The 141393-nt window shown below is 43.5% G+C and overlaps 8 protein-coding genes, 2 long non-coding RNA genes and 2 other non-coding genes across 17 annotated transcripts; 7 read left to right on the top strand and 5 right to left on the bottom strand.

The window, feature by feature from the left end:
- Window positions 1-1603: 1603 nt before the first annotated feature.
- LOC146582696 (uncharacterized) lies at window positions 1604-6399 on the bottom strand. 3 transcript variants are annotated; one of them, XM_085276991.1, is made up of 3 exons: window positions 5852-6399; window positions 4507-4717; window positions 1604-2963 (listed from the first exon to the last, which is right to left on the bottom strand). In XM_085276991.1, the coding sequence occupies exons 1-3, from the start codon at window positions 6295-6297 to the stop codon at window positions 2946-2948; spliced, it is 675 nt and encodes a 224-aa protein (XP_085133117.1). In that variant the 5' UTR covers window positions 6298-6399; the 3' UTR covers window positions 1604-2945. The 3 variants fall into 3 exon arrangements, with proteins under 3 accessions (XP_085133117.1, XP_085133206.1, XP_085133031.1); XM_085277080.1 differs by having other exon boundaries at window positions 1604-3540; window positions 5852-6398; XM_085276905.1 differs by having other exon boundaries at window positions 1604-4717; window positions 5852-6393.
- A 25229-nt stretch (window positions 6400-31628) lies between these two features.
- LOC146582695 (uncharacterized) lies at window positions 31629-33211 on the bottom strand. The gene is made up of 3 exons (XR_014892731.1): window positions 32810-33211; window positions 32427-32637; window positions 31629-32083 (listed from the first exon to the last, which is right to left on the bottom strand). It is a non-coding gene; the product is annotated as an uncharacterized LOC146582695 (long non-coding RNA).
- nqo1 (NAD(P)H dehydrogenase, quinone 1) lies at window positions 32641-43293 on the top strand. Its single transcript, XM_085276699.1, has 7 exons — window positions 32641-33248; window positions 33325-33392; window positions 36004-36171; window positions 37291-37421; window positions 39194-39307; window positions 39588-39689; window positions 42660-43293. The coding sequence occupies exons 1-7, from the start codon at window positions 33232-33234 to the stop codon at window positions 43017-43019; spliced, it is 960 nt and encodes a 319-aa protein (XP_085132825.1). The 5' UTR covers window positions 32641-33231; the 3' UTR covers window positions 43020-43293.
- A 1115-nt stretch (window positions 43294-44408) lies between these two features.
- On the top strand, window positions 44409-49517 carry LOC146582693 (gamma-aminobutyric acid receptor-associated protein-like 2). The gene is made up of 4 exons (XM_085276568.1): window positions 44409-44651; window positions 47211-47266; window positions 47353-47525; window positions 49033-49517. The coding sequence occupies exons 1-4, from the start codon at window positions 44618-44620 to the stop codon at window positions 49121-49123; spliced, it is 354 nt and encodes a 117-aa protein (XP_085132694.1). The 5' UTR covers window positions 44409-44617; the 3' UTR covers window positions 49124-49517.
- A 2238-nt stretch (window positions 49518-51755) lies between these two features.
- Window positions 51756-72892, bottom strand: LOC146582691 (uncharacterized). 2 transcript variants are annotated; one of them, XM_085276199.1, is made up of 4 exons: window positions 72767-72892; window positions 52805-53044; window positions 52596-52725; window positions 51756-52099 (listed from the first exon to the last, which is right to left on the bottom strand). In XM_085276199.1, exons 2-4 carry the CDS (start codon window positions 52866-52868, stop codon window positions 51931-51933), a joined length of 363 nt encoding a protein of 120 aa, XP_085132325.1. In that variant the 5' UTR covers window positions 52869-53044; window positions 72767-72892; the 3' UTR covers window positions 51756-51930. The 2 variants fall into 2 exon arrangements, with proteins under 2 accessions (XP_085132325.1, XP_085132240.1); XM_085276114.1 differs by lacking the exon at window positions 72767-72892 and having other exon boundaries at window positions 52805-53406.
- On the top strand, window positions 54926-70159 carry LOC146582692 (uncharacterized). The gene is made up of 5 exons (XM_085279579.1): window positions 54926-54944; window positions 55981-56189; window positions 65068-65300; window positions 66990-67200; window positions 70009-70159. The coding sequence occupies exons 1-5, from the start codon at window positions 54926-54928 to the stop codon at window positions 70072-70074; spliced, it is 738 nt and encodes a 245-aa protein (XP_085135705.1). The 3' UTR covers window positions 70075-70159.
- A 144-nt stretch (window positions 72893-73036) lies between the features above and the next one.
- On the bottom strand, window positions 73037-74376 carry LOC146582690 (uncharacterized). The gene is made up of 3 exons (XR_014892694.1): window positions 74222-74376; window positions 74016-74142; window positions 73037-73356 (listed from the first exon to the last, which is right to left on the bottom strand). It is a non-coding gene; the product is annotated as an uncharacterized LOC146582690 (long non-coding RNA).
- Window positions 74377-89481: 15105 nt separating this feature from the next.
- LOC146582689 (uncharacterized) lies at window positions 89482-90894 on the top strand. Its single transcript, XM_085276311.1, has 4 exons — window positions 89482-89574; window positions 89793-90014; window positions 90094-90223; window positions 90577-90894. The coding sequence occupies exons 2-4, from the start codon at window positions 89951-89953 to the stop codon at window positions 90689-90691; spliced, it is 309 nt and encodes a 102-aa protein (XP_085132437.1). The 5' UTR covers window positions 89482-89574; window positions 89793-89950; the 3' UTR covers window positions 90692-90894.
- Window positions 90895-92265: 1371 nt separating this feature from the next.
- On the bottom strand, window positions 92266-106662 carry LOC146582688 (voltage-gated potassium channel regulatory subunit KCNG4-like). 2 transcript variants are annotated; one of them, XM_085275930.1, is made up of 3 exons: window positions 106369-106662; window positions 100847-101686; window positions 92266-96046 (listed from the first exon to the last, which is right to left on the bottom strand). In XM_085275930.1, the coding sequence occupies exons 2-3, from the start codon at window positions 101603-101605 to the stop codon at window positions 95210-95212; spliced, it is 1596 nt and encodes a 531-aa protein (XP_085132056.1). In that variant the 5' UTR covers window positions 101606-101686; window positions 106369-106662; the 3' UTR covers window positions 92266-95209. The 2 variants fall into 2 exon arrangements, with proteins under 2 accessions (XP_085132056.1, XP_085132139.1); XM_085276013.1 differs by lacking the exon at window positions 106369-106662 and adding an exon at window positions 103706-103766.
- Window positions 106663-128067: 21405 nt separating this feature from the next.
- On the top strand, window positions 128068-131799 carry rpl12 (ribosomal protein L12). Of its 2 annotated transcripts, none has more exons than XM_085275732.1 (6): window positions 128068-128227; window positions 130162-130235; window positions 130666-130764; window positions 131012-131093; window positions 131178-131264; window positions 131636-131799. In XM_085275732.1, exons 1-6 carry the CDS (start codon window positions 128191-128193, stop codon window positions 131752-131754), a joined length of 498 nt encoding a protein of 165 aa, XP_085131858.1. In that variant the 5' UTR covers window positions 128068-128190; the 3' UTR covers window positions 131755-131799. The 2 variants fall into 2 exon arrangements, with proteins under 2 accessions (XP_085131858.1, XP_085131933.1); XM_085275807.1 differs by having other exon boundaries at window positions 128196-128335.
- On the top strand, window positions 130276-130403 carry LOC146582687 (small nucleolar RNA SNORA65). The gene has a single exon (XR_014893315.1). It is a non-coding gene; the product is annotated as a small nucleolar RNA SNORA65 (small nucleolar RNA).
- LOC146582686 (small nucleolar RNA SNORA65) lies at window positions 131339-131467 on the top strand. The gene has a single exon (XR_014893317.1). It is a non-coding gene; the product is annotated as a small nucleolar RNA SNORA65 (small nucleolar RNA).
- Window positions 131800-141393: the final 9594 nt, after the last annotated feature.

Here is a 141393-nt window from a genome sequence, read left to right as displayed (position 1 = left end):
AGAAGCAAGCAGCAGACAGCCGAGTTTCTTAAACTCTACAGAGACAGCGGTCGTGTCCAAATTCATGGGCTGCATCCTCCTGAGGCCGCATTTGTAGACCGATTACGTCACAGCGACGCGCCGAAGGCTGTCCAAATTCGTAGACTCCTCCGAATGCAGCCGACAAATGAGTCCTCCTTTTCCCCGAATTTGAAGGATGGGTTGGGTGTGTCCTTCATGGCCTACCATATCCCAGAATTCATAGCGCGGCCCAGCCAAACTCCAGTTTCCAACAATGGCGGCCGCTACTAAGTTTTAAAATTACTCTTACTAATCTTTCTGGGTCACAAAATAAACTTTTAACATATTTTCAGGCGAGAAAGTAGTTGTGTAAACATCAAATATCTGCTCAGTTTATCAAGATATCCCATATTTGCAAAAGTGCTTCGACGTTTTCGGAGACGTCTGCTACCCACCAGCTCGACAGCTAGCCGGGAGCTCGAGGGTTACTGATGCGGCCGAGAACGGCACAACTCCCGGCACATCATTTTCAGATCACCGCGGACTTTCGCTGCTCGGATTAAACGTAATATATAAGTCACTTAGACAACCTAAAAATGTTATTGTTGGGCTTTTTTCAGTGTTTTGTTTGTTCGTGAGTAAATCGGTTTGGCTGAGATTAAAGTTATTAGATTAGATAAAATAAAACTTTATTAATCCCCCGGGTGGGTTCCTCCTTGGTTTTTACACAGCTGACTAAACGTCAAACAGAAAACTGATTAAACAGAAGTATGAGACAGTCGAGAATTTACGCCAGTGTCCTGTTATATTTTAGATAGCAAGGAGCAGACGGCCGAGTTTATTAAACTCCACCGAGACAGCGGTGACGCAGATCTGAAGGCTGGACCGTCCAATTTCACGGCCGTTTACTTCCGGCCTACCCGACCTTCTGAGGACCTGGCCCACGTAGACCGCGAAGGCCGGGTCCTCAGGAGGATGCAGCCCATGAATTTGGACACGACAAGCGGTGACGCAAATCTGTCCAGCTTTTTCAGTCTTCAAAGGACCCGCCCACGTAGACCGCGAAGGCCGGGTCCTCAGGAGGATGCAGCCTATGAATTTGGACACAGCTAATAACAATGCAATGCCATGTAATCGCCATGGTAATAAGGCTACTTTCACGGGTCGCCACTGATGGTAGCTCTGCTAGTTGGAAGTTTTATACCAGCTAGGGATCTTTGACTGTATGTGATTACCATGGTAACAGGAAAGAGCTTGATATGAATCTTGTAATATCAGGTGTGGGAATGTTAGTCACCGTCTGATTGACAGTTTTTATCTGGCCCCGAGTGTCAGGTGTGCAGCAGCATGTTTAGTTGACCGATGATGGTAAGTTCTCCAGCAAGAGAGCGTCACTGAGCTGCCACACGTTGTCACGTTGGCAGCTCAGTGACGCTCTGTGTTGGATTTCTAAACAGGCTAAGAAGCTAGATCTTCTGGTGTCTCAAGCTAAAGAGTCCAAAGCTGGTCATGCTGTTACCACAGCGCCCCCACATGACAGAGAAAAGAAACTGCTGTATGTAGATGCTTGTGGTTAGTTACAGAAAAGACACGACTGGACAAATCATAGAAAGAAACTCATTTATTGATAGTTAAATAGTAAAATGAAGTTTTCTTTTAAGGATATGTTGAACTGTTTTGAGGTGAGACGAGCAGCCGCACAGGAGTCAGGGAGGCTTTCACAATTTAAAATTAAATGAATCTGTCAGACTGAAGGGAGACATGACTTCACATCAGCACAAAACTCTTTCACATTATCACTGAACTCTCTACAGAAATAAAAACAAAGCTCTGACGGTACATCTAGACCACATTAAGTCATACAGTCACATTTTAAAGTTCACAGGTGTCTTTATATCAGGGGTGTCAAACAGGAGGCTCGGGGCCCAGCAAAGACTAATTCAGCCGGTGGAACAAGTGAAGGAAGGCATAAATTTTGCCCTTTTAACTGTATTTCCGTAAGTTTGCAGCTTTTCTTACTGATAAAGACGTCCACCATCCACATTCATACTATAACACAGAAATAAAATAACAGAAAATCAGTTTGAGGGCAGAAAATTTCTTTTTTCAATAATGAGACTACAGTAAAAGTTTTCTGTGAATTAACAAAAACTTGGTGTTTTATAAGTACAGTGTGAGGAATGAGCTCTCTGAACATTTAAGCCCAAAGAGTCAGGCTGGCAGGTTTCTTTCTTTCCTGCAGCTGCTTTTATTTATCACGTAGAAAAACTGAGCTGTACTGTGCAGACTGCCCTTCTTGGTCTCATATGAACACATGTCAGGGATTAAATATGTACTTAAGCTTCTTTACGCTGACAGAAAGGCCACTTTCACTGGTCCGGGCCTTTTAACACAGGGTGGGCTGTATGTGGCCACAATGCAAACTGAGTCTGACACCCCTGCTTTACACCTTTATCCAGCAGAAACTGACAGTTTGACAAAAACAGCTTTAAAAATCTCTTCAAAGGGATCAAATCTGCATCATTACCTCACATGAAAATACAAATAAATAAAAACATGAACAATATCTCAAAGAAATATAGTGAAACTAAAACATTTCTTCACATTCATTCTCCTCTCTTCATTACTTTTTAGTCTCTTTAAAGCTAATTCATGTGCAGCTTCTTCATATTGTGCATGTGCCCAATACTGTCCTGTTTTGCATAGTTTAACATTTGATTCCTTCACAGCTTGAGGGGGTCGGACCGCTCTCACATCGCTCTGCTAAATGTGGAGCCATGAAGCTGTTTGCTAAGCTGAGCAGAAAAAGGTGCGTCTCTGTAAAGGCTCACAGCGTTTCTGCCAGGATCCAAACCAAGTCAGCTTTAGAGGATTTTCAGCCACTTGTTCCGAGCTCGAGCATCCTGACTTTTACTCTGCTGCAGGTCAGAGACCTCACCAGCTTTTTACTGCTCTGCATCCATCTGACAACAACATTAGTCACATTAAAAACATATTTATTTGAAGTCCCGACAGTAATTATGGACTCTTCCTTAGTAAACTCAGTGCATTTACATGATGCTGTTACTGACCGTGAAACAGTCGATCAGCTGACTGTCTCTCTGCTTCTTCTTTGGTAAATGAAACATACTAAAATCTTTCCTTGGACTCATCGTTGCATTAAAACTCGAGGCTTCGTGCTCAGCTAAGCTAACGTCTCCTGGCCTCAAATTTGCCCAAATGTTGAACTATTCATCTTCTGTTCACGCTTCCAGCCGCTCTGGCATAAAGTGAAGCTACAGCGGCACTCTGCTTTAGTGGCATTTCACATTAATCTGCATGTGCAAACTACTCAAAAAATACAATAAAATACAACAAAATAAATACTAAAGTGTGAAAGCACATCCTCGTGTCTTTGGTGAAGTCTCTGTGCTTCAGAGGTTAAACCTGCAGGTCTCACAGTTTTAACCGTGTGAGGAAAAAGAGACTTTTTAATTTTAAAAAAACATGGGAAGAAATCTCACTTTCTTTGGAGTTTCTGGTCTGTTGGTTGGACGTTTACTGAAAGGTGGAAACAAGCTGCTTTCAGACGAGTTATTCCAAGAAATAATCAAAAAACCTGACTGACTGCAGTCCTGCCTGATTTAAGTCACTCATTAAACTCTACAGAGCAGACTGACGCTCGGACGGATGATGGATCCGTCTTCATCACAACTCAGTTTTACCCTCCTAAGACCCAAACTCTGTCATGGTATGCATTTTTAATTTCTCTTTGCTATTTGGGCTGATTGGGACCTGATGGATGTAAAAACAAAGAATTACCTGTTTTGTTTTTTTTACCTGATTTTTGTCTCTGAGAAAAATTAGATCCACATATGAGGACATTCATTTTAAATTTCGATAGAACAGTGGCAGTATAATGTCCTTGTTAGTGGATATCAGGCCCTTGTAGAGCAAAATTGAGTATTTTGGTCAAGACGACCCAAAATGCGATGTCCACATATGTGGACGCCAGGTCCTAGGAGGTTAAACAAAAAGAAATCACCACCAGTTTTCACTTGCAAGTAACGTCTGAATGACGAAGGAAAGTTACAGGTAGTTGGAGATAAAGTGCTATATTAAATAAGCTTGATATGTATTTGCACAAAGCAGCGCAGCAGCTTTAATAGTTTTCTGTCACACAGCAAAGGTCTGAGGCTCTTTGAGGACGTGAAGCCTCTGAGTCTGTCTGCGCTTTAGTGTTGGTGCTGTTTATGATTAAGACTCCAGAATGACCGATCACGGTTAGTTTCTCTCAACTATCCAGACCAAAACGGGCCTGGATAGTTGCTGAGATATTGTGGTGTGGACTGGCAGCTTCAGGACAGAAAATCTTCTACTACTACTTACAGAAAACATTTTCACGTGCAGGCAGAAAGCTGTGATAAATATTCTTATAGTGTAAGTGAAGGTGCTGCACAGCTATAAATGGCCTTCAGTGTGAGTAAAGCTTAGTTTCTCAGATCACTTAGTAATTTTGGGCCTTACACAAGTGCAGCCCACCGGGACTTCGATACGCGTCTTCTGGACTCGATATGTGTCTGCGTCCTTACACTTGGTCTTCATCAGGACCACCATCGGAGCCCGAACCTCCACAGAGTTGTAGTCGTTCACCTCGCGCCCGTCGATGATGCATCCCTTACAAAGGCACTCGGCAAAGATGATGTCACGTGGATACCTGCTGTCGTTTCGGTCTATGCTGGAGACACAGACAGACAGAAAAGACCTCAACACGTGCAGGAGACAGTGAACACACAGCAGATTCAGTCAGGACAATACGCGGCTTCTCAAATCAAAGCTCGTTTAATATTAAAGCTGGTAGCTTTCATCTGCTCGCTGGTTCCAGGTTGAACTTCCTGAACCAGCTCAGCAGCCGTCCATCCATTTCTACTCCGCAATAATCCAGCCTGCTCTCTGCACGTCCAAACTTTGGATCAGCCACCACCAGAGATGGGCAGTAACGCGTTACTTGTAACATCCACCATACCTGCTGCTGAACCAAAGCATGATGTATACCATGTTGGTAAATAAATAAAGAATTATTAAATATGTTCCAATTCAAATCGATTTTAGCCAGAATAACGCGTTATCGATTCATTAAATCCTGAATCTATTTTTGTCAGTCTCTGACCAAAATTCACTGAACCAGCAGCAAAAAAAGTTCCAAGCTACACTTCACATTTGTAAAACATCGTCACTGTTTCTCTCTTACTTTGACTGTTTTGCTTCCACCACGATACGATCTCACTTCCTGCACAGCTCTGTCTCTCTAAGTGTCCTTCAAGAACAGTTTCCCATCTCAAATCTCTGTTTTCTGCATTATTTGCTGCTTATTACGCACCAGTCTACCTGTGTGTTCAGTGCTGTCAGCCTCTGACAAGAAAGCCTGTTCAGTGCAGAAATGTAAACTTTTTAAAATGATGCCAAAACTCTTAGCTGAGTCTCTAATCAAACCTCTGTAACTTCAGCAGCATCAAGTTCAGAAGCTGATTCGTGGTTTTCTTCCATTTTTGATTGGCTGCAGAATATTTTTAAGGTTATCTGTTAGAAAAAGCCAGACCAGGAAAATCTCCTTTATGTGTTTCTGTTTTAGCCTCAGTTACTTTGACACAAACGCATCTGTTGTGATGCTCACAGCTCTGATGAAGGGTCAGCCTTGTTTTTATACAGAGATTGAAAAAAAATATAGAATTAGAATATTTCTGACTGTCAGTCAAAATTCAGTCGAATCGATGATAGAAATTTGCGACAATACCCAACATTCAAACTTTCATTCAAACAGTAATGAGTGAGAGAATGAGCATTTTTGTCCCTCTGCGGGTTCCATACTTACTAGTAACGCCACGGAGACAGCGCGCGGCCGTTGAGTTCGTGCATTTGCTGGGCAGCCTGTTCGCAGGTGGTGAGCTCCTGGTGCTCGCGGGCGTCGCGCTGAAGGTCGAGCTTCTTCAGGTTGACGTCAAACTTTCGCTCGCGGGCCTCCACCTTCTCGGCGCTGAGACACCTGGAGGCGGCCGGGCGGAGCTCGTGCATTTGCTGGGCAGCCTGTTCGCTGGTGGTCAGGTTCTGGTGCTCGCAGGCGTCCACCATCTCGGCGCGGAGCTCGTAGAGGATCAGCAGAGAGAAATGCAAAGTGGCAGAAACAGTCAGAGAGAGCTTGGCGTGATTGGCCATCTTGACTTCGGACGGCTGAGACTGGCGCCGCTCCATTGAAGCTGCTTTAAATACGGTAGCGGAGCTCCTACGGCTGCCCGGTTGCCATGGGGATCTCCTCAACATTTCCTCACGACAAACAGTCCACGTGCGGCCCCGCCCCTCTGCTGGCTGTGCGCTGTGTTTGTGACCGCGAGCAGACAGCCTCGTACCTCTAATAAACTCCGCCGTGAGCTCTTTTTAAACATTTCACACGTTTCATTGTTGGTTTGTTATTTTAAAGGTAGAGACAGATGTTTATGTTTTACAGAAAAAGGTTTTATCGCCTGAAACGTGAATATTGTCAGGTTTTCTGCAACTGCTGCTGTTCTGATCCTCAACAGTACATCTCAGGGTTTACACAGTTTTTTTTGTTTTTTTTTGTTAATTCTGTGGAGCTGAACACTGCGGCTTTACACAAGACTGAATACAGCTAAATCTGACTTTCTGTAGCTTTTTATTAGCAGTGACTTTATTTATTCTTCACATGTTGATAGTTTCATGTTGACTTTTGGCAAAATGCAGTGACAACAGATCTTTGACTTTAATGTGTTTCTTTTTGTTGTTCCCTTTTTTTTGACCTATTGACCTATTCAAGGCTGTAATAACCTCATGCCAAATAATCTATTTTGCAATTAATGTTTGGAAAATATTGGATATTATGGGTCTCCCCCCCCCTCCCCCCCCCCAAACCCCCCCCCCCCCAAAAAAAACAGGGGTCTTTATGACAATAAAGCCACAGAAACCTAAAAAATATTTAAAAAATAATGAAAAACTTTATACCTATGGTTAGGTCTGAAGTTGTTTAAAAGATGTGATGTGGAAAAAAATGAAAAATGAATTCATATATGATAATGCTATATCACCTGTTGGATGGGGACCCGTTTGGGTCCCGAGGGTAAACAGTGGATGTAAATTTTAAAAACTCTTATTGCTCCAAAAATAATAATGCATCCAAATCAATTTTGTTATCAATTATTGACCTATTCAAGGCTGTAATAACTTCATGCCAAATATTTTACTTTGCAATTAATTTTTGGAAAATATTGCATATTATGGGTCTCCCCCCCAAAAAAACAGGGGTCCTTATGACACTAAAGCCATAAAAACTTTAAAAGATCTGATGTGGAAAAAAATGAAAAATGAATTCATATATGATAATGCTATATCACCTGTTGGATGGGGACCCGTTTGGGTCCAGAGGTTAAACAATGGATGTAAAGTTTGAGGGATGCTGAAGGGTTAAACGTTTGCAAAATGTATTAAACTAGGGTGACCAACCGTCCTCTTTTTTCTGCACTTGGTGATTTGTAAAAATCTTTATAACATTTTTTATTTCACCATTCATTAACTGCACAGAGACGGTACCGTGTAAATATGTTAAAGTTTTCTTTAAGAAAACAGTATTATTAAAGTTCTTCATGACTGGGCCAAGTGTCCTCTTTTTTGGAAATCAAAATATGGTCACCCTAATTAAACGGTCCAAGGTTCAAGTCCGCACTGTGCCATGAAACACCCGTATTCTCCTGTAAAATATAAATGTGAAATAAAAGATAAAACACATGAGGAATTAAAAAATAAAACGTGAGGTCGTTCCTGACTCTTCACATGGAAAAAAAATCCTCTTGAAGGTTTAAACATCTGGAAACGTCTCCTGCAATATCAGCATCAGGAACAGCAGCTGAAAAATGGCTGCTGCAGTTTTCACTATCTGCACACTGGATTCTCTTTGTGGGGGGACCGGTTCTGACGTCAGGGCCCCCCCAGGTCGTCATGAACTGTCAGTGAACACGCTGCTGTAATTTTACAAGATAGCAAGCAAGCAATTTATTAATATAGCACTTTCAAAACAGATCTCAGCTGAAAACAAAGTGTTGTGCACATGACATAACAAATAACAAAATGAAATAGTATATGTAAAAAGAAAAGCAAATTCAATCAGACAAAAACTACAAAAGGTCCGGGTCAGACTGTGTCATAAGCCAGGGAGTAAAAGTGATTTCTGAGACGGGCTTTAGAAGTGGACAATGATGGAGCACGAAGAAGCTCAGAGAGATAAGGTGGAGCAAGACCTTTAAAACATTTAAAAACAAGCATTAAAATTTGAAAATGAACTCATGCAGCCAATGGAGTGAAGCCAGGATAGGAGTTATATGCTCTCTCTTACAGGTTCTGGTTAGAAGTCGTGCAGCAGGATTTTGGACCAGCTGCAGACGGAGATGCAGAAGAAAGGAATAAAAATAAATGTTTTTTCCAGTTTTTCTTACAGGTGTTTTGGTTCAGGTCCAACACAAAGTGACTTTTTGAATATGAACACATGAACATGTGCCCACCCCAGTCAGAAATGCAGATGTTGTCATTTGCAGCCAGATGTGTGCACTTTCATTTATTACAGTTATTCTTTGCAAAAATTAATCACTTATTTGAAAAACTAGACATGCTTAAACCAAAAGAAATTTTGCACAAAACTTACATATTTCGTGGGCCTTGCAAGTGGGTGGAGCACAATGGCCTCATCGCACCGCTTATAAAACTGCAGAAGCTTAGCCCCACCGCTGTGTTTCAGGTAGGGCGCTATCGCTGTTGCTCACACATTTAATTCAACTTGGCACTGCCATTGTGGTACATTGCATCATTTGCATGACTCCTTCAGGCTGGGTCATTTAAGAGAGTGAAACTGTTTTTTATTGGCTCATTTATTGTTAGCTGTTAGACCTTGAGACACAGGTGACATCAGTTCCTGGGTAGACCCATCCCCTGCAGCTAATTTTAGATCCCAGAGTCATCCTGCTGAGTTCACCTTTAGGAATGTGGACTCCTCCCACATATTTGAATAGCACTCCTTGTTTTTATACTGCACTGCAGTAAATGTCACAAAGGAAGTAAACAAACCTTTAGCATTTATGGTGAAAATGAGTCACCTGCTGTGGGTGTGCACATGACTGATTTTACATCCTGAGGTTTTAGGCTGACCAACGTGGTCAGAATCTCATCAGAAAAACATTTGTGCCAAAGATAATAGTACCACCGTCCAATAGGAGTGTGCTCCAGGTGCTGAAGTAGATGTGAGAATTGGAAAGCAGGAAGATTGATTACGCACAGGAAACAGGGAAACACACAGGGTTCCCACTGCAGCCCCCACCCCTCTGCCCTGTCAGGAAACCCCCATCTGTGCCTGAGCTCAGAGTAACACTGTTGGGAATGCGTGCCTCTCTGATATCAGGGCAAAATGTTCTCACAGACCTAAGATGTCATTCAGCGCTATCCATTCCTCACATACATCCAGTTGAAGAAGCATCCAATGATTATCTGTGAGAAATTACTGATTGGTAAAAAGGAAAAGGTTACATCATGTTTTGGCCTGAAAGCTTCTGAGCCGATGCTGAAACAGTGCTGTTGAAGGTGAGTGATAATCTGTCACTCACAGTAGATTCAGATGATAATGCAGCCCTGAATCTGATGGACCTCAGAGCTGCTGCCTTCTTCGCCTCAGACACTGGGTTGGCATTGAGGCTGCAGCTCATCACTGGTTCAGTTCTCACTTTACGGGGAACACTGGGATCCATCCTGGGACCAGTCGTCTTGTAACCGTGTCTGCTTCCATTTGGTGATACCATTAGGAGATTAAACATCTGCTTTCATTTCTATGCTAATGATTTACAGCTTTAAACCTCAGGGTTCATTACAACCTCTACCAGGCTGTCCACTAATAACGTCCTCTAGTTAAGGTCCGAACTCTTCCACGGCAGCATTTTTAATTTCTCTTTGATATTTGGGCTGATTGGGACCTGATGAATGTAAAACCAAAGAATTACCAGATTGTTGTTTTTTTTACCTGATTTTTTTTTCTGAGAAAAATGAGACCCATATATGATATTTGTTTAGAATTTCGATAGAACAGTGGCAGCATAATGTCCTCGTAAGTGGATATCAGGCCCTTGTAGAGCAAAATTTAGTATTTTGGTCTAAATAACCCAAAATGTGATGTCCACATATGTGGACGCAGGTCCTAGGAGGTTAAACAGTGACAAAACTGAGGTCCTCTTCCTTAGTCCTTCCACGTCTTGAAGTAGGCTATATGAATGCAGCTTGTTAACTTAGCTAGAACAGTACAGTAAGATGCAGCTTAAAGCACCTGAAGTGGCCGAATGAGCTGAGCATCCAGACTTCATGATGTCAGAGAGGGTGGATATTCCAAATGCTGATGAAATGAGGGGCTGCTCATCAAAAGCTGCACAGAATTAGGATCTGGAACCTTTAAACACAACCAGCTATGCCTTGACTTTACATCTGAACCGTTTCCACACTTCAGTCAGAAACAGACTGAGTTACATATTTTGCACGTGTGATTTTGACTTTTAACAGCAGTTTTCCTGCTGGAGGCTCCCATTCACTGGTTGTTATTTACCTTGCTGAATGTGTATTTGTCAGTACTGTTTGAAGCAGTGGCGGTTTGCTATCGCCCATTTGCTGGGAGTAAGGGCGCCGGGGGCGGGGGACCTTCTCTGACCGGCTGGAGCAGCATCTAATAACCAACTCGCAAAATAAAACAAAATAAAAACAAACCAACAACCACGAAAACACCAGACATCATGATACAGACTTATAATTTGCACCGATGTTTTTTCTATAGGGAAAAGTGAGCGCGAGAGCCCTCGGTGCGCCTGCTCGCTGCTGAAGTCAAAGTAAACTTTATTGTCATCTCCGCTACATACAGTCCAGTATATATAGAGACGAGACGACGAGGCTCCAGTTACAGCAGTGCAAGTAAACAAACAATAAATATCAGAAGAGTAAGAAAATAAATCTACACTTTAGGACTCGGGGTAAAGGATCAATAATGAACAGAACAATCCGGTGCCACAGAAATGATCTGTGCTACTCCAAAAAATAGTTTGTCTGCTATAAAACAGAGAAGCATGTTACAGGCCTGACAGCCAAAGGTTCAACACTCGTCCTGTTTTCTAACAGGAAACAGCGTTTACACACACTCACTGGAATGTTTCTGGCCTTTTCAACTGTGACATTTAGCAGAGCGCTCATTGTTCTAAAACATAAAACAAAAGACCACTCACTAGCTCACTATCGATATCCCTCTCTCCCCACATCACTCTCAAAACTTTCCCCTCCTCCTGAACCAAATGTCATGTTCCATACTATTTTTCTTTATTTTGTGTATTGATCACTTTAGTAATAGTAATGATCATTTTATTACTTAGTTATATACGCACAGTGGGATGCAAAAGTTTGGGCAACCTTATTAATAGTCAGTATTTTCCTGTATAAATCGTTGGTTGTTACAATAAAAAATGTCAGTTAAATATATCATAGAGGAGACACACAGAAGTGAAATGAAGTTTATTGGATTTATAGAAAGTGTGCAATAATTGTTTAAACAAAATCAGGCAGGTGCATAAATCTGTTGTCATTTTATTGATTCAAAACCTTCGGAACTAATTGTTGGAACTCAAATTGGCTCGGTAAGCTCAGTGACCCATGACCTACATACACAGGTGAATCCAATAATGAGAAAGAGTATTTAAGGGGGTCAATTGTAAGTTTCCCTCCTCTTTTAATTTTCTCTGAAGAGTAGCAACATGGGGGTCTCAAAACAACTCTCAAATGACCTGGAGACAAAGATTGTTCACCATCATGGTTTAGGGGAAGGGCACAGAAAGCTGTCTCAGAGATTTAAGCCGTCTGTTTCCACAGTTAGGAACATATTGAGAAAAAGGAAGACCACAGACTCAGTTCAAGTTAAGGCTCGAAGTGGCAGACCGAGAAAAATCTCGGATAGACAGAAGCGACGATGAGAACAGTCAGAGTCGACCCACAGACCAGCACCAAAGACCTGCAACATCATGTTGCAGCAGATGGAGTCGCTGTGCATCGTTCAACCATTCGGCACACTTTACACAAGGAGATGCTGCATGTGAGAGTGATGCAGAGGAAGCCTTTTCTCCACCCACAGCACAAACAGAGCCGCTTGAGGCTCTGTTTGTGGGTGGGCGGAAAATTCCCAGGGTGGCGTTGTCGGGTTTTTGTCAAATTGTGAAGACTCTCCATTCTTCCCCACCTCGTGCTGCCACATTTAGGTGACGGCTAAGTGAAGAACATAGTCGTGATTCCCTTTCCCAGAGGAGTTAAGGATGAGCTGACGGCACAGACCTGCTGTATGTGCTGTGGAATTTCCTTTGGCTCTGTGTGTTTTGTCAGTTCGTATATACGGCACGAGGGTGGCGGCCCATCTTTAGAGATGACGTTTGATCGGCGCGCTCTCACCGTGCTGCAGCATGCGATAAAAGAATCTCATCAAGTGTTTACAGTTTACTTAAAAACTTCCATGACACCGTCTATGATCACATTTACAGGGAAGATTAAAAATAGTAAAAACATGCACAACTGTAAAAAGGGTTATTATTGAGTTACAAATCTCTGACTGCAGAAGCGCGATATTTCTAAAGATGACGAAAATGCTGAGTGACTCAGCTGAACAGTTGTTAGGTCGTTCAGGAAATAACAGTCAAACATTCACGCCCCGATACAAAACAGGCTGCTACTATGAGTCACAGTGGACTGATGCAATATCACAGCTGTTTTTTCCCAGAATGTTTTAAGCAGACATCATATCTGAGATGCCAGTGCAAGTGTAGGAGGCCATTATCAGGCTGAAAACCCCAAATAAACCAATCAGAGAGATGAGAAAATGAATACACTCAGCAATTCGGCAACACCAAAAGGCCTGAAAGAACACAGAAGACAACTCAAGTGCATGATGATATAATTATTTCCATGGTTTAGAAAACCAACTTCAAACCAAGTCAGGAACACCGTTGAAGAGGCAGGAGGATCAGTATGAAGGTCTACAATCAAGAGACGCCTCGATGGATGCTAATGCAGAGAGTTTACAGCAAGGTGCAATCCTCTGGTTACACCATCTTAAAGAGCCGTGATGGTTCGGTAAAAGCGACTTGTGGACAGACGAAACCAAACTGATGGAAAGAGAGAAGTAGCTCGACCGGTAAATCGAGAGCTTCACCATCTTGGTTCTCTGGGATTGGTGGTGCAGTGATGCAGGCACTTTACTGGTCCTTTGTGGTTAAGAGAGAAACCGGGTCTTTGGTGTTTATCGATTACGTGACTGCTGGTAGAAGCAGGAGGATGAACTATGAGGTGCAAAACTGATGAGACAGAGCTTCACAGTGCAGGTGGATAATGTAAAAGAACATTTCTATTATTCTCATTTAAAGTATTTAAGGGTTTATGCATATGCTTAGTTGTGACACTTTAATAATGAATAATAATTAATTTCAGCCTCAGCACTGGGAGAAGACCAAGACCTTTACAGATGCTGATAACTTCCTCCCTCTTCCTTGGAATGCAATACTAATAATCGGGCAAAACCGAACTTTGCAAAACCAGCTGAAACAATAACTGAAAAACAGAAAAGGGAAATTAAAATGTTATTTCAAGGGACCTTTCCGTCCTCCCTCCTTTCTTTTCCTTCCTAGGTGGAATCCTGCTGCTTATCTGCCCTCTGTTTGTCTTCTAATGCCCTGCCAGAAAATCTCCATGGAGACGGGAGTAGCCACCTGATTAAAAATAGGAATGAAAATCCATCTCCAGGGAAACCACGAGGTCATCAACAAAAGACTACCGTATTTTTGGCGCACTGTTGATGAATGGGTCTGTTTTCATACATAAGGCGCACCGGCTCCCTCTCAGTGATGCCGCAGTGTTCGTTTGACTTTGACCTGCATTTACTTACTGTACTCTGTCTGCGGGAAACTTTGCAGAAAGATCCTAAACACAAGGCCTCAGAGAAAATGGTTAAGGTGGCATGCTGTTTTGTGCTGCATTTTTTGTTGCATTTGTGACATTTTAAGTTTGTTGTGAATTTAACTCCAAATCCAGTTTATTTATATAGCACATTTAAAAAAACAAAAAACCACAAAAAAACCAGCCCAAAGTGCTGTACAAAAACGAAATAAGAAATAAAGCCGTTCACATCACCTGCTGCTCCTTGGCAGGTAGCTCCATGCCCTCCTGGGTTTTAATTGCACCTTAGAACACACATGCATCAACACTACAATGAGCGGGTGGAGGGAGGTTTGGAGTCTTCTCCCACCCCCATTCTCTGCGGCCTGCTGGAGCGGGAGGGCTAGTAGGAGGAGTTGGCCGTCCGACTGCGGTCTGGAGTGTGGGGCCTCCCTGCTGCTGCGGAGTCGGGGTGGTCTGCCTCTCCCCACCGCAGGGAAAAGGGAAACACCACCTGGGTCTGGGTGCAATTCCCCCCTCCAGGGGCAAGGGTACCTAGACCCGGTTTGTAGAGTACGCTTGGGGAGTGTGATTGTGTGTACAGCGTCTCTTTATGTCTGTCTCCACGTTGGTTGAGTGTGGAGTGAGTGCATATGAGAGCATGAGGGTGGGAATGGATGTTTGTGTCTGTGTGTGCCTGTATGTCTGTGTCTATATGTCAGGTTGGGTATCAGACGCCACCTCTCTGGGGACACCTCAGGCCCTCCAAGGTTTGGAGGCCTATCTCCACCCACCACCACTTCCCCTGCCGGTGGCGGACTCCCTCAGGTGTCGGTGTGTTGGTGGTTCTTTGTGTCTGGGGGTGGGCGTCCGGGTACACACCGGCTCACTCCTTGGCGGCCGCTTGTCGGGGCCTGGGACCTGGGGCTCGCTCGGGCCCCTTTGGAGGTGGGGTGCCCCCGGCCTCTCGGCCTGGGGCTCGGTCACTCAGGCACAGCTGGGGGCCGGCGGAGCTCACGGGCGCGTCACTGCAACTCCCCCTGACTTCTGCTCCGCGGCTGCTGGGCGAGCCCTCATCTGGGACTCTCCTCAGCTCTTACTGGGACAGTGGCGCGGCTGCCCCTCTGTTGGTCTTCCATGGTCTCTTGTGTTCTGGGGGCCTCTGGATGTCTGGAGTTTTGATCTCCTCCATACCTGCTTCACACCCTGGAGGACGGGGCTGTGGCCCCCCCACACTCCCTAGCAGATCATTACATGGAGAAACCTTTGGAATGCAAGCATGCTGATCCACACAGGTATGCACACATGGGTATTCACAGACGCGGACTAAAGCTTTCTTGGCTGCTACCTCAAAGCACACTGTGCGCTGTCTATCTTGCGTGCTGCACAATATCGTTTATTATTTAGTAAATATTGATATCTATGACTAGCTAGTTTATTGTGATGGTGCTTTGTTTTCTCTATTATTATGTTGCTCTTTGTTGTTTGCTGCCTCCTCTGTTTGTTTTTTTTGTTTTTTTTGTTTTTTTTTCTCCATACAGGTGACCCAGGAGTTCTTTTTTTTTTTCTCTCTCTTCCCCCCCCTTCTCACCGTCTCTTCTCCCCTTTGGTTTTCTTTCTTTCTCTCCCCCTCTTTCTCTCATTCATTCCCCCTGTCCTATTTATTAAAAAAAAAAAAAAAAAAAAAAAAAAAAAAGACAAAGGATGAACTGAAGCTCTGCCATCACGTAATGTCGCATACTGCTGTTTCTGATGTCATTTAGAAAAAAATAAAATAAAATTTAAAAAAAAGAACATTTCTATTATTCTCATTTAAAGTATTTAAGGGTTTATGCATATGCTTAGTTGTGACACTTTAATAATGAATAATAATTAATTTCAGCCTCAGCACTGGGAGAAGACCAAGACCTTTACAGATGCTGATAACTTCCTCCCTCTTCCTTGGAATGCAATACTAATAATCGGGCAAAACCGAACTTTGCAAAACCAGCTGAAACAATAACTGAAAAACAGAAAAGGGAAATTAAAATGTTATTTCAAGGGACCTTTCCATCCTCCCTCCTTTCTTTTCCTTCCTAGGTGGAATCCTGCTGCTTATCTGCCCTCTGTTTGTCTTCTAATGCCCTGCCAGAAAATCTCCATGGAGACGGGAGTAGCCACCTGATTAAAAATAGGAATGAAAATCCATCTCCAGGGAAACCACGAGGTCATCAACAAAAGACTACCGTATTTTTGGCGCACTGTTGATGAATGGGTCTGTTTTCATACATAAGGCGCACCGGCTCCCTCTCAGTGATGCCGCAGTGTTCGTTTGACTTTGACCTGCATTTACTTACTGTACTCTGTCTGCGGGAAACTTTGCAGAAAGATCCTAAACACAAGGCCTCAGAGAAAATGGTTAAGGTGGCATGCTGTTTTGTGCTGCATTTTTTGTTGCATTTGTGACATTTTAAGTTTGTTGTGAATTTAACTCCAAATCCAGTTTATTTATATAGCACGTTTAAAAAAACAAAAAACCACAAAAAAACAGCCCAAAGTGCTGTACAAAAACGAAATAAGAAATAAAGCCGTTCACATCAAAACACTCACATAAAAGCATAAAAGGCATAACAAATCCCAGCGGTCCAAACGCTGTTGACAAAAAATGTGTGTTTTCAAGTTTTCAAAAGAGACTTAAGAAACAGGAAGCGAAGATGCCTGCGTGATATTTAAAGGAAACCTGTTCCAAAGTTTCTGAGCTACAGTTGAAAGAAGTTGGTTCTCCTCTAAGTTTTAGCCTCGATTTTTCTGGACAACCACAAGCACCTGGTTGGCTGATCCAAGGACCCCCGAGGGAATATAAGGCTGAAGTACCTCAGAAAGGTACGGCGGTACAAGGCCAGGCATTTATAAGCTGACATTGGGACTTTGAAATGAATTCTGTGATAAACAGGAAGTCACTGAAGAGAGGACAGGACAGGTGAGATATGTTCATGCTTGTGATTATAGGTGGCAGATAAATTTGGCAGTCGTCTGCGTAGCAGTGAAAGGATGTCTCATGTTTCCTAAGATCAAGTGTGTGATCATGTAGAAGTTGTATAGTTTTAATGTTTTATTTGGGAACAGAATGGTGTGTATGTGTGAGTTTGGTGATGGAGTTTTTATTATGAATGAATTATGATTTTTTTTATGAATTATGTCTATTTTTTATGTTTTATGGACGGCAGATGGACATTTGCTCTTGGCTATAATCTGGTATGTTTACATTCATGTAATGTTTTTACATGTATGTTCATTAACATGCACTGTACTAAATAAAATAAAAAAACACAAAAAAGGTGGCTGAGGTGTGAGTGCTGCACCTTTAACGCCAGCCAAGTGTTCCAAACGAGAGATAAGAATACTGTGGTCCGCAGTATCAAGCACTGCAGTAAGATCCAAAAGCACCAGAATCACAGAGCTTCCAGAATCATTTGCTGTAAGGATGTCATTAAAAACCAATAAAAGTGCTGCTTCAGTGCCTGGAACCAGACTGAGAAACCTCCATAAAAGCATTAGTATCCAAAAATGTATTTGAGTGGGTAAAAAAGAAATGTGAATAACTTTGAAAGGTAAATGGACTGATTCATATATAGCACGTTTCTACTCTCCCAGAGTACTCAAAGCACTTTATCCAACATGCCATATTCACCCAAGCACTTTCTTCTAAGCTTCTTAGTGCTTCCCAACTAACATTCATACTCATAGAGCAACTTGGGGTTAACCATACTCGGCATGCAGACTAGAGAAGCCAGGGCACTAACCTTCCGATCACCTTCTAGATGACCTGCTCTACCTGAGCTACAGCCACCCACAAAAGCAACTTTGGAAAGGATGTGCAAACTGAGGGGTTAGGCCCAGGTTGTTTTTTATAATACGATTGCATGTTTAAAACCATCAGGAGCCACACTGGAAGTAATACTGCTAATTGTAATAGCAAGGACTGAGGTTCCAGTCGAGGGAAAATCCTCTTTAAAAAGCCATGCAGGGATCACATCCACGGGAAAGCCAGAGCGTTTCATTTGCCTAAACACCTCAGTGAGAACGGTAATTGAAACTGGCTCAAACTGGTGAAAAAACAGCTGAGCAGGGAATAAACATGCATGGTTCATGTGTAGGAGGTACTATTGCTGAGCTGATAGACTCAACCTGTTTAAAAAGAAAGAAAGGAACTGATGACATATACCAGCAGAGCTTTTCAGGGTGGTAGACTGAGGCACATTCAGAATGGAGCCGATAGTCTTAAAACGAACACGGGGATTATGACACAAAGGCTTCATAATGCAAAGCTCCTTATATCTGATGGTTTTATGAAAGATAAAGCTACTCAGGAGCATTTAATTAAATAATTATCACCAACTGCAACATCAAAGTGACACACGTGTTAATGGGTCATCACATATGGATGACTCTGCACAATGGGTGTATTTACTTTAGGTACTTTGACTATTTTATTGACTACCGTAAATAAATAAGGCTTCTCACTGAGAACCTGTGGGTAGAGTCTGGTTTGGGGACTTAGATTAACATAAACTGGGCGTTAGTCAGGGATTCTGTGGTAGACATACCTGGAATAAAAGGTTTGTGCATCCAAGTACGAAGCTGCTTGGGGAAGATCACAAGCTGTTAAACCTTTAATTTTGAGGATTTGACACAAGCAGAAATGGGTTCATGTGTTTCTGAGGCAAATGGATGCAGATTATCATTAGAACAACTATTTTAAAAAGACTTTGCATCAAAGGCTCCAACAGCTTGTAAAGCCAGAATCATCAAAGCAGCAGCGATGCAGTTGCCCCAAACAGGGGCCTAATTTCAGTACTTTGCAAAACAGCATTTCACTACAAAATGATGTTTATGCTCCTAGGACCTGTGTTCAACCCTTGGATTTTGGTTCCCACCCGAATCCCACCAAAAACATATTTTCTGGTTGCTATAATGCCAACCAGAATGTCTTATCACAGTTTACTGCACATGGATTTGGGCATATTTCACAGTGGGAAACGTGACTCATGTAGTCAAGCAGATAAAAGACATTCTGGAATGGATGGGGAGGCAGAGTGTTATTCTTGCATTGTTATCTCGAGGTGGTGCCGGCCTTCTAAAGCTGAGCAGGATGTCAGCCAAATAAAATCACTCAATCAATCATCAAAAGCTCAACCCTCCTCCAATGACAAAGTGTGTGTACATGTGGATGTTCTGTTTTGTCCTTTGTTTTGTCTTTTTTGTTCTTTATTTTTTGTTCATTTCTGGCTGTGGTGTTAAAGTTTTATTTTTGGTTTGTTCACTGGGATTGTGGAGGGTGTGCCGACCATCCTGACCTGCTGCTGAGCCTCGGTCCTGAACCCTCTTGCCCGGCATGATTGACGGTGTAGCTTTAAAACATTGCATTCCTTTGAGTAGTAAATTTAAACTGAACTGTGCAATCATGTCTTCTGTGGAAACCTGTGCACCTTATTGGTGTTTCTACGCATTTCCTTAAGTGGAATTCCCAATGTGGGGTTTTTGTTGGCCACATTTTTTTTGCCCCTGGATATCATGAGAACAGTGAAAGTACTGAATCACTCTTAGACATATTCATTAAAAAAAAAAAAAAAAAAAAAAAAAAAGACATATTCACACATGCTGCACCCTTCCGCTGAGGAAACTTTCAGACTTGAGATAAGCCTGAATATGTGGTCTTAATAAATAATAAGACTACATATTCTATAATAAATAAGAGTTTTATGAAAACACTGAATTAAAAAAACAGCGGCCTTGGAAAAGACCAAAGTTACGCTTCACTATTGAACATGACATAAAATAAACTATACACACAGTGTCTTTCAATGGCAGAGGTGCGCGTGTGGCTCAGTGTCTAAATGAGTGAGAATGTGCGCTTGAAGCCATTTATAGTTCACTTATCTGTTCTGCTGCTCACAAACAAGCACAAATTTATGTTAATGATCATAATGCCAAAAAAATAAGTACATTGGGCATCTTTCTTGGGCCTCAGACAAAAATACAAAATTATGGGATGGGACAAGCAAAGAAAAGAAAAAGAAAGAAACAAACATAATTAGACTGAACATGAGTGGTATGCCCCATTGCACCTGGCATGTTATTGGGACGTCCATCGAGCTTTTGCTTTATTCCTTCTTGTAGCTTTGTTATAAAGCCGACATCTTCTTGTGAAATGCTGCCTTGGTTACGCAGATGTAACGACCACCAAACAGCTAAGACAGTAAATGAGAGCAGGTAAATGGATTCAGCACAAAGATGCAGAGCGCAGAACCGACGCATCACAATCTGTGAGCTGTCGGCTTTCTCACCGACAGCACACAGACAGTGTCATGTGAGCATGCGAGGCCTTTCAGGTTAACAACTTTCATCCACTTGCCTTTCAGCAATGAAAGTTGGTGACGCAGTATTTCAATGCGCGGAGAGGAGCGGCCCCGGTCCGCTCAGCTGGGACGCCACAGCGATCGTCCCCGCAATCCGCGGGTCTGCCGAAGCGGGAGAGTAACCCCGAGCCATCCGGGGCCCCCAAGGTATCCACTCTACGAGGAGCGGGTAAGGACTTTCTTTGTTATTACTGCCAGCAGCCAGGCCATAAAGCCTCGGTGTGCCCCAAAGTCACTGGGGCCTGCTATGCACCTCGGCTGAAGGCGGAACCAACAAAGGTCCAGCCAGCTGAGGGGCAACGCTATAAAACTGTAATGGTAAATGGGCAGCGGGTTACTGCTTTGCTGGACACTGGTAGTTTTATGTCATTAATTAAGCAAAGCTTGGTACCAGTGAACTGTGTGGACTATAGTCGACAAGAAGAAGTGTTATGTGTGCATGGTGACAAACATCCCTACCCAAAGGTGGAAATAACAGTGACTATTAATGACCAGCCATATTTATTGTCTGTTGGGGTGGTACAGAATTTGCCGGTAGAGGTTATTCTGGGGATGGATGTGCCGGTGCTTATGGATTTGTTGCAAGAAAAAGAAGAGCGGGACACAGAGACAAAAGGGAGGGAAACGGGGAATGTTCAAATGAAGGTGTTAGGCCCAGTGGTCACTAGGGCCCAGGCGAAGGCGGGATGCCAACCCCTGCCAGACTTGGACAGTAGTCTGTGCGAGGGTGGCACGAAAGGGCCGAGAAAATCTCGTCGCCAACGCCGCTTTGAGAAGCAGCTATGGTCCCAGGGACCGGGCAATAAGAACATGAAATGGGATGTACCTGAAAATATTTCTGTGTTGCAAAGGGAGGATGAGACGTTGGAAGTGTTGTTTGCTAATGTGCCTGAAGGGGGAACAGGGAAATGGGGAGGAAAAGAGAAGTTTGTGGTTGAGAAAAATGTGTTGTATGCAGTTGATGGGGACCACCAGCGGCTTGTGATCCCTGCTAGTTGTAGACCTCTCATTCTGCATTTAGCTCATACCCTCCCCTGGGCAGGCCATTTGGGTCGCCAAAAAACCTATTTACGGGTTAGTACGCGTTTCTTTTGGCCGTCAATGTATACGGATGTACAGAAGTACTGTCGTGCATGCCCTGTGTGTCAGAAAACTTGCCCAGCGCGCAAATCGGATCGGGCTCTGCTACAACCCTTGCCGGTCATCTCTATCCCCTTCCGTAGGGTAGCTATGGACATTGTGGGTCCGTTAGTAAAAAGTGGTCGGGGTTATCAGTACATATTGGTGGTGTGTGATTACGCGACCCGTTTCCCAGAGGCGTTTCCGTTGCGAGCGATCACAGCCCCTAATGTTCTGCGCGCACTGATACAGTTGTTTTCTCGGGTGGGGATACCTGATGAGATTTTGACCGACCAAGGGACTAACTTTACGTCGAAGTTAATGCAGCTCTTCCACACTCAGTTAGGCGTTTCGGCCATCAAGACGTCACCGTACCATCCACAGACAGATGGGTTGGTGGAGAGGTTTAATCAGACTCTCAAATGGATGTTACAGAAGTTTGTGTCAGACACGGGAAAAGATTGGGACCAGTGGTTACCCTTTCTTTTGTTCGCGTATAGAGAGGTTCCACAGGCGTCCACAGGGTTCTCCCCCTTTGAGTTACTCTATGGGTGGGAGGTACAGGGGCTGCTTGATCTCGTTCGAAAGGGGTGGGAGTCTTCGACCGTGGCTCCAAATGAGAAAGGGGTGGTGCAGTTTGTGCTGGAGATGAGAGAGCGGTTGGAGCGGTACCAGGCCGAGGCCGAAGCCAATCTGCGGGATGCTCAACGAAGCCAGAAGATCTGGTATGACCAACAGGCCCGGCAACGTGAGTTTCAGCCCGGACAAAAGGTGCTGTTACTTCTCCCTTCTTCCAACAGTAAACTGCTGGCGAAATGGCAAGGGCCCTATATCGTGCTTCGCCGAATGGGACCAGTGACATATGAGATCCATCATCCGGGAAAAAAGAAACCGAAACAAACCTACCATGTGAACCTCCTGAAGGAATGGGTGGAGCAGCCCCGTCCGGCGCCGAGGGAGGCACTGATGGCCAGGGTGGTGCAAGGAGGAGGACAGAGTGAACCTGAGCAGGCTACGGATCCAAGGTCTCCGGTATTGACTCATCTGACCTCACAGCAGGCTGCGGAGCTACTGAAAATTCTGCAGGAGACGCCTTCGCTGTGTTCCGTTAACCCAGGTCGGACTACCTTGGTTGAACACGTGATCCGGCTAAAAGAGGGACAGCCCATCCGGCAACGGCCCTATCGGGTTCCGCAACACTTGGTGGAGAAGCTGCGACAGGAGGTGGAGAAGATGCTGGAGCTTGGAGTGATCGAGCCGTCCTGCTCCGAATGGTGCAGCCCGGTGGTCATTATCTTCAAAAAGGATGGCTCTTTACGCATCTGCATCGACTTTCGAAAGCTAAATGCCATCTCCGAGTTTGATGCGTACCCCATGCCGCGAATTGAGGATTTACTGGAGAAGATTGGGGCTGCCCAGTATATCACCACTTTGGACTTGTGCAAAGGCTACTGGCAGGTGCCACTGGAGGAGACGTCGAGGCCGTACACTGCTTTCAGGACCCCTGCCGGGCTCTTCCAGTTTACCGTGATGCCCTTTGGCCTACATGGGGCACCGGCTACCTTCCAAAGGCTGATGGACAAGTTGTTACAGGGCTGTGACGGTTATAGCGCCGCCTACCTGGATGATGTCGTCATCTTCAGCCACACGTGGGAGGAGCATATGCAGCATTTGTCGGAGGTCTTGGGAAGAATTCATAAGGCCGGGCTGACTCTGAACCCCTCGAAGTGTGAATGGGCACGGCAAGAGACTCGCTACTTGGGCTACCAGGTGGGACGAGGAGAGGTGCGACCGCAGCTGGATAAGGTGGAAGCTATCCAGAATTGTCCTCGGCCTCGCACCAAGAAGGAGGTGCGGGCTTTCCTGGGACTGGTTGGTTGGTACCGAAGGTTTGTGCCCCAGTTTGCAACAATGGCGGCGCCGCTGACGACATTACTGGGGAAGAACCAACGAAATCCGGTCATATGGACCGCAGCATGTGAACAGGCGTTCCAGGGACTGAAAACTTGCCTGTGTTCGACCCCCGTGCTCTGGAGTCCGGACTTTAAGAAGCAGTTTTTGGTCCAGGTGGATGCCTCCAAGAGCGGCCTGGGAGCCGTGTTAGTTCAAGGGGACCCGGGCGAGGAGCACCCGATCCTATATCTGAGCCGCAAGCTGCTGCCGCGGGAGACCAATTACTCGACGGTGGAGAAGGAGGCTCTGGCGATTAAGTGGGCGCTGGAGAAACTCCGGTATTACTTACTGGGAAGAGAGTTTGTGTTGGAGACTGATCATCGGGCGCTTACCTGGATCCAGTCCATGAAGGATCATAATAGCCGACTTACACGCTGGTACCTCTCACTGCAACCTTTCAGGTTCGCCATCCGGCACAGACCAGGTACACTCAATGTGGTGGCGGATTACCTCTCTAGGTTGCCGCACATCGCCAACCTCCGGGGGGAAGGGGATGATGTGACGGAGTGACCCGTCTCAAGGCAGAGTCCGCTGAGTATGGCACCGCCACCATTAGATCGCCACCATTAGTTCGATTTGGCACCCGGGGCGGCGTATCTTTCTGACGACCGAGTAGAGGAATAAAAGGGGTGAGGAGCGAGTTGTGAGCCGCATCGGGGGTGGCTAGATTTTGGTTCCCACTTACTTGTTAAGGGCGTCGGTCGGGGAGACGTGCGGGGGATCGCCAATCGTGCAGGGTGACGCAAGCCGATGGTATGGGGGTGTGGGGTTTAAATAATGAGTTCACGTGTGTCTGGACCGTCATGAGAATGGCCTCATTACGTGGGCCGTTAATGTGTATATGAAGTCGGGTAGACTTCCGGGAAATAGTTGAGAGCCTGTATCAATGTATATGTTTTGTGAGTGTATAATGAAAAAGAAATTCTGGGGGAGGGAGACGGGGATTAAAGTTAGAATAAAGAATTGGTGGTGACGCCAAGGGGGAGGGGTTACGGGATATAAGAGACGGCGAGCCGGATATGAAGGGGAGTGTGTTGTAACATACAGGCTGTGTAGCGCGGATCTCAGTTTTATGTCTTTGCAACCATCTTTTTATGCACTGGGGAGGCCGTTTCAAATAAAGTATCCACACTAATACCTTACCGACTACGCCTGTGTTTGTCCGGGAGAGGTCTGGAAGGGGACCCCGTGACAAGGGCAAAAACCAAAAAAAGCAAACAGACAAAAAATACAAATATCAATCACCTGTTGAGAAAGAAAAAAAGAGAAAACAAGCAGAAGAAAAAAAAGAGCAACATATATGTGAATATGACAGTAAATACTAAATATTAAACATCATTGTGCAGCACATAAGATCAACAGAACACAGTGTGCTTTGAGGTAGGAGCCAAAAAGGGTGTAGTTTGTGGGTGTGATCACCCGTGTGTACACCTGTGAGCATGGACGCACTTGTTTTTAAAAGGTTCCTTCATGTAATGATCTGCTAGAGGGTGTGGGGGGGGCCACAGCCCCGTCCTCCAGGGCATGAAGCAGGTATGGAGGAGATCAAAACTCCAGACATCCAGAGGCCCCCAGAACACAAGAGACCAAGGAAGACCAACAGAGGGGCAGCCGCGCCACTGTCCCAGAAAGAGCTGAGGAGAGTCCCAGATGAGGGCTCACTCAGCAGCCGCGGAGCAGAAGCCAGGGGGAGTTGCAGTGACGCGCCCGTGAGCTCTGCCGGCAGCCAGCTGCACCAGAGTGACCGAGCCCCAGGCCGAGAGGACGAGGGCACCCCACCCCCGAAGTGGCCCGAGCGAGCCCCAGGCTCCAGGCCCCGATAAGCGGCCGCCAAGGAGTGAGCCGGTGTGTACCTGGACGCCCATCCCCGGACACAAAGAACCACCAACGCACCGATGTCTGAGGGAGTCCGCCACTGGCAGGGGAAGTGGTGGTGGGGGAGATAGGCCTCCAAACCTTGGAGGGCCTGAGATGTCCCCAGAGAGGTGACGTCTGATACCCAACCTGACATATAGACACAGACATACAGGCACACACAGATACAAACATCCATTCCCACCCTCATGCTCTCATATGCACTCACTCCACACTCAACCAACGTGGAGACAGACATAAAGAGACGCTGTACACACGATCACACTCCCCAAGCGTACTCTACGAACCGGGTCTAGGTGCCCTTGCCCCTGGAGGGGGGAACTGCACCCAGACCCAGGTGGTGTTCCCCTTTTCCCTGCGGTGGGGAGAGGCAGACCGCCCCGACTCCGCAGCAGCAGGGAGGCCCCACACTCCAGACCGCAGTCGGACGGCCAACTCCTCCTCCTAGCCCCCCCGCTCCAGCAGGTCGCAGAGAATGGGGGTGAGAGAAGACTCCAAACCTCCCTCCACCCGCTCATTGTAGTGTTGATGCATGTGTGTTCTAAGGTGCCTTTAAAACCCAGGAGGACATGGAGCTACCTGCCAGAGAGCAGCAGGTAAGCGCATAGCCCCTCCTGCTAGCCCTCAATGTCTACGTGTACTTAAAATTGAGAGGTGGGCAACGATGCCAGGGGTGAGGTGTACACCCTGATGGTACTTTGGATTCCGTGTAGCGTGCCCACCCCCAAGATCTTATATGTATGTGTAATGAGAGTGTGAGTAATGTGAATGTCTAAGTTGTGGGATAAAATTGAGGCTTCTGGCTAACTTGTGGTGCTGTTGTTGTCAGACTTAAACACAGTTTCTTATTGTTTCTTCATCCTTGTGTCTCGTTTCCAAACATGAACTTCAATATCTGGCTTCTGGACGTCTTTAATAAAGAATAAAGTTGCTTCTTCATAAAGACTCTTTATGAAGAAGCAACTGGTGAATCATTGTGCCCAATAACATTTGCAGCAGCTTGGTCCTTGGTGCAATGACACGATTTCGCCACCAGGGGGCGGGAATTATGCAGTTCTGAGTTCGACTATCACTTCCACCTCTTCTTATAGTCAATTAAGAGCTTTTTTATGTGATGGCATGAAGTTGGCTGTAATGTGAGTTGAAAGGTCTTTGTGTTGATATTGTTACAGTATCACTTTGATCACAAACTACACCCCCGTCGAACTAAAACAACACAAACTTCAATAAATAGTGCGACGGGTGAAATAGAGACATACAATGATCTATGTAACATACAAAACATACCTCGCTGGCTGACCTCCGCTTTGAGGCAGAAATGAGCACTTTACAGATACTTTTAAGAACATTTGAACTTGCTCTGACTTAAATTGGCCTCTACTGCTTCAACTTGCCTTGCTCATACATCCACATGGGCATGCATCTCACTCAGGTGCACCAGCAGAACTAACATGCAGTACAATAGTTCATGCATGAGAATTTCCACAATAAATGACCTAATGACATATAAAATATGCGTAGTATAAAACAAAATACATTAATTAAAAGTATGGCAGTGAAAATGAGAGAAATTCACTAGAATAGAAGCTCAGGAGCACGAAGGAAAGGCGCAGGCTTCAGGGAGCGCAACCGGGAGTCTCAATAGAGGTTTGCAGGTGGAGAAGTGGCAACAGGGGAGGTGGGGTGAGGCGGCTGGGTTCCGAGAGCGAGGAATCGGCGGGATGCAATGACGGTGACTGAGGGCAGGCAGGTGAGTTGGTGGAGTGATTCAGTGGAAAACTCCCACAGTTTCCTCCTGTTATGATAATATAGCAGGATGATTTATGCCGTGAGAGTTGAGACTCGGGTGTGAAATGTATGGTTTTCAGGGTTTTTATCGTTAACTCGGTTCCTCTGGGTCTTTCCCGTGTTGTAGTTGTGCGTCTTATTTTGAAAGAAATGTTTCCCCGTTATAGCGACCAGAGAGCAGGATGTTACTCTCAATGTTGTTGTCAGGAGGACGCTGCTGATGAAGTTACACAGTTACACAATGAATTCTCGTTTATTATTATATTTACAAAATACCAGGTTTTTTTTGTCTTGGTCGTATCATTTTATTTTGTTGTATTTATCCGCCACATCTTAACAGCTGGTCCGTGAAAATATTGCCTGAAATTAAACCGTCCGTGAAAGGTTGGCGACTGCTGATTTAAACCCGCTCTAATAGATAATCATGCCTGTTCTGAAAATGCTGACCTATTGCCAGCAGGTGTGTGGGCGTGGTATGTATGTGGTGCACGCTGCATAGAAGTTGTGGATGTTTTGTCTGCTTAATCCTACTTTTTTGTCCATTTTGAGGTCACACTACGGCAATACTGACACGGAGAAGTGGGATCAGGACAGGCGCAGAGAAAACATGGGGACAAAGACTGAACACAGAACAGGGACCATCAAAATAAAACAGGAAGCATAACGACAGGCACCGAGACACAGTTCTGACACTGAGCAGAGGGAACACGGCGTGCAGGGACAGGAGTCACATGAGACACGAGTGATAATATTAATCAAAAGAAAAACACCGAGTCATCACATACAGGACCGTGATAAAAACATTGTTTTCCTTTGAGTAATAAACTTAAACGGAACTGCAAAATGACCTTTTCTGTCTCATTTTAGTGGAACAAACCTGTGTGGCTTGTTGGTGTTTCTACTCATTACTCATCTTGAGTAGAATTGCCGAGGCGGCGTTGTTGCTGGAAGCCGTGGAAGCCGTGGAAGCTGTGCTGTGTCACGGATGGTCTCAGAACTCAGAGCAGGCTGCTGGCTGCGATCCAATCACAGCAGCCGATTCATAAAAGTGTCAGAGCGCTTCTTTGATGTGTCACATCCGCATATTTCTATCATCGCTGGGGAAACTTTCAGACTCAATATATGACTGACTGCATAGTAGATCTATAAAAATAAGCGTTTTATGAAAATGCTGAATGAAAAAAAAACTTCCTTGGAAGAGATCAACGTTCAGTTTGCTGTTGAAGATTAATATACTATATTATTATTACTATACACAAAGTGTCTTTGAATGGCAGAGGTGTGCGTGCATGTGTGTGCATAATAATAATGTAATAATGTGTATGTGTTAGTCCCCATAGGGAAATAGTTCCTCTGCATTTAACCCATTCACCCAGTGAAGCAGTGGGCAGCCACCAATGCAGCGCCCGGGGAGCAGTGTGTAGGGACGGTACCTTGCTCAGGGGTACCACAGGGTAGCCGTTCAATGGAGTTGAACCCCCGACCTTCCGATCATGGGGCCACCACTCTACCTACTGAGCTATCCCTGCCCTATGTGCGCTTGAAGCCATTTATAGTTCACTTGTTTGTGGTGAGCAGCAGAACAAACAAGCGCGAGTTTAAATTTTGGACGTTTAGCTGTGATTGAGTTTTACAGCTTTTCCCACTGATTAAAACCTCCTTAATGCCAGTCATACAGCACAAAGTAATTAAGTAAAAAACAACTAACCTGTTGAAAATCAGAGCCCCGGTACCCGGGGAGAACATCTGGTTTAATGGGATGTATCGCCACATCTGCTATTTAAATACAGATACGTGTGTTGTCCACAGAAACATCAGCATCTCAGCTAAAAGCCCACAAAACCATTTCAACAACCACCAAACGATTAGCAAGCAGGTAAACAGATTCCTTTAAAACATGTAAACACAAAGTGGACACGGACACGCCGTCTGTGCTGAAAGCCCACATCTGAGATTCGGAAGCTGCAGGTTTCATCACTCCAACCGAAACTCACCGAACCAGCAACAAAACACATTTGAGAACATCGTCATGAATTCCCTTTTGCTTTGGCTGTTTTACTTCCACTGTGATAAAATCGCCCTTCTGGGCAGCTCTCTGTGTTAAACTATTCCAAGTATTAAAATGCTTTTTACGATCCCAGGAAAAAAAATAAAATGATAAGAGCCAAAAAGCTCAAACCTCGGCTCTGCACTGGCTTCAAACACTGGACACCATACTGGGCGTCCTCTAAAAATCGCCATGTTTGCTTGCCTGGCTATCACTGAGTGAGGGGCGGGGCACACCCTGGACAGGTAGGGCTGCAGGTAGGCTTGACTTTGGGCTGATATTGGCCTTACTTCAGCTGTCAGCTTGGCTTAGAATCTGGCTTTTGGTTTTGGACCTGCTTGAAACTATAAACTGTTGTGGTGCAATAAGACTGTAATTCGGATGCCCCTCCCCCTGAATAATTGATTCCATGTGTTTGTTCACCACTGTCAGCAAAGCCCTGTGATTTTTCTAAATATTTGAGTGTCTCTTCGGACTCTGAGGTCTGAGGAGCGGAGCGAGATTCAAACATAGACTAGTTCCATCAGAGCACCCCTAAAAACAACCATTAATAGTATTAACAATAACATGTTACAATAACACTCTGGCACAGCTGGCGGAGCCCACGGGCACGCCACTGCAGCCCCGTCTGGCTTCTGCTCCGTGGCTGCTGGCTGACTCCTCGTCTGGGGCTCTCCTCAGCTTCCCAGGTGGGTGGCACAGATGCCCCTCCGGTGGTCCTCCTTGGGCTCTCGCACTCCTTGGGCCTGGATCTCCTCCATGCATGCTTCATGCCCTGGGGGACAGGGCTGTGGCTCCCTACACCCTCCAGCACACAGGTGTCGAACTCCAGGCCTCGGGGGCTGAGTTTTTGCCTCGGGTTCGATAACTACAGGCTCCGCCCTAAAACGGTGGATTAGATTGAAATCTCTGATTATTCCCTCTGAATTATTCTTAGACACTACAGTAGGTCATCCAACACATTAGGTGGCTTTGGAACGTAACATTGTGACGTTTTCCAGTTGAATCATTAATATTAATTACAAGGCACGCGTGACAGTATGATTGGAAACTGAGCCCCCCTAAAAGTTTGGACCCGCCCCTGGATTCAAATATTAAAGCAATTCTACATTTTCTGCATCAGCAGCTGAACACACGAACACTGCAGTGATGCACAGTGTGGGTTCCTGTGGTGGCTCCACCCCATCTTTCCAGGTATGACCAGTGTCCGATAGAAGCTTCAGCAGTGGATGGGTCTGGAGATGTGACCACTAACTAAGGAACAGGGAAACAAGATTAAACACAAGGACTAAATCACAAAAACAAGGTACATGAAGACCTAGTTACCACCAGAACGTAGCTGACAAACTGGTGGAGAGTGGAGGACAGCGCTGGCCTCAAGAACCTTCTGCTGATTAACCGTGGATGGAACTCAGGTGAGACACCAGGGACTAAAATAAGTGCATGAAAGTCCTTCAGACTTTTTTACTGTGCGGAGTTTGTCCTGTGTTCGATTAGACACACAGGACATAATAACATGTATGTTATTATGAATGTAAATATATTTTATTAAAACAACATTAGCACAGTTACACACGGTCTTCTCTGCCTCATCAGAGAAACATCCACAGCTCAGCTGCATTTCTAATCTTATGACCTCTTACTGACCAATGGGAGCACTTTGAACTGCATGTGGCGCTCTGACCGCACGCTCATACAGCAGGTCACATGGCCAGCATAGAATCAAACCAACGCGTGAGTCTTTAGACTGTGGAGGGAAACCTGCAGGCGCAGGGAGAACATGCAAAACTTACACTGAAAGGCCCCGGCTCGGTTCGAGGTCACGGCTGACAGAGGTAGCACAGACACGGCGTGAATACACTTTCATCGTCTCAACTTTCACCAGAACTGCCATTTCCCTTCAGCTGACCCACACTGGTGAATCTAAACCCCCCGCCCTGTAGGGTTCCTATGAAGGGGGAGTCACTGCTGAAGCCTCTGCTGGACGTTAGAGGAACTTCAGGTTTTGGCACTTCAGCGTGTACCTCATAGCCCCAGAGCTCACTCCGTGTGAATGAGATGGAGTTACAGGTTTGAGTCCAGAAGCATTGAGGTGCTCAGAGATCCAGCAGCAGCAGCGGTGATGTTTTTAACCCAGAGAACAAGTTCAGCACCAGCTGAACAACTGGCTGCTGTTCACACTGGATCAAACTGTGATGTTTCACTGGTGCAGAAGAGCAGACTGCACCATCTGGTTGTGTGTTTGAAAGGCATGCAGCACTGCTGCGCTTCATTCCTGGAAGAGCTGCATTCACAGTTTGCACATCAGCATGTAAAGCACACTCTTATCTGAAGGTCTAATTAGGTGAACAGCAGGTGACACAGGTGTGCAGGCAGCATTCCTATGATAGTGCAGCCTGCTGAGCCTGAACTGTAGCGTGCGAGTAGCGTGTCGGGAATCCACCTCAGGATCATTCAGATAAAGGTCACATCTGATAGATATGGAAAAGACGGGTTAATGTAGACACGCCGAATATTTTACAGAAACACAACTCGCATACATCTTGAATTTATTTGGAGCTGGAATTGTACGCCTTTCTTTTCTTTAAAAAAAAATACAGAAAGAAAATGAAAAAAAAAATCAAAGTAAAACATAAGGAGAACAGAATAGTCATAATTAATATGGTAACATATTCAAAAAGGAGTAGGAAGAAGCTAAACTTATCCAAGTCCATCACCTTCTTCCATTTGTACTAATAATCATCACTTTTTCCTTCCTGTCTGTGCCTTATCCAATCAGGACTCAGATTCACGCTCGAGTGTCCGGGCAAGGTGAGAGCAGTGGGAGTAGCAGGAGATCCAATCCAGAGTTCCAAGGGAGTCCAGGAGGAGAACGATGGTTACAGATGAGCTTTCCAGGTATGACCAGCGTCTGATAGAAGCTTCAAGACACTCTCTTGTACCATGACACACACACACACACACACACACAGATAAACACACACACACACACACACACAGATAAACACACACGCACACACACACACAGATAAACACACACGCACACACACACACACACACACACACACACACACAGATAAACACACACGCACACACACACACACACACACACAGATAAACACACACGCACACACACACACACACACACACAGATAAACACACACACACACACACACACACACACACACAGATAAACTGACCGTCTCTAAGTTTAGCTGCAGCACACAACCTCAGGGGTGAAAGATGTTTTCTTGGGATTGCCTCTAAACATGTCTCACTTTACAAAGCTGTTTACAGGTCTCGGTCCTCATTCTGGTCCCGGTCCTGGTCCCGGTCCCGGTCCTGGTCCCGGTGCCTGTCTGATGGAAGTGACTTAAACTTGGTGCCTACTGCACCTTTAAGCAGTGAATCTCGATGGTTTTTGGGTTTCTTCGTTGATTCCCACTCACCTCAGCCAAGGACATTATGGTTTTTGTAGCGTTTGAGTGTCTGTAAACATGATAGGTGGAAAAGCTTTCAGTGGATCCTGATCAGACTTTGACCTCTGACCTTTGCCCTTTTAGATCAAAGGGATAATAATGCTATTAGAACCTGTTTCTCACTGCCGTGGTTCGTACTGACAGCTTACGAGCATGATGTTAGCTGAGTAAGAAAGCCTCACCGTTGTCCCTCAGTATCAGCTGATTTCCCGCCTGCTCCTGTCACGCTGTGTCGCGTTGCTGCTCGCTGCAGGTTTCCTTTTCCTTTTTCTTTGTGTGAGGTCTTCCTGTTCTTGGTGTTCCTGTGGTTTCCTGGCTGGCGTTGGCTGTTTTCATGTCCAGCCTGTTTTTGGACTTTATCATTATAATTTTTTGCTTCCACTTAATCTTTTTTTTTGTCGTTTTATTTTTTGCTTGGCTGGCTGATTAAAGATTAGTCCTGTGGACTGAGTGAGATCAAAATCAAAATAAAAAAGGCCTCATATTCTTAATCATGTCTCCATTATGTGATTTTGTAATCATCCGTGAACTATGTGAAAGTCCACTCTGCTGTCAGTCATGAGAGTCCGTTCACCCCGCTGAACCGGCCCTGCACTCTGACAACATGCCCCGCCCCCCACGGTATGTTGTTATGACTCTCAGACAGGTTTGTTCTATCCTGACATCTGATCTAACCCTGTTTGTCACGCTAACAAAGCCGTGGGCCTATAAGAAGCTCCGCGAAGCCGGTCTCCTGTGCCGACGGGTCCAGCAGACGCAGCATGGGTAAGTGTCTGCGCTCATTGGTAAAAATCTGAGAAATAAATCTATAAACTGCTGAGCGTCCTGTGGGCAGACCGTGTGCATCCACACAGCTCCCAAACAAACCTCAGGTTTATGTCTTTCTTTATATTTCCAAGTATTTGTAATTTTTTTCATAAAGTTTGCTCTCAGAACTGTAAAAACAGTGACCTCAAAGTAAGAAAGATTTTCAGGTTTGGATAATGGATCACTGCAGGAATGTGAAATAGCGTAATGAATTAATACACCCCACACTGGGTGTTCTCCAGAGGTGTGGACTCGAGTCACATGACTTGGACTCGAGTCAGACTCGAGTCATTAATTTTATGACTTTAGACTTGACTTGAAAAAATGTTGTAAGACTTGTGACTTGACTTGGACTTTTACACCAATGACTTGGGACTTGAATTGGACTTGAACCGGTTTACTTGAAAAGACTTGATATTTTACCCCAAATATAAAATTTAACATGCATATTATATAGAGATTGAAAATGTGACGTCATTCACGGGTAGAACCGCAAAGGATTCTGGGAACTCGTGGCAAGCGGTACTAGCGCACGCAGGCTTTCAATTAAAATCAGTTATACAGCGATAAAAAGAAACACAAAAATGTCAAGAAGCTGTTGTATTATTAACTGCAATAGCCGGTCGCATGACAGCCACGGGAAGCCGACGGGTAAAGAGATCGGTTGTTATCGGATTACGTCGTTGAAGAGAAATTGTTCGAGCCATGTTTCCAAAGTAACAAAGACGCGACTGGATTGCAGCCATTCAAAGATCAATTATAACGTCCCAGAACACTCCAGCTCACAGGTTAGTCTGCTCCAAGCATTTACACAAAGGTCAGTCTGCTGTTGTAGTTAATGCGTCATTTTTCTTAACATAATTGGTGATATAGGTTACAAGCAAGTCTGGCGCTGAACAGAAATTGTCGCGCTATGCTCCTTTATTTATTGTGCATAAATAGTGAATTGTCCTGACACAATATTGCGTTTCGCCTCTGTTATTATGGTACATTGACAAAAACATATACTTTTATTCACAGGATAAAACAGGTTTTTTGTATCACTAATTGTCCAGTACGATTACAACATACAGTATTATTGTCACTGCTACATTTCTGTGATGCTACCAGAAATTATTTCCACTACTAATTAATTACCGTTGAGCTCAAAGGTCCTATTAATAAACGGTTAAGGAATGTGTATTTATGAAGACGATTTGTGAGACTGGTAAACTTATGATACGTACGATGGTCTTTCGTTCTACACGGTGCATTTCAAGGTCCTGCACCCATCCGTCGGTAAACTGTACCTGGGCTTGTTGCAGTGATCTGAAGTTACTAAACTTCATGAGTGTGTGCACTCACTCCAAGAACCGTATAATTATAAATATGCATATAAATATGCTACGATGAGATAGCTGACTTCATCTAACTAGCAAATGTTTTCCAGGCTACGTTGGTGATACAGTTTTTTTTTTAAAAATGATATTTTTAAAAAAATATCATTTATTTATGTATGATATTTTTGTCATGCGATTTTAAAGCTGGTCCTACAACCGCATCCAAGAATAACATGCAGCGTATCTCAGAACTGTCGGTGAAAATTATTCTTGGAGCTAAGTTTAATTGAGCTGCATTTTAAAGAGGTGCAATTTCACAATTTGTGTATATTTTCTAAGTTCACTATTTTGTCATGTGTTGAGAAAAACACAGATTTTAAAATTACATGGTCTAATATTTACATTTAGCATAACTGCAACATGCTTTTTTCGTGTGTTTTTTTTAAAGACTGGAAAGGACTTGAAATTCAAAATTTCAGACTTGTGACTTGACTCGGACTTTTACACCAGTGACTTGAGACTCGACTCTGACTTGCCTGACATTACTTGAGACTTGACTTGTGACTTGAGGATAAAGACTTGAGACTTACTTGAGACTTGCAAAACAATGACTTGGTCCCACCTCTGGTGTTCTCACATTTGCTTATTGGTTAAAGTGGAAGGAAAAACTAAACTGGAGGCTTCCTGTTTCTTTTTTATTCTCTCGGACTTCTGAAGCTGTGCATGAAATAAAAAAATAAGCTAAAAACAAAACAAAGGAATGTGTTTTTGTTCTTACATCCAGATGGACCAGGAGGAATTTATAATAACAGAAAGCACTGTGAAATCCTGCGGTCAGCCTGCTGTGACTTTAACGTTTCTAGTTTCACCTTCTGAAGGTTATTTACAGGATTTTCTGCTTCCTGTCTTTTGTATTTAGAAACACTATTTAAAGCTCGATTGTGTCGGACGAGCTGTACGTCTGTGTTTACTGTTAAAGAGGAAATGTTTCTGATAAACATCCAGATTTAAATTTGAACTCTTTTCATTTTTTTCACTAGTTTGTTCCAGTTTTCATATTTTGAGCAACACGACAAAGAAAGTCATCAAACTTGATTTCAAGGTTTAACAGCTCTGTGTGTGTGTGTGTGTCTGTGTGTGTGTGTGTGTGTGTGTGTGTGTGTGTGTGTCTCTGTGTGTCTGTGTGTGTGTGTCTGTGTGTGTGTGTGTGTGTGTCTGTGTGTGTGTGTGTGTGTGTGTGTGTGTGTCAGCTCAGAAGACAGCTCTGATCGTTTACGCCCACCAGAGTCCGGCTTCGTTCAACGCGGCGGCTCGAGACGTGGCGCTGCAGGAGCTGAAGCTGCAGGGATACGAGGTCGTCGTGTCTGACCTGTACGCCATGAACTTCAAAGCCAGTGCCACGCGGGATGACATCATCGGTGACCCCCCCCACACGGGGAACACACACACACACACATTATTGCTTGTTTCATCATCAGTGCTTTACAGTTTTTTTCATCGTTTTATTTTTAAATCAGAGCAGAGTGCAGGAGCTCATCATATTTGTACATTTAAACTTTATGACTTCAGATGCTGCGAGACAGAGATGACTGCAGGCGTGTCTCTCTGAGCTCACGTTGCATCTGTCAGTCAGTTTTTGGCCTTTTTTGTGCTTCGTCTGCATTCATCTGACATATTTATTCTTTGTTGTTTTGTGTCTTTGGGCACGTTTTGAGCCGAGCTTCATCTTTCTCATTGTCAGCAAATCCTGGCAAAACACCAACTCGAGCTTTAATGCTGCTCTCTGTGTGTCTCTCAGTTTGTGGTCCATCACCTCACCTTTAAATCCTCACCTTTAAATCTGTGTAAATATTTAAAGTGAATGAAACATACCTTGGTCTGATTCGCAGGCTAATCATTTCTTTGTCTGCTGTAGTCTGCTCTTTAATGCTGTAGTGCTCAGACGGGGCATGCTCTGAGCTGAAATGCCCCTCAGCTCCACATGGTGACACAACTTCTGTGTGCAGTGGACACCAAAGAGGAAGCTGAAACTTTAAGACACGTCTCCCAGTGAAAAACAGCTCCTGTGCGCCCTGAACTATCATCAGAACTTTTAATGATTGGACTGATGGATGAAGGCATGCCACGTGACTCTTGCTAACCTTGCCTTCATCACCTCATCAAACACTTTGAAGCTACCCAACAAACAGCTCTGCTGCCTCAGCTTTGCACTCAGACCTTAGATGCTGACCTGAAGGGATGTTTCAGGGACTATGTGAGATTTGCCTTTTTCCAGCCGCTACAGCTTTTGTTATAGTTTCTACAGAAAGTTTTTAAAAAATGCTGCTGATCAGTTTTTTGCACACTGGACTATCTCCCCTCACAAGCATCACACTTGTTAATAAATTATGGCCTTTGATGGGTATCAGTGAAATAACTCTCAGCTTAAGTCAAAGGTTTGTTTTATATAGAAAGGGTGCCTCTGGGTTGAAAACACCCAATTAAAGTGAACCGATAAAACCTCCCAGTGAGATTCTGACTGAGCGTGTGGTGTTCAGGTGATGTGAGGAACTCTGAGCATTTCCAGTACGGAGAAGAGACCCTGCACGCCGGGATGGAGGGCCGTCTCAGCGAAGACATCGTAGCTGAGCAGCGCAAAGTAACAGAGGCCGAGCTCATCATCTTCCAGGTCAGAGGTCACTAAAAGCTGCAGTTATTGAGTGTCACAACTTCCCATTTCATGATGAGTAACCTCTCCATCGTGCCCACGAACACAAGTGAGCCCACATCCTGGATTATCCTGAGAATACAGAGATCGGTTCCATTTTTAATGGTTTGTAATGTTCAGCTTCTGTGTTCTAAATTCAACAAGCTCCTTAAATCGCCCTGCTCATCGGGAATGTTGTTGTTCTTCTGAAAGATTATTCCTGAGGCGGATTCATGAAAGGTCAGAATATTTAAAGTGAAGCAGAACACAGACTAATAAAACCACCATCTGAGCAACATGAAGTAAAGTGGTTTTAGAAATAAATTTAGATTTAAATAGGATTTAGATTTTCAGGGTGATAAAATTCATCTTCCTCAGTAGCTGTCGTATCTCTATTGCAAGTAAAATTCTCCAAACCTGGAGCTCCGCCTTCTCGGACGGTCTGTTAGTACAGTGACCTCACAGCAGCCATATTTTTGGTCACATGAGGTCATTGAAAATACTCCATAAGGCTCCAACAGAACAATTATTCGGTATTCAGAATACATTTACCTTGTTGAAATAAAGGGATTACACGGCGGTATTTTCCTGTTTCACACTGTCGCGGGTCAGGACTGTTTGGGTTTTGTTTGACAGCTATGTTGTTGTTCCAGGCAGCAGCGTTACGGTTGCCATGGTTACAGGGTGACGCTCTCTCTGCCACTGTGTGTTTCCTGGGTGAGAGAGGCCTTGTTGTTGTTGTTGTGCTAAGCTAACAGGCAGAATGCTACAGGCTCTAAAGAATGCAGCATCATGGGCAGTGTAGTCCGTGCTGCAGGGAGAATGGACCGCCATACCCGTGATGTGTCTGTGAGCGAGGAGGGAGAAAAATGAAAAGTACGAGCTGTCACGGAGCAGAAACGGGAGCTGGAAGCATGTAAATATAATAATAACCACTGCAGCCAAAAAGAGTGCCTGACGAGCCCAGTTGTAAGTAAGCTGTTAAGACTCGACTGTACACCGTGTTCCTGTTTTCCTCCGAAACAATAAGTTTTGTTGCAGCAGCCTTTCAACGCCTCTCTCTGTCTCTCGCTAGCAAACTTGACCCACACAACAAAGTAAAGTTAGTTTTCGGCTACGAGCCCGACATGAACCCGACGTATTAGCCAGAGGTCCCTTTACTACGGTTCAGTGCCGCGGACCTTCAGTAATAGTAATAAATCACATTCATGTAGTTGTAAACTGCTTGATAATATATTAAGTTGTGGTGGACCACTAGAGGGCTCCACTCACACCCAGTGTTGAGGAAGTGTGTTGCTGTGTTTTGTGGCGCGATGTGTTCAGTTGATTTTGGAGAGGAATAAAGAAGGAGTGAGAACTGAGAGCTCTGTGTCGTCCATGCTTACCTCCACCACAAAGTAATCCAAAGTATTCAGAATACGTTACAAAATACATTTTGGGGCATGTATTCTGTAATCTGTAGTGGAATACATTTTAAAAGTAACCTTCCCAACACTGGTTATAGAAACATTCTTCCATGTACAGAGACCAGCTACCAGGCTGTAAACATGTTTGTTTCTGTTGTAAAGTTTGGAAGTCTATGGGGACTGACTCACTTCTGCCTCTGCTGGACATTAGGGGAACTGCAGCTTTTAGTACAGGCATGTTTGCGTCTTTGGAAATGCTTGATGTAAAAGAGTGTTGAACTAGAAAATGACTGAGAATAATAAAACTCTGAATGGTATTAATAACAACATTATTTTTTCCTTCTGTAGTTTCCTTTGTACTGGTTCAGTTTTCCCGCCGTCATGAAGGGCTGGATAGACAGAGTGCTGTCACAGGGCTTCGCTTTCTCCCTGGAAAAGATGTACGATAACGGGATATTCAAGGTACGTTCCAGCAGAGAACACCAAATCATTAGAAGGATGCAACAAATAACACAACCAACTCCATTAATATCAGTCTGGATTTATCGATTTAACCTACATTTAAGTGGGACAGTCAGGTGATGCGCTCATGTTTCAGAGATGAAAAGCAAAAGACAAGAAAGGAATTTCTGTACATATGTTTGAAAATTATTGGAAAACTTGATGTTGATAAAATAAAGAGCTTTTCTTTGTGGACGTGTTTTGGTCTGGTTATCCAACTGTATGTTATATTTCCTCTAAGGATAAAAAAGCCATGTTGTCGTTCACGACCGGAGCAGCTCCGACGATGTTTCAGCCTGACGGCATCAACGGGGACATCAACGTCACCCTGTGGCCTCTGCAGGTGAGACACCCGAGAAATAAACTCAAAACAAAGACCAAGAATTCACAACTTACTACAAGCATAGTAAATTATATAATTAATCGGCATGCACAACTATGCAGTAAGATCCAGTAAGATGAGAAGTCAAAACATTAAGGCAACATCGTGAACCAGAACACACAAAACAGAAAGTTCTTAGGAGGAAAATCAAAGACTCAGTGATGCTGCAACAAATCAAACAAAAGAATTCAAAACTTCAAACAGCAGAAGAGTAACAAAAACTCAGAGGATCCACTGTAATCCTAATCTCACATACAGAAACCTGTTGGAGGCAGATTAATGGGAATCGATCATAGCTGTGATGTTCCTGTTGGAGACAGATGTTGTTTTCATTCCTGAGTTATTAAATGTCACAATTTTATCAAATCCACTGGAGCCTCTCAGTCACACATGGATGTGGTACAGCATCAGGGAGACGGGCCTGGCCCTCAAAGCTCATTTTTTTCAATGTGTATGGTTATCGTAGTGAAGGCCCATATTTTATCCCAGAGGATTATCTTATTCTGATCCTAACAAGCTGCAGCACAAACAAAGGCACAAATGTGATTCAGTGTCTCGGCTGATAAAACTGTGATAAACCACTGAAGCTCCTCCAGTGTTTCAAAGCTGACTTTGTCCTCATCCGTTGGCCCATTTACCGCCGTTATCAGCTGATACAAACAGACATGCACCCTCCTCCTCTGACAGGCAGGCTCGTGGAGCTGAACAGAAATAATTTGTTGACTGCTGAGGGGCCAGGGTACGATAAAGGAACGCCTCTAATTCATGCAAAGCTACAGTAGGAAAGTCCAAGGAAAAAAATATGAAGCTTTAACTGAGCATCAGGAGTCTTTGAAAAGCAGCAACACTGCTGATGTGGGTGTGATTACATAAAAAGGAGATAAGAGCCAGTCACCGAGCTGCTGGTACAGTGGGGCAAAAAAGTATTTAGTCAGCCACCGATTGTGCAAGTTCCCCCACTTAAAATGATGACAGAGGTCAGTAATTTGCACCAGAGGTACACTTCAACTGTGAGAGACAGAATGTGAAAAAAAAAATCCATGAATCCACATGGTAGGATTTGTAAAGAATTTATTGGTAAATCAGGGTGGAAAATAAGTATTTGGTCACCTCAAACAAGGAAAATCTCTGGCTCTCACAGACCTGTAACGTCTTCTGTAAGAAGCTTTTCTGTCCCCCACTCGTTACCTGTATGAATGGCACCTGTTTGAACTCATCATCTGTATAAAAGACACCTGTCCACAGCCTCAAACAGTCAGACTCCAAACTCCGCCATGGCCAAGACCAAAGAGCTTTCGAAGGACACCAGGAAAAGTATTGTAGACCTGCACCAGACTGGGAAGAGTGAATCTACAATAGGCAAGCAGCTTGGTGTGAAAAAATCAACTGTGGGAGCAATCATCAGAAAATGGAAGACATACAAGACCACTGATAATCTCCCTCGATCTGGGGCTCCACGCAAGATCTCATCCCGTGGGGTCAAAATGATCATGAGAACGGTGAGCAAAGATCCCAGAAGCACACGGGGGGACCTGGTGAATGACCTGCAGAGAGCTGGGACCAAAGTAACAAAGGTCACCATCAGTAACACACTACAACGGCAGGGAATCAAATCCCGCAGTGCCAGACGTGTTCCGCTGCTGAAGCCAGTGCATGTCCAGGCCCGTCTGAAGTTTGCCAGAGAGCACATGGATGATACAGCAGAGGATTGGGAGAATGTCATGTGGTCAGATGAAACCAAAGTAGAACTTTTTGGTATAAACTCAACTCGTCGTGTTTGGAGGAAGAAGAATACTGAGTTGCATCCCAAGAACACCATACCTACTGTGAAGCATGGGGGTGGAAACATCATGCTATGGGGCTGTTTTTCTGCCAAGGGGACAGGACGACTGATCCGTGTTAAGGACAGAATGAATGGGGCCATGTATCGTGAGATTTTGAGCCAAAACCTCCTTCCATCAGTGAGAACTTTGAAGATGAAACGAGGCTGGGTCTTCCAACATGACAATGATCCAAAACACACCGCCCGGGCAACAAAGGAGTGGCTCCGTAAGAAGCATTTGAAAGTCCTGGAGTGGCCTAGCCAGTCTCCAGACCTCAACCCCATAGAAAATCTGTGGCGGGCGTTGAAAGTCCGTGTTGCTCGGCGACAGCCCCAAAACATCACTGCTCTCGAGAAGATCTGCATGGAGGAATGGGCCAAAATACCAGCTACTGTGTGTGCAAACCTGGTAAAGACCTATAGTAAACGTTTGACCTCTGTTATTGCCAACAAAGGTTATGTTACAAAGTATTGAGTTGTATTTTTGTTATTGACCAAATACTTATTTTCCACCCTGATTTACCAATAAATTCTTTACAAATCCTACCATGTGGATTCATGGATTTTTTTTTCACATTCTGTCTCTCACAGTTGAAGTGTACCTCTGGTGCAAATTACTGACCTCTGTCATCATTTTAGGTGGGGGAACTTGCACAATCGGTGGCTGACTAAATACTTTTTTGCCCCACTGTACCACCAGCAGTTCAAAGTTCTTTTGGGACTTTTGTTTCTCTCTTTTTATCAAATAACAGAAGCTGAAGGTAAACATATAAACAAAACTGACTCAAAGCAAGAACCCAGAAAACAGAAAATCCATGAAGTGAATGAGAACAAACATCAGATGATAAGTCTGGGAAGCCAACAGCTGACGGTTAATGATTGGAGTGAAAACAGCTAGGTAACAAGAAACAGGTGAAAATAATCAAGGAAATAAAGAGCTACCAAAATAAAACAGGAAATGACTGAGCACAGAGACAAAACCCTAACACAATTAAAGTTGATAAAGAAGGGCATAAGACGGAAAGCTACACAAATAACACATAACAAACCCAAAGATGAATGCTTGTGGAATCATCTTCCTCCCTTCTGTCTGCTCTTGTTTCTTCCAGAATGGGATTCTGCACTTCTGTGGATTTCAGGTTCTGGCTCCTCAGATTTTCTGGAGTCCGGCTCACAGTCCCCCAGCTGCACGAGCCGCGATGCTCGAGGGGTGGCGGACTCGACTCAAAGGACTACTTGCAGAAAATCCTTTGACCTTTGCCCGCTGTGAGCTCTTTGACCTCAGCTTTCAGGGAGGATTCTTACTTCGGCCGGAAGTGAAGGAGGAACTAGCGACGCAGCCTCTCGGCATCTCCACAGGACACCACCTGGGGAAGCCGCTGCCGCCCGATAACCAGACCAGAGCGGCCACAGCGGAAGACGAACGAGGCAACGGGAAGAAGGCGTGTGGCTCCATTCGTACAGTGTAATTCACGCGTGGTTTTAGACACGTTTACTGAAGTTTGAATAAAACTTTGTATTAAAGCACTTACTTTGGTGCTGGAGCATTTCTCTTTTTAGAATATCTGAACAAAGAAAAGCTTTTACTCTAAAACAAATTCTGTCGTCATAAACATGAAGCAATACATTTGATGAAAGTGTAACTGAAATGTATGAAATAAAAGTTTTATGTATTCCAAAAAAACATCAAAGAAATTATGCTTGATGTAAAGTGAATGTATCCTAATCAAATAAAGTTTATTTCACCAGATTTCATTAAACGTAACATTTTAAGTTGCACCCACCTGCTTTTATACAACTGAATTACTTAATGCCAGCTTTTTAAATATATTGTTTTAGTGAGTCAGCTTTTGGAAAGGTTTTTAAAAATCCCAGAAGTATTCATGCCTTTGGTTTTTATTTATTTTGTAAAACAGGAATGTCAAACATAAAGTCCGTGGGCTGAATGGGTATAGAAAAGACGCCATACCCAGGGCATAAGTTATTGACCTTTTATTTGTATTTTCAGTTTTTTACAAATTATTTTACTGACAAAGACCTTGCCACACAGCCAGTAACAGATAGAAAAACAGAACAATTTTTTAAAAAAAATAAATTTAAATTATTATTTTCTTCTTTAAATATAAACTTTTAGTTAGTCCAAAATTCAGGACAGTCTTGGCAAAAAGCTACCAGAGCTTTTTCTGTATGTCCATGATGTAAAATGAGTTGGACCCCCCTGTTATGTAAGGTTCAGGACAGATTAGTTCTATGTTACTCGAATAAAATGAGAAGAGAGGAAAAAAAGCAATGACACGTTTCTGATTGCAACACCTCCAGAAGCAGAATTACCAAGGCCATGGGTTTGTAGTTGGAGGCTGTGCTCTGGATCTCTCCTTTCAAAGCAAAACAGGAAGATAGATATTTATTCATTTTATCTTAATATCAATTAATTATTGTAGAAGTCTTAGCCCTGCCACGACATCATAAAACATTCTTAATACTCAGCATTTGTTAACGAAAGTAATGGTTGCATTTAGGGGATTCAAACTGCGCATGTCTGTGGGGACAATGCTGTAATGCTGGTTGTGTTTACGTTGTAGCGAGGAGAAATACGTATGACTGCGCATCACTACGGGGGGAACAGTGCATAAACTACCATGTGAAATGTTAATATCGGCTTATGCATACAGTGAAATGGAAACATTTAATCTTACTTAGGTCTTATGTGGTTATTAGCCTAGTTATGATGCATTTCGCCATTGCTTGTTCGTTATTATTACGTTTACAGAGAGAAAGAGTCGATGTTTCCGTCTTTCTCTCCCCCCTTTACATGGCGGAATGGTAGAGGCCTTGGTGACGTCACGGGCTGGGCGGGGCTCAGCAGGCTGATCGTGAAGAAGAGGATTGTTGCTGTTGTTGTTGTTGTTGTTGTGTAGCTGGAGCGCTGGGAGGTGCCGAGCCGTGTGTTCGTTTGTGGTTAAAACTGAGAGGACAGCGAGCGGGAAGATTGCTGAGCCCCAAATTTAACCGTGAGTCGCGTTTACAGCCCGCTGCACCCGACGAGAGGAGCCCGGAAACGGCAAACATGAAATGGATGTTCAAAGAAGACCACTCTTTGGGTGAGAATGGAGGCGACGTTCTGATTAGTGAGGAAAAATAGTTATGAGTTGTTATTATTATGTTATAAAAGTCTAGCTGTTTATTCTTCCGTATGGGAGTTAATGTGGGCTTTAAAGTTTCTAAGGTGTCGCTGGTAAACGGGCCCTGCGGGGAGCCGGGCCTGTCCTCCAGGCTTTTGTCCATAGAGGAGCCAGCGATCCATTAACGGGGACATACAGGTGTAAATGTTGATGTCCGCTCCTGTTATCGTTAACTTTTAAACCCGTAGTGTTAAAGCCGTGTACTGGGCTCGTGGAAGCGGACAAACCATCGTGTCTTTGTTGTTAACACGACGACCCAGTTTCAGGCTAATCGTGTATACTGGCTCAGCAAGTAGCTAGTCGGGCCTCGCCTCTGCTCGCAGTTCATCAGCAGCTGGATGACCAAACAGCTCTACACTGCGGGCCAGCCGCATGCAACACAGCTGGAAACATCTGTTTAGACATGTAAATGTGCTGAGGGATCATTTAAAGTGTGCTCAGTTACAGCTGAAGTACAGTAAAGTAAATCAAGGTAATCAGGAAAACTCCCTTAGTGAAGTACAGGAGGAGTGCAGGAGCACCTTCCCTGTGATTGTGTTACTGTAAAATAGTTTTATATCCATTAATTTCACATAAAAATATTGTATTATTCTATAATTACGCAATTGTAATAAATATTGTGTAAGCTGACTTCCACCAGTGGTTGAAACTTACCATGAAATATTATTTGTAGGATTTAAAATAGCACAAATGTTGTCTCCGTTAAGAAAGACAAGCACATGTTGGTGAAGGCCCCCCCCCCCCTCCCCCCCTGTTGATTTAGGTAAAAAAAATCAGTGGTAACTTTTTTGTGTCATTTATTAAATGTTGTTATAATAAAAGCTTAAGAAAGTATTTATGGTTCTTTCTTTCAAGCTAGCACTATTCAGGGTTTGTAGTCACATGACCATTAACCTGTCCACCATTTTGCCATTGTGATGCTGTAGGGTGGCGTGAACAAGGCCCCACAGAGTCACACGGTCCTAGATCAGTGAGGGGACTGGTTGGAGGTTTACGGTACACGGTGCTACCTGTATGGACCTTCCTGCGATGGCTTAGGTCGCTACACGTCGCCCCAGTCGCTGTTTGGAAGGAAGATGCGGACATTTCTGCAAATGCTCGCTAATTTCTAGCTGTAAAAATGCAAAACACAAAAGTCGAAACCTTTACAGGGAAGGTGAATTTCTGGGTTGTGTTGCACTTTGTGTTTCACTACAGTTCAGGAAGTAGTTAGCGAGGGTTTGCAGATAATTCAGTATCTTCCATGCAAACTAGAAGCAACTGCAGCAATTAGCATGTCTATGGCAGCCAACTGTGAAACCTGAACAGGAGCTCAGGGCAACCCCAGTGCTTCCTGTGAAAGATAAGATGTGCTTCCTGCGGCCTCATGCCGAGCGCTGTTTCAGCCGGCTGACTACAAACCGCGATAAGGATTTTTGTCCATTTGTGCTCATTCATCTTAAATTCATGTGACATAGTGAAAACGAATGATCTGAAGGAAAAGGAGCTGGTGAACTGTTAGAAACGAGAGTGATTGTTTTACTTTAGTGCAAATATTTGCCAGAATAAATACTTGCAGGAATGCATGCGGCGTGATATCATAGAGCCAACATGGTGATGTTTTATTAAAGATTCAGTGCCTGCACGTTCTTCTTTTGAGTGAGCGGATCGAAGGTGTTCGGGCGGCCAGAGGTGGTGTTAACTGACAACAACTCCACCGTCAGATATCGATCTCTGTACATAATCAGCAGCAGGAGGTGCTGAGAGCTGTCTGAGGAAGGTTTTTTCTAAACAAACCTCTCTGAAGAACTCCTCACATAACCACCAGGGACCTAAAGACTTAAACTGAAGAAGTCAGCTGCTTTTTGAAAAGTAGCTTTTATTGATCATTTAAGAAGGCTGATAATATTTGGTACATGTAAACAAACTGCTGAAGCTAGCCTCCACACCACAGGGGGCGCTGCAGGGAGCCAAAGCTTGCCTTTGCATTTAGAAAGTTACTGAAAACCTTTTTTCACTGATTGAAGTGGACTTAAATCTGCATTTGTTAAACCCTGTCATATATCCACTGCTCCTGGTGGATGTTCATATGAAACAAGGCTCTGTATGAGATAAAGAAGGCTTATTTTGAACTGTGAATCATGCAAAGCTGTTGGGCAATATAAATATGTTGAATTAAGTTGAACACTCGATTGCAATGAATAGCAGCTCTTTGTAATGTCTGTTTTTTGTTATTTGTTGCTTATAATTTGCATCTGTTTGATCGTTATTGTAGTTTTCTGTCTTTTTAATCATGTTTGTTTCTGTGGTTTAATCAAGTGAGAACTCAGAGTCAGTTTCTTGTTTCATTATTGTTAAAATAATAATAATAATTTTCTTTATAGTTTCATTTTGGTTAACTTTCATTAGCCTTTTTTTTTTTAAATTTCACTTGGAAACAGCGCGAGGTGCCGAGAAACACCCGTCAGACTAACCCGCGTGTGTCTTTGTCTCCTGCAGAACATCGATGCATAGAGTCAGCCAAAATCCGCAACAAGTACCCTGACCGCGTCCCGGTGAGTGAGCGCGACGACGCGTGGGCGGCTGCTTCTGCAAGTCGGCCAGTTCGCTGATGATGAAATGTGTGTGTCGTTGCGTTCAGGTGATCGTGGAGAAAGTGTCGGGATCACAGATAGTGGACATCGACAAGAGGAAGTACCTGGTCCCCTCTGACATCACAGTGGCCCAGTTCATGTGGATCATCAGGAAACGCATCCAGCTGCCCTCGGAGAAGGCCATCTTCCTGTTTGTGGATAAGACGGTGCCTCAGTCCAGGTGAGCTCAGCCTTTCAGAGGACCTCGTTGTCTGATTTTTATATTATAAAGTAAAATAATGAGATCTGAAATGACCTCGCTCTGTAACTTCAGGTCGTGTGAGGGTTGAATGTTTGATTGTAAGCGAATACTGGTGGCTGCCACCATTAACCGTTTCAGTTTCAAAGGTCTTTAGATAAAAGACATCATATCTATGATATCTTTAATTTTCCATGAATCTGCTCGGCTTTTGGAGGACGAATGATAAAAGAAGGCCTGACAGGAAGATATTTACTCTACTGCAAAACACAACAGATGAAAACTGTAAATCTTCCCGTCATTCATTTAATACTGTATTCATTCAGTTTTGTCTCTCAGCATTCAGAATGCTGCACGTCTCAGTATTTCAGTGTTAGTGGGTCAGTTTCCACTAGGGCTGTGTTTTGATTATCGATATATAGATTAAAATCGATTCTGGCTTGGATAACGTGATATCGATTCATTGAAATCCTGAATTGATTTTTTAATATTAATTTATTTTGCCCGAAACGCCAGAATCTCAGGTTAAACCTCACAAAATTTCAACAACCACCAAACAGCTGAAACAGTAAATGAGAGCAGGAACACGGATTCTGCACAGAGACATAAACACAAAGCTCGGAGCCGCCGACGCATCAGAATCATCAGGATCAGTGAGATGTCGCCTTTCTCACCCGCCGGCGCGGACACGGTCGGGGCTGAAAGCCGACAGCTCGCTGATTCTGATGTTTCGGCGGCTCCGCGCTTTGTGTTTATGTCTTTGTGCAGATGATTCTAAAGCTGTTAGTTTGATCTCTCTCCAAACAATATTGACTGAACCAGCAGCAAAAGAAGATCCAAACTACGCTTCACATAAACATCGTCATGAACTCACTCTGACTTTCGCTGTTTTGCTTCCACCAGGATAAAATCACACTTCATGCACAGCTCTCTCTCTCTCACAGTTTCCCGTCTAAAAATCTGTTTTCTTCATTATTCGCTTGCTTGCTATCACAAGTCTACTGTTGTTTACAGGCTGTCGGCCGCTCTTTATGTGCTAGTGTGCGTCACTTGGGCGATCGTGGCTCAAGAGTTGGGAGTTCGCCTTGTAATCAAAAGGTTGCTGGTTCGAGCCCCGGCTTGGACAGTCTCGGTCGTTGTGTCCTTGGGCGAGACACTTCACCCGTTGCCTACTGGTGGTGGTCAGAGGGCCCGGTGGCGCCAGTGTCCGGCAGCCTCGCCTCTGTCAGTGTGGCTGTGGCTACAATGTAGCTGCCATCACCTGTGTGTGAATGTGTGGATGACTGGATGTGTAAAACGCTTTGAGGTCCTTAGGGACGAGTAAAGCGCTATACAAATACAGACCATTTACTCCTCCAAATGTTCACAGATTTCTGTTGTTATTTATGAAAAAATGCTAACCGGGCGGATTTGTCGGTGTCTTTTCTGCGGTGGATTGTTTTCTTATTTGGTGTTCAGTGACGACGTTGCGTCTCCCTCCATGTTTCAGCATCACGATGGGGCAGCTCTACGAGAAGGAGAAGGATGAGGACGGCTTTTTATACGTGGCCTACAGCGGGGAGAACACCTTTGGCTTTTAGAGGAAAATAAAAGCTGCCTCTCCTGACACCCACCCACATCCAATCACAGCCCTCACTTGGCCCCTGGGAGACAGCGAGGGAAATTCAGAGACTGGAACAGACACGGATGCGCATCAGGAGACTCCGGCGTGCTTGTCCCGGCTCATGTCTCACCTCCTCTTTACAGATCCAGTGTGTCACATTTCAGTTACTCTTTGTTTGATGTTGTGATTTGAGTGTTTTAGTAGGAACCTTGATTTACTATTATTATTGATTGTTTCCACCTTTTAAAAGTGACGAGTGAATGATTTTTGCTTTCAGTTGTGCTTTCTTCTTTGAAGATGATATTTAAAAAAATGAATTATTTGACGGTAAGGTAGCTGGATGACCTAACCAATAAAAAGCCAAAAATAAATCCCGGGCACCTTCCTCATTTCTTCAAACTGTGTGTTATTTGATGCAAATGGGGTCATGTGACTCTTCAGCACAAAAGATCCCCATGAGTGTCGCCTCCAGTCGAGGTGTTAACAGATGACACAACAGCGACAAAAAACAAAGAAAAACTACAACATTGTTACAAATGTTGCTGCAGAGAATCATCTGCACAGAGTGGTGTCATTTCACATAGCTTTTGTTTCCCTGAATGAATGAAATGATCAATTAAAAGTGTATTTTGTATTTACTCAGGTTATCTTTAACTAATATTAAGATTTGTTTGATGGTCTGGAGCGTGCACGTGGAACAAATATCCAGAAAACCTCTCACAGCACTGAGGATGATCCTGACGTCGCTCAAAATAATCTCTTTTCAAACGTGTTGTTTGAGGCGTGATGATTCACTGAACTTTGACCCTTTGCTCCTTGGTTTTAGTGAAATCTGATTGTATACGCTTTAGGAGGAAGTCTCGTTTCTTTTTGTTTGGTGTCATTTATGACTTGTGTTGTGATTTTAACCTTTGATACTTTCAGTCACTTTATTGCAAAACATTCATTCATTTAGTAGTTTTCACTTCCTGTTTAGAGTTTCTAATCGTGACATTTTACGCTGCACAAAGTGCAACGAGCTCTTCGGTGGGATGAAGTTGCCGCAGTGATTTCTGGGTAAAACCGACCAGGGACACATGAAAGTTCGTGGAAGCGCGTCTGCGTGCTGAGTTCTCATACTTGGTATTAGCAGCTCGAATCAGGAACCAGACACTCGATATCTGAGTGAGGTTGTGAGAATGTGGTTACTGACTTCTACGAAAGCAAAGTTTGAAAATGAACTCAGCGACTCCTCTTCACTCACTACATTTATTATTTATTATTTTACCTTTTCACAGAGATTTTAACTCTTTAATGTCACTTTAAGGCAGCGGTTCCCAAACTTGTTTTTGCTCCTTTGTTTTACAAGAAAAATGTTCGCGCACAAACACATCCTCCAACCACACGCGCCCATTTTTTTGCTCCATTGCGGTTTATTTCACAGCTCAAACATTTAGTAAACAATTAAGCAAATACAAGTAATCTGCAATAAATCACAGGCAGTAATAAAATAAACTTCTAACTCTTTCACGCTGCGTCCGCACCTACACGGGTATTTGTGAACACGCAGCTGTTTCGTCCGCGTCACCGAGAACGGAGGTTTTTTTTAACTCCTTTTTGCATTTATGTGTGGACGAGGAATACAGAGTTCTTCATGCAACGTCAAAGGTATATATGCGACTTTTTCACGTCACGCTGTGGCCACGTTATTGTTTACATGAGATGAATCGCAGATGGAGACAAAATACTGTTAATCTGACTGTCTGCAGGTTTACATGCAGTCACTGTCCCTCCATTTACAAAGGCAGAGGCGTCACGGTGGGATTATTTTACGTGTAGTTGTTTTTTCCTGTGTAATAATGTTCAACATTGCATCAATACATTTTTCAAAAAATGCCTCTCTGTGCAAAATGGGTTTAAAAACATAAACAGCTGTGGGATCCTGTTTGTCCGTGATTTACACAGCCCAGCGCTGCTCCCGACACAGGGGAAACCAACCCTGCAGGGAGACCTACCTCTGTACCTGTGCAGGTGAAGCCAAAGGGAAGATTTGCGTCACCATATTTTCTCGTCTTTGGCTTAGAATGGAGCTGGTTTGGAAACATATTCAGCGATGCTTCATCTCCTGCTTTGCGTGTCTGTGGGCGCCTGTGCTCGCAGTGTCCAAGCGTTTAGTTTTTTTCCTTTTCATACCGCGCCCCCCCCTGCCATGGCTCTGCGCCCCCCTGCCATGGCTCTGCGCCCCTCCTAGGGGGCGGCCCCCCCTTTGGGAAGGTCTGATTTAAGACATTTTGTAATCGTTTCCAAAAAATGTGAAATACACACAAAATCTACAACAGAAAGATATAAAACACTTTTATTTAACTACCTAAAACTAATTCATGATCAATCTGTGTAAAACTGTGTTTCTGTGTGTATTCTTCTGGTTTCACTTCCTCCTGTAATGTCTGCGTTTGTCATAACATAACATTATTATAACATGGGTGCATGTCTTCATGACTCACAGCTGCTCTAAATAAAGCAGTCGCGGTAACACCAACAAGCTCAGACAAGGACTCAGTGGGCTTTAAAGCGTACAAAAATAAAGCTTTTATTGTGAAAGGTGGAGCAATGACGAACAGACATTTGAAACTTTCAGTCACAGTACTTGGTTTCTCTCATAAAAAACATCCAAAAAGAAAAAGTTTAAAGGTTTTAAACTAGAAACATTTCTGTGTGATCATCATTAATGATCAAAGTTCTGCAACAGTTCAAAACACATGAGAGCAACAAATAGCTTCTTTGATCATTTCTGGGATTCCAGACTCAGATGGTTGTGGGCTTCAGAGTGGTGGACGAGACGTTTGTCTTCATTTCTTTAGTGGTTTCAGGTTCCAGAGTGGTGGGCGCTGATCTTTTCTTGAATTCTTCCAGATGCATCTGCGCATGTTTCCATTCAGGATCAAGGCAGAACTTCTTCTTCCGAGTAGTGACGCTGTAAGAAACACACGACACGTAGTGTCAATGCACACGTCACAACATCGCAAACAGGGCCACTGATGGAAAGAAGCTGAAAAATAAGTCACACAGCAGCCAGTTTCATTTTTCTCAGTACTTAGTTTTACCAGTCGATGATGAACACACAGAAGACGATCAAATTTACTGAGTTTCAGACTGGTGGAGCCCAAACATGGAGCCAAAAGAGAGTGCACGCTGGTTTTTCATAATAAGAGCCTCCCAGTTCTAACTGCACTTGTGTAAGCCTACTTCACAATAACATACTACAACTGTCTCAATCAGAAGACTAGAGGCAAAATAAAAATCTCAAAGTCAAAATGTTCTAAAATCCTCTTTAATTGCAACTCCTCCAAATTCGATGCCTCCTAAATGAACTAAAACATCAAAGATATTAATGCAGGTTAGCCGCACTCTACAGTTCTGCATCTGCACAGAGACCTGCAACACCTGTAACCTGACTTTCATGTACTCACATGATTGCATCACGACTGCAGCCGCTGGTCTTCATCGCATGCTTCACCTTTGTCAGTGGTATGTGGATTTTATTAGTGACGACCTCGCAGCATTCGACACCGTTTATCACCATTTCCATAGCGACTGGCACTGTGGACACACACACAGAGTTAATACGAGTGCAGCTCAGACTCACGGCGCTCAGATGTCAGAGGTCAGCGGTACTCACTGGCAGAGCTGTGCTTCAGGAAGCAGATGAGCGTCAGGACTGTGAGAGCCAGCAGAGTCTTCATGGTTCCCGACACAGACAGATGTTCTTCTGTTGGAATGTGCAGGGCTGATGTGCTCTGAGCTGCTCGCTGCTCCCTTTATATCCGACGTCCACGTTCATGGCTCAGTGTGTTCTAAGAAGTCACGGTTCCCCTTTGGTTCCACTTCTTCTCCTTTCTGACAGGATTCAGAGAAACCCCTTACAGAGGATTTCTTTTTTTTAAATGATGTTAAAACCACCAAAGAAAAATGCAACGAAATCTCATTTTACTTTTAACTAAAATCTGTCTTTGAATATCACATTTGATCTATTTCTCTCTTTTTTTATTTCTCTGATTTGTTGTCAATAAATCAGAGAAATAAACTCGGCAGAGCTTTATGTGAAAATTACAAACTGATCGGTCTGTATTGGCAGAACTCATCCGATTTGAAAACAACAACAATGACACGACCCTGTTTGAGTAAGTACTCTGGTGACAGTAGGAAGGAAAAACTCCCTTTTAAAAGGAAGAAATACCGGCAGAACCAGGCTCAGAGAGGGACGGGGCCACAAGCGGCTGGGATTTCTCATTTTAAATAAATAAAAATAAAGTCCTTCCACGGCTTCATTAGAAACATTAGAAACATTAAAAACAGTCACTTGGTTTCCTCTGGGACCCTCTGACCGCAGAGCCTCGACACTGCTGGTAGATGCAGAGGAATGAGTAGAAAAGATCATAGCAGCTATGTTTAATATGTTTGATATGAATTTAACTTTATAAAGCACATATGGTACAAGTTGTAGTGCAGTAGTAATGGTAGTAATACTGTTGTAATGAACAGTAATACTGGTAGTATTAGCAGGACAAAGTCACAGTGCTCCAGTCAGCACGACCTCTGACCTGTGAGGTCGGAGCACAGATTACAGATCTCTGTTATTCTCTTTCATTTTCAGCGTGTTGAGTCTGAAACACAAACACCTGTCCAGGTACTCGCAGGCCGGACTGCAGCGCTGTGGGGTGACGTTGTGAGTTGTGTGGCGGTTTTCACTTCCTCGTCCACTTCCACCAGAAAAAAGTTTCTGTGAATCTGTTTTCACACTTTGAGAAAACCCGCACATTTATTGTGACTGTGTGCAATTTTGTGTTTCTACTTCCTCGTTGTGGTGAGCTCGTTTAGGAGGCAAAAGGAGAGAAGTGGAAGAAAAACAAGCGTATTTCCTCTTGTTGACTTTCATCATGAGCTTAAATGTGTTCATTTAACTTCAGAGGGAATTTTATTTGTCTTATTCATTATTTTATATGTGTTTGGCTTTTCAAAATAATGTGCTTCATGTTTTATTTGATCTCATTTTATTTTGGTATTTTTATTGTGTCATACATTAATTGATTTACTTAAATAAACCTCTGTTTGCTGTGACACATCAACTTATTTAAAACTAGAAAACGTACTTTGTCCTCAGTGGTGTTTGACACCAGTCTGATAGTCTTTGTGTTTCTGGTGCCTTTTTGGGTCACGACTCTATATATTTAAAAATGCACATGCTAATATTGCACCCGTGTTCAAATGTGCTTTTTAATAAATCAGGGACAGTACATTATGTGAAATGTTTGGAATATACCTGCTGAAATATGATATACAGTCTCTCCATAGTGAGGGAAACAAACACATGACCTGCAGGCCAGCATTTGGTGCAACAAGCAGATTCCTTTCTTTTAGTCTGAGCCTATCAGTGCTGCAATCAACTCACTCAACAGAAGAGAACAAAAGGACCGGTCCCACTAAATTAAGAGGGACGGCCGGGGGCATTCGTATTGTGCTGCTAGAGGTGAAATTCTTGGACCGGCGCAAGACGGACGAAAGCATTTACCAAGAATGTTCCAATGTGCCCATCTCACATTGTGCGTCAGAAAGCTTTTTCTGAAAACACGGGACTGTTGCTTGCTTTGATTGGACCGCAGCCAGGCTCGCTGAAGCCAAAGCCCTAAAAGTTGTGTCCCGGTTGCGTCAAGGTGTTGAGTCACTCAGAATTCACTGTTTGCATTTGTGATGATAAGTCATAACAAGAGGAAACTCCTTCCTTCCAGTGGTGACTAAAGGGATGTGCATCTGCGAGGAAAGTAGGACGTAAATAATTCAGAGCAGAATAGAGTGAGACGCCTCGTCAGTGCGTCAGATCCATGAGGAAAACTACCCAGATCTGCGTGTTTAAGCAGTCAGGTTCATTTTCCTGCATTTATTCAATTTTCATTCTTATCTTTGTAAAGAGATAAGCAGCAGCTTTGCTAGGAAAACTGGCAAGTCCCGTTTTTCCTTAACGGGAAACAGAAACTTTTCATCTCTGTGTAATTCCTGCAGACCAGGCTGCATGACATCCCAAATTAACCTGCTGCTATCAGCCTATTTCAGCTTCACTGACTCAGAGAAATGTGAAGCTGTAAAACTGAAAGAACGTCTAAGTGGAAAAAACAAACCGAACACTTTCCCAGAAGCCAATCAGTCCCCCAGACTCTCGTGTTCAAATGTCCAAACTTACAGCAGAAATAAACATGTCATGTGTGGACGTAACACAGCTATAAAAACTGTTTCAGTCTCTAAAGATAATTCCCCCTTCCATAACAGCAGGCACACTGCACCACCTTTTCTCCAACAGGCTTCATCAGGACCAGACTTAGGGAAGGGAAGCTGTCTGCTTACACCCTATGACAGAGAGAAGACAAAACTTAAGGACATGCAGTACTGCAGCCTTCAAAATAGAGACAGTGTCTGTCTCCTAAAGAGGGGACGAAGCTGAAGGCTCTCCCTCCCATTCTATTTTTAAATACTGTAGGAAGAACAAGTAGGCCTGCAGTGCAAGAGCGAAGTGCTCTAATAGGGTGATATGGTACTGTGAGGTCTATCACTGCATTTTGGATTGGCTGGAGTCTTTTGAAAGAACTTTAAGGATAATAAACTTCATGTCAAAATGGGACACGCCCCCTAGGGTGGTTGAGAATGACCAAGCAAAGATCCTGTGGGACAGATACAGGCGGACAAATGGCTAACCAACCGGACATAGTGGCGTAAGACAAGCAGAGGAAGACGGCTGTAGTGATCGATGCAGTGATACTGAATGACAGCAACATCAGGAAGAAGGAACACGAGAAGCTTGAGAAGGACCAAGGGCTCAGAGAAGAGCTCGAGAAGATGTGGAGGGTGAAGGTAACGGTGCTCCCAGTGGTAGGGACCCCCAAACTGGGCAAGTGGCTCCAGCAGATCCCAGAAACAACATCGGAGACCTCTGTGCAGAAGAGCGCAGTCCTAGGAACAGGAGCAGCTCAGATACTGTGCAGGACCCGAGCTTGAAGGATAGACCGCCCGCAGGGGTGAGTGGGGAGTTTTATTCATATTTCCATTTTATTTAAATTGACAAGTTTAGATTGTCAGTTATTTTGATTTTATTTAAATTTGTTCTTTTAGTGTAGTTTGAATTAACTATAATAACCTGGTTAGGCAGACTCCTGACGGCCTAATGCAAAAACTTCCTTCTTGTCTTCAAACCTGTATTCTCTCTAATGCCCAGCAGGGGGCGAGTCCCCTGCTGCAAAGACTCAGATTACACAGGTCTCCAAAAAACAAAACAAAACAAAATATTTTCAGCTGCATGGGATATTTCGGGTAAATTGTATGTTTTTTAGGGTGCTGAACCCAAAAATGATTTCATTTCCCTCCATCACGTTCAGTTTTTTGCAAAACACGAGTAGTTTACATTAAAAAAAAGCACAACAGCAATGAAAAGTATCAATAATTTAACTGTGCACACTTTTTCTTTAGCTTTGAACAAAATAAACCTTTTGGGACACGACCATCTGAGCTCCTCACACCGCCAAACCCACCGTACCCTCCCCCCTCCTACTGACCCCCCTCAATTCCTCACATTTTCTAGTTGTATGTCTCGCTCTTAGAAACATTAAATTAATGTAAGGAATCCTTATTGGATATGGTTTTTTGATTCAATTATAGGATACCAGATTTCAGTTGAAAAAGGTTAATTACAGTAAAAACATGAGTGTTGCAAGAAAACCTGATGAGGTGGAACTTTTAGAGGATTTTTCCCAGTGAGTAAAAATCTATAAGAAACAGTCAAAAAAAAAATCATATACAATGTTCTGTTTGCAGACCTGTGTTATTTGGATGTCAATAAGAAACTGAGCCTGCTGCTTCCTTTATCTGTGACCTCAGATTCAGTTATTTTCCAGTGGATTTATGTCAGTGCACAGTTACATTTCACTAATTCTGTAAATTACTGAAAATGAACAAAATGTCTGCATTACTCGATTATTCACCCGTCATTCTTAATTTCTTGGACACTTTAATGTCACCTCCCAGCGCTCTTCACAAACTTCACCCTTTGATGCTGTAGTACAGGAAGATGGTGTCGCAGGTGTCGACTGGAATGCCCCTGAAACTCTGCCGCCTTGGCTGGATATTTTGCAGAAAGTCCCACGTCACATTCCTGTACGTACATCAGCCCGACCGAAACAACAGAAGGCTGTTCATGTTTGCATCACTGCGTCATAGTGTGCATGCAGTATGCTGCATGCACATGAGGGAAAATCTGCAGAAATGCCTCAATATCATTATATATTTAAAGTATGTAAATATGCAAAGAATCCCAAACAGCTCTTCTTGGTTTCATCCACAGTTTGTGCTTTTCATAAATCATAGCAGTTAGACTCTGTTTGTCTGAAACGCTGAATTATAGACAAACCTAAAATTCCTGACACTAAACAGCCTTTTACACACATCTAAAGCTTCCATCACTGTTACATTATTTCGGTAAATTTTGCCTGTTCCTCTTCCTTTTCCACTGACACCAGGTAAGCAGTACACCTGGGAGGTTAGGTGCTTTATAAGAGTAAATTCCTGCCTCAGATATTCACGAGTATCCATTGGGGCATACGTACAGTGGGGCAAAAAAGTATTTAGTCAGCCACCGATTGTGCAAGTTCCCCCACTTAAAATGATGACAGAGGTCAGTACTTTGCACCAGAGGTACACTTCAACTGTGAGAGACAGAATGTGAAAAAAAAATCCATGAATCCACATGGTAGGATTTGTAAAGAATTTATTCGTAAATCAGGGTGGAAAATAAGTATTTGGTCACCTCAAACAAGGAAAATCTCTGGCTCTCACAGACCTGTAACGTCTTCTGTAAGAAGCTTTTCTGTCCCCCACTCGTTACCTGTATGAATGGCACCTGTTTGAACTCATCATCTGTATAAAAGACACCTGTCCACAGCCTCAAACAGTCAGACTCCAAACTCCGCCATGGCCAAGACCAAAGAGCTTTGGAAGGACACCAGGAAAAGTATTGTAGACCTGCACCAGACTGGGAAGAGTGAATCTACAATAGGCAAGCAGCTTGGTGTGAAAAAAATCAACTGTGGGAGCAATCATCAGAAAATGGAAGACATACAAGACCACTGATAATCTCCCTCCATCTGGGGCTCCACGCAAGATCTCATCCCGTGGGGTCAAAATGATCATGAGAACGGTGAGCAAAGATCCCAGAACCACACGGGGGGACCTGGTGAATGACCTGCAGAGAGCTGGGACCAAAGTAACAAAGGTCACCATCAGTAACACACTACAACGGCAGGGAATCAAATCCCGCAGTGCCAGACGTGTTCCGCTGCTGAAGCCAGTGCATGTCCAGGCCCGTCTGAAGTTTGCCAGAGAGCACATGGATGATACAGCAGAGGATTGGGAGAATGTCATGTGGTCAGATGAAACCAAAGTAGAACTTTTTGGTATAAACTCAACTCGTCGTGTTTGGAGGAAGAAGAATACTGAGTTGCATCCCAAGAACACCATACCTACTGTGAAGCATGGGGGTGGAAACATCATGCTATGGGGCTGTTTTTCTGCCAAGGGGACAGGACGACTGATCCGTGTTAAGGACAGAATGAATGGGGCCATGTATCGTGAGATTTTGAGCCAAAACCTCCTTCCATCAGTGAGAACTTTGAAGATGAAACGAGGCTGGGTCTTCCAACATGACAATGATCCAAAACACACCGCCCGGGCAACAAAGGAGTGGCTCCGTAAGAAGCATTTGAAAGTCCTGGAGTGGCCTAGCCAGTCTCCAGACCTCAACCCCATAGAAAATCTGTGGCGGGAGTTGAAAGTCCGTGTTGCTCGGCGACAGCCCCAAAACATCACTGCTCTCGAGAAGATCTGCATGGAGGAATGGGCCAAAATACCAGCTACTGTGTGTGCAAACCTGGTAAAGACCTATAGTAAACGTTTGACCTCTGTTATTGCCAACAAAGGTTATGTTACAAAGTATTGAGTTGTATTTTTGTTATTGACCAAATACTTATTTTCCACCCTGATTTACCAATAAATTCTTTACAAATCCTACCATGTGGATTCATGGATTTTTTTTTCACATTCTGTCTCTCACAGTTGAAGTGTACCTCTGGTGCAAATTACTGACCTCTGTCATCATTTTAGGTGGGGGAACTTGCACAATCGGTGGCTGACTAAATACTTTTTTGCCCCACTGTAAATGTTTAAAGGTTATACTTATGTTCCATATATGTGTGCACGGTAACAAAAAAATGCATTCTTCATTTTTTGTGCATTTTCTATGAGTTTCATGTACAAAGGATGATTTTCATGAGACAGATCAGGATTTACGAGGTCGCCACAGATAACATATGAAAAAGTCCAAAGGAGCTGCAGACTTGCTGCCAAATACACCGACTAAAATGACACTATAATAAAAACTCGTCAGGTTTCCGAGGCACTGACGTCCCACCGACAGACAGAAGGCTTCATGTTGGTCTCTGTGTGTAAACGCCGTACACGTGCAGGACTGCTGAGTGTGAGATTACAACATTTCTGACATGTTAGCTGCGAAAACAACTGAAAGGAATATTTAAAAAAATCTGAGGATTAGATTCAAAACCCAAAACAATGACAGTGAGAATCCGTCATCCTGAATCATTGCAGGTGCCCGAACGATGATGTGAGTGTGGAAAACCCGTATTGCATGCCCTGGTTTCCTTGTCACTCGCAGAGAGGAAGTCGGTCAATGGGAGTGAAAGGGTTCAAAGAAGCAGGAAGAATCGGCCTTTTAATTCTAATCAGACACATATCCTCTTTCCTCTGTGGGACAGTGATGCAATGAACAGGTTTGACACACAAGTTATTTATAGAATCAGTGGAGGAAGCTGCTGAAATTGTTTGTTTTTTAATTCAGCGTAATTGTTAATTGTTAGACTGGTTTTGTGTGAAGGCATCAAGCTTTAGCAGCAGGCTGAGGTGAACTATTAGCTACTGCCTGTGTTTTTTAAGATTTAAGACTTTTAGAATCTTAAGACGACGGCACAAACAAACTCGTTTCAAGTTCATTTTAAACGTAAAGTTAGGACGTCTCACGGGCTGATCTGGCAGGCGAGCTCTGCTTCTAAATACAGGCAGCAAGGCTTTATAGCGAGAGGGAGGAGACTGCAGCGGCATTGCATCACCTCACTGGTTTCTGTGCCAAAAAGCACCGTCAAAGACACAAAGAGCATAAACTCCACATAGAGTAAACAAGGAAACTCTAGCATAAGACTTATTGTGATAACAGAGGCTGGATTTAATCAGTAACTTGTAAAAGCACTGTTACAGTTTCACTTTGAATCATTCAGCTGAAGGCCCGTACCCTGAACGTTTACCTTAATAAAGAATCCCAGAAGGATCTTAAAGACATTTTAAGCTGAAAGATTGCGAGCTTTGTTTGCCCTGAATTTTACCCCACAGGTACCAAACAAGCTTCCCTCTCTCTGCACTGAGGGCTTCAGAAAAGCTTCCAGAAGCAAATGCACCGTTAAAAACACAGGTGGGAAGTGAATAACTCGCTCTTATCCTGGTGTGACAGAGCTGACGTCACACAGACCTAAACATTAGAGAAAAAACTGACTGAAACGTTGGTGCTGAGCCTGTGGACAATTGCCACAGACTGTAGCCGTGTCCCAATTCATAGGCTGCATCCTTCAGAGGCTGCATTTGTAGACCGACTACGTCACAGCGATGGGACGAAGGCTGTCCAAATTCGAAGACTCCAACAAATGTGTCCTCCTTTTCCCCAGATTTGAAGGATGGCTCGGGTGTATCCTTCGTAGCCCACCATATCCCATAATTCATAGCGCGGCCCAGCCAATTCCAGCTTCCAACATTGGCGGCAGCTATTTAATTTTAATATTACTCTTATTTCTCTTTCTGGGTCACAAAATAAAGTTTTAAGATAATTTCAGGCGAGAATGTAGCTGTGTAAACTTCAAATATCAGCTCGGTTTATCAAGACATCGCATATTTGAGACGTCTGTTACCCACCAGCTTGGAGCGGACCATGAGGTCAAGGCTCACTAGAGCCGACGAGAACAGCGAACTCCCGGCACATTGTTTTCAGACCCTCGCGGTCTTTTGCTACTCAGGTTAAACATGATACATAAGTCACTTAGATAACTTAAACATGTTATTGTTTGGCTTTTTTCAGTGCTTTATTTGTTCCTGAGTAAATCGGTTTGGCTGAGATTAAAGTTCTAGTTTTCATAAACGTCAAACAAAAAACTGATTAAACAGAAGTGTGAGATGGTCGAGTTTATTAAACTCTACAGAGACAGCGGTGACGCTGAAGGCCAGACCGTCCCATTTCACAGCCTCACACTTACGGCTTTCTCTATCTTCGAAGGACCCGGCCTACGTAGACCGCGAAGGCCGGGTCCTCATGCTGAATTTGGACACAGCATGTATGTAAAGGATGGAATTAGGCACCATCTTTAGTCAACAACTGATTTTGGACTCTGCAGTCAGACACATGAACATTAGCAGTGTGGCTGCTGCCACCTTAGACTTTCAAAGCCAGAAGTGACCACATTTGGATGACAGGCTGGCGTGCTAAGTTACCAGCTAACTCCAGTTAGCTCACTCCACAAGCTGCATTAATTTAAAAGGCCAGTAAACCAGGATAGCCAACAAACTGTCAGTCACACGTGTCCATCAGGTTGTCTACAGTCTACCATGTACTTACAGTTTCAGGGGTGAGGGGCAGTGAGCGCACCCAGCACAGCCAAACCCTGCAGTCTTTGTTTGCTGTGTGTGATCTGAGGCGACACTCAAAATTCATGCATTGCACAACGACTTGGTGTGTGTAATGTTCTGCATGTGAGTGAACAAAGTCTTAATTAGAGATTTTCAGAGAGTCCTGGACAAACAGCACACTCGAGCTGCACACGTTTAGGCCGCTCTGTGGTATCCATGGTTACCGAGTAACAGCGGGAGTTCAGAGCTGCTGAATGGAAGCGTCGCATCATCTCAGTTCACTCTAATGGACTACGTTGTACTGCAGCGGTGGATCGTGGAGCCTCACAGTAGGTATGAAAGTTATCCCCATGCTAGCTGCGCCGCAGAGGCACAAGCTATGTCCCAATTCATAGGCCGCATCCTCCTGAGGACCTGGCCTTCGCGGTCTATGTGGGCCGGGTCCTTCGAAGTTATCCAAGTTATCTAAGTGACTTATATATCATGTTTAACCTGAGTAGTGAAAGACTGCGGGGGGTTTGAAAATGATGTCGGGGGAGTTCGCTGTTCTCGCCCCGGTCAGCTGTTCGCCCCGGTCAGCTATCGAGCTGGTGGGTAACAGACGTCTCCGAAAACGTTGGAGCACTTTTGCAAATATGCGATGTCTTGATAAACCGAGCAGATATTTGAAGTTTCTACAGCTACATTCTTGTGTAACACAGAAAGAGTAATAAGAGCAAAATTATAGTTTAAGTAAAATTATAACTAAGTAGCTGCCGCCATTGTTGGAAACAGGAATCGGCTGGGCAGCGCTATGAATTCTGGGATAGGTTGGGCCATGAAGGATACACCCGAGCCATCCTTCAAATCCGGGGAAAAGAAGGGCGCATTTGTCGGCTGCATTTGGAGCAGCCTTCGAATCAGGACAGCCTTCCTCACCTGGCTGTGATGTAATCGGTAAGTAAGTAAAATTTTATTTATATAGCACATTTCTAGATAGAGATCACAAAGTGCTTTACAAGATATAACAGATTAAAAAGACAAAATACAAACAAAGTTAGCAAAAGGCGGTCTACAAATGCGGCCTCCGAAGAATGTGGCCTATGATACGTGCCTACAGTTTGCGTTTGAGATGCATTTTTAAAAGGTAAGAAGTTAAAAACAGCTCTGTATTTTAGCAGCACATGTTTCACTTGGCTAAGCACTTGCAGGAAGTATATGAAGGCTATATGACCTACGTGATGAGGCAGGGGCCCTGCAGGTTATCAGCCCGGCTTCTCTCAGCCTGAACGCAGCACATTCTCGTGAGTTATTCTGAGCTGTCACGATCTTAGGGTTTTCCTCACTGGGCCAAGGGGAGGGGCAGCAGGAGGAACCGGTACGTAGCCCCGCTTCCTGTGCGTGATCATACTTCCTACATTTGTCATATCAAAATTACTACAGCGGCTGAGTCCTTCATTTTTAGGTTAGTTCCTTTGTATTAAGAGTTTATGCCTTTCCTCACAAACTCCCCGAGTGAAAGTAATTCATGTGTCTGTATTTTCCTGCTTAGTTACTGCCTCTCACTTCCTGTTTTAACTTGTCAGCTTAATGTCTCTGCATTTTTAATCGTCTCTGCATGCTCCTAACCAGCTTTGGATGGCGTTCACTCTGCTGACCTTTATGGAGGTTTCATCAGATGAAATAAAGGCTCGCCTTTGTTGCTTCAGTCAGTTTTCCTCATCCTGCTCTTCAAATTCATCAACCCTCCAAAATAAATATTTAAAATGTATTTAAAAACAAACACTAAATGTTTTGTGTTTATTTCCTCCTTCGACTTCTGCTGACCTCAGAACCTCACTCCAGCAGCAGGAAGTGAATGTAGTCTGACGCTTGAGTCAGCTCGAGTGTGTCATTGCATCACCAGGACACATCTGTGGAGTGATAGGGTAACCACAGGGTGCGCCACACACAAGTGCTGTTATTAAAGTATGAGGGAGCTGCGAGGGCTCCATATTCCTGCTGGTGGTTCAGCAGGAGGATGGGTCGGGGTGGGAAGATTTACAGGGATGAAACTCAGTGCCTGAGAACTGATGTCATATCATGTCATCATGCACAAAAAATAGAGCTGAGACCATAGAGAGCTCACCGGCTAAAAACTGTGAATTAAGATAAGATCACAATCTGATTCATGCAAATACTCACATTGTGAGAACACACATCATGAGTCACCCCGCTGCTGTAAAGTAACTCATCGCTCCCACTTTTCTGTAGCCTGCTGTTCCTGATGCTGACAGTCCACGTGACAAAGTTCCCACATTTTTCTACAGAAAAATATGAGCGATGAGTGACTTCACAGGAGCAGGGTGACCCCAAGAGGATTTTTTTCCATGTGAAGAGTCAGGAATGACCTCGTTTTATTTTTAAATACATACAATACAGTGTTTCATGGCGCTGTGTTGACATTTTGAAAACTTTTCATTTGAGTTCTTCTTCTCTCAGAAAAAGAAGCCGACAGAAGCTTTTGTGACTCTGATGTGTAAACCCTGAGATGTACTGTTGAGGATCAGAACAGCAGCAGTTGCAGAAAACCTGACAATATTCACGTTTCAGACGATAAACCTTTTTCTGTAAAACATAAACATCTGTCTCTACCTTTAAAAAAACAAACCAACAATGAAACGTGTGAAATGTTTAAAAAGAGCTCACGGCGGAGTTTATTAGAGGTACGAGGCTGTCTGCTCGCGGTGTTCTGAGAAACCATCCTACTCTGACAAATCGTCCTACTCGTATTATAATTTGACGGTGACTTGTGACTAACCCTACCCATAACCTTAAGAAGTATTCCAGAGAGAAAAAGTTAATTTGGGTTCGGTGTTATGCGCATGCGCCGCGTCAGCGCAGAAACATTGGTTAGGACGTTTTTTGACCGGTCACAAACACAGCGCACAGCCAGCAGAGGGGCGGGGCCGCAGCGAACTGTTTCTCATGCGGAAATGTTGATTTTGAGGAGATCCCCATGGCAACCAGGCAACCGTAGGAGCTCCGCTTGTGTATTTAAAGCAGCTTCAATGGAGCGTCCGCCAGTCTCAGCCGTCCGAAGTCAAGATGGTCGCGAGCTTCCTGCAGTTGGTAAATCACATCACATTAGCGCCCCGGGCTCGCGGACAGCTCTCTCTGACTCTCACGCGTGTTTCTTCCACTTAGCAGATCTCTCTGCTGATCCTCCACGAGCTCTGCGCCGCCGCCTCCAACTCCACGTGTCTCAGCGCCGAGAAGGTGGAGGCCCGCGAGCGAAAGTTTGACGTGAACCTGAAGAAGTTCGGCCTTCAGCGCGACGCCCGCGAGGACCAGAATCTGACTACCTGCGAACACACCTGCGAACAGGCTGCCCAGCAAATGCACGAGCTCAACGGCCGCGCGCTGTCTCCGTGGCGTTACTAGTAAGTATGGAACCCGCAGAGGGACAAAAATGCTCAGACAACAAACAAACAAACAAACCTGTTCTTTGCCTCATCGTCAGCATTTAAAGCGCGCTTTGGGGAGCAGGTTCGACACACTTTTACTTGATTTTAAATGTAATTTATTTAAAATCATTAAAAGTTGTTTAAAATGTTATTTTAATGATTTTTTTTTTACCATTCTACTTATTGAAGCCAGTTTAGATGATGGTGGAAATGAGAAATCATTTGTGTAGATCATATTTGTAAAATTATTTGAGTACATTTGAAACGATGTTGTGTTAATAATACTAGTAATAAGCTGGCAGATGCCTGTATATCTGCCTCTCTGTGTGCATATGTAAGGTTATATGTATATGTAGCTCACATCTTTTTTCCCCTGTATTTAACAAAACCAAAGGAGTCACTCAGCTTTGTGGATAAATGAACGTTATCTCATTAGATGGCATGTGCTGCTCTGTGGTTAATGAAGTACATAGTTAAAGTAAATAATTATGTTAAAAGCAGAATTTTTACCGTTTTGTTGCTCACATTAAGTCATTCATTCAAAGTACAGTAAAAAGTATTTAACTTTTGTCCGCAATAAACCTGCATGTAGCACACCAGTGAGTTAAAAGTGTTATTTTAGATTAATACTAATTCCTGATTCATACACCACTATCATTAACTCAAGTGCTGTAAACAAATACTTGCAGCCAAATGTACATGAAGTAGGCTCCTCACAGCCCTGTTTTACTAGCATAAAAAAAAATAATTTACTGCATATATTTATATATGGAGGATTTGGAAAATGTATATGTTATCAAGAAACGGTAAAAAAATAAATAACAAAATGAGATGGCAGCTTAGTGAAGTAAGAGTTCAGTGAACTAGAATGTGACAAAACAGGTCTGTGTTCATGTAGCACACAGGTGTGTTGCAGGTGTCAGCTGCAGACTAAAAAAAACTAATTCTAATCAGTGTTTAAGGTTAACTACAGATGTCATTGCTGGGTGCAGTGTTACCAGAAAATGTGACTGTAGCTGAGATGTAGATGCATTTGAGAGTATATACATCATGCTTTGGTTCAGCAGCAGGTATGGTGGATGTTTTTGACAGTAAGTAAGATTTCATCAGAGTGACGGCCTGTGGAGGAGGCTGCACAGATGTCTGTTGGCGTACAGTGCTCTGTAGCGCCTACTAGAGGGCAGGAGTGGGAACAGGTTGGGTCCATGCTGTGATGGTCTGCAGTGGTGTTGCCTGCCTGTTTCCTGATTCTAGATTTGTACAAGCCCTGAATGGAGGACACGTCAGCAGCAGCAGTGACTTTCTGTGCAGTCCTGACTTTCCGGTGTATTCTGTTCTCGTCCTGTGTGGTGGCCAGTGTTGGTCAAGTTACTTGAAAAAAGTAATCAGATTACAGTAACGCATTACTGCCCATCTCTGGTGGTGGCTGATCCAAAGTTTGGATGTGCAGAGAGCAGGCTGGATTATTGCGGAGTAGAAATGGATGGACGGCTGCTGAGCTGGTTCAGGAAGTTCAACCTGGAACCAGCGAGCAGATGAAAGCTACCAGCTTTAATATTAAACGAGCTTTGATTTGAGAAGCCGCGTATTGTCCTGACTGAATCTGCTGTGTGTTCACTGTCTCCTGCACGTGTTGAGGTCTTTTCTGTCTGTCTGTGTCTCCAGCATAGACCGAAACGACAGCAGGTATCCACGTGACATCATCTTTGCCGAGTGCCTTTGTAAGGGATGCATCATCGACGGGCGCGAGGTGAACGACTACAACTCTGTGGAGGTTCGGGCTCCGATGGTGGTCCTGATGAAGACCAAGTGTAAGGACGCAGACACATATCGAGTCCAGAAGACGCGTATCGAAGTCCCGGTGGGCTGCACTTGTGTAAGGCCCAAAATTACTAAGTGATCTGAGAAACTAAGCTTTACTCACACTGAAGGCCATTTATAGCTGTGCAGCACCTTCACTTACACTATAAGAATATTTATCACAGCTTTCTGCCTGCACGTGAAAATGTTTTCTGTAAGTAGTAGTAGAAGATTTTCTGTCCTGAAGCTGCCAGTCCACACCACAATATCTCAGCAACTATCCAGGCCCGTTTTGGTCTGGATAGTTGAGAGAAACTAACCGTGATCGGTCATTCTGGAGTCTTAATCATAAACAGCACCAACACTAAAGCGCAGACAGACTCAGAGGCTTCACGTCCTCAAAGAGCCTCAGACCTTTGCTGTGTGACAGAAAACTATTAAAGCTGCTGCGCTGCTTTGTGCAAATACATATCAAGCTTATTTAATATAGCACTTTATCTCCAACTACCTGTAACTTTCCTTCGTCATTCAGACGTTACTTGCAAGTGAAAACTGGTGGTGATTTCTTTTTGTTTAACCTCCTAGGACCTGGCGTCCACATATGTGGACATCGCATTTTGGGTCGTCTTGACCAAAATACTCAATTTTGCTCTACAAGGGCCTGATATCCACTAACAAGGACATTATACTGCCACTGTTCTATCGAAATTTAAAATGAATGTCCTCATATGTGGATCTAATTTTTCTCAGAGACAAAAATCAGGTAAAAAAAACAAAACAGGTAATTCTTTGTTTTTACATCCATCAGGTCCCAATCAGCCCAAATAGCAAAGAGAAATTAAAAATGCATACCATGACAGAGTTTGGGTCTTAGGAGGGTAAAACTGAGTTGTGATGAAGACGGATCCATCATCCGTCCGAGCGTCAGTCTGCTCTGTAGAGTTTAATGAGTGACTTAAATCAGGCAGGACTGCAGTCAGTCAGGTTTTTTGATTATTTCTTGGAATAACTCGTCTGAAAGCAGCTTGTTTCCACCTTTCAGTAAACGTCCAACCAACAGACCAGAAACTCCAAAGAAAGTGAGATTTCTTCCCATGTTTTTTTAAAATTAAAAAGTCTCTTTTTCCTCACACGGTTAAAACTGTGAGACCTGCAGGTTTAACCTCTGAAGCACAGAGACTTCACCAAAGACACGAGGATGTGCTTTCACACTTTAGTATTTATTTTGTTGTATTTTATTGTATTTTTTGAGTAGTTTGCACATGCAGATTAATGTGAAATGCCACTAAAGCAGAGTGCCGCTGTAGCTTCACTTTATGCCAGAGCGGCTGGAAGCGTGAACAGAAGATGAATAGTTCAACATTTGGGCAAATTTGAGGCCAGGAGACGTTTGCTTAGCTGAGCACGAAGCCTCGAGTTTTAATGCAACGATGAGTCCAAGGAAAGATTTTAGTATGTTTCATTTACCAAAGAAGAAGCAGAGAGACAGTCAGCTGATCGACTGTTTCACGGTCAGTAACAGCATCATGTAAATGCACTGAGTTTACTAAGGAAGAGTCCATAATTACTGTCGGGACTTCAAATAAATATGTTTTTAATGTGACTAATGTTGTTGTCAGATGGATGCAGAGCAGTAAAAAGCTGGTGAGGTCTCTGACCTGCAGCAGAGTAAAAGTCAGGATGCTCGAGCTCGGAACAAGTGGCTGAAAATCCTCTAAAGCTGACTTGGTTTGGATCCTGGCAGAAACGCTGTGAGCCTTTACAGAGACGCACCTTTTTCTGCTCAGCTTAGCAAACAGCTTCATGGCTCCACATTTAGCAGAGCGATGTGAGAGCGGTCCGACCCCCTCAAGCTGTGAAGGAATCAAATGTTAAACTATGCAAAACAGGACAGTATTGGGCACATGCACAATATGAAGAAGCTGCACATGAATTAGCTTTAAAGAGACTAAAAAGTAATGAAGAGAGGAGAATGAATGTGAAGAAATGTTTTAGTTTCACTATATTTCTTTGAGATATTGTTCATGTTTTTATTTATTTGTATTTTCATGTGAGGTAATGATGCAGATTTGATCCCTTTGAAGAGATTTTTAAAGCTGTTTTTGTCAAACTGTCAGTTTCTGCTGGATAAAGGTGTAAAGCAGGGGTGTCAGACTCAGTTTGCATTGTGGCCACATACAGCCCACCCTGTGTTAAAAGGCCCGGACCAGTGAAAGTGGCCTTTCTGTCAGCGTAAAGAAGCTTAAGTACATATTTAATCCCTGACATGTGTTCATATGAGACCAAGAAGGGCAGTCTGCACAGTACAGCTCAGTTTTTCTACGTGATAAATAAAAGCAGCTGCAGGAAAGAAAGAAACCTGCCAGCCTGACTCTTTGGGCTTAAATGTTCAGAGAGCTCATTCCTCACACTGTACTTATAAAACACCAAGTTTTTGTTAATTCACAGAAAACTTTTACTGTAGTCTCATTATTGAAAAAAGAAATTTTCTGCCCTCAAACTGATTTTCTGTTATTTTATTTCTGTGTTATAGTATGAATGTGGATGGTGGACGTCTTTATCAGTAAGAAAAGCTGCAAACTTACGGAAATACAGTTAAAAGGGCAAAATGTATGCCTTCCTTCACTTGTTCCACCGGCCGAATTAGTCTTTGCTGGGCCCCGAGCCTCCTGTTTGACACCCCTGATATAAAGACACCTGTGAACTTTAAAATTGTATTTTTATTTATTTAACCAGGAAAAATAAAACTCTTGAGATTAAAATTTCTTTTACGAGAGTGCCCTGGCAAAGAAGCACAAGGCCTGACTTTTTGCTGTAATTTGTGTTATAAATGTACCGTGAAAGCTTTGTTTTTATTTCTGTAATCTTTACGTTATAATTTCAGGAGAGTTTAGAAGCGAACCGGGTGTGCGCTGACATGAAGCCGCGTTTATTTCATTTACACTTGTGAAATCCTCCCTGACTCCTGTGCGGCTGATCGTTTCACCTCAAAACGGTTCAACATCTCCTTAAAAGAACATTGTGTAACTATTTTACTGCCAATAAATGAATTTGTTTCTATGATTTGTCCTTTTGTGTCTTTTCTGTAAGTCCTCACAAGTGTCTACATACAGCAGTTTCCTTAATCTGTCACATGGGGGCGCTGTTTTGCATAGTTTCAGCATGACCAGTTTTGGATTCTTTGCGTTAAGACGCCGGGGAATCTATCTTCTGAACTGGTTCGGAAATCCAAGATGGTATGATCTGTCATCTTCATGCTTCCCGTCCTTCCGTCATGACAGGGATAAATGTAAGGAATGTGGAAGAGCACAGACTAAATGTAACGACTGCAGTGGACATGTAGGGAACAAAGGTGGTGCAGAGGTGTTGGGTGGTTATGGCATTAAGGAGAGAAATCCTGATGTGCAGCATCTTCTGTGAAACATGGAAATGGGTGTAGAAGGTGCAAGGCGGTGTCAGATGGTAGTCTGTAGGATGGCTTTAAGGAAGAAGCAAGCGAAGGCAGAGGCAAGGATTAAGTGGTGGAAGTTACAGAAGGACAAATGTTGCTCAGAGTTCAGAGAGGAGGCACAGGATGACTGGGAAAATACGTCTCCAGTCCAAATCCCAAAATACTCCAGTACAAGGAGTATTTTGGGATTAAAGTATTTTTACTGCAGAGCTGCGCCTCATTCAGGGATTGTTGGGAACTTGTGTTACTGCCCGGCAGACTAAGATAAGCAGACATCGCCACCAACTGGACAAAATTATGTGGACAAGTGAGGACAAATGATCTCAGCGAGGCAGAATATGTTTAATTTGACTTATTATTGCACCCACACAGGACACTTACATTTCCAGCTCATTCATCTGCTGCTTCAGTTCTTCATTGTTTGGATTTTGGGCAATAACAACGTTGTTATTATACAGAAGGACAATCAATGATTTTCCAAGTGGATTTTCTCCAAGCTTCACTGTAACAGTAAAATCATATTTCATTGGTCCCTCTATGATCATTTCACTGAGCATGATGACTTTTATTTTTTAGTTTTTTGGTTTGTTCTCTTTAATTTATTTTGACCATGTAAACAATACAAAGAAAGCTCATTGAGAAAAATAAATCAAATTCACTCCAGCTGTTCTGATTGGCTTGCCCTCGAGAAGGAGTGGGAGGACGTGCACGCTGATCTGATTCCACCTCTTCTCCAAAAATTATCAGTTGACATTTATCCAGCTTCCTTACTGATATGAACCTCAATAAGAACATTTTTCTAATAAGCCTCTACGTAAAATACAAATTATTATCATCCTGTTTTTGCAGCCTGCACACATCGAAGCTGAATAAATACTCCAGTGTTGGAACGTTTGCTGTACAATGTGAATACGGACAAAGTGGTCGCTAACTAAACCGAGACGTTCGCTAATATTCACCATTTTTATGATCTCATTATGATCTTTATGCCTCTTTTTTGAAGTGCTTCATGTCTGTGCAGTGCTCCACAACAAAAACACATGCTCTGACTCTTTCTGTTATACTTTTGTTTCAATTAGATCTGCAAACCTCAGCATTTTAAGAACAATGAGTTAGTATGAATAACACTGAAAATGATGGACACTGTAGTTTATAGTTACTGCCCCAGACTTCTGCACAATGGCTTAAATAAGCTGAAAGCAGCGAAGAGTCGAGACTATGGAGTGATGTCAAATCTAATTCCCTTCTTTAGTACTTTAAAAGTATTTTAAAGTTTTATTTTAAAAAAAGCACTTTTAAAAATACTTTAAGTTAAGGTGAAGCATTAATTATCAAGCCTTTTAAATACAATGACACGAGTTCAGTCGCACTACTTGGTTTAGCTCAAGACATCAGAGAAAAATAAACTTTCAAAGGTTTAAACTGAAAACGTTTCTGTGTGATCACAGTCGACCACACATAAAGTTCTGCCGCAGATCAAAACATACACGTACACCGTGTTCTCACAAAAACACAGTCAGACACAATCAAACACAATCAAACAGTCAAACTAGAGCTGGGCGATATGAGATTTTTTCATATCACGATATGTTTTTTTCATTTCAGGCGATAACGATATCTATCACGATATCAGCCAAATAACTATATTTGTAAGATTTAAATGTGCCGTTGCTCACAAGTAAAATGTGAAATAATCAGCAGCTTGTTTTTATTTAAATATTTATTTCCCATAATAAGTTCAACAGGGTAGATGTACTTAAGGAACATGAGACTTTTTCAGATAAATAAAGGCAAATATTGCAAACTACACAAAAGGCAGCCGCTAAAGCGTTTAAGTTTCAAAATAGAACAAACGAAACAGACTAAATTGTCAATTCCACTTAGAAACAAAATATTAATTCTAAAAATAAATCTTAGTTTGTTTTACAGAAGAACAGACAAAACTGACTAACTTTTGTCAATATCAAATAAACTGAGAACTAAAAGGAAATTCTCAATCTCTCCTTGTTGTATAGCTTAGCTTTTCAAACAGCTGTAACAGTTACGTTAGTCTGACAAAAGCCGAATGACGAATCAGCGCTTCCAGTCAGAGACTGAGCTGCACCGCTTTATTGTATTTCCAGACTTGCTTTCGGCACAATTTACAGTGCGCGCTGCTCTGTTTTTGTCAGACTTGAAATAGCAGAAATACCTTCACACTGCGGAGCTTCTGTGGCTCTTCCGTTGGACAGTCTCTCCGGCGTTGGAACCATCATCTGTTTTCTCTTCGGTCACGCTCTCGGTTGATGTTTCTCTAGTCGGCACACTCATTTCCTCCATTACCCGGTGGCACGGCGGCTGGCTGCTTCCCAAACAAATACACATGTGCGGCTTGGCACTTGTGCTGTACGTCACAAGTCACGTGACGTGACGCTGCGGCTGTGATTGGTTCGGCTCTGCGCTACTTAATTTGGATTGACTGTTCTTTTTTTTTTCTTTTTTTTGTTAAGAGGACAAGAGCGGCGAGGTCTATCGCAACAGTTTGATTTTCCTAACGAGAAAAAGTTATTTCGCAATACATATCGTTATCGTTCTATCGCCCAGCTCTAAGTCAAACACAATCAAACAAACGTCAGTTTGTGCACAGAAGCACAGAGGAACTACTTTCTGTTGTTTTTAGATCTCCTTCATCACTCTCAGGGTTTCCGGGCTGAGGATTTTTTCTTGAATTCTTCCAGATGCATCTGTGCATGTTTCCATTTAGCATCAAGGCAGAACTTCCTCCGAGCCACAGTGGTGACTCTGCAAGAAACACATGATACACACTTTAAACACACACGTGCAGTTTCACTGTCGGGAAGAAACTGGAATATACGTCGCAAAGACTTGATTAGAAGTAATAAACATTTCATTTAGTCATTACCAGAAGCCACTGATAGAAATCGCACTTCTTTATTGTCGAACTGATTCAGATCAATCGTGACTCCGAACGAGAGCAAAGACTTGAGTTTTCATTTATGGCAGTTGATCCTGACAGATCAGTGAAGCTGATCCGAACAGGACCCGAGAGCTAAAAACATCTTTTTGGAGGCAGATTTCACTGCATTTACTTAGCTTCACCTAATTTTCTCCTCAACATTATTATTATTGTTTTACAGTTTACAGTCCTGAGCTCACGGACCATGCTGTTGTTGTAATGGCTGCATTTAACATGTGGCAACAGGAAAACGTATTAACACTTATAATTAGAAATCTACATGACATAGATTGGTTCACCCCTATTTCATAAAACCGTTTTACAGCAAGAACATTAATTATTTTGTCACAGCTCACAGTTTGCTGGATGAGAAATATTTAACAGAATTTCAAAGTCAGGTGGTCACAGTGAGAATTTAAGCTGCTACAAAACTGAACAAAAACAGTCGGGATAATAACACTCCTGACCTCCTGAGGATACTCACATGATCGCTTCAAGGTTGCAGCTGCTCTTCATCACATGCTTCACCTTTGTCACTGGTATGTGGATTTTATTAGTGACGGCCTCGCAGCATTCGACACCGTTTATCACCATTTCTATAGCGACTGGCACTGTGGACACACACACAGAGTTAATATGAGTGCAGCTCAGACTCACGGTGCTCAGAGGTCAGCGGTCAGCGGTACTCACTGGCAGAGCTGTGCTTCAGGAAGCAGATGAGCGTCAGGACTGTGAGAGCCAGCAGAGTCTTCATGGTTCCCGACACAGACAGATGTTCTTCTGTTTGAATGTGCAGGGCTGATGTGCTCTGACCTGCTTGCTGCTCCCTTTATATCCGACGTCCACGTTCATGGCTCAGTGTGTTCTAAGAAGTCACGGTTCCCCTTTGGTTCCACTTCTTCTCCTTTCTGACAGGATTCAGAGAAAAACATCTGGCTGCATGATAGAGCTGCATTTTCAGTCATAAAGTGTTTTCTGTCATAAAGCCCAACAGTTCTGATTGGCCAACGCTTTGGAAATAAAAGTATAGATTGCTTTATTTTTACGAGTGTGTTGGCCTCATGAGACAAACGTGCAGCAGTGACTTCTGGGTACGTTATCTACCAGCCTCTTTATACAATCCTCTGGCATTGTAGATCCATGTGTCCACCAAAGCTTCTTCAGGTGCTATTTTACATTCTCTAAGAGAAGAAAAGGCATCTTGGTGCAAAAATATAACAAAATGCAGATAGATGTAGATGTTTGGTTTCAGGTAAGCAAATCCCTAAAAGTCGATACTGTTTTTGTTTTATAAGGACGGTTCTAGAAGCCGGTGCTGCAGGATAGTGAGCTCTTGATAGAGCTTCAGTTCATGGTTTCATGGTCTTCAGAAATCATGTCATGCTTTTATTTTCTAACACAATAAAAACATATGTGCCGCTGTGGTCAGAGGATCACATCCAGTCATCATGGGCATGAACATTGTTGTAATTTTATGCTTGTAATGATTTCATTGAACTTTTTTTGAGACTCAAATATGTACAAACAGCCAAACTAACATGAGCTTAAATGTCCTGTAGCAAGTTGCACCTCGACCAGATGCTTTGGGAAACCATCAACAAGCTTCTGGCGTAATTCTGGCTGAATATTTGACCGCTCTTGTTAGCAGAATGGTTAGAGTTCATTTAAACTGGTGATGAAGTCCTCCTTCATTATTCCCACTTTGTGCAGCATACCATCACCACTGGCAGTAAAATAAAAAGGCCCAGAGCACGATGCTACCGCCACCGCCTCAGGTTTGAAAGTCTCACCTTTACTCCTGCTAACGTAAACTGGTTATTGTTGCCAAACAGCTCGGTCTTTGTCTCAGCTGACCATAAAACTTTTCTCCAGAAGGCGACTGGCTCGCCCCTGTGGGAAGCCACGAATTTCATTATAGCCCGAAGGTGTGGACTTTGGATATATTTTGTATTTGTATATACATTTGAGCCTTTTGGCACTGTGAGGATTAGAGAGAGTCCAACATAAATTAAATCTTGTCCACCTAATTCTTGTTTTTTGAAGCCATTATCCACCCTGGAAACAGAACAAGCCCCTGAAATCCACGAGTGACACAACCTTAAACAAAGCTGGTGTAAAAGTGTGTGTCTACTCTTCTTTTCATGCTTTCACTTCCTCGTCTGTCCTCTGCATCATTTCTGCACAGCTCACAGAAAAATACTTGGAAAACTCTCAAAAATTTCCAAATTTTTAAATTTAGTCAAAGAGGAAAAGACGCTCATAGTCAGCCCCACTCGTCCTTCCAGCCACACCGGATCTCACAGCTCGTTTTGATCAGCTGTTCTCTTTTGGTCTAAAGATTCCTCTTCTTTGAAACAGCCTCCGGTAGAAGAAAAAGCTTTACTGCTCACTGTGAGGTCTCAGACGTCATTTCCAAGGCTGAGTCTGTGCAGTGTGTGTTTGCTCTCAGTGTCTGGGGAGGAGACAACATATGACTGTACCTGAAAACACGGACATGTCACCGGTCAGTGACAGAGAATGACCGACAACATTTATCTGTGGTATGAAAACTGCTGCAGCAGGATAAGCAGAGAAGTCAGAGATCAGAGTCCTCCCCGCGCTCACCTTCACAACCAAAACCCTGTGAGGGGCACAAAAGTAAACCCCTCAGCACTCACGCACAACTTTGGCTGAAAGCTGTGTGTTGTTGAACGACTACAGATGTTATTTTGTGTTTGTGGCATAAATGACGCAATCAGATGTAAACCTCACGGTAACATTAATAACAGCTGCTGAAACGACACCAAATTTCAAACCTGTGGGTCTGCATCGTGTTTTTATTCATCTTTACTGATTTCACCAGAGGAGAAAAGGAGCCTGCATCTGTGTTAAAGCTGGTTTTTTACAGGAACAAGAACAGGACCTAAATAAGGAGAAAGAAAGTGATGTCATTTCACCTTCTTTAAATCCTTTTCTAAGCAGAACAATGAAGAACAAAAACATTTATGGTCTGTCTTCGGGCTGTGTGCGTGGTCCCCAGCTATTCTCAGAAACCTTTTTTCAGTCGGAGGAAGTGAAAACTGCGCGACGCTGACCATCTCGCAGCGTCGCAGCTCTGCACTGCCAAACGTATCTGGACATGTGCCACAGGAAAAAGTTTTAATTTAGAAATCTGTCAAAAACTACCAATTATGATGTTGTTTATTCAGCAAGTAAACTGAATTCACACATTTAGACCCGAATTTCATCCGACAAGTCAGAAATGAGTCGATCCCACAGTCCATCAAACACTAAAACATGTTTCTGTTCATGAAAACAAGTAAATAACTGATATTTGTCATCTTAATCAAAAATTATGATGTGGTGTAATATTTTTAATATTTGTAATATTTATAACCAATCACAGCAGATGGCCCCGCCCCTCCCTGAGCCTGGTTCTGCCGGAGGTTTCCCTCTGTTTTTTTTTTTTGGCCTGTCCCGTTTGGCTCTTTTGCCCTCAGAATTGTTGTCTAAAGGCAAAGAAAGATGCCCAACGGATTTACTTTACCAAACTGACCATCCCAGCCTTGCCATAATGGTCCATTTGATTCACCTTTTATTGTTTATTTTATTTTCACTTACTGAATACGGGACAGACTAGACTGGGGGAAAGAAGGGGAGAAAGAAAGAGGGAAAGAGAAACAGCTGAGAAGAGGGACGGGGGAGAAGGGCAAAAGACAAAAACCAACAGAATGAGCAGAAAAAGAAATAAAAAAATGCATATATCAATCACCTGGATCACCTGCTGAGAAAGAAAAAAGAAAACAAGCAGAAGAGAACAAGAGTAATAGAATAAACAACATCACAATGATATATGGGAATATGACAGTAAATACTAAATGTTAAACATTATTGTGCAGCACATAAGATCAACAGAACACAGTTTGCTTTGAGGTAGGAGCCAAAAAGGGTGTAGTTTGTGGGTGTGATCACCCGTGTGTACACCTGTGAGCATGGACGCGCTTGTTTTATTTTTTTTAAAGGTTCCTTCATGTAATGATCTGCTAGAGGGTGGGGGGGGGGGGGGGGGGGGGGGGGCACAGCCCCGTCCTCCAGGGCATGAAGCAGGTTTCTTCCTGTTAAAAGGGAGTTTTTCCTTCCCACTGTCACCAAAGTGCTGCTCATAGGGGGTCATATGATTGTTGGGTTTTTCTCTGTATGTGTTATTGTAGGGTTGACCTTACAGTATAAAGCACTTTGAGGCGACTGTGATTTGGTGCTGTGTAAATAAAATTGAATTGAACTGAATTGAAAATCTGTCCTACAAAAGTGATCTGACCAAGAGGGATAGCAGCATCATAAATCATTGATACAAAGCATAAGATGGATAAAATAATAGCACATACGCATACATACAATTACAACACATTCATACACAGGTTTTGGTTTAGAATAAAGTTACGTTGAAACTAAGCACACCATTGTTTTTCTTGTGACATTACCAATAAGTCTGATGTGTCACATGGCCCTCTTCCTATTGAAAAAATAAAAGTTGTATCCAAGATGGCCGACTTCTAAATGGCCACCATGGTCACCACCCATCTTGAGGAGTTTGCCCCCTCACATATACTAATGTGCCACAAACAGGACTTTAATATCACCAACCATTCCCATGTTGTTACGGTGTATCCATATAAATGGCCCACCCTGTATAATTTGTCGCTCACTGCTGGCTCGCATGCTTATTTGTTTGAAAACGTGCATTTTAATACATTTGGGCACGTTTGTTGTATCATTATAAATGCAGAGATGATGTGATGCACGGAAATGTTTTCAGTTTGTGTTCACGTTTTTTTAAATGTGTAAAGTAACCCTGATAATAATATACAATAATATAATATTTTCTTCTCATTTTAAATCAGGTGTCTTTATTAATGTGATCAAAGTGAGTGCAGCGGTTTCCATCACTGAGTTTGCATCAGTTCTGTCTGTCGCTGCACGGCAGCGATGGATTAACTCTGACTCCGGTCCCAGAGGGCCTGAAATCGGTGGCGAGATGATTTCCATCAAATAATAGGCTGAAGTATCTGAGATCACGTCATGAACGCGCTCTGATGTGAACTTTAGCAGCTTTAAGAAGATGACACTGAGGGGAGGAGTCAGAGCGCTTTGTGTGCTTCCTGTTGGACTTTGTTTGATTTTGAGCATCTTTGTTTTTGTGTGTTTCCCATTAAAGACTTCACTTTGGTTTTCAAATCAAATCACTTTTATTGTCACACATGTGCAGGTACACTGGTACAGCACATGGGAGGGAAATTCCTGTGTGCAAGCTTCACAAGCAACAGAGGTGTGCACAATACAATAACATTAGAATAAGAAATATAAGAATGGGAATCTGAGAATTATAAGAATAAATATATGTACAAATACAGAATGTATGCGCATTACTGAATATGTATATATATACATACGTGTGTGTGTACTTATATATAAAATAAAATAAAATATACAGAGGTCAGCGGTTGGATATTGTGCAAAACAAGTGGCATTTATGTACAGTTCTGGTAAGTGAAGGTGAGGTGTCTGTGAAGTGTTCATCAGTCTGCTGGTTCGGGACCGGATACTTCAGTACCTCCTGATACTGCAGACTTCCTGCCTGATGGAAGTAGTCTGACCAGTTTGTGGCTGGGGTGACCGGAGTCTTTGATGATCCTCTCCGGTTTCCTCAGGCAGCGCTTTCTGTAGATGTCCTGGAGGGAGGGAAGCTCACCTCCAATTGTCCTTCCCGCACACCGCACCACTCCCTGGAGAGCTTTGCGGTTGTAGGCGGTGCTGTGGCCGTACCAGGTGGTGATGCATCCAGTGAGGAAACGGAAGCTGCTCACTCTGTTGATGGTGATGGGGGTGTGTGCTTCTCTGCTCCTCTTGAAGTCTACTATCAGCTCCTTTGTCTTTGTGACGTTGAGGGTGAGATGGTTCCTCGGCACTAGTGGGTCAGGGCGCTGACCTCCTTCCTGTAAGCCGTCTCATCACTGTAGAGTCGTCCGCAAACTTCACAATGATGTTGGAGTTGCTCATGGCTGTCCAGTCGTAGGTGTAGAGTGAGTACAGGAGAGGGCTCAGTACACACCCATGTGTGTTCATTATGAGGGGGGATGAGGTGATGCTGCACAGTCTGACCACTTGGCGTCTGTCAGACAGGAAGTGAAGGATCCCGCTGCAGAGAGAGCTGCTCGGTCCTAGATCCTGCAGTTTCCTGTCCAGGTTCGAGGGATCGATGGTATTGAATGCTGAGCTGCAGACAGAGAGAGGGAAATGCTGAAGATGTGTGTAAACACTCCAGCCAGCTGAGCCGTGCATGACTTGTCCGGACCACGTTCACCTTTTCTTTAACCAAACTCTGGTTTCTCGCATTTTGATGACATGTCCTTGGACTAAAGTTTCTGCCCAGAATTCAAATGTAGATCAACTTCAGTGAATGGAATCACCCCCCAAAAATCAAATTGAACAAACTAAACATTTCTTTGATTTAAAGACTTAAAGCTGTTATTATGTTTTTTTATTGTTGTATCTGGAAGATGAAAAAACGCAAGTTATTTAAAACCTCAACTTCTTTTTCACTTCTTCACGTTTTGACATCTTGCAGAAAGAGGCAGTGAAAGTTAGACAGGAAGGATTCCAGCTCTGCTCAGATGCAACTGTGTTTTTTATCCTGCAGACCCTGACCTCTTAAAACAGACAACACTTTGTTATTGTTGGTCCAGAGAAACTGCTTTCAAAAAGTAAAAAGTCCTGACCAAAAGGAGGTAAATACCCGTGTTGTTAAGTTAGGTGATGATTTGTTGCCTGGAGTATGTCTCCTGTGAGGAAAAGCCAGAGGCTGCCAGTGATGTAGCCGACTGTCTAGGATCAATGTCAGTTTCACTGAATTGTAACTTAAGTAGCTGTTTGCTACAATACAGTCACACGTGTTAGCATCGTTTAGCTATCTGCCATCCCTCCTGCTTAACTCTGTCAGTGACAGCTACCTGCTGATGGTTAGTTCAGAGCATAGGGAGTAATTGTAATTCACAACACGTCTGCACACACAGACATGTTGTGTGTTCTCTCGTCCTCGTTGCTGGTTCGTCTGTTTTGTTCCCCTCCGTCTTCCCCGCGTTGTTCTCCCTGCATCTCTGTTTCATGTCTCAAGGTTTCAGGTTTGTTTTTGCTTAGCTTTTCCCAGTTTAGGTTACTCTTAGGTTTTGGTTTTGTCCACCACGTTCCTGTTTGTTTCACCTTCATGGTAATGAAGCTCGCTCACTTCCGAAGCAGTCTGCATCTGGGTCCTTTAACAATTCACACACGGCTTGCCCCGGCAACCCATGACATGTTGTGAATGACAGTGGATGTTTGTAGGCATGTTAGATACAAAAAGATGTAGTCTATGACTGAAACGCTCAGTTGAGGATTAACAGAAACTTCTGGTTAGCTGTTCTTTAGCTTGTCTGCAAAAAATCTGAAATACTGAATGTAAAATAATTGCAGTGTAAGGAAAAAGGGAACTACTACTGAAATCTTTTTAGAATTGCATTTTGTTAACTTTTGTCTGTTTTTGTTTTATACCTTGTGAAGCACTTTGTGATTTTTTTAAATCTAGAAATGTGCTATATAAATAAAATTTTACTTACTTACTTACTATTTGCCCTATTTGTTGACGTCTACCACCATAAATCACTGCAAACGTCGATGATCAACACTGTGCTGTATTTGTGGGGAGGAGGTTTACTGATGATGCAGTCGGGTGGAGGGGGGTTGGCAGTGTGCTTTGTGCATGTGGGGAATGGGCTAACTAGTGATTGCAGTGACATGTGTGTGTGTGTGTGTGTGTGTGTGTGTGTGTGTGTGTGTGTGTGTGTGTGTGTGTTGGGTGGTGCACATTGTGCTGTATATTGGCGTGAGGGGAGAGAAAGGCATGTCAAACAATAGAGGAATGTTATGTACATGTTATAAGTAAAAGTATGTAAAACTGTAAAAAGAACGTAGTATAAAGTTTACTGTATTACAGTAAACTTTTGTGGGAAACACTGAAAAAACATTTAAAAATATGTTAATATGCTAATAAGAGGGCAAAAGGTGTTTTAAATGCTTTCCAACTTCTTGGTGAGGGAACATGCGTTCTCCAAAACTGATGTGAATGTCCCACCTCTCTCAAACCATTTAAAAATTAACCGAGCTTTTTCAAGACATTTGCAGAACGAGTGATCAAAGAGTGGACTGGTTCTACTCTTCTGAACACTTTATACAACTTGTGCATTCACCCATTCGCACAAGCATTTTTTTCTAAGTGCTTTCTGACTAACATTCACACACATTCAGTCGTGGCTAACTGTGCTAACTCTGGACTCACACATAAACATGAATGGTTTTCATCTGAGAGACAAGCTGGAGCTATCAGGAGGGGACCACCACATGTCCCAGTGGATACTGGACTACCTCACAGGACGCCCACAGTATGTGAGGACACAGGGCTGTGTCTCTGACACACTGGTCTGCAGTACGGGGGCCCCACAGGGAACTGTGCTGGCACCATTCCTCTTCACCCTCTACACTGCAGACTTCTCCATCAACTCCCCACGCTGCCACCTACAGAAGTTCTCTGACGACTCTGCCATAGTCGCCTCATCACAGGTGAGGACGACTCAGAGGACAGACAGTGGACTCTTGACTTTGTGGACTGGTGTCAGCAGAACCACCTGCTGATCAACGCCGGGAAAACCAAGGAGTTGGTGGTGGACTTCTGGAGACGCAGACCCACCACACTGACACCGGTGAACATCCAGGGAGTGGACACTGAGTTAGTGGGGTCTTATAGGTACCTGGGTGTTCACCTGAATAATAAACTGGACTGGAGCCACAACACTGATGCTCTTTACAGGAAGGGTCAGAGCAGACGCTACCTGCTGAGGCGGCTGAGGTCATTTGTGTTAGGAGGTGGTGGGTAGGTGTATTGTTGTTTTTGGGTTTTGTTTCCCTTTTTGGCACAGGTAGGCGGGGCGGGGCTTGATGGCCTTCCGGCACACCTGCGGCGCATCGGACGTCATCAGTGAGCGCTTTTATGGAGCTGAGTCACGGACGTCTGGTGTCGGAGTATTGTCGCTGTCACAAGTGGTAACGTGTTGGTGCCAGCTGAATCTGTTGATCCCACGCTATTGAGCTGCATGTTTTTAGGATCCATCTCCTGCCTGCTTCTCCTTTGTTCTAGCCTGTCCCGCTGCCTGCTCGCCTGCCTAGTTTTCTTTGTGTTGGCTTCTTTGGATCCGTGACGGAGAGTTACTTCATACCAGTCTGTGACCACCGCTACAGCTGTAGTTCTGTGTTTCAAGTAAGCTCTCCAACTCTCTCCGTCCACTTTAGTTTAACTCTCGGCTATCGACGTTACTCCGTAAACTTTGTTTGTCCCTCGTTTTCAGGTAGCTCCGGTGCATCATCTGCCCACCCGCATACCTCGGCTCTGTCTCATCTCTTCAGCTCTGCTCTCCTTGCACATTTTTACCTGTCACTGTATATAGCCCCTTCCCTTGTAAATATTTCCCCATCATTGTATATAAATCTGCATCACTACTATCTTGTGCCCGTGTGTGTTTCTGCCACTAAATCCATCCGTGTAAGTTCCCCTAACAATTTGGAGTCCAGGGAGCGCTTTTAAAGACCTTCTATGACTCTGGTGGCATCTGTCATTTTTACTGTGTTGTATGTTGGAGCAGCAGTTTATCAGCAGCTGAGAGGAAGAGGTTAGATAAACCCAGTGCAGGTGGTGGGAGACAGAAGGACTCTGGCCAAAATAACATCTGTGATGGACAGTCTCCCACCCCATGCATGTAAATGTTGCTGAACTGCAGAGCTGCTTCAGTGACAGACCGCTGCATCCTCGATGCATGAAGGAGCGTTTCTGCAGGTCCTTCCTCCCTGCAGCTGTCAGACTGCACGATCAGAACTGCTCCTAACAAACATACAAGGAGTGCAGAATTATTAGGCAAATGAGTATTTTGTCCACATCATCCTCTTCATGCATGTTGTCTTACTCCAAGCTGTATAGGCTCGAAAGCCTACTACCAATTAAGCATATTAGGTGATGTGCATCTCTGTAATGAGAAGGGGTGTGGTCTAATGACATCAACACCCTATATCAGGTGTGCATAATTATTAGGCAACGTCCTTTCCTTTGGCAAAATGGGTCAAAAGAAGGACTTGACAGGCTCAGAAAAGTCAAAAACAGTGAGATATCTTGCAGAGGGATGCAGCAGTCTCAAAATTGCAAAGCTTCTGAAGCGTGATCATCGAACAATCAAGCGTTTCATTCAAAATAGTCAACAGGGTCGCAAGAAGCGTGTGGAAAAACCAAGGCGCCAAATAACTGCCTATGAACTGAGAAAAGTCAAGCGTGCAGCTGCCAAGATGCCACTTGCCACCAGTTTGGCCATATTTCAGAGCTGCAACATCACTGGAGTGCCCAAAAGCACAAGGTGTGCAATACTCAGAGACATGGCCAAGGTAAGAAAGGCTGAAAGACGACCACCACTGAACAAGACACACAAGCTGAAACGTCAAGACTGGGCCAAGAAATATCTCAAGACTGGTTTTTCTAAGGTTTTATGGACTGATGAAATGAGAGTGAGTCTTGATGGGCCAGATGGATGGGCCCGTGGCTGGATTGGTAAAGGGCAGAGAGCTCCAGTCCGACTCAGACGCCAGCAAGGTGGAGGTGGAGTACTGGTTTGGGCTGGTATCATCAAAGATGAGCTTGTGGGGCCTTTTCGGGTTGAGGATGGAGTCAAGCTCAACTCCCAGTCCTACTGCCAGTTTCTGGAAGACACCTTCTTCAAGCAGTGGTACAGGAAGAAGTCTGCATCCTTCAAGAAAAACATGATTTTCATGCAGGACAATGCTCCATCACACGCGTCCAAGTACTCCACAGCGTGGCTGCAAGAAAGGGTATAAAAGAAGAAAAACTAATGACATGGCCTCCTTGTTCACCTGATCTGAACCCCATTGAGAACCTGTGGTCCATCATCAAATGTGAGATTTACAAGGAGGGAAAACAGTACACCTCTCTGAACAGTGTCTGGGAGGCTGTGGTTGCTGCTGCACGCAATGTTGATGGTGAACAGATCAAAACACTGACAGAATCCATGGATGGCAGGCTTTTGAGTGTCCTTGCAAAGAAAGGTGGCTATATTGGTCGCTGATTTGTTTTTGTTTTGTTTTTGAATGTCAGAAATGTTTATTTGTGAATGTGGAGATGTTATATTGGTGTCACTGGTAAAAATAAATCATTGAAATGGGTATATATTTGTTTTTTGTTAAGTTGCCTAATAATTCTGCACAGTAATAGTCACCTGCACACACAGATATCCCCCTAAAATAGCTCAAACTACAAACAAACTAAAAACTACTTCCACAAACATTCAGCTTTGATATTAATGAGTTTTTTGGGTTCATTGAGAACATGGTTGTTGTTCAATAATAAAATTATTCCTCAGAAATACAACTTGCCTAATAATTCTGCACTCCCTGTATGTGTTTACATCTGTGCTGTAACTGCAATAATTTAATCAACCGATTCGCACTACAGCCTGGTTTGCCTCTTATCTGTAGTTAATTTTATTTAATTTAATGACTGTACAGTACTCTGTATATAGTAACCATTGTCCTTAATGTAAATATATAAAAAATGTGTATGTTTCTGTTCTGTGTCCTGTTTGTTGTATATGTGTCTTTCTGGCTGCTGTTACCAAATTTCCCCTTGTGGGACAATTAAAGGATTATTCTATTCTATTCTATTCTATTCTATTCTATTCTAAATCAACAAAGGATGTCCTCTGTACATCAGGACTTAGTAAGGTAGCTCAAATAAGTCAAAGATACAAACAAATGTCCATAATAAAGAGGACATTAATAGGCTGGTTATCAGGAGGAAAATAACAATATCCGTCACACAGCAGGGATAAGCTTGCACACAAAGAGGTAACTGTTCACCTAAAGCTGTCGTCTTACTAAAATCATGCTAATGACCGGTCATTTGGTGCCACCTAGTGGTATGAACTGAACATGGCGTCCATATGTTGCCAACAACTAATTCAAAAATTTAAATGCCGGCTTTGTCTACCTTTGACTCAAAGTCCAAAAGTACAAACAGGTGTTCTGTATTATCAAATGGTGTGTGTGTGTGTGTGTGTGTGTGTGTGTGTGTGCTTTTCACTCGTCATGTTCCTCCTGACACTACACCTTGTGCTGGATGCAGGTTTAGGAAACACTGAGGCTTCTGAAAGCTCAGCTCAGTAAGTAAGTCAAATTTATTTATGTAGCGTTTTTTGCAGATCACAAAGTGCTTTACAACAAAGAAAATGAAAAATAATGGAAATACAACAAATAACAATGTAAAACAGTAAAATACAAAATAAAAACAACAAATTAATTAAAAGCGTGCCTTTATAAAAATGTCTTCAGCTGCTTTTTACAAGAATGAAAGGAGTCTGTACAGCGTAAAATCAGTGGGAGAGAATTGCACAGCCGTGGTGCCCGAAAGGCCCGATCACCACGAGTTTTAAATCGAGCGCGTGGGGCCACCAACACTCTCTGACCTGTTGACCTCAGAGCTCGGGAAGAGGATTGCAGTCTCAGCAGGTCACATATGTACTGGGGAGCCTGACCATGTAGGGCCCCAAAGGTTCAAACTAAAATGTTTTAAAATGAAACCTAAAACTTACAGGCAACTTCTGCCTTTTTAAATGAAATAAAGTAAATAACACAATTTTCTTCCTGCTGTAATTGATGCTGTGATCAGATCAAACTTCAGTCACAGTTGAGTCAAAGGTTGAATGTATACCTTTATATTCTTTTGGATGTTTGCTGTTATAATTTCGATCAGGGTTGATGTGCATACAGTACATGTGCTAACACATGCATGTGTGCAGCGAGGATTGCAGGAACAGGAGCAGAGGTGAAAGGAAGGAAAAGGAAACTGGCTTTCTTTCTCTTCTTCCCTTTTCTCGATGTGCCAAAAATACCAAAGGACAAACATTTATTGTGAAACTCTTTCTGAAGGTCCTAAATGTGTAAAGACAGATTCTCAGAAGCTTCCTTTTTCTGGTGGAAGTGCGGCCCAGGCTGCGAGTGTCTAGACTCAGACGTGTTTCTGCTTCAGACTTCAGAAGTGAAATAAAATAACAGAAAAAAGTTATTTTAGAACGTTTTCTACCCTGTTCATTACAGGAGCTGGTAACAATAGTTAGCTCACGCAAAGCATCGTCCTGCTCACTTGACTGTTTGCTCCTTTAAAAACCACCTAAGTTAGCCCTTCTCTTACCAGCCGTCTTTTACGTCACTGACACAAGACAGACGCCAATTATCAGCTCTGGAGAAGACATCATGAACGCTTCCTGTCCATCCAGTGAAACTGTTGGGAAGACAACGTTGGAGAAACGTGAACATTTTCTTTGTACTGCATAATCTGTAGATTCTGACAGAAATCTGCAGCTATCCTCTAAAACAGCAGTAAGGATCATTATTAGGCCAACTGTAGAAAACACAATAACTTTATAACTTAAAGCAAAGTTGGGAAACGTAAAGTCCGAGGTCTTTATATTAAGGCCATCAGTCACACATACTGTTGCTCTGGGTGTAAACTGAGCGCGTTGTGTGTGACGTCTTCTTTTGCGCATGCGGCGCTTTGAGCGTTCACACTAGAGCGCGTTTGCTGTCGCATTTTATTTGTTGTGCAAACAAGCAGAGAAAAAAATCGGATTTGATCAAAAAAATCAGAATTGAGCATTAAGACCTGCAGAGTGAACGCAGCCTAAGCACAGGTCGTCTTCCACGTCCCTGTGCTGTGGTGTGCCACATGGCTCTGTGCTGGGGCCTTTATCGCTCCTAACATATCTACTTCCCCTCCAGCATGTTTGGAGCTCCTTTGAGGACATCTGCTAGCACTGCTACACAGACGATATCCAGTTATACATTTCTTTCAAGCCCCAAGATGTTTCTAAGCTGCAGATTTTGAATGAGTGCTTAGAATCCGTTAAAGTTTGGATGGCTGACAACTTCCCCCAACTTAACGAAGGAAAGCCTGAAGTCCTTGTATGTGCTGCTGACAGAATGTACCTAAGATGATGAATGCTCTCGGTCCTCTTTCAACATTTGTGAAATCATCTATCAGGAACCTCGGGGTAACCTTTGACCCGGCTGTCAAATCTCTGGTTCGGTCCTGCTTTTATCACTTAAGAAACATTTCCAAACTAAGTCCTATTGTATCTCGTACTGAACTGGAAAATGTCATTCATGGATTCATTTAATGAAGACTGGCCTACTGTTCACTGTTTACATGTTTAAACAAAAACCCCTTGAAGCGTCTACAGACTGTTCAAAACGCTGCAGCAAGACTTCTGACCAAAACATCGAAGTACTCGAAAGGTTTTCTCATGTCTCACAGAGGCATGCTCACTTCCAGCGTTCTGGCTTTTCTGTGGTCTGCCTCACACATAAAATAACTTTAGTGAATTCAGTAAATAGAAGAAAATAAATCTTAATCAGCAGAAGTTTATCGTAAAACCACAACTTCTTCACTGTGACGTATTTGACATGTTTAGAAGAATTAATAATTCATGGGAGCAGAAAGAGGAAGTGGAAGTAAAACAGAAAGTATTTCTGTTCTGTCTTTAATTCACCTTCATTCATCTGCCAACACTAAGTCTGAAATTCATTTTTGCTGATGCTGTTTTGATTAAAAGACAAAGTGCTGTACGCAGTGTTAGCATCGCTGTTCCAATCACTTCACTTTGATTTATTGTTATGTGACTGCACTCGTCCTCTACGTGCTGTGAGTCTCAGGGATAGTTCAGGGTGAACCGACTGAAACATCATTCATAAAACTCGTTCAGTGGTTCCAAAATCACACCTCGCTGATGGCGCAAGAACTGCAGCCAACCAGTGACGACGTCCTCTGTGCCTGTTGTACAGATCGGTCCTTTCAAAGCATCGATGAGGTCTGACCCCAAAACTCTAATCACAAACCTTATTAACATAACAGACTTTAATGAAGTATTTCCTTTAATTACACCTTCTTAACAAACGATTCTATGTGAGCCTGCAGCTTAATAGCTCATAATTATGGTATGTGTTTTCAGAAGCGCCTGTGAGGTGTCCCTCTGCTCCCGGATCTAAATTTAGCTCCAGGTTAATTTCTTAAGGACGGCATGTGGAGCTGCAGAGAGCTGATGAGCAGGGCAGGAAGTCAGACTCGGGGATGGCACACAGCAGCCTGTCATTTTTCAAAATAAAAGACCTTGTGCAGACTAAACATAGGTGTGAAACGCTCCCAGTTTGTCTCCGAGGGTCCCAGACAGAGCTGCAGTGCATTTCAGGAACTACACACTCAGGCAATGGGAGGGTGTAGTCTCTGAATAATCCTTCTTTGTATCAGACAAAGGAGGATTATTTTCATCTTTGCATCGTGCAAAACTACCGTAGAGTCCCGTGACTAAAATATGGAGCAGAAAATGAAAATAAGTCCCCTTTAATTACGTTTTACTACAAATTTCTTCTCTTCTCATCGATATTACATCACTCTCGCCTTTCTGCATGTGGGTTCTTTCTGGCTTTTTCCCGCAGTCTGCAGCACATTAGACTAACAGGTGATTCATGATTGGTCATAGGTGTGAATGGCGGTCTGTCTCTGAGTCAGCCCTGTGACAGACGGCGACCTGCTCAGGATGTACCTGCCTCTCTCCCTATTGGCTGGGCTGGGCTGTAGCACCCCTACAGCCCTGACCTGGAATAGCAGTAAAGAAAGCAGATAGATGTTTACATTAGAAAAGAAAGAAGAAGAAAGACGTTCATGTGGCATTAAATCATTGAACTGCAGAGTCCATGGCGGATGGATCGGCTTCCCCGAGGATTATGATGAGGCTCCTGCAGAGAGCTGATGTGTGGAAAGCATTTAAACAGCTGATGTAGGATGAAACCTCCACTGTGTTTTACTCCTGAACGCCACGATGCAGCTTTCATTAAACATCGTCACGTCACGCTGCCATCGATCACGACTGCGGGTAAATAAAGCAGACTCTGTATTTGGATTTGGACCTTCTAATGGAAGTTAAGTGGACGTTTTGTCACTGTGACACTCTGAGAAAGCTCTGTGTGGTTTGTGGTGTACACAGCTGCTGAGGGTGTAATTTTCAGATAAACCTCAGGCTTTAAAATCAGAGCTGTTAAACTTCTTCAGAGAATGCAGCACAAAAACGATTTTTGTTTCTCTGTATTAAAGAAAGGAGAAAAGAGAAGTGGAACCAAAGGGGAACCGTGACTTCTTAGAACACACTGAGCCATGAACGTGGACGTCGGATATAAAGGGAGCAGCGAGCAGGTCAGAGCACATCAGCCCTGCACATTCCAACAGAAGAACATCTGTCTGTGTCGGGAACCATGAAGACTCTGCTGGCTCTCACAGTCCTGACGCTCATCTGCTTCCTGAAGCACAGCTCTGCCAGTGAGTACCGCTGACCTCTGACCTCTGAGCGCCGTGAGTCTGAGCTGCACTCGTATTAACTCTGTGTGTGTGTCCACAGTGCCAGTCGCTATGGAAATGGTGATAAACGGTGTCGAATGCTGCGAGGTCGTCACTAATAAAATCCACATACCAGTGACAAAGGTGACGAACGTGACGATGACCAGCGGCTGCAACCTTGAAGCGATCATGTGAGTAAACACAGAAAGTCATGTGACAGGTGTTGAACATTCATGTTATCTAATTTGGAGTTTTGAGTTTTGCAGCTGGCATAATTACTTCGTGTTACTGTGGCTCCCTGATCAGCTGCTCAGCTGCAGCTTTAGTTTTAGTCTCTTTGCTCCATTTTTGGTCTCCAAATCATTAGACCTGTAAATCTGCTTCATGTGATCATTCTCACTGGGTTCATCATCCGTTCCACTTTTTTAAAATGATTTTGAATGAAGCATTTTTACGTGTTTTCGGGTATTTTGTGCCTTTCAGCTTCTTCCCATCACTGGTGCTGTGCACGTTCCTTACAGTGTGCATTGTGTGTTTCTTACAGAGTCACCACTGAGACCAAAAAGAAGTTCTGCCTCGACCCTGAATGGAAACACGCGCAGATGCATCTGAAAGAATTTAAGAAGAAATCCCGACAGTCAGGAGCCCCGAAAGTTTGACACGTTGTTCCTTTGTGGGCGTGTCCGTCAAGCATCAATGATTTTTACAGCTCGGTGATCATGTTCATGTTTGAACTGTGACAGAACTTAAACCCAATATTTCTGATGATTTCAAAGAAAACTGAATTATTTAAACCTTTCATGTGTTTTGTTGTTTTTTTAAACTGAGATAATACCAAGTAGTACACCTGAACCTTTCAGAATAAAAGACTTTTGAACTTTAGTATTCTCTGCAATTTATTTTGGAGTTTGAATCTGAGTTGGATGTCTTCCTCACACACAAAGGTTAGTCATGGAGTTCCACAAGCTTGTCACATTATACGTGCTGTTCTTAGATAATATTATGAGACGTTTCAGTGGAGACAGTAAACAGCGATTGTAGCTCTCCAGAAGCTCGACGCGCCACTTTGTCCCTCTCAGGTAGACGGTGACTCAATCCAGAATTATCAAAGTCAAAATTCAAACAGATGCAGAGACACTGAGAGGTTAAAAAAAACCCTTCCTGTCCCCTATCAAAATAAAAGCATACATTTTAAGCACAAGAACTCAAGCTAAGAACTTATTCCAATATTCTTAATATGTCAGTCTGTAAATATTCCTTCCAATATAATACAACTCATATATCACCAGCAGGGTGCGCCAAAGCACCGCTACAGCTCTTTCAATACAGTCAAAACTGTGGTGTCCACTACTCAGTGAACTTTATTTATTAATATCAATCAGTTTGTTTATTTCATTATTAGTGCAGCTGATGATCTGCATGTTTGATTTGGATATTATGGATTTACGCCCTTCCTGATTCAACCGTCCTCATTTATCTAAGCTTGAGACTGTTGCTAGGAGTACACGGTTTGGGGGCGGGGCTCATAAAACCTAGGACCGCTCATGTGCTGCTGTTTAGAATATTTTGTGGTTTGGAGTTAAAGTTAGAAGAGCGAGGCTGAGATGGTTTGCACATGTGCAGACGGGGGAGAGTGGATATATTGGATATATCGGACAAAGGATGATGAAGGAGAAGATGCAGGGGGTGAAGGACACGTGAGTGTCACGCCGTTAGCCTCGTCTCCTGTGAGGACAGCAGGCCGTGCGGGTTGGAGGAAAACAAGAAGTGATAGAAGAGAAGAACGAGTGCCTGTTGGACTTCAATGTTCCCATTGTTTGTAATTTAAACCGAAGCCGTCGTGCCAACAAGTGTCAAACAAGTTCTGCAGAGACAGAAAGAGGCTCTCGCACAGCCTCCATCTGCGTCTCGAACACGAACGATAACAGCAGATGTCAGCGTGACGACACATCTGAAGACAGCCATGCACACAAAGGCAGCAAACACAGAAATGATCCGTCTGGCTTCCAGCACAAATCATTTGGAGGAAAAGTGCAGCTGAATTTAAACTGATGACAAAATCTAATAATGAGATACATCAAAGTCAGACCTTTTGGTTTTTGTTCAGAGTAGAAATGTGCATGAAGCTGAGACGGCAGAGTTACAGCAGCTCCAGTTTATTTCAGCCTGTTTAATGTGTATGAGCTGCACAAATGAATGTAATTCAGGGCAAAAAGCACAAACTCCCTGCAGATTTCTCATCTGAAACTTTTCTGTTTTACTGAAAGGAAACACAGAAATTCGCCATCTGGAGCTGATTTCCTGCCAAATTTCAGCATCATCAGTCTGCCTGCCCGTCTTACAGTGAGGACCATATTTGATCTGACATTACATTTCTATCAGCAGAGGTGTGAATAATTCTGTCCAAGATTTAGACGCCATCAGGAGGCTCCACTTTTATTTATTTTTTTAAATGTTCTAGATTTGTTTTAAGCTGGGAAAAGAAGGCAGAGTGAACGAGAGGATCACACAGACACAGATACATAACATCTCAGTCCACAGGTCCAGTTCAGGGACTCCAGTTAGCTGAGGTGAAGTCTAGCAAAGAGCTAGCAGCTACAGCCACCTGTGTCACCATCCACCTGTCAGTCAGTGATGCCACGCCCCTAATAATACAAACTTTAATCCAGGTGAGTTATAAAACAGGTGTTATGTTAGGAAAATTATCTATAGAGATGAAACAGTTTGTGTATCAGGCTGTAAACATGTTTGTTTCTGCTGTAAAGCTTTAACATGGGAGTCTATGGGGACTGACTCACTGCTGCCTCTGCTGGACGGTAGAGGAACTGCAGGCTTTACGGTCATTTCTGGTATTAGCCGGTCACTGAAGGAGGGTGACTTTTGAATTTAAACACTGTTTTAGTTTCTTTATAATAAAGCTTCACAGGAAGTCGTTACCACAGTGTGTAATTCATCGCTGCTGACTGCAGTGTTGCATTTTTCTCATTGCTAACTAGTCCTTCCATTCAATACAGTGCAGCCCACCATCTCCTTCTCTAAGGCCTCTTTTTAAGTCACATTTTTCTGTCGTGTAGTCATTAAAACTGCTCGGGAGCTTCGAGTGCAATAAAACAATCCAAAGCATTCATCACAGCAAATGAATCCAAGTGTAATTTTATTTTAAAAATGCCAGAAAGACGTGAGCGGTTAAAGAATGAAGGACACGAATTTCTGTGCACATTAAAGGACCGAGTTGGTGGTTCTCAAAAATGCTTCGACACCTCCGCTGATTGGTTTTTAAATGACTTTCTTCCCTCCAGGCTGCCATCGACTCCCTCTGAAAAATCCTCTCTGAGACGTGACGGCGTCTGTGCTGTGCAATCCATCACAGTGAAGTTTTCATCACCGGCTTCTGCGAGCACCGATGGTCCATTCGAGGACACTCCAACATCCCGAAACTCGAGAGCCGGGTCAGCGTCACAGTCCGAAAGCAAACGGGAAGAAAAGACGATGCTGAGAATCTTCTTTCAGTTATCTGATTAAAACTGAAAGAACCAAGAGGAAGAAATGTGATCTTCCATTACACTGATGCTCTCCAGACAATCATACTGTAATTAGATTGGTGCACTGTGTGTGTGTGTGTGTGTGTGTACAAAAATAGTGTATTACTACAGACACAGTGTCTCCTAGCAGCCACAGAGAGGAGTAAGATTATTAAGACCACAGTTTGGAGCTCCTCAGAAAACAAAGGGAGAATTCAACGTTCGGAAAAGGCTTTGGGAACGACTCATTTCCAGCTCCCTGCTTTTGCTCTGACTCACGATACCAAACAACGCTTTCATATCTTACTGAGCGTTGAACTCTTATAGCTCCTCCCCCTTTTAAAGCAATCTTCTGAGTGGCTCACAGACACAAAGGTTTGAGCATGGGGTGGTTCTGCACTCACAGCCAGGGCTGTGGACTGGAGATGACCATATAAGGAGATCCACTTGACATCACAGAGAGCCAACGATAGACAAACCTGCGATAAACGGAGCGTGTAGAGCACAGTGGTGCACAGGGATTACTTTACATACGCCGAGCTCGTCATTAAAAACAAACACGGCTGGAAACAGGACACTTGAACCTCTAACATCCACCAGGTCAGCAGTGACGTGTGCAGAGTTACAGTCGGACTTTGTTTTAGCTGCAGGAAAAACCAGAAGATGTTATATTCCTTTTGTATTGTTTTTTCCCTAAAATTTTTAAAACTCCATAAAAAGTGATGAATGTTCAGCGCGGCTGCGCGGTTTAAGCCGTTATTTTGATTATTTGTTACAATCGTTCACGGATTTTTCGATGGTTTCACATCTGTACAAATATTTGCACCAAAATAAAATAAATTCATAACATTTTTTCGCAAAACTTTGCAGAAATTTAAATCAGCAGGGTGCTGCTTCCACTTTTACATAATGCAACATTCCTGTAGTTATTCTTTATAAATGAATATCTGCAGATGAATCAAGTGTTCGTTCATCTCCTAGAAGGAAGATCTAAAGTCTGTGTTTGTTGTTCCTGCACGAGCGACGTTTTGCTGCTTTGAAAAACAACTGCATGAGGTAACAACAGATGTTTTGCCAGTAAGCTGACCATTTTCCTGAAGCTCTCATTACTCACCGTGGTTAGTCGGCACTTATCTTTGACCACGTGAAATGCGATTTGAGTGTTTCTCTGTGAGTGGATGCTGCACAGCCTCGCTGTCATGGACGTCTGAGCTGATGTTGGGTGATTGTTACTCTACAGTTCTGGGTGTTCTCGGGTTATTTGTGTTGCTTTATGGTGCAGACGCAGCTCTCCTGCACTCTTTGCATAACATCTTCTTGGTTAATCAGTGGAGCCGGCGGCACAATGCAGGGGACAGCTGCGATTGGCTCACGCAGGCAGGTGGGCAGACGCTGATTTAGGGAGCGCTCGATTTCCTTTTTATTGGAGGAGCCAAAATCAGGATCAAGATCAGATTGATGTAAACAAACCTCAGTGACCTGGTGGAAGTTAAGAGGCGACTACAACCTGATAAGTTGGGGACACACTTTGATGGAAACATGAATCTAGAGCGCGGAATATTATTTTGTTCATCGCACAATTGCTCCAGAGTTTTAATGTACGGGAAGGAGAAAGTTTTTAACACATAATGAACCAAAAGTGTCACATGACCTCCATCAGAACGCTGCAGACGGAAGCGTGGGAGTCTTGCTCGACTTCATCCCATCATTCCCATTCTTCGACACGGATTTGAGCTCATCTAGTGAAGAATCATCCTTGGAGCAGCTCTTCCCCGACTCGGCGGCTATTTCCTCGTCCCGCTCCTCCTTCCACACCCGCTTGTACTCCTGTTTGAGCTCCTGATATGAGCGGGAGAAGGTGTGGAAGATGGAGGTGGCCGGGAACGCCATGATGAGGATGCCGCTCAGGATACTCGTCAGCGCCACTATCTGTCCGGGGATGCTGCGCGGCACCATGTCGCCGTAGCCCACGGTGGTCATGGAGATGATGGCCCACCAGTAGGAGGCCGGGATGCTGCTGAAGCTGTGGTGGGGGTGCGTGGCGGCAAATGGCGCCAGCTCGCTCTCGGCTAGATGAACCAGTGGTGAGAAGAGGGTCACGGCCACGCAGACGAACAGCAGCAGGAGGCCGAACTCTCTCATGCTGCGCTGCATGGTCACCCCGAGCGTCTGCAGGCCCAGAGAGTGGCGAGCCAGCCGCATCACGTAGAGGATCCGCAGGGCTCGCAGCAGGCGAAGGATCAGGCTCAGTTTGTCCAGGTAGCCTCTGCCGGCCCCCATGATGACATCCTCGTGCGACTCGTCTTTGATGTCGACCACCAGGGACACGTAGTACGGCAGGATGGCAACGGCGTCGATGATGTTGAGCGGGCCGCGGGCGAAGGCCAGCTTGCTCTGGGCGTTGATAAATCGGAGCACAAACTCCAAGGTGAACCAGGCCACGCAGATGGACTCCACCACGAACATGTTGTGACACTTCTGGGAGCACTCGCCCTGCAGACGGGGACAGAAACACGGAGCAAATATAAAGTGTCGCTCCATTGATTTCACACTTGATGCTCAGATAGCCTCAGAAAACAGTGACCTGCGAGGCCCGCTGCCTCTCGCCGTGCCAAAGGCAAACGGCCTCTCGGTTTTCCTTACCATCACTTTAATTCCACGTCTGCCTGCACAAAGCGAGAAATTGGAAAACATTTAAAAGCTGCAGAGCACTTACATTGATTTCTCTGGAGGTGAATGCTAAAGAAAAGTGTCTGTTGTAATAAGAAGTATGCGTCGCCTCAGGGAAAAAATCCATTTTTATTCCAGTGTGATTTTAACAGATGACCGAATGATGACAAAAAAATGAGAAAGAAAGACGCCCGAATGAAGAACTGTCCACAAATACCAGAGCGACAAAAAGAAAAGTGAAAATTACAACCTGGAAGAACACGGGCTTTTCTAACTGCACATAATGTGAACGACTTCTGACGAGAAGACGCCGTCGGGCAGCTTCCATCAAGCATTAAAATTTATATTTTTAATCTAGAACTCTGTGTTCCCTGATAAAATACTACTCCTGGAAACAGGTGAATTATTTGTGAGGGAGGTAAGATTCAGGAAAGGATGGTGAACCTCACCTGAACTTTCTGCCTGCTACTTGGTGAAAGCTGTATAGTAAAAACGATTTTCCTGCTTCCATTCTGCTTTCTCCTGTTTTACGCCATCAGATCTTCTTCTATCCTGTTCCAGCCATGATGTGCATAACAAACATGACCAGATAACAGTTTTTTTCTACTTCTGGTTCTACATGATGTCATAGAGAGTATCCAATCAAAAGAAAGTGGTCTTAAAGGGTGGCCTGGAATTGGGAGGAGCTAAATAAGGGCTATCTCTATCTGTAAATCATACAAAACTTCTCTAGTGGAGTCAAAGGATAAAATATGAGGCTGCTGTAAACTGTGTCAACATAGTGCTTTATGCTAATTTACTAATTTCATTGAGTGGTGTCTTTAGAATTTGGCCTGCGCTGATTAGTTGTAGAGATATAAGGTGAAATTTTGTTTTTGAAAAGCAAATCCGTCAGATCTTATTTTTTTCTCAAACCATGACTCCTGATAATTAACATTAAATGAAAACACTGCATTTTCTGTAAGCTAGCGTTAGCACGATTATCTCTGCAGCAGCACCATCCACCTTACAGGTCGGCCAGATTCAGAACTTTCAGCTTCTTTTAGCGCTCAGGTCCACACTTTGATTTTCTGTCGGCTCGATTAGTCCGACCGACTGCAAAAACGTTCGGGAGGAATCGATTTATTGTCTCCAGCTCACAAAAGCCAAATTCAGACTCTTTACACTGACAACAGCAGTCAGCTCTGCACGCTGTCTCCTTTGGTTAGTCTCCAGTGGGAGACTGCGGCACCCACGGTGTGGGACGGAGAGATTTCGCAGGTCTTTCCTCCCCACTGCTGTCAGACTCCATAATAAAGACTTTAACTGATCAAGCACACACATCCATACATATGCAATAATACCAAGTGCAATAATCCTTTCTGTCATCGTTGTATTTTTACTCAGTTGTATATAGTATTTGTATTTGTATTCTATTTTTATCTTATTGTATATTTATTTTATTTTATTCTACTGTATATAGTATTTTATTTTATTCTATTCTGTACAGCTGTGTACTGTATTTATTCTTATTGTATTCTAATTTTTGCCTCATAACTTTTGCACTGTCCACTTCCTGCTGTGACAAAACAAATTTCCCACGTGTGGGACTAATAAAGGTTATCTTATCTTATCTTATCTTATCTTATCTTATCTTATCTTATCTTATCTTATCTTATCTTACCTCAGACCGCCGGCAGAAAACAACCAGCAAACAGTCACGCTGACAGAAGCTGCTTTTCAATCCACGCCTGAGCCCCATTAATGTGCTTTAATTTGTCTTTTTACTGTCATCGCTCTTTCCATCACTGAAGTTACACTGATTTATAACCGCACCTATTTGTAATTACAGAGGATTTATTCTCCATATCTGTATTCTTGGACTTTTCTGTGGATGCCTTTGTCTCATACTGAGTTGGGTTGGCAAACATAAGGCCCAGGGGCCAGAATCAGGACCACTGGATGGATTTGGAAAATGTAAAGGACAAAAATGTTCCACTTTAAGCTTTTCATAAGTTTTACAGCTTTTCCTACTGATAAAAAAAATCTCCATGGCCATTCAGAACACACCAAAACAAACAACTAATAGATAAACGATATATCAGGAAAGCTTTTTTAATTATCTGCCATCCAAATGTATATTTTTACAGTAGGGTCATAGTAAAATATATATATATATAAGTCTTAGAATCACTGGATTTTCTGCACAAACAATTATTTATAAAAATTTCAAATTAAATCAGCGTTTCTGTATCACTGAAACTGTGGGATAAACTGTTGCATCTGTTCTTTTTCTTATATTAAAATATCTCAGGGATCAAATGTGCAGTTAGACTGTACATGTACATGTAAATACTGTTATATTACTGTGATGTGATTAATGTGTTAGCTAAGAGCTGCTTTTACACATCCAGCCCACACATCGCACGTTCATCTGTAGTCACATCTCCACTCTCCTGTCTGCTGCTGGGTGCAGGTACCGTGCAGCGTGTTTATCACTGCGAGCTTTCTTGTTTTTTCTAGAAACTTCTGTCTGTAAATATCACAGTGAGAGAGAACAAAATCTGCAGCTCTGTCGGCATCAGTTTACCTGTCAGTTAATCACAATCAGCCCCACTTTGCATCACAGCTACGTGAGCCGACGTTAATAGGATGAAATATTTAGTGTTGTGGTGGAAATGTTTCTCAGTCAACACACAGTCTGCTCTGTGAAGTTTTCATTACTTTCATTAAATTTCCAGCTAAAAATCATCCTTCGCTAACGGCTCCGCCACTGAGGGGAACGACCCAGAGAGCCAACTATAGCAGAAATGATGTTTTCATCTCTGCAACACATAAAACTGTAAGTCAGGAAGTAAACAAGAGCTTTATAGCAACAACCGGCTCTAACCAGCATCACCAGGTCTCCTCTTCAGCACCATTTTCTGCATTAGATCATCTTTTTTACAAGAAGTCCTCCAACAAAGCAGTCATCATAAACTAACAATGTACCATGAAAATCATCATGTAGGACTGTTTACTGTCCACACGAGCGCACAAACCGTACCACCGCTGGAGTGCACGCTGTTCTTGGACCATCTGAAAGCTTCAGTTGTTAAGTTTAGATGCAAAGACTCTTTGGTGAGGAACAGAAAGCAGTTATGCGCCATGTGCAGCTCTGTAGAGGTAGCAACACGATCACACATCACAACATTTACACATTCACACAAACTTCTTCTTCTGTCACCTGCTCCCTGCAGTGATCACCAAAACACATCACCTGCCTCCATCTCACCCTATCCCAGCATCCTCTGTCACGCCAACCCCTTCTTTACATCCATGAATCCCTTTAAAAGGCCTCTACTGGTTAGCCAGTTTTCCTCTTTCCTATAACCTTTCCTGGTTCATTGGCACCTGTGTGGTTACAGTCCTGAATAATATTTACATGTTTTAATTTAGATATTTCAGAAAAATCCCCTTCCAGACTCCAGTTTAGCGGTGAGCGCAGCTACAGTGCTACGTGCTATATAGAGTGTGAGCTAGCATTGCTGTGCACTGCTGAACTCTGCAATTAGCCCGAATGTGTGAAGAGGAACAAACTGGGTGAGTCTGTGATGCTGCTGACCGTTAGAAAGAAGTCTTACACACTTCCATGTGTTTAACCTGTTAAGTTTCCTGTTCAAAAAGGAAATTCATTGTATTTCTCTGCAATTATAAATTCTGTGTAACCAATCTTGGTATCAAAATAAAGTGAATACTTGTGAGATTTCATCAGAGGTGTAAGTAGTACTGCAGATGTTACTATTTCAAAGTTACTGTGACTCAAACATAGAAAAGTTAGATTTTTTATTTCCCTTGCCTCATTTTTTAAAGTGTTTTATAGCACATAACACCTTTGAAAATATGCTCTGGGTCAAATTTAAGTCCAGAAAACCGCGTAACTGTTTGGCATCTTCGCTTTGTTTGGTGGTTTTAGAAATGGTTTACCTGAGATTTGAGCAGAGATTTAGAGGTTTCCGTGGATACCACACATATGACTTTAAACTATGACTATAACCTTGGCTAGGATGACATGGGGGTACATACAGACAACCTGACACTGACTGAACGGAAACACACAGACTAAATACAAACAAGGGGAGATCAAGGGAAGTGGCCACACACTGGGAAACAGCTGACACAAACAAATCATAATGACGCCACAAGGGAAGTGTAAACTAGGCACATAGAACAAGACAACAAGACCTTCAAAATAAATAGGAAGCATGATGGGATTCAGATGTGACCTGAAGTTGACAACAGGAACCATGCAGACATAACATGACAGGTAAGACACGCCCAACAACAAGGGGAACTTGGGAAACTATGGGAACGGGGGAAGATGACACAAGGAGTCTAAATGAGCACAGAACTATAACTAGGCAACCGAGGAGCTAAAGAAGACTAAAAGAACCAAAACATAAACAATGAATATCAAAATACAATGAAACGCTGGGTTAAACGACCCAGGACCGTGACACAGTGGCCCCAGATGCAGACGTCAGGTTCAACATTCAGCCCGATCCCAGAAATTTCTTTTTTATTTAAACCCATATTTAAAACGTTTTATGCATTTCAAACTGATTCCACAGGCTGTTTTATAAATTCTGTAAGCTCTGTACCCACCTTCGTCTCCTCATCTCGGAGGTCCGGCATGGTGCTGATGCACAGACTGATGACGGTGACCATCACCATGACGATGGAGAGGCAGGCGAACATCTTCCCGGCCAGGCCGGAGTGAGGGTTCTCCACCATATCGCGCAGCACCACGATCAGTCTGCGATAGCCCTTTTCCGTCTGTGTGCTGCTCTTCTTCAGCATCATCCTCTTCTGCCTCCACTCTTCCTCCTTACGCTCCCGCTCCGCCACCTCCTCCACCCGGGCCATCATGCGACGGCGGCAGCAGCGCTCCATATGTCCGGGGTCCACGCCCCAGTAGTCGAGCTCGTCGTGCAGCGAAACGGCACATAACTCCCGGAGCAGACGCAGTTTGCCTGCCGCCAGGAAGTTGAGGATGACCCTAAAGGCTGTTGGGTTTCGGTCGAAGAAGAACTCCTGGCAGGTTTCGTCGTAGTCGTCGCAGAGTCGTGCGATCTCCTCGGGGGTGGTGCAGAAGCGCAGGCGACCCAGACGACTCTGAGGAAACTGCTCCAGGGTGCTCCAGGGGAAGGTGTAGCGGTTGCCGCCGACATTGATCAGAACCTGCAAGGTGCGGTCGACCACGTATGAGGCCTTCGGGTCGCGCAGCAGCTGGGCGCGCTGGAAGTAAACGCCTTTGAGGGTCTCGGTCTCCGGGATCTCGGTGAAGAAGCGGTCGAGGCTGCTGTCGTCGCTGCTGATGGAGTAGGTGCTGAAGTCGTGGTTGGCATTGCTGATGATGGGCATGCTGGCAGCTGGATGTGTGACGGGATGGATGAGATTTTATTATGTCCGACTGACCGCAGTTTTACGGAAGCTCCACTGAAACTGTAGGGAAGCAAAAAGACAGATTCAGTCTGTTGAAATCTTCCATTAATTCAAACTTGTTTGGCTCCAAGGGGCTCAATAGGGACCAACATGTAGTGAAGGAAGTGTCCCAGACCTCCTACTGATATCAAATCCAAGTCCTTTTACGTCACTTATCGAGACTTTTCATGTTCATGTTTTAAAGTTACTCCAAATCAATCATCCTTTTTTGCAGAGAAGACTAAAATATCTTCCTTAATGTTCCCCACTCGTACCCACAACATAAAACTATTAGGAAATGTTGTCTGACACATTCAATTAACTGCTACATCGGTGTTAAACATCCAAATTCAGAATGATTAAGAAGTTTTGGCTTGAAGCTTGACGTGACATCAGAGTCAGTATTGCAGTTTTCAAAGCGAGCTCTCGCTGTCATAACCTGTCAGATACCATCAAGAAACAAAGAGCAGTAAATGGGATGTGAGCAGGACGCCGGTTTCTGATGTGTTTAATCACAGACAACACTGAACAGACATATTGAGCCACAGCAGCAAAGCAGCCCGAAACGCGGAGAGAGAAGATGAGGCCTCTCGCATATTTGTGCGAAGCCTCATCTTCTGTAATGAGTCTGATCAAAACAAATCAGCGTGCCAGGAAAAAGAGTTCGGATCGCTGCAGTCGCTGCCAGGAGAACAACAACCCTCAGTGAAGCACAGGACCATGAATATCACCCAATTTGATGAGTATCTTCTAAAATACTGAATGTCAGACTCAGTGGCAATCATTATTAGTCTGCTATGAATTTGGTGATGGATTCTGAAGTGAACTTATTGTGTTATTTTTTCTTATTTCCTTTCATATCTCCTGTGCATGTGTTGAACAGTCATAATAAAAACTGATTTTCAAATAATGAAATGTGTAGGTACAAATAAATACCCAGATTCAGACAATTCCTTCTATTCTAGGAGCTTCTTTGATGATGCTGGTGAGGGGATATCCCAAATATGGTCAAAAAAACCCCACCCACCTGCTGTGTCCGAACGTTTATTCTCCACTTGGGAGTGAGGTTCGCAGGGTGACAAAGTTTTCTTTCTTTATTCAGTATTAAAGGTTTTTTCTGTTCTTTAGAAAGAATGCAGAGTTTGGATCAACAACAGCTGAAAACCTAAAGTCGACTCTCAAGTCAAATACAAAGCAGGATTTTCAGCTAGGCTAATGCTAAAAGACAAAGCTATCCAGTTTTTAAGTGATGACGTGATGAACCCTGCTTCCAGGTCCAAACTACTCTGTTTATTAAAGCTGTTGTGATTTTAACATGTTTTAATGCTTTGTATCTTGTTCTTTTTAATCTCAACAAGCCCCTAAAAACAGTCAGTGATGACTGTCGGCCTCTCTCAGTTTTTATTACCACTGTTAAATTTAAAGCTCAGTGTTTAAAACCTTACAATGTAACTCCAGCCCATGCAGCAGTATATGAATGACTAACCTCGTATTGTGGATGGATTATCTCAGTTGTTCTCCTGACTGAAGTTTGGTCCTTTTACAGCATCCTGCCATGCGATTGCATTTGTCCCTAACCATCGGGAACCCTCACGTTAACTTTTATTGAGTGGAATAAAGTTAGCGTTCATCCTCCAGCTTCACTGTGTTTATGCTATGCTAACAAGCTAGCTGTGTCGCTAACGATCACGTAGCACATCATTATATAGCAGCTAGCCCAACTTCAGTAACCCTACAAACGTCACTGCTGTTTAGTTTCCTGTCTTCATTTATGTTGGAAGTGATAACAGAGCTGTACGTTTGAATTTGTTTCAGAAATCTCTCGGTCAGAACATGCTATATCATGCTTAGGTGGAAACTAGCGAGCTAACTTCTAACTCAGTTAAATTTTAAAAAATTCTGTTTTCGTGAATGACTGATTGTGGAGTAAAGCGCTTTGGGTCCTTAGGGACTAAGTAAAAGCGCTATACAAATACAGGCCATTTACCATTTACATTACCATGCTTACCTAGACGTAGCTAAGATAAGAATTGTGCTCACCCTGAAACCCTATAAGAACAGCTCATCCAGTTTCCATATGTTTTCTGCTCTTCCGTGTTATATGATCATTTAGACCAGAGGCTGAGCCAACCTGCTGATGAAACAAGACAACGAGGACAACGATAAAAAAATGAAGCTTTTTGTTGAATAAATCAGACACTGATCCTGATGTGCTGTATTAAACTATCTGGGCTTCAGGTGTCAAATCTGACAATATATACAGCTGTAATAATTCTTCCATGCCAGTCATTAAAGAACAAATCAATGAGTCTACATTAGTTCATGTGTCTTTTTCAGTAAAATAGAAAATTGACTGAAAGGGGAAGAAGCTCTCAACACTCCCCGTTTTAGCCTCGACACCCTGCACAGTTTCTTCACACCAGTTTACGCCTCAATTTGTGTGACTCGACGGTGAGACACAGTGATGGCGTGAACGAACCCAGAGAGTAGAAAATGCCTGAGAATCACCAAAGAAGCTCTTTCAGCTCTACAGGTTCGAGCAGCAAGTAGTTTCACCTCGGCCTGATGTCGACAAGATGAATATAGAATCTGCTCGTATGAAAGCAACGTGGGTTTGACAGGTCGCTCAGTGGGAGCTATAAAAGACTGAGATCCTCACTTCTCGTGACAGCGAACCACACTTAAGTTGTAAGTCATGCTGTAAGTACATTTAAGTAATGCATGAATAATTTAAAGTTTACAGGAAAGCAGGAGTCATTTAAGTACTGCATCAATTTTGTGGTAATTGTGAAGCAAAACAAACAAAATTTCCCCTTTCATGTTGTAAGCATGCTGTGCTACAGATTTAGATATTTATTTTTTCATACAAGTTAATAAAGGAAAATATTTATAGTGTTTAAATAAAAGGACAGTTTAATAATACAATGTCCCAAAAATTACCCCATGTTTACAACACAAGATCAGAGAATATTCTTTGATTTTCTGCAGAATTCCCATTAAATTACTTAATAAATGAAACCACTTTAAATTACTTACACAGTACTAAAGTTTATTTACATCACATTTCTTTCATTTTCTGTTAAAAACCGACTTGTTACCTCCTTATTTTAGTGTATGTACCTTTAAATATTTGTAAGTAAATACAATGATGTTATAATTTCAAATAAAATCCCATGCTGACTCCCCTTATGGACTATTGTCTACATCGTTCCTGCAAAAGCAGCCACCTCTGAAGCTTTCTTGTTAGACACAAAGCAGTTACACAAAGGAAAACCGTGTGTGTGTGAATGGATGTGCAAGACGTGGTGTGTAAGGCACTCTGTGATCAGGTAGAGTAGAGCCAGTCCACTTCCTGGTTTGTGTTGCTGATGGCTCTGTCCTAGATTCTGTTTGAGTGCCATGCTGCTCTCTATGATCTATGATCCCAATTTCAGGCACACGTCAGGGATTATTAAAGTGAGCAGGATGCACGCAGCTCAATTTGGAGCCACAGCAGAGAATCTCAATACTTTATAATTAAGAAATATAAAATTGGGAAAAATCATTAAAACTTGTTTAAGTATAGAGTGACGGAGGGAGAAAGTCATTTTAATCCGTTTACTGTTAAATCTACAAAACAGTGCAGTGTGTGTGTGTGTGTGTGTGTGTGTGTGTGTGTGTGTGTGTGTGTGTGTGTGTGTGTGTATGTGTGGGTGTGTGTGTGGGTGTTTCTAATGAACAGGAGGTTTATTTAAAAAACATAATTTGGTGAAAAACTGACATTTAATGGTAGTATGAGTGCAAACAGATCCTCTGTACACTCCTGCAAAAGCTGAACATGTTTCAAAGCCTTCAGCGTTCCAGCCCAGTCTTCATTTATGCTGTGCTAATGTAGCGCCTCTAATATCAACAAGAGGTTTCAGGAGTGAGGCCATGTTAAAAGCAAAACTACAAAAATTGTGTTGTCTCAAAAGATCATTTCCTCCTTCATAGCACCTGTACAGGGGAGAACATTTTTATAACTCACCTGTTTAAAGCTTATTAAGGCTTAAAGTTTGCATCATTGGGGGCGTGGCTTCTTGAATGACAGGTGGACGGTGACACAGGCGGCTGTAGCTGCTAGCTGTTTGCTAGCTTCACCTGAACTGGACCTCTGGACCACTTTTTTTTTGCTGTTGGAGCATTTTGACATCATGTGACCAATAATATGGCTGCTGTGAAGTCACTGCACTAACAGACCATCCAAGAAGGTTGAGCTCTGGTTTTTAGGTTTGATTTTAATTCTTATTCAGCAGTAATTACCAGACATCTGTGTCTGTGTGATGCCTGAACCAAACTAGCTAGCACTCCAAAGAAAAGAAAGAAACACATAAAGTAATTTTTAAAAAAAAGCTATATGTAAATAAGATAATCAAAAACATCATGGCTGCAGTCCAAGTTTTGTTTAAAATGTTGAAGCCAGATACCAGGGGATGATGTGACTGTAGAGTCCTCCATCTTTTAGCTACAGTCTAAAGCTTTCCTCAGCCTCTCCGACCTGAAACCAGCTGTCAGCTCATATTTTTTATTAAAATGCGAGCTGAGCCACTTTCTCGCTTAAGATCTGAGATTCAAACTCAATTTTTGAAATTAAAGTTCAGCCTGAACTTGACACAGAAATGAGGGACGGACCCTGAACTACACCCCGGCCAAAGTTCCGTACAGGCCAGGTGTGATTCACTCACCTTTCAGCGCGGAGACGAGCCGCCTCGGCTCTTTAACGTGTCCCGTTCATGTTCTCTAGAAGACGCTCCTCGGCCACTGAGACTGGCGCACAACCGTCCGCGTAACTGCGCCAATTACGAGGCACAGGCGCTGCTCCGGCTCCAGTTTCTGAATCCAGTCTGAAGTTTGGGCTCGGTGTGTGTCCGTGCACCGTCACCGGGCTACACGCACACGTCGCCTCTCCAGCAGCTCCGGAGTTGGAGGGAACGGAATGAAACGGATTTCTTTGTGCGCAGCTCGGCGCTCGGTGTCCGCTGACCCCCGCCCCCGCCGCTTCCGAGGAGACGATAAATGCGATTACCTAACGGCGGTGTCCTCCTGAAACCTGCCGCTGGATTTTCATCTGTGTTTGACAGCAGGACCGTCCTCCTCCCCCCTCCCCCCCATCCTCCTCTTCCTCTTCTCACACCCTCCCATCTCCAGCCCTTCTCGCCGATGCACTGTAAAACACAGACAGGCTGAATGTGCTGGAAGAAGTTTGGGGCGGTTTTGTCTGATGTGAGAGACACGAAGAGGTAAAAGAAAGAGACGCGTGTAAAAGTTTAACCATTTAATCTTCAGGATCTTTTTGAGTCACTAACAGCTCCACAGCTCTGAGGTCGGACCGGATAATTCACCCTGCAGGATTTAAACTTACAGCAAGTCTGTGTGACTCCATCACAGGTCAGAATGAGAGCGTGCAGCCCTCTGGCACAAATCACAAACACTGATGGAACAGAAGCAGCAAAAACTCTCAGCTGCAACAGTAAGTCTGATGTAACCAAGAGAAAAAAGAAAGCGCGCTGCATCCATTCTGATCAGAGCAGCGGGTCTACTGCACAGCCTCTTTATTAGCCAGAGCTGTGCTTCTCACATCTACATGCAAGTGGATTCAATTTCATGTACACACTCTGTAGACTCCAATTTGGTGCTGCTGCACTACAACGGGACCCTACTGTACATGCGTTCTGCAGGCCTTCTAGAAAATGATATAAAGCTTGATTAGACGCCTGATGACTGACACCACAGACGACTATGTTCTTATTTTCTATTCCTGGAGGGACATACGCAGAGTTAGTCCCTGTTTTTGTTCAGATACTCAAAACTAAATGTCACAAATTCCAGGTGGTAAAAAACAAATGATGAAAAGCTGCAGTTCCTCTAACGACCAGCAGAGGCAGCAGCGAGTCAGTCCCCATAGACTCCCATGTTAAAGCTTTCCAGCAGAAATGAACATGTTTACAGCCTGATACACAAACTGTTTGCTCTGTGTGGATTATTTCCTCCTTCATAACACCTGTTAGTATTATAAGGGGCGTGGCCTATTCGTGGCTGTAGCTGGTAGCTGTCTGCAAGGCTTCACCTCAGCTAACTGGAGTCGCTGAACTGGACCTCTGGACCATGTTTGTGCTGTCTGAACCTTTTTAATGACATCATCTGACCTAAAAGGGAATGCACAGAGATTACATGCACTCACACAGTTTATGTTACTCGTGTGTGTGTGTACATATATATTAATTTAATGGTTTGTGGAAAAAAACAAACCAACAATGCTGTGAAACATTAAGTTCTTCTTCTAAACCTGAAGACAACAAATGAAAATGAAAGTTGGAAGTCAATAAAAGACAAATTTAAAAGAAACCAGGGGCGCTTTAATCTACTGGATAAAAAGCCTGTCTGGTATATTTTTTTCAACCTCACCCACCTGCTTAGGTGAACTCTTTCGGTCCCTTCAACAGTAAATATATTAGAAAGAGAGAAAATATGTTCCCTCCAGATGTAATTTGCAGTAAAGCTGTGTAAAAATGTCATGTTTTAAAGTCAGGGTTGCTTTTTAGTTTGCTGAAAACAGCCGTGACAGAGCTCCTACACACAAACCTGTGGTGAAAAACCACAGGTTTGTGTGTGTGTGTGTGTGTGTGTGTGTGTGTGTGTGTACAATGCGACAGCTCTGTCACCTCCTACAAAAGGTTGCCGGAGCAATCTGTTCAACCAGATATTAGAGAAAGACCCCCCCCCCCCCCCCCCCCCCCCCCCCAGGGTGAAAGGGAGGGGTGAGGCAGAAATAGCTTTGAGCTATTTTTTGGCTTTTACTTTTAAACCGTATAACCAGCTGATCGGGAGCCTCATTCCTCAAACCTACCAATCGTTTATTACACGGCGGTCACATTATAGCAGCGTGCATGTCACCTTCAGAGCGCCTGTTGCTCTGGTTATTAGATCTGGACTGAAACCACCTGCTTCTTGTAAAGCAGCAATGCAAATCATCAATGACATAATAGTGTGTGTTTTCCTGTGTGTGTGACTGCGTTTGTGAGACACACACACACACACACACACACACACACACACACACACACACACACACACACACACACACACACACTAAGGCTCTGTGTTTTATCTTCTGTCCATTTTATTAATCCTCTCTGCGTTTGGACGCCAGCCTGCACAAACTTTAACAATCAGGCTTTCGCTACACTTAAACAAAAGCTTTTCAGTAAAATCCAGTTTATACATAAGAGCCACGAGCAAGTATGCAAGCAGCTGTGTGCTGTAAAAACATGGGAGGGAGAAGACACACAAACCTGCATGTACAACAGCAGCAGTTCAGCAAAGTCAGGGCCTCTCTGTTAGCTCAACAAAACCTTTGGAGGTTTTTTCCCAACAAAGTCCAACTGAACGCTGCCTAGACTGTATATAAAAGATGGGCATGTGGCTAGCTGTAGTGAGGTGCAGAAGTCCCATAAACCTGCATTGTTGCTGATGACCACCAGGGGGCGACTCCTGTGTTCGCATGTAGACTGTGGGAGAAACAAAAATCAATCAGTCAATCATGAGTGTATTTCACTTTTCATGCAGGTGACTGCAGCTCAAAGTGCTTCACAGATGACTGAGAAGCAAAATCATAAAACTGTAATAAAACAAAGCAAAAAGCATATGGTGAAAAGCAATTTACAGTCATTTAAGCTGCTTTCAGCTCCTGAAGATTCTCAAGGGTCACCCCGGTGGCTCCCTCCATATTTGATTTGACAGATTTTCCTAAACAGACAAATTATTAAATAATTAAAATGAGATTCAAATTAACCTAAAAGTCCAAAAACAGCAGGTCAAATAAATGATGTCAAGAAAATGTCGCCACCACAGGACATTACCTCCCCTCTACTTCTTACATTATGCCATAACAAGCAATACAAGTGTGAGGTCACACACTGACACAAATCTTTATTCTAAAGAAGACACACACACACACACACACACACACACACACACACGCTTTCTTTTACTGTTTGACTCTGGACAGCTGTTCTGCTGTAGAACTGGAGGCCACAGCGCTGCAGGTCTGATGCTCATCGCTGCTTTGGTTACATGCTGAAGGCTCTCGCTGCTCAGTGTTAACATCACATGTCTTCGCTTTGTGTCGGCCTGCTGTCTCTGAAGACGCTTTCTAAGAGTCGGTGTCCTGTTTGCAATTTGTCTTCTTGTCCTCTTGAACAATAGAAATCAGAGTTCATATCTCCGCTCCTCTGAAACAGCAGACCACGCCTTCATTTCCCCCCTCGGAAACTGAAGTCAGCTGATTGTAGTGTGAGTGCAGGAATAAATATGGGTTCATCTTTGGTCAAACTTCCACATCCTGCAGAAGAAAGAACATAAAGACACAACTGTTTGCCTAGTAACTGTATCCAATACAGTTATACGTAACAGTAACATGTTACTTTGTAACACTTTACACAGAGTACTGGTTACATCATAAAAAAGACGAAACTGTAGACGAGGAAAAGAAATTCAAGTAAAATAAGTCATATGTATAAAGGAAGCTTGTGAAGAGGCAGATTTGAAACACTTTCCTCATGAGCTTATGGTCTCGGTCACTAGTTTAAATTCTCACTGAATAAAACATGATGTTCATTTTCAGCTGATGTTTTACGGCAGAGCTACTAAGTGACTGACGAGTCACGAGCGCATGAGTGCGCGTAAGTGCAGTGCAACAGTCTGAAAAACCTCTGTTATATCATCTTTTCCACTACTTAAAGCTGCTATCATTATGAATATTGCCCATTTATTTATGATGAAATAGGAGCTATTCTTTTTTATTGTTCTTTTATGCGAATGGTATGACTGATTGTGTCTGTTTGTCAGCACCAAGTTCAGCCGTGCTTCTTCTCTGTAAGCTCGTGATTACGACAACAATGAATTTCATCTTATAAATCCAAAGATGACGATGAGAGAAACGCTCGCTCGAGGGTCAGAACCCCGACTCTGATGCCTGCATCTGCAGCTCTGTGTTCCCCTGTGGTCGGTGTTCTTCTGTCTCCATCTTCACATTTCCACCTGTGTCTCACCTGCTCCTCCGTCTTTGTTGCTTTGGTTTTTGTGTCTTCAAGTTTGTCCCCCGTGCTTTTATAGAGCTCATCTTTATTTTTTCACGTCTTCTTTAGTTCCTATTTTGAATAAGTTAAAAAAAAAAACCAACACGCTGGTGGTGCAAATAAAGTAAGAGAGAAATGATGCAGAAACTCTTCACATTTGTGAGTCAGTATTTTTCAGTGCACTTTTTCATAGCTGCACATTAGAGTCACAAAAATGCGTTACACTATTCTTAAAATATCATCAGGGAAAAAAACAGTTAAAAATGCATCAGCTCGGAGCTGATTGAACGGAGCAGATCAGGTGTGCACAACAGGTTACTATAGCGATCTACCTGGGTTAAAAAAGAGGCGCCTTTGTGACACTGAAGACTTTGCCTCGGGCAGGAAGTCAGCAGGAGGACAGGAGGTTACGTGACAGTTTTAGGAATGGAAGGGTGAGCAGACAGGTAATTAACGGCCATCAAACACTTGAGTTTTCGCCACTTAATGAGCAGGACTGTGTTGAAAACACTCCAGATGTGTTTTAAGCCTGTGTGGAACAATTCCTCTGTACCCCGAGGAATTCTGCTAAAACAGTCGATGACAACAAGTGTTTTTGTATTAAATGAAGGAGGTGGAGGTACGGCAGTGAACATGCAGGCGTCGTGACTGGGTTTCTTTGCAATGTTTACAGGTTTTTTTTATGAAATAATGCTTTTATTTTGTTGGTATTGGATCTCTTTGGTCACTGTGACGTGGTATTTTAGGTAAAACCTCCTTCTCATCTTCAGACCTTCTCACCTTCTTCTACTGCAGAATCCAGCCACAGGGAGCAAAGTCGGAGAACTGTACTGAAATGACCTTGAACCTGCCCGGCTGATGAATATCAGGGATTACATGATAATCCAGGAGCAGAAAGGGGGGGGGGGGAAGGAAAACTAGAGAGCGCACTGGGACACAAAGAGACTGCCGAGCACGGCCGGATTAACCTCCTGAAATGCCCCGAGGCAAATGTTGGGCCCCTTCTGACCCCCCCTGTACAAAGTCAATAGGTTTATCAATGGATTAAACATTAAGTCCAGTTTTAAGATTAGTTTCCGGGCCTTTGTTCCAGTTTATTCCGGGTTTATTATCTCCTGTGGCCGGTTTGTTATATCAGAGGGGGGAGAGGAACCTCCTCTGTGTTGGACATGGATGTATACTGGGGCTCTCCCCTGTTTTGACTCCTTGCAGCTCATTTAAATGTTTGCAATGTCAAAGATTTGAGCCAGCCTTTCATTTCGTCCTGCTTGGAAACCTTAAGCTTCTTTTGCAACTTAATTTGCTGATGGTGTCGAGGCTTAACGGAGTTCAGTGGAATCGCTCCGACAGAAGAAATTAAACCAAACTCCTGGGGAATTGCTCCACTCTCTCAATTTGTGGCAAATCACCAGGGGACCCGCTCACCAGGGCAACTGATAACCCACCCTTGATTCGGCACAAACAGTCCTCTCAAACACTCGTTAATTAGCTTCTGCCTCCAAACCCTTATCAGGCCTTCCAACGTCTACTTGTAAAGGCTTGTCCTTGATTCAGAATGCAGCTGAACTGCGTTTCATTAATATGACATGTTGGTGTGAGCGATGCTTCAGCGAGCATTCAGGCTGTGGTTGAACCGCTCCCTGTCAGTCTCCTGTTTCTCATAATGGAATGAAGAAAGAGAGGAAGTCTGTGGAGCGTCTATGGAGGAAGCCCTCAGAAATGAATCAGATTATATGGGCCAGGTGTCCTTTTACTGTTACAGACTATCTGCCCTAAAGTCAGTAACCCGAGGGCTGCTTGTTTTGACCTAACAGCTTTAACATTAGCTCAGTTCCAGCTCTTCCTAATGGTATGTTTGGTTTTATATGTTAAAGGTTTGAATGGCTGTTTAAATCCCAGATACATTACAAACAATTTAAAAGAGAGAAACATGGTGCAGAATAGAAATCTGACCTGTGCCTGTGTTTCCAGCGTTGGCTGAGGCTCGTGTGCCTTCAACGTGCTGCCTTGTTCATCATCAGTCACGAGTCATCTCCAGCTTTTTATCAGCTCTGTCCATGACCAACAGTTTAAACTTTAATCACATGTTTAAGGATCTTAAAAAAACTTTATACTATAAAGGACTTTATGCTCCCCACAATTCAGAGACGGAAGAGGATCATACGCTACGTTATTCTGACCGTCTCATCCATCATCCGGATCACGGCAGGCTGAATTCAGTGAACCTTCTCCCAGAATCTGGAACATTTAGCGCAGGTGTGGTCGACCTGTTTGAAAGGCCAGTACACCTCACAGCGCTCCTCACCAAGGTCTGATTCTGCTTTTCAGAAATCCTCTGATGGTGAGGCTTATCACAGAAGTCCTTCTCACCTGTTGTTCAAATCTTTTGTTTACAAGGGCAGCCAATCAGAAAAGTTGCCTTAAAACAGCTTATTACACAGAAGGGATGAACTGGGGTCTGCACAAAGGCCCTGTATAATGTAGAAAAAGATTTTTTAAAAATCATGAATAATGCAAAGCTACTCTGGAGTCAAACTATAAAAATACGTTGTTTGAAATGAAAAGAATAGGCCCACATTACAGTGCTGTGTGTCAGTGGCAGAAAGCACAGACGCGTAAACCATCGGTTCAGTCCACGAACAGAATCCGAGTATTAGCGGGCCATTAAAGCCTCGCTCTCGGGTAGCACCACACTGGACAGCGTTGTTATCTGTTGGGATGAGATGCATGGTGGGATAAAGGTGATCTTCTGGGACAGCAACGGTTTGAAACGTCCCAGAGCTGTCAGAGATAAATGGAGCTGAGTCACGCTCGGAGAAACAGCAGAACAAGGACAGAATGTTTTAAAGAATAATGGAGCTCATTTAAAGTCTGGACTCTGTTTACGTTCCTGCCTCGCCCGCTCTCAGTGCACACGGTCGTAACATCGTGGTTTTTTACCCCAATATAAAGTCGCCATAAAGGAGAAAAGTCACATTATTAAACATGAAATTCACACAAACTGAGGGGAGCTCGGTTACAGACACACTGCAGGGGTCCCTCGTCGTGTCTCCTATTCACTGATTTGGAACCGGGGCAAGTCAAGAAATGGGTCAGTATTTTTTAATATTTGCTCCTATTTATACAGACTGTATGAAACATTGATGGAGCTTCTGCTAAAAGTGAAGTCAATGTGACAGTGCCAAAACCCTGCAGTTCCTCTAACAACCACCAGAGGCTCCCTCAGCGAGTCAGTCCCCATAGACTCCCGTGTTAAAACGGCCGACTTTACAGCAGAAGTAAACGCACTCACAGGCCGATAGAAAACCTGTTTTGGTCTCCATGGATAGTTCCTCCTTCTATACATGTCATTGTACCAACAGACCATCCGAGAAGTCTGAGCTCCAGTTTTGATGAGTGTAATTCTAGGATATTATTTGGATGCTACTGATTTGCAAGTATCAGAGTCTGAGCGATGGTCGGTAATGTGTCCAAAAACCTGCCAGATTTAACACAGAATGCTAAAGTTAACGCTCCGTCCACCCAGCCAGCCGCTCCTCCGGCATCTTAATGGGGAAAAATAATAATACTGGTTATTTATACTAATAAGGGTAATGAATGAAAAGATGCCACATCAACATCCAGAGGCTGAATTCAAAGACAACGTAGATCAAAATGATGCATGATGGGGGGGAATTAACGGACCATACTCCGGTCTCAGTCGCTCCTGGGTTCTTGCTCCAGCAGGAACCCAGGAGCGACTCCACCAGCCGAGAGTCTGACAGTGAGTCCAAGGATTTCATCCTGATACCTGATGGCTGTAGGGTCTCGTTGCCCATAGAGGTCGTGTGTCCCTCCATGGATATGCCACCCAGACCGTCACTGACCAACACTGAACCAGTCGTGCTGAACGATGTTACAGGCAGCATGACGTCCTCCACGCTGTCTCCAGACCATTTCACGTCTGTCACATGAGTTCAGGATGAACCTGCTCTCGTCTCTGGAAAGCTCAGGCTACCAGTGCTGATTCTGGTATTCTTTGGCAAATGCCAATCAGGCTCCACGGTGCTGGGCAGTGAGCACAGGGTCCACTAGTCAGCGTCGAGCCCGAGTGCCGCCTCTGTAGGGTCCAGGTATCACCTTGTGCTACCAGTAGGGACACTGACCCTGGACAAACGCAAAACTAGTGAAAACAGTCACCTGTGAGATCATCCCTGCTTGGGGGTGGTCTCATTGTTGCCCCGCTCACGCACCTGTTGTTGCTTTCATTACCACCAAAGCAGCTGGTCCTGACTAACAGCCTAACTGAGCAGATCCATGTCCAAGAAGTTCCACTGACTCGATGCTGGATTTAAAGTGTTCCTTTGATTTTTATATATTTCTTATATTTTTTTAACCACCTGTATTACCATGAACATGATTATCAGATCACATGTTCACAGACATGACGAATTCGTCAGTGCAGTCACAGGATGTTCTGCTGCTAAGGAACGTGGGTGTGTGTGTGTCACAGTAAGAGGTTAACTGTCTGTCATGTTCGTGTATGAACACAGCAGGTATATAAACACCTGTACTTCCTGTCATCTTTGGTAACTGCCCACACGCTTTCTGTTGGTGCATTTGAGCCTTGCTCATTATTTTAACCCCCCCCGAACTGAGTCAGATTCAACTTTGACCCCAACATTAATCCTTTCCACCTGGAGCTCCCATCCCTTCATAAGCGTGCTGCTGCTGGTGTGATGAACCGGCAGTGACGTCCTGTTTTCTACCTGAGCAGCAGGAACTGTCGACATGTCATAAACACACAGGCATGACCAGCAGCTCTGGGGATGTTTGTAGGAGAAAGGTCTTCGTGTTATTTTAGTCGCAGTACATTCCCACGCTTTCTTTCTTTTCTTTTCCTTTTTTTTAGAACAATGGAAAATGTCCAAAGCTTATGATGAAGCAGGATAACCATACATGACAAACTGAGTGTGTTATATGTAAAGTCATATACGTGACCTCATGTGAAATGCTGGTCGTAGTCGTGCAGGTCCAGTCCTCTGTGGCAAAATTCAGGTCTCTGAGTCCGCCTGTTGCTGCAATCACTCAGAACATGGGCTGCTTCAGATGAAACCAACCAATCATTGTCAATCACTTCATGTCACACACGCAGAGCAGCACAGCCACTTACAACCCCCCGTCGACTTCACCCGCCGTCAGAGGCCAAGATTGCCACTGTAGCTCCAGTCAAGTGACCGCTGGTGATGAAGAGACCACCCATTCCTCCACAGACAAAAAAATGAGGGAACTGGGACATCTCATGGCTGAGTTAGGACGAGACCTCCGATACAGAGCCCCCCAGTTTGACTCCCAGCTGACTGTCCTCTTTATCCACATTTTCCATCTCACTATAATCACAAGCATCAAAAAATCTTTATAATAACAGAAGGAATCGAATAAAGAAAAGTGGAAACTGGAGTAACAGCAGGGATTTCAAACCAATGCTGGGAGGAGCTCAACTCATTCATGCTAAAGATCGGGGAATCCTCTATGCATGTTGTGTTTGTATTACTCCTCATTGTTAATGTGCATATACCAGTATGTGCCTTGAACGAGCATTATATCATGTAGAAGTATACGAAACAGTGAGTGCAAATGGAAAATCAATCAATCAATCAAATAGGACCAAATCACAAAGTAAAGACCTACAATAATTCAGAGAAAACCCAACAATCAGTCGAGCCCCTATGAACAAGCACTGCTGACCCCGACCCACAAACACTGACCCTGAACTTCAACAGGTAACAAACTGATGAGCAGACAGGCTGCAGCCGCGTTTCTACCTGTTCATGTTTCTACAGTAGAATCACCATGGCGACCACTTTAAACGCTGTTTGTGCTGGTTTCCATCTTTGTTACGTGCTTTCAGTTTTGTGTTCATACCTAAATACTAAGACGAAGATTGTACGTGTGCTCATTAGGATACGGATTTGAGTTGGAGTGTGGCTGCAGCCTCAGTTTATGTTGTTACATTGTGATTATGTGTCAGTGAGTTTCAGCTATTTTACAGTAACATGAAAGTAATGTAAAGAGTAACATAATGAATTACTTTGTCCTGGGAGTAATTAACCAAGCTAGTGCGTTATTTTTAAGAAAATTAATACATGTAATATTTATTACATCTACATATGTAATAATTAGCAAAATAACAGAAACACCTCCAACATACACAAACATTTGAGGGTGCAGCATGCAACTGTTCTGCACAGATGCAAAGTGATGCTGTTTCGTGATTGTCACGGCGGGGTGCGCCGGTGTGAGGAAAGAGGTAGACCCAGATGCAGACATGGTGGAGACAAACGTAGTTTCAAAAATAAAGCGAGCCTTTATTGGCTGATTGCAGAAGAAAAACAAGGAACTAGGGAAACTAAGGAGGCTATGAACACTGTTAACAAAAAGGCTGTGACACTCAGTGAAAAAGTAGGAAAAACTATGAACACTGAGTAAACTAGAAACAGAGAAACAATGGAGTAAACCTATGAAAACTGTGGTGAGGTTAACAGAGGATCTGACAACGACTGAGCAGAAACACACGGATTAAGTACACATAACAAATCATCAGGGGAAGCAGAATCACACGGGGAAAACAGCTGACAACAATTAACATAATGACAGGACAGGGGCCGTGAAGCTAAATACAATAAACAAAAAACACAAGGATCCTTCAAAATAAAACGGGAAACATAACGAGACCCAGACATGACTCGAACTAGACAAACAAAGAAAACGTGGACATGAAACATGACAGATAAACACAGAAAACTTCACACAGGGATGAGACAAATGGGAGCTTGATAAATCATGAATTAAAACTGTAACCCAGACATGACAGAATGTAACCAGATAAACTGAAATGAAACTAGACTGAAAGGAATAACAAAAACACCAAGAACTCAGAATACTGGGTCACATGACCCAGGACCATGACAGTGATGGTGGTGACTCGATGAGAGAAATCTGTAAGGAATCAAATCAATAAGTGATATTGATAATGGAATCAAAATTGCTAAATTCCTATTGATTCCCATCCCTACGATAAAACCTCTGGTAGGTCCAGGCTCAGGGAGCGTTGGCCGCATCCGAGGTAGGGGAGGTTCTTGTATAGCATTTTTTCACTTGAGCGCTCAGTCACTAGGTTGAAGAGTTATTTATCACAGAAGGTTTTTCACCTTGTAGTTCTATGTGCAGTGATAAAACCCAGTGTGATTTCATTCATGGCTGCGTTGAGACAAAAACTACATGAGAGCCAAAAGAATCAACGCGAGGCTTCGGAGCAGAAATAACTGTGTTAATGTAAAATCATTTAGTATTCACATATAGAGAAGAGAAGTGAAGAAGAGGGTGAATCTCAAGCAGATTTAAAAAAAACTAAATGCAATAATTGTATATTTAATCAAAGAAAAACTGAAGTGAATGAGTCTTTAGACAGTCACACGATGTTTGTGGTGGTTGTTCTTGTCTCTCTCCATGCTTCACAAAACCTCAGGGGGCAGTGATTAGTCAGCATCAGATAGATCAGGGTTGATTCAGGTTTTCTGATTGCATTGAATTTTTATTGATTATTGCAGTTAACGCCTGCAACCGTTACACGAACCATCTAACCTGTAGTTAAAGTAAAACTCTACATGATGTATTAGGTTACTTTAACGTGCCGTCAGTGATATAAAAACTATATAAAGAAAAAAAATTATATTTTAAAAAAGGGATAAATGAGCCAATAGAAAGATTTGTCGGGCTGAGTGTGACGAACGAATCATTTCGAGTGTCGTTGTGTTGTGGGAGCTCAGGGTTCACAGACGTCAACGCTCATCTCGTTTGATTTGTTTTTTTAACTGTTATTTAATCGGAAGTGAAACTCTGGAGATTAACCTTCTGAACCCAGTCAGTGTGTGCTCTGGTTTTGCTCTTCAAACGTTTTCACTCGCCGTCGGTTCATTTGTCAGTATAAAGACAATTAAAGATCTCTATTTAAACACAACCAACCTCGCAGAAGGAGAAAAACACAATTACAATCCGAAAATTATTTTAAAGAAGACAAATTAAAGTTAGATTTCTGTCAACACAAACAGCCACAAAGATCAGCAGCGAGGGTCTCTGTGAGCTCGTTTGGTTCACTGGTTCAGCTCTTTGTGAAGGCTGGGAGGTGGTGGCCGTCATCAGACCCTTCTGTTATATCAGCCTATCCCAGCTGACACAGGGCAGGAGGCAGGAAACGCCCTGGGCAGTCCATCACACGACATCATCAAACAATCAAAATAACTTTATTTAATGATTTTTTTAATGAAACATGCTTTTCTTTGTTGCCTGGTGGTTTGATGGTTGGAGCACTCTCCTGCAGCAGTGATAACCACTGAGCTGCTGTGCTGCCTCACATTTAAAGGACCACTCCACATATATTACATAAGCCAGTATTGCCTCAGTTACCTCTGAGCTGGGCCAACCAGGCTAAACTTAGCTAGGCCCCAAAACCACTGCAGAGAGCTCTGTTTAACGTTGTGATGTTATTATATTTATTCCAACAAACAATTTTCCAAAATGAAAAATATATTTTTTAAAAAGGTCACATCTCAGTGGGAGACGTTTCTCTAAATCCGTCTTCATGCTTCTTTTCTTTAGCGTTCCAGACAGCAGTTTCTGTTCGCATGGTGCTGCATGGCGTGCAGGTTCTCAAATATGTGACCGCACTTTTAATGAAAGCTTCTAATAAAAATGTGGTGGGGGATTTGCTGCCTCTCGCTGTTTGTCCACAAGAGATGACGTGCTGTTACCCACAAACCCGAGCAGCTCTGTCGGATTCACGTGGCTGCGTGTGCAGCTGGTAACGTGCTGAAATGTAGCGCCGTTTTCCATTAATGCACTGTGTTCACACTGTAAACAGGTCGATGGGAAGCACACATTGCGTTGCCTCCCACAGCTGTGTGTGTGTGTGTGTGTGTGTGTGTGTGTGTGTGTGTGTGTGTGTGTGTGTCTACCTGTCTTTGAGCTGGACCTGCAGGGGCCCGGTGCTCGACCCGTATAAAAGCTTCAGGTTCGCTCTTTTCTCTCCATCTCTGACAGCATCACTATCTTTTGCTTTGTTTGGTTTCCACTCCACAGCACCTCCACCTCAGCCCGCCCACACATCCACATGCACAGCACTGACGTCGCTGACTAACACACATCACTTTTAAATGACTCCGTTTGGTTTATAACGTTCGTTGTATTTTCTCCTTCGCTGTTTGTGTTCTGATAAAAATCAAATCCTAATAATCGAGAGTTACTCTGCTGTTCTGCTGTTTCTCATGTTCAAACTGTGGATGTGCTCTAAAGGCTCAGTGTTACGGTTTCTCTTCTCGTGGACGTGCCGTTTTGTTAAAGCAGCGTTAAGGGATCCTTTTGCATCTGTGCCCTGACACATTTACAGCAAGTGACGTGAAATTAAACAGGAAGTGGAACAGAGAGGTCCCAGCAAACATAAACCAGTTTCTCCTGCCTCATAAACCTGCAAATTACAGCATGTGGTTCTCCAGCCTTGCAGCCTTTCTAACTGTGTAGGACCTCTGTCAGCTCGAGCGTTTCCCCATTACTTTTATCTCCAAAAACACCTCGGATGTCCTGGTGAAATGCAGGAGGCATCTTAGATCAGCTGCATTACAACACTGTTGTGCTATGGTAACATATCAGCACAGATGCCCCGCCCACCTGCTGTCCAAACTTTATGTATATGAGGGGAAGTTAATTAGAAGAAAGTTGTGTGGAGGGAGAGAGCTCTAAAGGCGGACGTTTCGCACAGAGGATGAACTGAGGAGCGCCGAAGCCCAGATTAAGATACAGAAGGATTATTTTTAGCTGTTAATCATGCAAAGCTGCTGTAGTGCTAAAATAACAAAATATGGTGCTGAAATCAGAGGAGATGAACAGAAGAGCTTTGATTTAAAGGTGCTTATAAAAAATAAATTCCCTGTTTCACGATGTGGATGTTGTAGTGTTACCATGTCGTTTGGCCACTCTTTGTTTCTTAAAGTTAACTTTTACCTGAGTTGCCAAGAAAACTGTCCTCATGAACTGGAAAAATAAAAATAATCTTAATTCTAACCAATATAGAAATGATCTATTAGATTACATTAGTCTTGATACAGCCTCTGACACCACATCAGATCAATCGCTCTGGGCTCCTTTGATCAGCTCCATCATAGTGGGGGGTGGGGGGTCATAGTTTGGTCCCACCTTGGCTGTTGTGATTGGTGTGGTGGTAGGGACAGGCTTGGGGCGTCGGGGGATTCCCCAGGAGCATCTTCCTTGGAGGGCTCAACCCGGGGTAGCGGTCACGGCCTATTAAGGGCTCTGTTGGCTCTTAGGTGACGGTTTCCTCGTGGCTGCATGCAGCGGGGCTAGGGGAGGGTCTGTGCTGACGGATGTTGGTTACTGACCTGGTAGCCTGGCTGCCTCTGGGTGGGTCCGGGGCGAGCATGGAGTTCTGGGGGTGCTCCGCCTTGGGGGCTTGGGTCCTGGTTGGTGTGTTGCCTGGGTTGTAGGCAGGTGGGTGTATGGGGGCTTAGCCTTGGCGCAAGGTGCCGCCAGTGCATCGAGCCACCTGGGGGGCTCATCAACTGGTGGGGAGGCTGTTACATCTTTGCAGGAGGTCTGCTCTCTCCAGGAGATATAGGAGAAGTGGAGGAAGAACTCAGCCTGGGTGTCTATTGTTCTGTGTAGTCTGGGAGATGAGTGGATGATGTGGTGGGTGCAGTTTTCTCTGCAGTGGGGTCGGGCGGCGCTGCTGAACTGGGCCCCGGTCCGGATGGGCCTGGGCCCCCTTGCCCTGGTCTCTGGGCCTGGGGCTCGGTCACTCAGGCACAGCTGACTGCCGGCGGAGCTCACGGGCGCGTCACTGCAACCCCCCCTGGCTTCTGCTCCGCGGCTGCTGAGTGAGCCCTCATCTGGGACTCTCCTCAGCTCTTTCTGGGACAGTGGCGCGGCTGCCCCTCTGTTGGTCTTCCTTGGTCTCTTGTGTTCTGGGGGCCTCTGGATGTCTGGAGTTTTGATCTCCTCCATACCTGCTTCATGCCCTGGAGGACGAGGCTGTGGCCCCCCCACACCCTCTAGCAGATCATTACATGAAGGAACCTTTTAAATACTCATGCTCACAGGTGTACACACGGGTGCTCACACACACAAACTACACCCTTTTTGGCTCCTACCTCAAAGCACACTGTGTGCTGTCGATCGTACGTGCTGCACAATAATGTTTAATATTTACTGTTAGATTCACATAGATCATCGTGATGATGTTGTTTATTATATTGCTCTCTTTTTGCTTGTTTTCTCTTTTTTCTTTCTCAACAGGTGATCCAGGTGATTGATATTTGTATTTTTTGTCTGTTTGTTTTGTTGTTTTTTGGTTTTTGCCCTTTATCCCCGTCCCTCTTCCCCGCTCTTTTTCTTTCCCTCTTTCTTTCCCCAGTCAAGTCTGTCCCGTGTTTAGCAAGTGAAAATAAAGTAAACAATAAAAGCAAAGGTGAATCAAATGGACCGTTAAGGCAAGGCTGGGATGGTCCATTTGGTAAAGTAAATCCTTTGGGCACCTTTCTTTGCCTTTAGACAATAATTCTGATGACAAAAGAGCCAAACGGGACAGGCGGGAAAAAAAGAAAAAGACTTGTATCTGGGTTGTCCTACCTCTCACCTGAACCTGATTCTGACCTGAATCTCAAACAGCTCTGTAAAGTTCCTCCCTAAAAGAAATGACCCAGCATAATGTCCCTGCTTTCCATCCTGACAGTCCTCACAAAGACAGACGTACAAGCACACACACCGTTGGACAGCTCATTTGTTAAACTCGGGGAGAATGATCTGATTTCCTCTCCTCCGTCTCCTACTCGACCTTTTCCCCGTGTTTGCCAATCAGTCTCTCTCCCTCTGTTCCTCTCGTCTTCAGTCTAATTTTCTCTGCTTTATAATTTCCTCCATTGATTTTTTTGGAGGACGGCTACAGTCGAGGGAATCGGGCCAGAGCACACAGCCCGTCTCTTTTAACTGAGCTCAAACGAGGAGAAGAAATTGTGTTTTGGCTCCTCGATCGTTTCAGTTCACGAGCTCGTTCACCACAGGAGCACGTCTGACCTTGTTTCACACTGACCGGGTTTGTAAGAACTTTCCTCTCCACTTCATTCGGTGCACAATAAAGTCGTGATTAAAGTCTTATAGGGTTTTAATTGCTGTGTCCAAAATCACACTTTCCTTCTTTTGTTGGTGACTTCCAATAGTTGAGAGTACAGTAGTTCACTCCTCTGACCCATCACACTAACTGCTCACAGCAGTGACCTCCAGTTCTTCACTTTTTAAATATGTTTGGCCATAATTAAGTCCACAGATTTGGCATGTTTAAAAATCTAAAAGTTAAAACAGCCCACCTGCCTCACCTCATGTTGCTTACATCTAATCTCTTTGGCTCAAGTACATAATAAAACAGAAAGCATAAATATGTCTCCAGGGCTTATCTCAGTAATAACAATAATAACAGTGAAGCGTAAATAATATTTTTATATAGTCACACAAAAGATCACTTCCTGATGACCAGGAAAGCCGATCTAAAAATTAGCCAATGAACTAGACGCAGTACACGTTCTGCATAATACAGAGAAAGCCTCCGAAGACCAAATGGATTCATCCAGTAAATCTAAAATATTATGACTAGTGCAACATTTATGGTTTGAACTGACATGGAAAAACTTGGCAGTCTAGGATTGGGTTTTATCAAAACCTGCAGTTTCTCTAACGTCCAGCAGAGGCAGCAGTGAGTCGGTCCTCATAGACTCCCATGTTAAAACTTCGCAGCTAATACAAACGTGTTCACAGCCTCATACACACACTGTTTGGACTCTATAGGTAACTTCCTCCTTTATAACATCTGTATGGAGGGAAAATGTTTTTATGCCTCACCTGGATTATAGTTTATATTATTATGGGCGTGGTCTGCTTTGACTGATAGGTGGATGGTGACACAGGTATCTGCTTCCTGTCTGAGGCTTCACCTCAGCTGTCGTGTCGCTGAACTGGACCTCTGGACTGTGTTTGTGCTGTTAGAGCCTTTAGAGGCATTTTAATGACATCATGTGACCTAGAGAGGAATGCACCGAGGTTACATGCACTAGTTTGTCAGTGTGTAGTTTGTTGGCCCCGCATCTCTTACCTTCTATTCCTGAAAGCATCAGTGTTTGGATCAATCTTGTTTTAGGGGCAGCTTGCATCCATTGTTGAGCTGCGTGCACCATTTTCATCTTTACCGGTGCAGTTACCCTAACAAGTGCTGAATCCACAAATCAGTCTCTCTTTGGTAAAAGTCTCTGAGGACCTGAGTTATCAGACCAAAGCTCTTTTAACCTGAGGCCATAGTAGAATTAGTTTGCCTTTTAACAACAGCAGCTGAATGTATGAGTAGCTCGAGTCAAGTATTTGTGTAGGTGGACTAAAGCTATCCACCTTTTTCCACAACTGAGTTATTTATGATCACTGGCAGAGGAGTGACCCCTCCCCCTTTCCTGTGGTCTACTATAATCGCTTTTGTCTTGCCAACATTCAAACCTGTTTTACGCGATTTTTCCAGGGTAGTCACATCTTCCCTGTGAAATCAGTCTCTCCCACGAGTGCTGTGCAATCTGCAAACTTCGCAGTGACCTTATTGGCCTTGTTTGCCATGCAGCCATGGGTACAGATCGAGTGCAGAAAGGGACTGGTACACCCATTCTGACTATTAGTGAAGAAGATGTATGCTGTCCACCTTACTTCTTGAAGATGCCCAGTCCAAACCTCTGTGATCTAGTCATAAAAGACAGAGATCAGACCAGTGGTGTGCAGTGACTTTTACAAAATGGCAAGCACGGGGAAAGCTGCCGGCCTCTGTGCCTACCCAGCTCCAGTCACTGTTAATGGGAGACAGATACACCCTTAAAATAGAGACAGGTACAGTTTCCTATGGGTGCAAAACAAGAAGCGCTTTCAGCAACAACAGCTGACTCCAAAACAGTGCTGTCTGAGTTTGAGGAGCAGAGAGATTGATTTACTTTGGTATGTTTTTATTTATTTTTAGATTTGAGAAGTCAAACACTGCTTGCCTTGCTGGTCCTGATGGAATGCCACTGGTTTACACTGAGAAACTTACTGACCAACATAGAGAGCTCGTCCACAAAGAGCATCCTCAGTCCTCGTATAGGTGACCCTCCCATCCATTGCCTCTGTTCTGCAGGAGGGATCATGCAGATGATGGATTCAACCAGCCCCTAAAAAACTTGCTCACTGTGGGGATAAGAGCTCTGGGTCCCCGGTCACTGAAGCTGGTCACGTTCTGTGGAAGAGGTACGCTGATGACAGATTTAAAGTAGAACAGCATAATCCAAAGGGAGGTGGAAATATTAAAAACTGTCACCTGCAAGCTGCTGAACGCAGACATTCATAACATGACCAGAAATATCGTCCAGGCCAGAAGCCTCAGCTAAGTTTGCTAAACTGCTTAATGCGCATGAGTGAAGTGCACTTCAGTGTACTTCCATCACCTGGGAGGAAGGATATTATATCACTGAGCATCCTCGTGATTATACAAAAGGCCAGCATTTGTTGCAATCATGAAGGCTCACAGTTTGTTTGTGCAGAAATAACAGCTGGCGCGTTGCCTTCATGCTGTAAATGTGTGTGTGTTCTCACACAAACAGGCGTGTTTCCATCACTTCAAAGGACACAGCATTACATTAACATACATTTCCTGCGGACCATAAACCCAGTCTGCGCCTGATATTTGCTGTTTCTGTCTGTGACGACTTTTTGTGCATGTAAAGGAGAGCTGCGTCTGTTTAAACTGATGTTCACACAACATGAGAGGAACACACAGAGAAACAGGAGCATAGAAACAGAGCTGAAACTGGACTCCCTCAAGCTTCACGCTGGTGTAGTGTTACATTACTGTAAAATGACCCGAGTTACGATTCATAATTTATAAGAAGTACGCAGCTAATATTAAGTTTTATTCTTATTTTGATCAATTATTCTCAGCTTTTAGAAAAGCCTCAGCAGCCATGCATCTTCAGACACCCTCTTCCTCCCTATTTATCCTCATTATCAAACATGTAGTTGACATAGAAATAATATTTAGCAGGATAAAAACGTTGTTGAGCTTCAGAGCAGCAGCTTTCTGCAGCACTGGTGGAGCTGAAAAACATCAGAATGATTATTTAAATGTGACATTTGCTATAACTGTCGAGGATTTCTGAAAACACTCTTTTTATCTTGCAACTTGTGAATTTCTGACTCTTCTCACAGATTTTCATGATGCATATTAAGCAGCCCAGCAGTGATGATCTCTGCTTCTCACCCACTTACTCCCTCTTGTGTTCTGTTGCTATTCCTGTAGAGCAGCTCTGAGTCAAAAAGTCCTGCAGGAATCAAACAGGAAAAACGCTGTTTTCATGCAACTCGTGTTGTGATGAAACAGCCGGCAGCAACCTGGAAGACGAAGCAGAGACCTGCAGCACCGACACAACGCTTTCATGCTGCAGCCGCACACAGGCCCTTCAGCCCGCTGCAAAGGATGCTCGTCCACTCAGCGCCCACGAGCGGCACTTTGGCCTCGTCCGAGGTCACGAGCAGGTCAGAAAATAACTTCCCACGACCGACTAAACTCTCAGCGCCAAACACGACACTCTGCATTGTAGTGCTTCCATCAAAGGCACTCATGGTTTCTCTTTCTGTTCCTCAGAGCTTTGTATTATTACTGTATAGTCAACCATGCTGCACATGCATCACTGGCCCAATCATCAAATAAGCTAATTTACATCATGGAGCCCTGCTCTCAAAACTGACATAGATGTAACTGTCTGTGAAACTGGATTTAAGAAAAAAGTACTTAAAGTTTGTTTTTTTTAAAGCATGTTTAGCACCAACTCCTGTCGTCTGTGGATTTGGTTTTCTCAGAGACGTCCTCCACCCATTTAATCAGGAGCTGTCAGTATTTACTCCCACACAGCAGATATCTGCAGGTTATATATTACAGATACATCTTAAAAATTAGAATACTGTGAAAGAGTTAAATATTTTGGTCACTTATTTCAGAAAGTGAATGAATAAAGGATATTTCAAACAGAAATGTCAGGCTTCTGAAAAGTACGTCCATTTCTGTCTTGATGCATGCTCAGTCATCCAGACAAGTAAAGAAAAGTCCCAGAAAGTTGATTCTGTTCATCTGGACGTTTTCAGTGGGAGAAACGTTTCGTCATCATCCAGGTGAGTCTTCAGTCTCAGCTGACTGCAGGTTTCCAACTTTAAAAACAGGACATTTGCACAATAACTGAAACCAGCCCACTGAATGAACACTGGGCTGTGAGATCAGTTCCTTGATCGTTAATATGCAAATTTTCATGGCCATTGATCAAAGACATTCATCAATGGCCATGAGTACCGTGGGGAATGGCTGCAATCACAGCATTGTAAGTTATATCCTGTCACGCACTCCAGATGTGAGGAGTAACGTGTGATTCGTAAAAATAAGGTGCGTTTGGTCTGCACAGGATAATAACCTGGGTTGTTGTTGTTATTTAAACATTTCTCTGCTTGTTTTTAAAGGAAATCCCATCTGATTTCTGTCATCATTTACTGTATTTGTCTTTATTGTTTTAGATGAAGTACTGATTAAACTGAATACCAACATTTTACTTCGTTTTTATTGTAAGAACATGAACATACAGTGTATATTTGCATGATAAACTGGCTGTGTATTGTGCTTCTGGCACGCCACTGTGTGCCTTATTTGATTGTGAAAAACTCCATGATGTAAATTAGCATTTAAATTTGCCATGAGTAGCGTTTCATTTTTCTTCATACAACAGACGGTGTGTATTTCTGTGTCTCTGTGCTGTTTACAAAAATTCTCTTTATGAAAGATCCTCAGGCTGAGACTGGGAGCAGATCACATCAGAAAGAGCTTCCGGTGTAAATGTATTTACGTCCAATGTAATTTTTTTTCTAGTAAAATACAGTTAAATATAATATATATCACTGATGTAATTTATGCATTTATTATTTGAAGCTATATTAATTCAAATTTCATGGAGTACGCTCGTCTTTTCAGATGTCTTTTTATTTATTTATTTATTGTTCAAATAAATCCACTAAAGTTTTAGAAATGATTTTAGCAATTTAGTTATTGGCTAAAGTAAGTCTTAAACCACGCCCACATGGCGTTTCGTCATACGTCTCAACGCGAACTGCGACACATGTTCTCGCGGGACTTGGCTGAAGTATAAACTCCTCCGCAGCCGCCGGTCTTCCTTTCTCTTTCTCCCCTTTAGAGGTGAAGGTGCAACAGTTATCGGTCGTCCCGAAGCCGGGTTCATCCGACACCCTCACCAACCAAGCTGAACTGAGCTCAACCTCCACAGCAGCAAAATGCCGCCCAAATTCGACCCCAACGAGATTAAAATTGGTATGTTTTGAATGTAATAAAAGCAGACGCTTTTTCACAGCCGGGATGGAGTCGCTCTGCCGTCTGCCTCCGCCTGCCTGGCGGCCTGCACACGGCGCTCACAAAATGGTAAAGATGGGACACGAAACGCGACGAAGAAACTCAGTTTAGGCTTTTGTTGATGTTTGTAGAATTAATGATGCCAATTGAGTAAAATATGTCAGGTCGGAGGCAGGTGTAGAGGGTAGTGTAGTGGGTAACGTGCTGACCCACGTGCAGCTAATGCTAACGTAGCATCTAATGCTAACGTAGCAACTAATGCTAACGTTAGCCACAGTTAATTACCTTACAAATCGCTGAAGTACATTTTTGAGGAAACCGTTAGTCTTCTAAAGGGTGTTAATGCAATATGGAGACCATGTTTGGACAGCTTTTAGCGATGAATAATGACGTAGTTATAACAATTGTTATGATGCTAATTTTGGGATTGCGTCAAACACTTGACGCAATGCTGCGGTTAAATCCTTTTGTACGTGAGAGCATGTACTGCTATTACAGCATTAGTGCAAACTCAATAGAGTTAGCATGTAAACTTGTAGTCTTTTAAGCCTTAAAACTACATTTCTCCAGTGGAAAGTGTAGTTTGATCAACGTGGCACAATATGGAGCTAATTTTTTTCCTAATGTGCCCCCACCCCAAGGGCTTCAGTGGGGTAAAAAGCATCCTAAAACATGTCAAAGATAGAACTGCTGAATTGACACTTATGGTTGGAGGTTACTTATGATGGGACTCTTACAGGTCCAGCTGCTGTTTATTCCTTTCAAATTCCTGATCTGCAAAAACTAAGTTGGCTAAAGCAGGTGAAGGTTTGGAAAGTAGTGTAATTTGTTGACATGTTGTGTAATTCAAAATATTGTTATATCTAGGCTTTTTATGTTGAGTGTTGGTTATGTTTGCCAGCGACATGTGGGCGAAGGAAAATGGAGAGAGTGTGAGGGTCAGCTGTTGGTACAGATGGTTCAGCTCCTGTTAATACTCATTAGATGAGAATTTTGGGGAAGCATCAGGTGTTGTCTGATCACTTAACCTCTAGGAGAACAGCTGTTTCACAGCTTCAGATGCAGCCATCTGGCTCAGGACTTGGGTTGAGGTCATCGCTTACAGTTGGGCTGTGAATGCAGGAGTGCATTTTGGCCAGTGGGTTCCTGTCTTACCCTTTATGACGGCCAAATGTGATCCATCACTACTGCATTACCTACAACCAGGAAGCTTTAGTGTCGTGCAGATATCTGACTAATAAATGCACATCAGTTGCTACTGTAAAGGTTTCAGCCCACCTGAAATGAGATGTTTGAAGTACGAGCGCAGCTGCTGTGAGTTTAGTCAGCACAGAACTGCAGGAATTCACCAGTTTGGTCACTACCATGTCATGTTTGAGATTTCTGTGATGCAGAGAAGAACAATCAGTCACTTCATAAGTGTTTGGCATTTATTGGCCAAAAAAACCACGTAAAGTCGGTATTTACAGTGGTGACCTTTTTTCTTTCAGTTCACTGGCGTTCATTTGGCTCAGAAGCTGATATTCATATCAGCTTCTGAGCCAAATCCTGGTTTCAGAGCTCTGTCTGTGCCTCGTTGTTTTAAAATGAGCACTTTTAGGGCTTCTGCTCATTTACTGTTGTTTTAAAGACTGGCAATGCTGAAAGACCAACTTCTTCCGAGATCCAAGACCATTTTCTGTCATGGATTCAAAAGGATCACAGAGTGGCTCCAAAATGATTAAACTAACATTTCCGGACAGGCAGAATTCCACAAACTGAGATCGGCTTCATTTGATCAGCGCGGGTGGTTTCTTAACATGTAGCTTTAGTTAGCGGTTTTATTCTGAAGCTTCAGAAATGACAGTTTTCTGTCTGTGTGCAAAGGCTTTAATGCAGTCTGTCATTTCTTTCAGTGTACATGAGGTGCACAGGAGGAGAAGTCGGCGCCACCTCAGCCCTGGCCCCCAAAATCGGACCTCTGGGTCTGGTGAGTATCAGAAAATGTGTGATTTGGATCAAAGCAGCCTCCCGCCACTATGCCCGTCTGTCCCAGTGACTGAGTATAATCCAGTGGAGGCTCAGATTGACCCAGCTTTAGGAAACAGGGCGGCCCAAAACCGATGGACCGCTCTGTGCCGAAAAGTCTGGAACACAAACTGAGACTCTGTTCCTGTTCTCAGCATGTTTGATCGTTTCAGTTTGGTTTTTATTGGTTTCAGCGTGACTGTGACAGCACTTAAGTGTTTGTTTTGCTGGTCAAATACATCTGTCAGTGACAGGGAAATCACGGCTTTAAAGATGTGTGCACAACTGTCAATATTTGCAGTCGCCTCCCACAACAGACTGTTTTAAGACAGGAAGTCCCCTCTGTCGTACCTGAGTGACTTACAGAGCGCCTCTCTCTCTCCTCACTCCAGTCTCCCAAGAAAGTGGGTGACGACATCGCCAAGGCCACCGGTGACTGGAAGGGCCTGAGGATCACTGTGAAGCTGACCATCCAGAACAGGCAGGCAGCGGTGAGTTAACCAGCGCCACCTGCAGACACACAGGCCTCGTGTGTGTGTGTGTCTGTGGTGATTGGTGGGTGTGTGTGTCTGTGGTGATTGGTGGGTGTGTGTGTCTGTGGTGATTGGTGGGTGTGTGTGTCTGTGGTGATTGGTGGGTGTGTGTGTCTGTGGTGATTGGTGGGTGTGTGTGTCTGTGGTGATTGGTGGGTGTGTCTGTGGGTTTAAAGTTTCAGTGGATGCCGTTTGTGTTGAACAGATCGAGGTGGTTCCCTCTGCGTCGGCTCTGATCATCAAAGCCCTGAAGGAGCCTCCTCGTGACAGGAAGAAGGTCAAGAACAGTGAGTGTCTCTGAACGCACGGACCGAACGCGCTCGGCTTGCTCAGGTGCTTTTTGCTCACCATAAACTCTTTTAATCTTCCAGTTAAGCACAGCGGCAGCGTGACCTTCGATGAGATCGTGGGCATCGCTCGCGTCATGAGGCCTCGCTCCATCGCCCGGGAGCTCTCCGGTAAGACCTCACAGGGAAACCTGGGTTTTTCAGGGCTGTTGATTGGCTCCTCTCCCTGACCGTCTGCTCAGCCTCCCGCCACTATGCCCGTCTGTCCCAGTGACTGAGTATAATCCAGTGGAGGCTCAGATTGACCCGGCTTTAGGAAACAGGGCGGCCCAAAAACCGATGGACCGCTCTGTGCCGAAAAGTCTGGAACACAAACTAAAGTAAATCAAAGATGGCCGACTCTTGGCGCCGTCCAGGCTCAAAACCCGTCTCTGGGAAATGAGCCTCAAGTGTTGTTTCTAAACCTGCTGCCTGATGTTAAATATCTGTTAGTCTTTCATGTGTTTCTATTCTGGCTCATGATCATTTTTATTCCTCATCAGGAACCATCAAGGAGATCCTGGGAACCGCTCAGTCTGTGGGGTGCACCATCGATGGCCGCCATCCCCATGATGTCATCGATGACATCAACAGCGGCAAAGTTGAGTGCCCATCTGAGTGAACAGGACACTGTTCCAAAAAAATAAAGGTTTTAAAAAAAACAAAAGGACTTGGACCATTTTTCCTTCTCCCAGTTTAAATAAAAGATGTCGACAGCGTTTCAGCATCTCTGATGGAACGTCGAGTTTTCAGCACCTTGGAGCCAAAATCGAGATGAATATTTGTTTAAATTTTAGTATTTATCCTTTATTGATCGAGTGACGTTAACACTGAGTTTTTCTGTATCCGAAATACAAAAAGCTTGGAAAGCGAAGCTCGTAATTCCGGGCTTCCTGCCAGTGCCGGTGGTCTCGCAGCGTTGGTGGCAGAGAAACACTCGGCAGAGGACGGACTTCACGAACAAACCGCTTTAAACTGCTGTCAATGTCTGTCTGGATAAGTGAGGCTGTCCGCTGAGCGTCTGTGGCTCAGTTTGAACATCGAAGTACTTTTAATGAAAAAAAACCTGCATGTTACAGATTTACAGCAGCTCAGCAGACTCCGCCTGTTTGTGCGCATCAGATTAAAATGCAAATTGTTGGATCAGCTGACTGTTGTCATGTGGTGCTTCAGAGTCTGTCCAGTATCAGATGTGGTGACTCCACATGAACATTAGCTTTAAACTGGTGTAAATGTGCCAAATCAAACATGCTGCGCTGCTGTGGGCAGGTGAGCCCCTGACCTCCACAGCTGTCAGATACCACAGCGTGAGTATCTGTGATCAGAGTGGAAGTACTTGTGTCTTTAAGCTTTAACGATGAATAAATACCTCTGAGGTTGGGAAGAAAATGTCCTGCAGTGATGCAGGCGTTGAAACTGCTTGTGAAGGCTCCTACAAAGGCCTCGGTCTCATTTCTAGTGTAAATGACAAATCTGAACAGCGCAAACACCCAAAAAAGGATTTGAGTATTTGGCGCCCCCGTGTGGTGTCATCAGTTTAAAATCAAGTATGGAGCATTTCAAAATAAGAGAAATCAACACCAGGGTAGTTAAAAAAAAAAAAAAAATCAGTTGGCTAATGCAACAAACCTAGGAAAAGTAAAAACAAACTTCATACCAGAGGTGGGACCAAGTCATTGTTTTGCAAGTCTCAAGTAAGTCTCAAGTCTTTATCCTCAAGTCTCAAGTCAAGTCTCAAGTAATGTCAGGCAAGTCAGAGTCGAGTCTCAAGTCACTGGTGTAAAAGTCCAAGTCAAGTCACAAGTCTGAAATTTTGAATTTCAAGTCCTTTCGAGTCTTTAAAAAAAACCCCGAAAAAAAGCATGTTGCAGTTATATGCTAAATGTAAATATTAGACCATGTAATTTTTAAATCTGTGTTTTTCTCAACACATGACAAAATAGTGAACTTAGAAAATATACACAAATTGTGAAATTGCACCTCTTTAAAATGCAGCTCAATTAAACCTAGCTCCAAGAATAATTTTCACCGACAGTTCTGAGATAAGCTGCATGTTATTCTTGGATGCGGTTGTAGGACCGGCTTTAAAATTGCATGACAAAAATATCATACATAAATAAATGATATTTTTTTTAAAATATCATTTAAAAAAAAACTGCATCACCAACGTAGCCTGGAAAACATTTGCTAGTTAGATGAAGTCAGCTATCTCATCTTAGCATATTTATATGCATATTTATAATCATACGGTTCTTGGAGTGAGTGCATACACTCATGAAGTTTAGTAACTTCAGGTCACTGCAACAAGCCCAGGTACAGTTTACCGACGGATGGGTGCAGGACCTTGAAATGCACCGTGTAGAAAGTAAAGACCATCGTACGTATCATAAGTTTACCAGTCTCACAAATCGTCGTCATAAATACACATTCCTTAACCGTTTATTAATAGGACCTTTGAGCTCAACGGTAATTAATTAGCAGTGGAAATAATTTCTGGTAGCATCACAGAAATGTAGCAGTGACAATAATATTGTATGCTGTAATCGTACTGGGCAATTAGTGATACAAAACAACTGTTTTATCCTGTGAATAAAAGTATATGTTTTTGTCAATGTACCATAATAACAGAAGCGAAACGCAATATTGTGTCAGGACAATTCACTATTTATGCACAATAAACACAATAAATAAAGGAGCATAGCGCGACAATTTCTGTTCAGCGCCAGACTTGCTTGTAACCTATATCACCAATTATGTTATGAAAATGACGCATTAACTACAACAGCAGACTGACCTGTGTGTAAATGCTTGGAGCAGACTAACCTGTGAGCTGGAGTGTTCTGGGACGTTATAATTGGTCTTTCAATGGCTGCAATCCAGTCGCCTCTTTGTTACTTCGGAAACATGGCTCGAACAATTTCTCTTCAACGACGTAATCCGATAACAACCGATCTCTTTACTCGTCGGCTTCCCGTGGCTGTCATGCGACCGGCTATTGCAGTTAATAATACAACAGCTTCTTGACATTTTTGTGTTTCTTTTTATCGCTGCGCTAGTACCGCTTGCCACGAGTTCCCAGAATCCTTTGCGGTTCTACCCGTGAATGACGTCACATTTTCAATCTCTATATAATATGCATGTTAAATTTTATATTTGGGGTAAAATATCAAGTCTTTTCAAGTAAACCGGTTCAAGTCCAATTCAAGTCCCAAGTCATTGGTGTAAAAGTCCAAGTCAAGTCACAAGTCTTAGAACATTTTTTCAAGTCAAGTCTAAAGTCATAAAATTAATGACTCGAGTCTGACTCGAGTCCAAGTCATGTGACTCGAGTCCACACCTCTGCTTCATACAATAACTTCTGTATCAGTGAACTGTAGAAAAGTTGCTGGAGTTAAAATGTTAAAGTTACGTCTTCCATATAAAGTTTCTGGGGGTGACAAATAAGTCTAGTGGAAAACACAATTTCTGTCTTTATACATATTTTTTCTTTCCTGTGGGGTTTGTGTACACGTGCTGTGCAGAAGTGGAGGAAGTCGATGTGAAGGTTCCTTTTCTCCCTGATTATTTTTTCCCCTGTGACAACGTTTTGGAAACATTTATGAAATTCACACTGATCATTTGTCCTTCAATTTAAAACAAACACAAATTTCTCAGTTTGGAAATCTGATATTTTCTGTTTTTTCAATAAACATCTGTTAGGTAAATGATGATAACCTGAGCTCAGCGCACATTTATATTCAGAAGGAGAAACACTTTCAAACCTTGGAAACTTTAACTAATAGAATTAGTTTCTGGTCAGCCTGTAACCTAGTTTTACACTAAAGTCTGGGCCTCTCTCATATAAACCAATAATAATCAGCATATAAGCATTTAAGATTATATATTTATTACCTAACAAAACGCTTGGATGGCAACAGGAGCAAAAACTGCATCACCAACCTCTCATAGGGCGCGTTGGAGCCGTGCTGTTAGTTCTGGATGGACGTGCACGTAACTGCTGAAGCCCTGCTGCTCAGCGTTTGTCAGTTTTCACCTGCAGAGGCTGCTGCTTGATCCAGATCCGCTGATTGATGAGAGAACCTTGAGCCATGTAGGCATAATTGATCTGATCATCTCTGTGGGTTTACCGGCTATTAAAACACAAACTCGGCTGACCTCAGCTCACGCCACAGTCACGACGCTGCGTCGGTTTAGCGCCGTGATGGCAGACGCTTACATCAGTGAGTGAAGCCCAGCTCCAGCCGAGTCTGTGTGCTGCTCTCCTGTTGGGAAGGCTTCATTATAAAGACTGCAGTCCAATTACACTGAGCCCAGTGGCGTGTCTAGAAAATTTTTGTTGGGGGGGCCAGGTAGGGGCACAGATTTGGAGAAGGGTGGCAGATTTAATTGGCAGATAATGTTTTAAAAAAAAAATTCTACCAACCATTAACCATAATTCAATAATCCTATAAACCTAATAACCAAATGCACTTTTAACTCTTATTAGAATGAGATTTTAACCACTACGGTGCAAAGTTTTTAGATACTGCGTTGATAAAGTACAAGAGATACAATCAGTGCTTTGTCAGTGTTTACTCAGCATTCAAGGACAGCAATATTTGCATAGCATTTTTACTGACATGTAGTGCACATATGTTTTGGGCAAAAACATTTTTGAATATTAAAATACGAACATTTGTAACAAACAATTGACAAATTAGCCAATGTAAAACTTTATCTGCCTGTTAAAAAAAGAAGATAATCTTCTCACAAACTGGTGTTTGATTTTGAAACAGGAAAAAAGTGGAGAAACAACTGAAAAGACTAACATTTGAATAAAACCTGAAAGCAAGTAAATACTTTCTATGCTGCCTTATGGTAAACTTTGGTAATATTGATAAAGAACAGCACTGGCTGATGATGAAATACATTCAGCTGGCATGGTGACACTGCCAGTATAACCTGCAGGGCTGGACTGGGACAGAAAATCGGGCATTTTGACTACAGACCGGCCCACCAGGTAGTAAAGCCATAAAGCCTTTGAATGAAAACAAACGCTGTGGTGACAGTGATGTACAGTCTTGTTGGTATATGTATGATTTCTATACATTTTACGTCAGATAAAAACTTTGGTTGTAAGATTTAGATAATTATTTAATAAAAGCTAGATATTTTAAATGAGAATAAGAAAGAAAAGTATTTCTTTGTGCCCACCTTTCCCTGTTAATGCCCTACATGCCCCCCTGGCAAAACTTTGCTAGACCCGTCCCTGCACAGTTACCAGCTGTCAGCTACATAAAAAGGATCCTGGTGTTATTTGTCTCTCAGAAACAGTTGATAACTTCAACTCATTCATGTCACCTAAAAGGTAAACCTGTTTCTCCATCACCTGTTCAGCTCTGATGATTCAGTAAGGACATCTCCTGGTTTCATGTTTCCCTCTCACCACATATCCAAACCGACATCATGACCAGCAGCTTTACAGCTGTGGCTCCAGCAAACATCAGCTGATACTAGAAATTAATATTAAATAAATTCTAACAACAGCTGATCAAGCTTAAACGTGCTGCTGTTGTTTAGCGCGACATCTGCTGGTTTCCTGTTTCTGGCGCAAAGTGGGCGATCAACAAACGAGAGAGAAAAGCTGATCAGCTGATCATTGATCAGTTTCATGATTGAAGTAGCAACAGGAGAGGGAGGGAGAGAATGAGAGAAGAGGCAGCTGTGCCGCATAACGACAGAATAACTCCACCTTTGTGTCTTTTTTCCATTCTAGCTGAAGTTCGGGACAAACTGCGTCTCTTCTCAGCTCAATACGAAACGTGTAATATTTTCTCTGAATGAGGGACCATCCCATTTTTTTAAGGAGCCGTTGGCAACTCTACTAACTAACCTTATGAATAAAATAAAGTTCACTATCAGTAACATCATAGCACCACCCAGCTGTATAAAAACTCCGTCAAGCTGGCTAGAACGCAGTATGAGTTATTGCAACTGACAGTAAAAAGTCAGCACAACTAAAATAAACTCCACCTAAACTTGGTTTATATCTGACCCAGATAGACTGCAGCTCATAACTTCTTACCTGAAGTTCAGTTCACCTGACACTCGGACTGGCGGCTGCTTCGGGGCTCTCCTCCTGCCTCCCCTTCCCTCATCCACCTGCTGCCTCTGTGGAAGCCCCGCCATAGCCACCACCAAACAACGGAGTTATTTCTACACATCGACCTGCATCTGGCCAATCCACCACCTCTCATTGTTCATGCCGTTACAAAAAAAATAAAAAATAAGTCAAATAAGCCCGATGGCACATGGGGTGGCCAGTCTGGTTGGGGGGGTGGCCTGTGCCCCCCCAGGCCACCCCGCTGGACACGCCATTGGCTGAGCCCGAGGCAGCGGCCTGTGCTGCAGGCCGGCTCAAATGAAGATAAATTGGTTGTAAAAGATTTAACCAAACACAGTGAAGACAGAACAGCAGGAAAGTACAAGTCAGTCTAGACTCGGCTCTGCAGTCCCAGCCGCTGTGACAGCGCCGAGAGCTTCCAGGCTGCCTAATAACTGTGACGCGTCTGTGCGGAAGGATGGTCTGTTTTCGCTGCTGTCACAAATATATCAAAACACAGTGAATGCAACACTTTAAGAGTCAAAACACGGCAATTATCCACTCTGTTCCTGCAAACACACACTCAGGGAGATATTATATGGGACACGGTGCAGGTTTTAAAGGAGCAAACACAAACTTTAATTTACACACAGTATCTTTCAAAGACTGTATAAAGAGGTGGGCGTGGCCATGTCAGCCAATGGTTTGGGAAGTAACCTGATGACCAGATCCACAGTTAAGGTAACCTGTTCTGCTTCCTATTAACCAGAGTAGAGACGCTGGCCTCAGGTCAGCAAATGAAGAGTGGATGGAGATAAAATAAGATAAAAGCACAAATGATGACGTCATCAGGAGCCTGCGCGCTTCATGCCCCAAATAATAATGGAAGATGCCATAAAGTCCCTAAAACTCACTGGAAAAAACATCTAAAACAGGAAGCATACCTGTTTATCGAGCAGCTTAGAAGTCGCTGCCTGAACCATGTGAGTGTTTATGTGAGGGCGGGCACTTTAGAGAAAGTCCTGGCAGGCGATTGGATGAACCATCAGCTTGTATCACGGTTCTTTGAAGGAGACGTGAAAAGAAGAAGAGATTTGCTCCGTTTGTTCTGCATCCAGCTTCGTGCCTGAACTGTACTCACAAATCACGCGTCAGCTTTGAGATTATGGTCACTTTCCTTTGATACGCGGTAGAGGAGAGCACCAGATCCATCCTCCTAACCCTGAAGCTTCAGGATCTGGAAGGGAAGCCTTGAATGAGCTGCTTTAAAACGCATTTCTTTTTTATGGCCAGCAGGGGGCGACTCCTGTTACTTTGCTCCGTGGGCTCAGCAAACTTGTTTCAGATGAGTTTATCGTTTCAATCGTGTGTTTCAAGCCTTTTTTTTTAGCTGAACGTGAAGCTTATTTAGTAAATTATGGGGGTGGGGCAGGTATGCTTATCAGTCTTGTCAGTCACAGGATGTTGGCCAGTGAGTGTGAAAAGCACAGAGTCTGTGAATCGCTGCCGTTCTGATTCAGCACTTCATTCATTTCAAAATGATTTTTAATCTCAGTAAAAATTTTCCTGGTTGCAAAGGTGGAACAGTAAATTCATTAGTAGCTCTCACCGACTGCGTTTGTTGGCAGCGTCCGGGTCAGCTCTGTTTGGGCGGCGAGCTTCACCTGAGAGCTTTACCTGTTCCTGCCTTTTGAGCCAGTGTTTGCAAAGTGCTGACTCTTCTTCTGCCCAAGCAACAGAAAAAAATCTTATTCACATTTCCTCAGAGGTGAGAAGTACAAATACTTCATTACTTCAGCAGAATATCCAGGTACCTGTACTTTACTTGACTGTGCTTACTTTGCTAAAAAAAAATAAATAAATCTGTACTTTCTACTCTTTTCTCATTCATGTGGAATGCAGGCAGCAGCAAACAGAGCCATCTGTGCTTCTACAGAAGTGAAGAATATGATGCGTGCTTTTCCATCACTGCACCACCGAGGGGCAGCAGAGAGCTTCTGGTGGCTCACACTCAGCCCTGTGCCTGTTTCTTACATGCACATACATCCCATGTAAACATTCTCTACACAAGCACGTCACTTTAAATGAATCTTATAAATAAATTTGCATTTAATAGCAAAGTTAAAAAACACTGAGCTGTCAAGACCTGGATAAGAGCTAGAAGGATGGGTTGAAATCCACTCTGACTGAAATGTAACTGAATATTTATTTAAGAGAAGTCAGCATAAAAAGCTCGTTATGCAGACAGAAGATCCCGACATATTCAAACAGACTGCATTTACTGCAGCCGCCTCGCCGTGGAGACATGAAAGAGAGCCGAGGGAGTCGGAGGCGAGCGTGGATGAACTCGCCGTGAACTCTCTCATCTTTCCACCGCCTTCTGAGCGAACGACAGAACTCAGGGAGGAGGAGGAGGTCTGAGGTGCCCACGTTTGATCTCTTTACATTGTGGCTCATTGATTCATCTCCACCGCAGAAAACACGTGGCTGTGTTTCTTATTTTGTGATCTAACAGGTGGAACATAAAAGATCAACATAAGACGCTGCTGAGATAAAGTGCGTCAGTCTCACGGGCGCGTTACAATTCAATTTTATTTATACAGCCAAATCACAACAACAGTCGCCTCAAGGTGCTTTATATTGTAAGGTCGACCCTACAATAACACATACAGAGAAAAACCCAACAATCATATGACCCTATGAGCAGCACTTTGGCGACAGTGGGAAGGAAAAACTCCCTTTTAACAGGAAGAAACCTCCGGCAGAACCAGGCTCAGGGAGGGGCGGGGCCATCTGCTGTGATTGGTTGGGGTGAGAGAAGGAAGACAGTGAGAACCTGTATAATCACACACTCATATCACAGATGAAGAGCTCAGCAGTGTCATTTCCGCTTTTTTTTCCTTCTGCTTCATATGTTTCACATGTGGCAGGATGAATGTTATCCTTCGGTCCAACCCACTTTCAGCCTGGCCCATTAGGGGGCGCTGGTATAAATAGTGGCCATTTGAGTGTCTCTGCGTCGCTTGCCTGTGATCTCCTTTTTGGTCACCTGACTTCCCCTCGGTGTGGTGGAGATCATTTGCGGGTTATTCTTCTGAAGCATCCATCGCGGCTGGTCGTAGCTATAGAAGCCTCCTCTGAGCTATTCTGCTTACGTTCTGTGACCCGGCTTACTTGGTACGTAATCAACTTTTGTTACGCTCTCTGCCTTCTATTGTTCTTTTATAGTAATTATTTATTATGTTTCGCAGGAAGTGTGGGCCTTAGTTTTGCGCCAAGCTACGTGAACTGAAGTGCTGCTGTTTTGCCTTGCTGTGCTTTTACCGTCTGTTCCCGTTGTGAGAATTCTTTCCCTGCTGCTGTCAGCTTTTACAGTGGACGTCGGCGTGGACAACGGCCATATGCATGCCGGTTATCGGAGTCAGCTGGCGTGCATATTGATTGACTGTTAACTTATCGTCGTGTGGACGGCAAGTTGGAGCAGTACGGCGATTCCGTTTGCTCCAGATTTTAGAGTTTTATTCAGATTGTATGTTGTTTTATTGCTTTTTGATTTGTAGTTTGGATTCTCTGTTACACCACTGGTGGGAGGCCCTTTTTCTAGCTGTGGATCACCAGCGTGGTCCTGCAGTTGGGTTATCCCCCGGTGCTACACATTAGTTTGTTGTAATATATTAACATTTTCTTTGTTTCTTTTATTCAGATGCGGAGTGCCGACGTGGAGGAGACTAGGGTGCCTTGGTGGTGGGATCCCTTGAGTGTACACACCTGCCTTGTTTAGTTTATTAGTGTGAGTGTGTGATAGTGTGTTGCACTTGTGTTTTGGTGTGTTTTCTTTCTTTAGTTGTGTGTGGCATCCCTGCCCCTCCACTGGTAAGCCTCAGCTCTGAATACCTTTTTAAGCATATTTGTATTTGAATATTTATGATTATGTTTTTATTCGGTGTTTTAAATAATTACCAATTGTCAATTTGTTTATTATTGAACCTCGTCTCTGGACTGAGTATAGCGAACCTAAGTGCCTTTTTGGTGATTTAGTGTCATTTCCAGTATTCTCTGGGTGAAATTCCCAGGGTGGCGTTGTCGTTCTTTAAAACTGAAGAGTATTTACTTTTTATCCCAACCTGGTCTCGCCACACACACATCAGATAATAGTTGATTAAATTGCGTGAAGACAGT

This window comes from Mchenga conophoros, linkage group LG1 (genome assembly GCF_057382185.1).
Source record: "Mchenga conophoros isolate Kocher_MC1m ecotype Shallow Benthic linkage group LG1, M_conophoros_male_GT1.1, whole genome shotgun sequence".
Lineage (NCBI taxonomy): Eukaryota > Metazoa > Chordata > Actinopteri > Cichliformes > Cichlidae > Mchenga > Mchenga conophoros.
This window is presented reverse-complemented; position numbering and strand designations above follow the sequence as displayed.

Coding starts and splice junctions, on each gene's coding strand:
- nqo1 (XM_085276699.1), top strand. Junction 33,393..36,003: donor GTCCAGCAGACGCAGCATGG/GTAAGTGTCTGC, acceptor TGTGTGTGTCAG/CTCAGAAGACAGCTCTGATC. Junction 39,308..39,587: donor ACGATAACGGGATATTCAAG/GTACGTTCCAGC, acceptor ATTTCCTCTAAG/GATAAAAAAGCCATGTTGTC.
- rpl12 (XM_085275732.1), top strand. CDS start 128,191: ATGCCGCCCAAATTCGACCCCAACGAGATTAAAATTG. Junction 128,228..130,161: donor CCCCAACGAGATTAAAATTG/GTATGTTTTGAA, acceptor CATTTCTTTCAG/TGTACATGAGGTGCACAGGA. Junction 130,765..131,011: donor TCCAGAACAGGCAGGCAGCG/GTGAGTTAACCA, acceptor TGTGTTGAACAG/ATCGAGGTGGTTCCCTCTGC.
- LOC146582688 (XM_085275930.1), bottom strand. CDS start 101,605: ATGCCCATCATCAGCAATGCCAACCACGACTTCAGCACCTACTCCATC. Junction 96,047..100,846: donor TCCGAGATGAGGAGACGAAG/GTGGGTACAGAG, acceptor CCCCGTCTGCAG/GGCGAGTGCTCCCAGAAGTG.
- LOC146582696 (XM_085276905.1), bottom strand. CDS start 6,297: ATGTTGAGGAGATCCCCATGGCAACCGGGCAGCCGTAGGAGCTCCGCT. Junction 4,718..5,851: donor CTGTCTCCGTGGCGTTACTA/GTAAGTATGGAA, acceptor CTGTGTCTCCAG/CATAGACCGAAACGACAGCA.
- LOC146582693 (XM_085276568.1), top strand. CDS start 44,618: ATGAAATGGATGTTCAAAGAAGACCACTCTTTGG. Junction 44,652..47,210: donor CAAAGAAGACCACTCTTTGG/GTGAGAATGGAG, acceptor TGTCTCCTGCAG/AACATCGATGCATAGAGTCA. Junction 47,526..49,032: donor AAGACGGTGCCTCAGTCCAG/GTGAGCTCAGCC, acceptor TCCATGTTTCAG/CATCACGATGGGGCAGCTCT.
- LOC146582691 (XM_085276199.1), bottom strand. CDS start 52,868: ATGAAGACTCTGCTGGCTCTCACAGTCCTGACGCTCATCTGCTTCCTG. Junction 52,726..52,804: donor CCTGAAGCACAGCTCTGCCA/GTGAGTACCGCT, acceptor GTGTGTCCACAG/TGCCAGTCGCTATGGAAATG. Junction 52,100..52,595: donor TGCAGTCGTGATGCAATCAT/GTGAGTACATGA, acceptor TGTTTCTTACAG/CGTCACTACTCGGAAGAAGA.
- LOC146582689 (XM_085276311.1), top strand. CDS start 89,951: ATGAAGACTCTGCTGGCTCTCACAGTCCTGACGCTCATCTGCTTCCTG. Junction 90,015..90,093: donor CCTGAAGCACAGCTCTGCCA/GTGAGTACCGCT, acceptor GTGTGTCCACAG/TGCCAGTCGCTATGGAAATG. Junction 90,224..90,576: donor TGCAACCTTGAAGCGATCAT/GTGAGTAAACAC, acceptor TGTTTCTTACAG/AGTCACCACTGAGACCAAAA.
- LOC146582692 (XM_085279579.1), top strand. Junction 65,301..66,989: donor CTGTCTCCGTGGCGTTACTA/GTAAGTATGGAA, acceptor CTGTGTCTCCAG/CATAGACCGAAACGACAGCA. Junction 67,201..70,008: donor TCCCGGTGGGCTGCACTTGT/GTAAGGCCCAAA, acceptor TTATAATTTCAG/GAGAGTTTAGAAGCGAACCG.